The sequence below is a fragment of the Onychostoma macrolepis genome, chromosome 19, assembly GCF_012432095.1.
Source record: "Onychostoma macrolepis isolate SWU-2019 chromosome 19, ASM1243209v1, whole genome shotgun sequence".
NCBI classification, from domain to species: domain Eukaryota; kingdom Metazoa; phylum Chordata; class Actinopteri; order Cypriniformes; family Cyprinidae; genus Onychostoma; species Onychostoma macrolepis.
In genome coordinates this window covers 14606425-14744059 of record NC_081173.1, presented here as the reverse complement: position 1 = coordinate 14744059, position 137635 = coordinate 14606425, and the positions used below count along the sequence as shown (strand labels likewise).

Below are 137635 nucleotides of genomic sequence, written 5' to 3'. Positions count from 1 at the left end.
AGAGCGTGTCCTTCACCAGCTGTACTCGTGGTGTGAGATTGGCTGCTACCTTAAAACAAACTTTTATTACCATCTACTTTCTTCTGAGCGGGACACAGCGGGCACATTGTGTCCGTGGCTTAATCCACATTTGGAACAATCCGTCCGATTTGGAATGGCCAGAGAATAAACCTTGATAGCTGTGGTGGATGGCGTCGTGTCCTGACTGCCAACTCTTTCTCTATCTGTCATTCTTTTATTTCTCTGGAAGCCTGGATCCCACTCTGTTTTCCTCCTCCAGACGGGATATAAGTCACTCTGCAGACATCTCGGCAGAGCCAGGAATTAAATCGCACGACGTAAGACAGTCAAAAATAAACTGAAACAAAATGAGGCTTATTTATATCCCACACCCTGTGCTCATTATCCCGCCAGTCCCTTTCTCTCTTTCTCTTACCCAATTACCCCATTCCCTCCTCGCCCATAAGTAGCCAGTTGACGGCGAGTGACAGAAGCTTGTTGTACTCTGTATCAGCGCTGGTGTTGTGCGCTGAAGGGCGGTGAAGCTCACGGTGACGGTGTCATTCTTGGACACCTATTCACAGCATCTAATTTATCACGGTGCTGATGGTTTACATATGCCTGGGATAATTGCCCTCAACATAAACAACGCTTGCTGCCAGATGATTTATTAGTATGTCATCGCTTTAAGCTCACCGGTCATGGAGGTGAGAGGGGATTAGTGGGTGACCTGGATTTTAGGTCTTATCTTTATATGGAATTGTATCTCTTCGTATTTGTTCAACGGGTTATTATCTGTTTTATATACTTTTAACAGTCTGCATGGGTCATGTACAGCCCGCATAAGACCCTCAACACTGAACGCTTCAACAGCTGCAAAAGTCTGGTATAGAGTGTGAAGCAGACAAACAGTGTATTCCGGTGCTGGAGGGCTCTATGACTTAATACTGTGGCTGAGAGCCAGCGATCCAATAATGTTGATGGGGAAAAGAGAGAGAGACCTGGAAACAGAGAGAAATGTGAGTATGACAATGTATGACAGCTGACGAAGATGAGACATTAGTTATGAGAAAGAACGGGAAAAAATAAAGAAAAGGACCAAGAAAAAGGCAAAGCAATGCCAAGAGCTGTCATCTCAGATTATTTGTGCCCAATTGTGAATTATTTCACAATTGTTTTTGTGAATTTCAAGCATTCGGTGTCCTGATTTTTGTTTGTTTTGTTTTATGGTAATCTGACAATAACAGGAGTATTTCATTGTTAATACAGTCTTACCATATACCCTATATATACTGTTCAAAGAAAAAATATTTCACTTAAAAGTTATGTTACAAAAGATTTCTCATTAAAAGAATTTTAGAAGTCTTTAAAAAAAATTGCATGGTTTTCAACATTGATATTAATAAGAAATGCTTTAAATGCAGACTTGGTGAATATAAGATACATCTCTCAATAATAATAATAATAATAAACCCTTTCTGTCATATTTGTGCCTGTATTTTTATATTTTTGTTTCATAAACAAGTAAAGTATACATATACAGTACAAGTACATATGCAGTAGACTCCAAATTAATAGGAGGTCCTAAAAATGTTATATATATTAATTCAAGTACTTTTAGCATGAAAGGATCCTATTAAAGGATCGTTTGGTGGACAAGTGTTTTGTGTCTCTGCCTCCACACTCTGGAATTATATTCCCAAACACATTCAAGGGCAGTCATGGCCTAATGGATAGAGAGTTGGACTTGTAACCTGAAGGTCATAGGTTCAAGTCTCAGGTCTGGCAGGAATTGTCAGTGGAGGGAGTGAATAACCAGTGCTCTCTTTTAATTTGATTTTCACTTTCACATTCATGATCTTTCCTCATTACTAGATTTCAAAACATATCTTTTCATTTCTTGTTTCTCTGATCTGTGACTGTATGATCAGTTTCATACCATAGATTTCATGTTTATCTGTGTTTTGTTTTTCTGTCTGCTGTCATGTTTATCTGTTCTGATATCATAAAGCGACCTTGAGTTTGCAGAGAGGAGCTTTATAAAATGAACATTATTATTATTATTAAATATGAACTACCCATTTATTAAAGTATATTATAGTAACTTTATTGTGCTACAGTACAGTACTTTATGTAATGCTCCTTATATTCTGTCATATCTACTATTATTAGTCAGCATTCTCTTAAGGGAGTTTATCAAATAAAAATGTTTTTTACAATTGTTAAAAAAACTTATTCAGTAAGGAAACAGTTCAGGTAACTAGGCGCTATTGCTGCACTGCAGTATCAGCATTCAGATAACTCTATAATGCTGCACACTCTGACCATAGCCCGGTGACAGAGCCACGCTCAGACAATGAAGAACGCCCATCAGCAGACACCCTCCCTGGGGCTGTATTCTTTCCTGTCCATTCACCGCTAGCCATGCCTGCGGGACCCTGCTGTGCTTGTGCTAAAGTCAGCTCTACCTGCAGGAGCTCACCCACATCTGCTCTGCATGACACCCTGTCACAGAGCCACAGAATGACAAGACAGAACACTGACAGCTCTGGTCATCACTTTACCTCCAGAACAGGGCTAAATGTTTATCAGTGCACTTTTACAACATTATACTCACACTGAAAACCAACAATACAGCTTTCATGATACCTAACTATTAACCTATAAAAATGTTGCAGGAATAGTAAAATGTACTATGCTAAATTTCAGTCTCAATTTGCACATTAATAAGGAAATTTAGTGACACTTCCTACAGGTTACAATATTAAGGGTTCACATTCAACCAGAGGTGGAAAGAGTACGAAAATATTCTATTCAAGTAAAAGTACCATTACATTAATTCAATTTTACTTAAGTACAAGTAAAAGTACCAGTCTAAAAATCTACCCAAGTAAAAATAAAAAGTAGCTCATTTAAAATTTACTAAGAGTAAAAATTACTTAGTTACATTTTAACAGTGGGAGGGATGCAAAAATGGGATAGGCCAAGGGTGTCAAACTCCGTTCCTGTAGGGCCACAAGCCTACACAGTTTAGATATAACCCCAATTAAACACATCTGATCCAGCTAATCTAATCATTTAGGCTGATTTGAAAACTACATGGTATGTGTGTTGGAGCAGGGTTGGAACTAAACTCTGCAGGCTTGCGGCCCTCCAGGAACTGAGTTTGACACCCCTGGGATAGGCCTATACATCTCAAACTAGTTGTTTTTAATTAAAGGAACCAGTTATTTAGAATAATAATACATTTGGGCTGTTACCAGGCAAATTAAATCAGTATCAACAAAATTCATCTTTGCAATGCAGAGGAAACACAGAAGCTTCATCTGAAGTGGCATTTTGATGTATTTACACACTGTTTAATGCAGGACATGAATGCATTTAACCTGCCGTTACAAATGCAGAAATAATGTTTTGATATATAAGACATAAAATGTTGAATACTCGTTTGAAATTATAAAAAAAAGTTATAAAAAAAATCTAAAGATACTTTAAATGTGACATTAAAACCACCAGTAGGTGTCACCAAGTCACTGTTAATAAGTGAGTCATTGAGACTGAAGAGAATCATTTAAACAGTTGATTCAATCAGGAAGGAAACACCGTCATTGCTCAGAGATGCAAAACTGTGCTATGGTGGCTGTGTTTGGAATTATTTTTGTTGTCTAAATAGAGCAAACACAGTCTCTTAATTAACTTCTTGTTTTTTGAACTATTGTAAAAATTCTAGCCTACATGTAATCATGCCGATTTTTGGAGAACTCTTCGTGTGATATTGATTTACTATATGAAATGATATAAATATATACATTTTCTGCCCCTATATCTTCAATTTTGTGATCATTCTAAATTAATTTTAACAGACTGAATCACGCAGTGATAGAACGCAGTCTAAATGCACGCGCGCTAGTCTAATCTTCGCTTCACGGCACTCTGTAGGAGAGTTTTGTATGGTTTTTGGCAAAATACTGATAATGTCAAATCGCACATCGTTAAAACAACAATTACGATATTATCGCAGATGATATCGCACAACCTGCACCACAGTCTTTTTGGCTAATTTGTGCAAAACCTTTTGCTAAACTGTCAAAGCTTCATTTTAACCACCAATGCAACGATGCAAGTATTTACCTTACCTCTACATGCTTGCGAAGGGTTGATGTCGATATTTTATAAGCTGCTAGTTTGGTCTCCCTAGCCAAACACAGCTTACACTGCATAATAGAGCATAAATATGGCCAGGGGGTCGAGTTCAACTTCAGCAGAATACGACGGGGTTTGGGTTTCAGCTGGGTCTGCACCATTAAGGCCTGTCTTGTCCGTCTGCATCTTTCTTCTGAGTTTAGCGCCAGTTTGTTCTCCTGCCCATTATTTACTGCAGTAGTTTCCAGGGAGCGATTTTTTTTTTACTCAGTAATTAATGTGTTTTAAAATGTAGCGAAGCACAATACTTAAAACAAAATATACTTAAGTAAAAGTAAAATTACAGATTTTAAATATTACTTTTTAAAAAGTAGAAGTACACAAAAAAAGCTACTCAGTTACAGTAACGCCAGTAAATGTAATTCGTTACTTTCCACCTCTGCATTCAACCTCACAATAATTCTCTGAAATTTGCAGGCCAAAAAAAGGTCTGTCAATAGTGTAGCGATGCATGTAGCACCACTCACGCAGAAGTCACTTTTAGGATGTGTTTACAGTTAGCAGATTTGGATACAATTCAATTTGAATAAATTTAGGTTGTGACTGAGTGACCATATCCTTATGGTTTTTTTTTTTTTTTTTTTTGTATCCTTAAATTCTGTTAAAAATGACAGTGTGAAAACCAAGATTAGGGTACAATAAGGCTAAAGGTGCCCCAAGGTAAATGGCGCCTTTGATATTATTTTCATCTAAACCACTAGATGGCACAAAAACGTAGCATAGCACTTTCCAAAACATTTGCTTTTTAAGATGCACGTGTATATTTGTCTGATCCTTGACGCCATCGCGTGCAGCAGCGCAAAGATGATTCTGTGCTTACTTGGTCGAATATGTTATGTTTTTTTAAAATGTTGTACATTCAAGTAGGAAATTAGAATCGCTAAAATTAATGCATATATTTTGAGACAAAGGTCTTCTTAACAATTTTAAGTTTTGTTTAAGATAATTAAAGCAACAGTTTTTAAATAACGACAGAATGTGTAAAAATATGGTATTTGGGGTAAAAAGCATCTGCTGTTGGGGCTAAAAGGCACAGTAATTAACATGATAATTAACAGATGGATGACTTTTCCATTTGTTGACTTGACATGGTTCGATTTAGATGGTAAATATCATATATTATGTTGATGAAACCTTCATATTTAAAAACATGATATTAATTATATCATATAATAAAATATAATTTGCTGTTTCTACTGTAAATATATATTCAATTATTATTGGATCTCCTTCAATGCTTTCTGAATCTTTACTTATTAAAATGATTTTGTTTCTGTATTTTAAAATATATGTTTTTATGTTAACATATTTTAATGACTTGATTGAATGATTTATTGAACAACAATTAATTCTTTTATTTTTCAAAATAAGCAGAAAATAGTACAAACTTTGCTAAAGTGAATGCTTTGAACAAGTATTAATTTAGACATTATTTTAAAAAAACATTATTTTAGCTGAAATATTTGTATCAATACCGTGTGCCTTTTACCCCGTGTGTGGAGTAAAAGGCCCCTCTTGCCACCTCATACATTTATAAGATTTTTAAACAAAATAAACAACTTAAATGATTTATTTTCACACATTATTAATGTTTAATACAAACATATATATTTTTTCTGAAATTATACATTTTAGGTGCAGTGAATAGCATATTATTCCTTAAACTGTGCTTTAGCCCCGTTGTACCCTACTTCTTTTTACTTTTACTTTTCTAATCCAGTTTAAAAGAACCAAGTGTTAACAGACCATTTTTTGTTTGTGTGCATGACTAACTTGAACACAAACAAAATCTACTGTATGTGGAGAACTTTCACCTTGATTAAATTCCTATAGAAATGACTGAAATTTTGTAACCAGTAAATGTGGCCACAACTTAATGCCAGTAGCCTATAGGTGCCCACAAAACCTCTTGAGTGAATCATTGTATCATTCTTTTAACCGATTACTTCAAAAATGCTAATTTATTCAAAAACCCACTACTGCATGTTGCTGCATGAGACTTTTTTCTCTGATGCATTTTAATTTACCATTTTTGTTGGCCTTAAATCTGGTAATTGTCAATATTATGTCTAAAGTTACTCAATGTTAATCTAATGATTTTTTAACGGTTGTATAAAATTGTGCTGTTTGTCCAAATATATACATGTGATATTTTCTTAAATATTTGATTGCCGTGATGAAATATTCTAAAACGCTGTGTAAGGAGAATTAATAGGTGTTTAAAGTTGGCATAAACAAATGTTTTTATTTTTACAGCATTTGAATATTAAAAAGGGATTGAAAATTATGTGATATATTACTCTTATACAGGACATACCATTTTAAAACCTGTAGCCAATCCCTCACAGCGTAGATTTCATTAGTATAAAATTCAATATGTCTGCCTTGACTAAGATCTATATATGCTCTTTAGGGTGTTTGATGTTCAAATGAAACCTACGCCACTGCCTTGCAGAAGCATTTATGCTGAATTACAGTTTCAAGAGAGTTATTATAAAGGAGTGCATATCAAAACATCTTTCTATGCGTTTCGCTTAGGAGAAGCTTCAATTACTAAGAGGAGCCAGAGGTCTGAAGATCAGAGCCACTGCTTGGTGCGAGTGGGTGTAAGGAAGAATTTGATGGCAGAGGAAAACACATCAAGATTTATGATGGTTTCAGACACCAGGCTTCCTGTTAAATCACGTGCGTTCTCAACTGTTCCATCACAAATCTCAGCGTAGGATAATGAAAATCAGGTTATTTCAGTCCTCTTTTTCTTCCTGTTTCATTCCCTGTGCAAACCACACTTGTTTTTATTGAGAATGATCAAACCAACCTATTATATATATATACATATATGTATATATATATATATATATATATATATATATATATATATATATATTTGTGTGTGTGTGTGTCATTGAGTTTTAGCACCAGAGCCTGGTAACAGACTAAATAAGGTATTTTATTCCTTTTTTTTTTCTTTTTTTTAAAGAAATATGTCCTCCCCCTCCTTTCTGTATCATTCCTGTGACAGCAAGGTGAGTTAAAGAGATCTTGTTTGCTTACTTTGACTTTTTTTCTCTCTCTCTCCCTTATGTCTCATAACCTGCTACTGTTTTTAATCAATGGAGTTCAGTAAAGGCCTCAGGGGAGCAGGGCACTCTGGGTAAGGAGGTTAATGCGCTGGCAGTTTGAGATACACTTGTGACATTTCCATCCAGCATCTGTTTTCATCTGGCCTGATTTAGGGGTGGCTGGCTGCTTAGTGTGGCTGGCCAAAGAGAACTGCTCCAGTCCTTCATTGGGTAAACGCACGTGCTCCACCATGTAAACGTTGCCTCCAAGTGGTGTATGGGAGAACTGCGACCTGAGAAAACACTCATTACAGATCTGTCTTTGTTGGATGGTTAGCTATGGAACATCACAATAATGCAGTCTAAGCACATAAAGCACTATGTATGCCACTAAAAAGATGAAAGGAAAGAAAGATAGAAAAACAATTAGGTGATGAAAATCATGCACCAAAGTGGACCATCTGAAAACAGAAAGACACAGAGAATGGGGTATAGACAGGGGAAAACGACAAAAGCAGGAGGAAATGCGTAAAGGGTCAAAGATAAGGGCATACAGAGAACGAAAGCAAGCTTGACCGATAGAATAACTAACTAAATTAGGAGAGTTTCACTGAAGATGAACAGCATGGACAGTTCAGCTGTCACTTCAATTTAATCTGCTATGAATTCAATGAGCAATGGTGATCTTTTCAACCACAGTGTAATTACTGGAGGAACAACAGGCGTTATTTTGAATAGACTGCGGTCTAAATGGCCTTATTTCCTTCTTCCGCTGCTGATCTTGTCGGAGAATATCAATTATCATCTTAAACACTGGCTGATAAGGAAGAAGTGTAGAGGAAGGGAAAAAATGGCAACAGAAAGAAAGAGACAGCCAAAAAGCATATGCTATAAGGGAAAGTAGTCAGTCCGGTGAATGCTAATGCAACGGGTCACCTCCCGCAGTTTAGCATTATTCTACAAAAGACAAGTCTGCTAATGGTGGGACATTTTAACACCATTTGCAATAGATAAATTGTTATTCACTACAGAACTGAGAAGAGAGGCCATCCGAAGTCCAGACATACTACAGCAGCTCGGCCTTTTATGTTGGGATTTTAGTGAGACATGAACCAAGTTAAGGAGATTTCTTGTATTGTATCAGAATATGTAATGAAGCTTAAAGAGACCTTAGAGGATTGGACTGTTGTTAACTATAGAAGTTAAAGATGAAGTGTGTAATCATTATAACAGTGGCAGAACCAAACAGAATATAATGACTCCCCCTATTGGCCATTGGTCAGACAAACAGGTAGCCCCGCCCTAAACGCACATGTTTGGTTGAGATAGTGTCATTGTTTGTGACTGGTCAGGACTTTTCGGGTAAAACTTATTGCTGACTTAAAGGGCAGACTTGAATGGTTGTAACACTTTTTGTTTTACAGTCTGTAAATAAGTACATTGTACACTATTTAACTCCAACTTTAATTTAATTCCCCCACATTTATTTGCTACAAAATAAAATTGTTTTTAAATCTACAACTTCCATAATGTCTAAATTAACATCAAGCACAAAGAGCTGTTGTTAGCATGGCAAGTGGATGGCATTTTTTGCATGCGTTTATTTTATTCATTTTATTTTGTTTTGAACAAGCAACAATTAAACAATTAAAAATAATTGAACAATTTTTCAAAACATTGGCAATCAATTAAAAGTGTGTGCATGTTAGTTACTCAATTGTGTCAAATGTCTCCTTTACATTTTAGTGAAACTTCTGGGTCAAACAAGTATCTGCTTATTTTCTGATTTCAAATTGTATCTTAGAAGTGAAATATTGATTTTACTTCAAAATTGTTTTTGACTTGTAAATCCTTTAAAGGGATAGTTCACACAAAAATGAAAATTATGTTATTAATTACTCACCCTCATTTCGTTCCAAACTATTTTAATGATGTTGTGACTCGTTGCTACCTTTCTGGGCCTTAAATGTGTCAGTTGCATTGCTGTCTATGCAGGGTCAGAAAGCTCTCAGATTTCATCAAAAATATCTTAATTTGTGTCCTGAAGATAAACAAAAGTCTTACAGGTTTGGAACGACATGAGAGTGAGTAATTTATGGCATAATTAAACATTTTTGGTGAACTATCCCTTTAAATTGGTGCTAATGTATGATGTAATTTCATTCTAGTAGCTAATTTCTAAATGGTTAAACTGATATGTTACAACGAGCTCGGTCTCTCCCTATTCACTGGATGTCCTGCTGCGATAAGAGGGAAAGCATTTTAGCATGGAAAAAATTCACACTTCAGCTTTAAAGCTATGCATATTCTCTGTAAATTATGCAGAGCAATGAATAAAGCGGTATTCACTTTACAGAAGTGCACTAACAAGGCAGATGGTAACTTACAGTAGGTAACTGGCTAAGGTTAACTTAACAGCTGAATCAGCTGTATCTAAGTAGAGCTTTTAAAAATGATGTATTTCTTGGAGTTGTCCTCTTTTTCGATGCTTCCTCACCCATAAGAGAAAGACAAAAAATGAGGTGCTAAATATTTCTATCCTACGACAGGAAGCATCGCCTTGATCTTTCCCTGAAGAACACTGAGCTGTGTAAACATCATGAAAAATTGAAAGGAGGCATCTCAGTTGCCTCACTAATCCAGAGAGGCGGATCTAGGCTGCAAACAGCTGCACTGAGATTCAAGGCTGCAGTTTCAGAAGTCCCCATACCTCTGATCCTTCGTTGTGCGTGGCACATGTTACAGTGCTACAGTAGCCAAGACACTGTATGCAGAAGATGTGACTTCAACCTGCTTTGAATCTTCACGAAACTCAGATAATTGGCTAATTTTAAAAGCAGTGTTAGCTACATAGGTGAAGTTAGAATCATAAATTAATTGCATAGCGCACACAGAACAAACTGTGCACATCCCCAATGGCTCCTTGAGAATGAACAGTGAGAAAGGAGTTAGGATTAGCCAAATTTGGTCTTTATGCGACAGTTTAATAAACAACACATTTGAAACCTATTAAAAAGCTAAATGCTGTTAAAATTATCGTTATTAAGTGGCCACTTGGCCATCGGAGCCATTAAGCAATCCCAGGAACCCAGGAAAACTGACTAGGACTAAAGAATATATAATTTTAAAATTCCCTGCTGTCACATTAGCTTTTGGTCACATTAGCTATTTATGAGGGTTAACATGGTTCATCGGGTCTGACGATTCGATTACAAAGTTTTAGACTAGAAAGGCTGTTCTATAATTTTATTTAAGTGCAAGTGTTTTTGCTCACTTCTCTTGAGGGCTCATTAAGATGAAGCACAATTCTAAAAGCTTTTTTTTTTTTTTTTCATATTGAGTATAGTACCTAATGACAAAGACTCTTTATAAATGTATTCTGAAGTTTTGTGATTAAAGCTTTGGATTGGTAACTCTAAGGTTCCTGGTTTAAATGTTGAATATTGTTATCCAAGAAGTGGAGGGATGCATAAGACACACTAATTTCTGAAACGTGATAAACACAAAATAAAATTCAAGTTGTTTTTGCTTATATTAGATTTGATATAAAAATACGTTTCTTTTAAATCATGTAAATTATATATTTTTTAAAAATCAAACAATGAATGTAATTTAATTTCGCTATGTCATATAATTTCTTCCAATCAGTGTATTTATTTATATGTGTGTTAATTTCTGTATTTTTAACCATAGATTTTAACCAATGATTTGCATTTAATATCTGTAATTTGGTAGTTATAAAAAAATGCTAAAATCATAAACAGTCTGAAATCTTTTTGTTTGGGCAGCCTTAATGGTGTGTGAGTTTGAGACACGACTAGACATTAGTTGAGCAATATCAGATGTTTAAAGTTACAAACTTTTTTAAAACAGTCAAAGAAACACTTTCACGTTCACTCAGATTGTCTCCAGTGTCTATGGACAACAACACATCTGCATGCAACCTCATGGGAATCATCTTGTCGCCCTGTGGATCTCTCATTTCTAGCTAAGTCTCCCTGCGCATTTGGCTGAGGGTTAAAGCGTATGTTTGTTTACACACTCATGCTTGCCATATCCTCCCTCCCCTCGTCTAAACCCACACACTTGCTTTCTCTATGCTTCTTTAGCTTGTTTGGAATACACGCTGAGATCAGAGGACATAAAGTCTTCAGAGGCCCTCTGAGCGCTTGCAATCCTATTCCTGTACCCACACCCCCTCCGATACAAGAGAGAGAGGGAGAGGGAGAGAGGGATAAAGAAAGAGAGAGGATGTTAAGGCACGATCACAAAAATAGAGCAATGTGTTACAGAGATAATAAGGTCCCCCCGCTGAGCACATACAACAACACAAAGTCAAATGTGATCAAGCCTCCACAGATCAGAGCTGCAGAAACACCAATGACTACATGTGTCCGGTCAAGGATGGGATACATGCGTGTTTGTGTATGAAAATGCACTGGAAGTTGCCTTATATAATAAGTCCCTGTATTTTTGGTGAGTGGATGTTGTGAAGCTAAAGAAACTCCTTCTGTTTTCAGGGAAAACAGTTGTTTCTAAGCCTCCTACAATGTGCAAGTCTCAGTCGGTGCCCTTGACAGCAGACCACCCACTCTCCCCAATAAAGCTAGTACTCGCGTTCATCTCGAAAGCCACACAGGGGACGACTGCTTAACTATCCACTCAATAGGATCAATGGCTGGGAGACAATCAATAATACCTTGATCCTGTGCGCAGCCGGATTCTATCTAGAGATAAAGTGCATAAATCCGCTCGCGCTGGAACTGATGGTGCGCCGTAAAAATGAACAGAACAACACCCTCATAAATCAGGAGTTGGGTCTCACAGACGGACAGCGTGGTGTGAAGTAGCTCGGCGGCAGACAGTGTCTTGTGTTTAAATTCTTCTTGTGATAAGTATGATGAGCTGAGTCAAACTAACAGCATCTGGAACACATATGCTCTCTCTTCCTGTTTTTGATTCGTTTTCTTAATACGTGCTGTTCCAAGAAGGTCTGTAATATCTATTACCATTAGCATTATCATTCATGTCTCAGAACTAGTATAATATTATTAATATTAATATAGAAGTCTGTTTCTTCCTCAGAGTAAAAAAAAAAAAAAAAAAAAATTAACAAAAATCTATACGAATCTTCACAATTACAATTTTTGCAACTGCAACTGCAACTTTATATCTCACAATGCAAATTAATATCTCATAATAATTACGACTGTATATCAAAGTTGCTAATTCATATCTCATAATTGCAACTTTATATCTCACAATGTGACTTTATATCTCATAATTATGACTATTTATGTCAGTTGCAACTTTATATCTCATAATTGAAACTTTGTCATAACTGTGACTTTATATCTCACATTGTGACTTCTCATAATCATGACTATATCGCTATTGCAAATCTATGATAAAAAAAATCACAATTGTGAATATACCTTGTAATTATTTATTTATTTCACAAATGCAGCATTATTTATTAGAATTGCAAATTTGACTTAATGTCTCATAATTATGACTATATATCTCACATTTGCAATGTTATATCTCATGTCATAATATATCAAATAAAAACTATTTTCACAATAGTGATTATACCTCATGATTGTCACTTTATTGATGGCAAATGCCAGTGTTATGTCTCACAATGTAACAATATCTCATAATTATGACTTCATATCTCACAATTTCAACTTTGTCATAAAGTGACTTTATATCATAATTATGACAGCAACTTTGTATCTCATAACTATCTCACAGCTGACTGTCTCACAATTTGAATTTGAATTAATATCTAATCATTATGACTATATATCACAGTTGCAACTTTATATCTCACAATTGCAATTTTATGTCATAACTGTGACTTTATATCTCACATTGCGACTTAATATCTCATAATTATGACATTGCAACTGTCACAACGTGACTTTATATCATAATTATGACTTCAAACTGACCTCACAACAGCAACTTTATATCTCATAATCGTGACTATTTCTCACAGCTTATTGTCTCACAATGTGACTTAATATCTTATAATTATGACACAATTATGATATTTATGACGTCTCATAAATGACACTTTATATCTTACAGTTGACATTATATTGCACAATTGTGATATCTTGCAATTACAACTATTTATATCACAAATGTGGCTTTATTTCTCATAATTGCCAAAAAAAGGGGGCTGTTTGGCAGCAGAATGGTGTAGTTATGTATATTTACCAGCAGGGGCTAGCTGTTTTTTTTTCTTCAGGGTGGGACTCAACAGTCTATTCTTTGGAAATGCAACAATAGCGTATGCTTATGTCAGAGTGATTATATTGAGCTTTGATCTATAGCTGACAGGAGTGTGGGGTGTGTCTGCTTTGGAACTAGGGCATCATTGCATCTTATACAGGTCCCAGTGTCCCAGATCCACCTGCAATCAGACTTCCTTCAGATGTACTATTGTTTTTGCAATAAAAGAAAATGACTAGCATTAATCTAGTCTGCAACATCTCATTTAATGTTAAGTGTTACATTGTCCCTAACACTGCAGCAATCATTTAGGAGTTGACTAATGCACACAGTAAAACAAAAGAAAGGGAGTGGGTGTCAGCGGTGGGTGAGGGGTGATGCAAGTGCAATGGATTTTAAGAATTCAGAGAAAGACATGCTCAACTAAAACCTTTGAATGCGTTGCGCTTTATCAAAGTCCATTCATGTATTCCTGCTCATAATTTAGCATTAAATCAATCCGTGAGTTATAGCCTTCACCTTTTCATTTGCATAATTTCCCAGCACACTGATCTTTCCACATCTGCCGCTTGGCGCAGTCCCACTGCAGACACTAATGCGGAGAGGATGTGAGCATTCATGTTACCCCATCAGCCCTCATCGCCCAAGGCTCCTCTTTCTTTCTCTCATTGACTGTCTCCCGCTCTCGCTGTCTCTCTGTCGCTTTCCCTCCAGCTGCAAAGTTTTACTTCCTTTATACACAAGCATGATTTCTAGGCTCTAATGCTTTTTGTTTTTTGTCAAACCGTCCCTATTTGAGACATATAAAATCATTGTTTAGTCTATAAACTTCTAATATAATCATTGTGGTTATGAGCAGGTCCAAGTATTTGATTTTAAAATTCACCCAAAAAGGAAATTCTATTATTATTTTCAACCTTGTGTCATTCAGAAGTTTTTCTTTTCTTTGGTGGAATCCAAAAGAGAAAAGTCTAGTTTTGTATATTTACATTTATTCATTTAGCAGACACTTTTATCGAAATACAGCCTGTGATCCATCTTGGCAGCTATAGCACGAGAAGTGCTGGCAATAAAAAGTTTCAAACATTTTTCATAATATATGGATGCAAGAAAGAACAGGGAAGGATGTAAGAAATAGTGAAAGCATTGAAATATTGCTATTGTGGTGGCAATTTCATACAATGAATGGTGAATGGAGCTTTCAAGCTTCAAAAAAGACACAAAAAGCACTATAAAAGTGTCCAAAAAATGGTCAATATGACCCATGTACTGTATTTAAAGTCTTTTGGTGTCAATAGCTTTATGTGGGTGTGTGTGTGTGTGTGTGTGTCTGTGTGTGTGTGGGGGGTCCATTTACTGCTATGGATTATTGGGTTGAACTTTAAAGTCTGAATTGTGAGCGAATCATTCATTTTGTGAACTGGATCAATGATTCACTAAAAAAAAGCTACATTTTCTATGAATAACCATTTGAATTTCTGCCTGTTTCTCATACAAAGTTTGCAATTCTTCTTCTTCAAAAAAAAAAAAAACAGATAAGTCATATGGACCGCTTTTTTACGCCTATGGTATGTTTGAGTGCCTTTTGAAGCTTAATAAAAGCCTCAGTTATTTTCCTTTCCCATTCGTTATAATTGCTTGGGAAAAGTGACCATCTCATTCTTAACTTTCTGAAACGACATAAGGACATTTAATGACATAATTTAAATTTTAGGGTGAACTATTCCTTTGTCAAGCATGAGCTTGCCTGGGTCCATTCTTTGGCACATATACCATAAAAACAAGGAGCCTTGAGCGTTTCAGTGCTTTCACTTTACTTGATTTATTGGTGAACTGAGCTAAAGCACTTCAGGTCAACCACTGTTATTCCAGAGAGACCCCGAACCCAGAGCTAAAACAGAACACAAGAAGCTCTGCCTGACAAAATGATAAAAGCAAAGCGTACATTTCTGCCATCCGTTTAGATTTAAATATTTATCAAAAATAACATCCCTCAGGGCCCAAGGCTCACCGGTCTGGGAAAAGTCACCTTTCATCAGGTCTTCCATTCTGAGTGTTTATCAAAACCATCCTCTCACAAGGCTCACCACCGCCAGGCCCAGGCCACTGTAATGGGATAAGAGCAGAACGAACAGGGCAGAGGACATAGGGGAGGGATATTTATGCTGGACTCACTGAGGCATGCTCTTATTGATTTGGCTTGACACTAACTGCATGTTTTATAGACCAGTGGACAGGGATGGATGACTCTAGTGAGAAGAAAATGCTGTCTTTTTGATTTCATATATATGTATTTTTTGCATTGTTCAATTGTACTGTTTTTCTTTTGATCAAATTTGTTGTCAGCATGTCTCTGTGTGTATGCAGGTATTTGTTTATGAGCTACCTACATATTGCATAGCCCTTGGCGTGTTTGTACTGTATATATTGCATTCAGATGACTTCAGCCCTACAAACTCGATTACATGGGCAGCCAAAAGCATCAGTATGTATTTCAGGTGCATCAAAGCAATTCTTTCAAGTGCAGTTTTGCTTTTTAAGATGATTTAGTGCTCAAGCTGCCTCAAGCTAATTAAAGAGCCACATCAGTAGACCACTTCAGCCAAGTTTTAATGTTTAGCTTGGAAGCGTGGTTGGCGTGTGGTAAGAGACACCTCACATGCAGCTCAGATGGATGATATATAACACTGTCCAGCACAAAGGTTTTTTATTTTATTTTTTTATTTTTTTAACTCAGTGTGAACCAAAGCGAATGTATCATCTAATCAGATCTGACCTTAAGAAAAGGTGGGCGAGATTTTTAGAAGCGTGGAAGGCAGGTGCATTCTCTTTGTTGAGACTTAATATTTCAGTGCCAGATGTCTCCTAGCTAATAACATCAAATAAATTGACTCATTACCAGTCCAGACTAGAGCTACTAGTGCTGGAAGCAGAGATTTTTTTTGTGTTATTTGTTTATTTTCTATAAAGGTTTTATTTAACTAATAAATGGTTTCTGAATATGCTATGCCACTGTACAATGTTGTAAAGAAAGTCAAAAATGCAGTTAGTCATGCATGCCAGCATGCGGTAAAGGACCTTGATGCTTTAGCAGCAACTGAACTACCTATAAGTCCTGCATCAATTGAGTCTTCCACATATTCTTAGTTTACAGAAACAAATGAATAATGAACATAAGCACTGGACATCACAAGAATAAATCTGCACCTTATCGCTGTGCAAAGTTTGCAAATACAGGCTGTTCTCTGTAGTCCTTCAAGGATTTAAAGAATTCTGTAAATGACAACAACCTTTGGGCACTATTCATTTCATACCCACAATAATCATGTAACCTAATTATCAAATGTTTGTTTATTCATTTGTTTATTCATTCATTCAAGAATCCATTTGGCTTAAAAATGGAAGAGGGAGCATGATGACAGCAATGGAACTACCACGTTCAAGGTTCAGAAAAGTAGTAAGGACATCGTTAAAATAATCCATGTGACATCAGTGGTTCAACCTTAATTTTATGAAGCTATGAGAGTACTTTTTGTGTGCAAGGAAAAGACTGAAAAAAAATATTGAATGAAGTCATTATTTTGCTTTCTTTGTGCACAAAAAGTGTTCTCGTACAGTATCTTCATAAAATTAAGGTTGAACAATGGATGTCGCATGGACTATTTTATCGATGTCCTTACTAACTTTTTGGACCTTGAACGTTGCATAGTTCCGTTGCTGTCTATGCAGGGTCAGAAAGCTCTCGGATATCATCAAAAATATCTTAATTTGTGTTCCAAAGATGAATGAACGACGTGAGGGTGAGTAATGACATAATTTTCATTTTTGGGTGAACTATCCCTTTAAGGAATCCCATTCCACCTGCTTTCACACATGCTCCAATTTGCTCAATGTTTTCTGCAAACCTCTACACAATAACAGCATCATTTTGCAAAGGTTTAACCATGTTATCATTTAGAAAACACAAATACACAATATAACTACCTCAAGAATCAAAAAATGAACACAAATAGCACACATTTATCCGTGTTTGAACATTCAGCAAAACTGATGACACAGCAGTCAGAATCTCTGGATAATATGAACAAGAGTGCAGGTGATTGTGTTTTGGAAAATGAATCCTGGTAGTGGGAGACAAAGAGGAATAGGATGAGAAAAGAAAAATGAAGGGGATGAGGTCAAAGGTCATTTGTTTCTGATGAAATGTAAAGCACTATAGTTGAGCATGTTCTTGTGTATGGAATGAGCATAAGGAATGCTGCCTGCAGGCTCATCTACTTACACATTACAATTACAGTACATAGTAGCAGTACTTCAGATGAGAGAACTTCCACTGTTCTTTGTACTGTAAATACTGTAGCACACACCCTCAAGCTCGTAACTGTTGAATTGATTTGTAGCCAAGTATTTGTAACATGTAACATGTATTTGTGCAGAACTGAGAGTCGACTGTCTAGGGGAGGCAGAGAAAGTCTTTTCTCAGAAGACTAAGAAACTGTTATAGTATAACAAATAAGGATATTACCAATGCTGTAATGCAACTTGGCAGAGGATGCTGTATTTATTTATTTATTGCTGTACAGAAACTGACAGGATATTCCGATGTGTGTTTACTGTATATTCAGTTGTTTGGTTTTTGTACTTTTCTCTTCTAGTGCTTTTCATCTACTGTAAGATAACTTTACAGTAGTGTAATGAAAGTAAACTTTTCTTAAAGTTTATTGGTGAATTTTACTGTGTCTGCACAACTCTATTTATGCTGCATACTGTAACAGACACTGACTTGCAAGTTGTTTCCTGTTTCCCAAAAGGAGGTTTTTGTAACAGTGTTTGGAATCGATCTCACTAGTGTTCTCTAGTCAGGAAAATAGTCTGTGTATTTGACAGCTTTGTGTGTCATCTGAGGCCAAAGATTGGATTCTGACAAAAGAGAATATGTTTTTGACTAAAATGTTTGACTTTGACCTGGAAGTTTGAAGTTTGCACAAGTTGGTGTGTAGTTTTGAGATTGTGTTTATAGTTGTGAGAAAATGGTGAATTGTTTCATGAATTGTGTGTTAGCAATCGAGAAAAACTGTAATTAACTGAATAAACTTGTGTAATGTTGGACACTCTATGCACTCTGAATCAGAAAGGCTGTGATTACTTGTGCCAAAATCAGCCATATTGATATTCAGAACATGGCAATATTGTCTACTTAGGCTATATAAGAATTTAGGATACTGCTGAAAAAGTAGCACATTGAGACTCAATTCCTCTATGCTGTTTTCAATTCTAGTTTCTAACTCATTGTTTATCTCTGTGCTTTTGGCATTCAGAGTGGTTATATTGTCTCTAAATTCTGTCATTATCGTCTTTGTGTTCAGGAACAGAGATCCCACAATAATATTATTCTGAAAGTGTGAAAGATCGGCATATAGTGAGCTACAGTACAAAAAGCCTTTTTAAAAGTCATTGAAAGTTTGCATGAAGTTGTTTGTGGAACTAAATCATGTTAGTAAAATGGCTGCGGGGTTTAAGTCAAAATGAAAGTTGGAAGAGAAGTGAAAAACAGACTGTGAAGAATGAAGACTGTTTTACATCTTGACTGGAAAATGCATTTGGCATAAAGAGTCAGGATTCATGTTAGGATCAGCTTTGCGGTGCATGTTTGGAAGGATGTCTGGAAAAACTTGAAATTTTGAGTGTGCAAGGAATTCCCAAAGAGGCTGTCTATCCCATCCATCTACACCAGGTTTCTGCAGGGTCTGTTGTTTGATCTGCATTTAATAGAATAGAATAGAATCTGTATTGCCATGATAACTGACCCGTGGAAAGTATTTAAGTTTCCAGTATTAAATGTTCCAGTATTAACCCCAATCAGATTATACAATACATTCATATTCAAATCATTTAGTTCAAATTTTATCCACAGCTTAATACTTTAAAATGTCATATATCAATGGTTCAGTTGTGGACACTGTTTGAGTTTCCAGCCTTATGTAATAAAGACACATTTGTAAGTGCTCCAAACTCCATTGGCTGTTGTGGTCATGACTGTATTCTCCTGTCTCAGCAAGTTCCATAATCATCTCCCCCTCATTTTTTTCCATTTCTCACTGCCTAAATGGGACTGAAAATGGAAGTCTCTGAATATGTGTCAGTTGGCCATGTGGGCTCTTTTTTTCTTTTTTTCCTTTGGCATTGGACGTGGCAGAAGTGTCAGCCATATTGTCTAACACAGTGAAGAAACACTTTAACATGCACCACAAATCTGTGCACTATCTTGCGGATTTATTTCTCTTTAGCACCCCACTTATATATTAATTAGGATAGAGATTAAAGAAAGGAGTTTTGTTTTGTGTCAGTCTTTGTCAAATTAGGTTGCTGATCTGAAAGAAAACTTGATTATCCGCCCCTTGGCCTGTGGTTCCTGGTTCAGCAGATTTTAGGGGCTGGTGCAGAGCCCATTTTTCTGGGCCAGAACTTCCTTTTTTGTACTGGAAATGTGTGTAACAGTAGGGACTACACTGCCTTCATTATGAAAACCAGTTTTGGGCTTTTTTATAGGGCTGTGAAAAACGACTTGACAGTCGGTCCTTATGAATAAGATTCCACTGATGAATGTTTTATTACTCATTTGCTTTCACAGTCACACACAAAATGACCTGACACTCATATAGAAGACTTTAAAAAAAAATCAGAATCAGAATCAGAAAGAATGTTTATTGCCAAGTATGCTTGCGCATACAAGGAATTTGTTTTAGTGTCATAAGCTTCCAGTTTACAGAGACAACAATGGCACACAGACAATAAAAATGAGATGAGAATAAAAAATACAATATATGTAAATATAAATAAAGAAAACAATTGAAAAAGACAAATAATTTGAAACATAAATGACTGTATGTACAGTTGTGCTATAGATGATAGAATGGATAGAATAGAAGGAGATGCAGGGATGTACTAGGATGGAGGTGGTAGCAAATAAATATAAGGTTATTGCACATTGTTATTGCATAATGGGGGGCATTTAACTGTTCATAAGGTGGATTGCCTGGGGGAAGAAACTGTTCTTATGCCTGGCTGTCCTGGTAATTGGGGCTGTGTAGCGCCGGACAGATGGCAAAAGTTCAAAAAGGTGATGATTTGGGTGTGAGGGATCCAGAGTGATTTTCTGAGCCTTTTTAAACCGATAATCCGTTCAGCAGTCCAAACCGTTCTCTCTAGTCTTCTGATCCCTGATTTTGTAGCTGAGCCAAACCAGACAGTTATTGAAGTGCACAGGACAGACTCAATGACGGCTGAGTAGAACTGTTTCAGCAGCTCCTGTAGCAGGTTAAACTTCCTCAGCTGGCGAAGGAAGTACAACCTGTAGTTGGTGTGAGTGTCCCAATTCAGGTCCTGAGAGATGATGGATCCCAGGAACTTGAATGTCTCCACTGCAGTCACAGTGCTGTTCATAATGGTGAGTGGGGGGAGTGCGGGGGTTCCTGAAGTCCACGATCATCTCCACAGTTTTGAACGTGTTGAGCTCCAGGTTGTTTAGACTGCACCAGACAGCCAGCTCTTTAACCTCCTGTCTGTAGGCAGACTTGTCACCGTCCTGGATGAGGCCAATGAGTGTGGTGTCGTCTGCAAACTTCAGGAGCTTGACAGAGGGGTCTTTAGAGGTGCAGTCATTGGTGTACAGGGAGAAGAGCAGTGGGGAGAGAACACATCCCTGGCGCACATCTTCTTCACTGATCTGAAGTACAGGAGTGGGGGAGAGGGGGGTTGCTGGAGGTGTTAACGGTTGTGTAGAGAGATGGTCAGGATGGGTGTGGGGGGTTTCAAATCTACAGTAAAACTCATTCAGGTCTTCAGCAAGTTGTTGGTTCACCTCAGTGCTGGGGGATGGTGTCCTGTACTTGGTGATTGCTTTCAGTCCTTTCCACACTGAAGCGGAGTCATTGGAAGTGAACTGATCTTCCAGCTTTTTAGCGTAGGTCCTTTTAGCCACTCTAATCTCCTTATTCAGTGTGTTCCCGACCTGATTGAACAAGACTCTGTTCCCATTCCTGTAAGCATCTTCTCAGAAGGTGTCTGAGTTTTGCTGTAAACCATGGCCTATCATTGTTGAATGTTACATAAGTCCTGGTGGGAATGCATATATCCTCACAGTAACTGATATATGAAGTTACAGTCTCTGTGAGCTCATCCAGATTGGTGGCAGCAGCTTCAAAAACACTCCAATCAGTAAGGTCGAGAGAGGCTTGTAAAACCCTCTCTGTCTCGTTGGTCCATCTCTTTACAGTCTTTACTACAGGTTTAGCAGATTTAAGTTTTTGTCTGTAGGTTGGTATAAGATGAACCAGACAGTGATCAGAGTTGTTGTTGTTCTGTGACCAGATCAGCGAGTTTCTATAAAGCCAGGCTCAAGTGTGCTTGCGGAGGAATGTAAACACTCACGAGAATGAACGAGCAAAACTCCTGCGGCGAGTAGAAAGGTTTACAGTTAATGAAGAGCACTTCTAGATCTGAACAGCACATCTTCTTTAACACTGTTATATCTGTACACCACCTCTCATTGATGTAGAAGCATGTCCCGCCGCCACGCGATTTCCCCGTTGATTCTGCATCGCAGTCCGCTCTAAACAGCTGAAAGCTCGGCAGATGAAGCGCGCTGTCCGGAATGGCGTCATTCAACCAGTTTTCCGTGAAACACAGAGCAGCAAAGTTTGAAAAATCCTTATTTGTCCAGGAGAGCAGAAGGAGTTCGTCCGTTTTGTTGGGTAGAGAGCGGAGATTCGCCAGATGGATGCTAGGCAACGGCATTCTAAATCCGGCTCACTTCCCCCATCTGTGCGTCCTGAAGCGTCTGAACAGCGCCGCAGCTCCGCCGACTACTATGTTCAGCAAAACATCCGAATAATTGAAAACTGGTAGGAGATTTTGTGGTGTGTTCTGCCGAATGTTCAGCTGAATGTTCAGCAGTTCTTCTCTGGTAAAACTGATTGTGTTTGAGAAACAAAAAACAGGAAAAACTAACAAAAACACTAAGACAACTGGATAGCGAAGCACCATGGCTGCCGTGTGCGGCGCCATCTTGAGTGTATTAAATGTATGTTGAAGTCACCAATATTTTGTTTGCAACTTACTTTTTTTTTTTCAATTGCTAACAAGCGTTTACCAATAGGCTACTTAAAGTACTTTTTCTAAACTCTTAACACATCAACACACACCTACATCACAGAATTAGCTAATTAGTTAATTTTCTGGCCAAAACAAAATTTTGTTAAATAAATAAAAACACTACATTTCAAAATGCTGAATACCTTTTTCTACATATACTAACTATATCAAAACACAGCAAACACGATTCAAAATCAAGTCATTCGGTCAAAACATTGGCACTGGTTTTCTATCCAATAGGAACATACAGTCAATCATAGTGCATAGACTGTCAAAATGATAACAATCAATGGCATTACAAAAACTGCATTACTTGTCATGTCTCAGTTCTACCTGCATATAATAGACTATATACATTTTTTTTTTTTTTTTTGTAATTTAGCCTTCAGTTTACCTTAATCTGAAAACCATTTTACACTTTTAACATTGTGTTTTTACATTTTTACATAGTTCATTCTTGGCAACATACTATCTAAAACTGAATGAGTCATTACTTTATAGAATGTACAATAGAAAAAATAGGGTCCCCTATGCAGAAATTCAATTGGAACCTTGAACCTTCCAGTGGGTGAGTGTTGGAGTGTTGTGATGGTGCCCCCATGGTAGCTGATGCCAGTGATCAACAAAAATTCCAACATACATGGCCTTTGGTTACTATGCAAGCTTGTTTCCGTCACAGAATAAAAAAAGTAAAAACAGTAATTGTGACCTTTTTATCTCACAATTCAGACCTACATTGGTATTGTGAGTTTACGTCTTGCAATTCAAACTTTATCAGAACTGTGAGATACTGTAAATTCACAATTGCAAGAAAAAAGTCAGAATTCTGAGATAAAGTCAAAAATTACCTATTACCCTTTATATTCCATGTGTAAGGGGAAAAAACAAACAAACAAACAAACAAACATAAAAACTGCACAGTCTAACACACATTCTCACTCCTCTCCCCTACCCCTTCTCCCTTTTTCTGATACAACTACTCCTCTCCCTCCTACAACTATTCCTCTCCCAGGCATTATTTTTTTGTGTTGTTCTGCATCCACAAAACCAATTCAAAGAGGTCTTTTTTACTCTATGTTGTTGATGTAATGGGAAGAGCTTCAACACCTGACTATTCCTTCAACTGAGACTGGAATCAGCTATTTCTAAATATTTCAGTGATCTGTTACTTAAAAGTGCTTATCAGTTGTTACAATATTTTATAAAGAGAGATTTTTTCAATACTTTTGAACTGCTGTTGAGCTGCTGCAGCAGAAGTAGAAACTTTATACTATATTTAAGGTTTGGAACATGTCAATTCTGACATGCTGTGTTTAAGGATTTGTAAATATGACTAAAAAGATCCATGATTTTGGTTTTGGGTAAGCTTGTATGAAAAGAAAATGTAAGCATTTTAGAAACATGGTAATTGACTGCATATTGTGTGAAAACAACACAAATTGTGCTAATGTTATGGTCACAACAGACGGATGTTGTGCTAATTGTGTTTAGAGTTTTGAAAATGTGACTACAGATTAGACAAAAGGATGTTAGCAATTGAAAAAAACTGTAATAATCAGCTTCATTGATCCGTTAAGGCAAAATATATAATATATTTGTTGGTTTAAAGCATATATTTTTGTTTGAAAACTATTTGTCCTCATACTTCTGTATATTTAGCATATACTGTATTTTGCTCTATCATGATAAAATGGGAATGAAACTGATAATTGCAATCCTATTATACAGCAATGTTTTTGCAGTGTTTCTGTAAATACATCAAGGGAGGTTGCAGAAGTAAATAGTTGTAGCTACTCTCCACGAGGCTCTCATATGTGTCTAAGGGTCTGTGTTTAAGCTCATAGATTAGATGATTCATATCTGTCATTCTCTGCTGAACCTTGAAATCAAATCCAATTGTGTGGTTGGATAGGTGTTCCCAGTCCTTGAGCATTGACTTCTTTGTGTGATGCTATTTGAGAATCCACCAAGAGCATTTGGTTGAGATTTATTTTTTCTCTTATATATATATATATATATATATATATACTGTATTTCATGATGCCCTTGCCAATTTATGGTTCCCTCATCCCTCACACTCTTAAGCGTGCAAAACTGTATGGAAAGGAATTTAATGACCAAAAAGAAAGAAAGAAAGAAACATAGAGATTGCCAGGCCATATTCCTTTAAATTGACTTTGCTCAAGAGTGAAGAACACAAGCTTGAGATGGGGAAAGAAATTTGAGGCGTTGAGAAGAGACAGATGGGGCAGCAGGAGATAAAAAAAAAAAAAAAAACACTTTACTACTTCTCCATTACAGAAGAAATTGTAAGTCTAAGCTTTTAGCAGAAGTGTATGGCCAAGTGCACACTACAAGACTCAAGCTTGTCACCTTTGATGTTCAAGTCAATGACTAGTCAGCGTCAAGAAGTCCCCATCACAATGCTCTTTTAGTGTGCGCTTTTGAGATGTGCTCCGACTAGTGTGTGAATTTGAATTGACACCACGGCAATAGCAGTTTACTAAATTACCCTTATGCTGCACAGATCTACAAATGTGTTAAATGTAAATTAATATACTGTAGATTAAATGCAACTTTCTATAGGCAACATTTCAAACTGTTCTTTCCGTTTTGACAAAACAACAGGGGCTAAGAATACTGTACTGGTCTTCTCACATAATCAACTGTGCTCTTTGGATATTTAGAATTAAATATCAACTAGAAGGATGAATTACTCCAAGGCACTCTCTCTAGCTCTAGTCACTCCCATTGATTAACCAACAGTCTTTGATTGCTTACTAATTGTTTAAGAACACTTGTTTGAACAACTGATATCCTGAAGAAGGCTTTGAAGCCGAAACGTGTAGATCTACCTTTTTAACTATTTTAATGATTTAGCCCAGTCAATTAAAGGCTTTTTATTGTTACTACGAGTGCCTTGGAGTAATTCATCTTTCTAGTTGTTCTTTCTGTTTGCCTGACTGGCTGTAACGCCTATAAAACTTTCCAACTTCAAGATTTGATTTAGATAGGACGTTCATTCACACTTTGTCTTAAAGAACCTTCCTTTTCCAGGTAAACATTATTTTAGGTATATGACTTTAGTTCATTGTAATTCTGCTTCCTTAAGCTTTCTACCTCAATTCAAATTCAGGAATTCACAACCCACTATGAATGCTCAGTCTGACAGTGTGCCCTAGGCTTTATGGGCAAGTGGAAAAGGACATTCTTCATAGTCTGTCCTCTTCACTGAAGGTTGATTAGCCACACTTAGACCAAATTACTCTATTCTGTCACAAAAGTTTTCAGAAATTTTGAGAAATGTTAGAAATACTGTCATGCATATCAAGCTGGAATACTGGCATCAAACCCCTCATAGAATAATTTGTGCCTAAACTTTTTTTTCTTTCTTTATCCAATTACATTTCTCATGCCAATAAAACTTCATGGATCCATTTGAATGATCAACAAAATCTGACTAGATTTCTGATTAGATGTACAGACATAGGCAGAGTTTCACATTTGTGAAGAATGGGTAGTCTCATCGCAACTGAAGAGAATAAATAAAATATTAAAAATAATACACTACCATTCAAAAGCATTAAACACAATGCAAACATCCAGTGTTTTAAGACAGTTAACAGATATTAGTTTAGTCATAACTACACCATTCTATCCACAGATATATTCTACAAACATTTGAAGACAAGTCTGGATGTTTTTATAGCTTTCTCGTGCATAGAGTCCTCTGTGAGGGAAGCTATTCCCGTATCCTTCTCTCCTGCTTTACAGAACATGGCTGGAAGCCGATGCCAAAGCCAGACAGGGAATCATAAAAACTTTGATATGTAGAACCCAGACTGAATATGAATGCTATTCCTCTCTGTCATATTATTTAATAGCCTAACTGCAGATGAAACACGTATTGGCTGTGCTCCAGCACCACTGCTGCTTGTTTGCATCCCCCTGGGTGTGTTTTTTTACAACATTGTTTACATCATCTCATCTATATTTTACAAGATGACATCAAGATTGTCCATCATCGTTCCAAACAGCACTGCAAAATCACAGAGGGAAATGTTGGACTTCATATGGTGAGGATAACTCAAAAACACAATGCTGCAGCATTAGTATTTACAGTAATATATTACTGGCACTTTTCACTCACTGGGACTGAACTATTATACGTTATGGACATCTCCAGTCCAACGCTCTGTTACATCCTGATTTCTAGATTTTGGAAAGCATACCTTATGTTTGCTACGGTCTGGAAGACTTGAGGCATATGAAGATAGTCAAGCACCTTTTTTCCAGATGCTCCTGTCACTGCTTCAGCCATGCAATGAATCCTGTTTTCAAGATGCCTTGAACTTTGGGAGAACTAAGGGATTTTTAGGATACAGATGAGCGGGTTAAGTCAAAGGTTATGCCCTTCATGCAAAAAAAAAAATAAAAATAAAATACAACCTGGAGAAGATGACAAAAGCCTCATAAGAAAGTAATTTAGCAGTCCTCTGTTGTTCAATATTTTACTTGTTCAGTGAAATTTATTGGGTTGTCAAAACTGACATTATCAAGCCATGACTAATTAAGAGTTCCTTTGTTGGGCAAGTCAGGAGTATTACTAATGACATCCAGGTCTCAGCATTATATCGTGATGCAGCACAACCTGTGTAAAAAAATAAATAAAACCAGAGCTTCTTATTTCCCAAGAATTTTTAATTTGGCTAATAAAGTTGTCATCAAGGTCTAAGAAAGACAATTACACTTTTTTACAATCATTTTTGCACTAATAACAGAATCTTCATGTCATTTTTCAAAACTCTAGACACATAATTCACAACCAATGATCAAAATGCATATTTTTCAAAACACTTAACACTTTTTCCAAATGCTTGGATACAATATACATGAGCCAAATATCTTTTGTTCATTGAACTAAAATCACCAGTTCAAAATGACACAACTTAACATCAAAGTATTACTATTTCAAAATTCAGCTCACACATTACATCTGAATTGAGTGTCTATTCATTTTATTACAATGATCTAACTATCAATTGATACAACTGCTCAAAATGCTAAGTAACTGTTGCATTACTCTTAATGCACAGTTTTTATGGAAAATGCTGAAAAATAGTACACATTTAGATTATGAAAGTGAAGCAACCGAGGACTGAGTGTGATCAGGTATGATCAGTTTCAAGATGCCTGTTGTTGGGAGAAAAAAAAATCCCCAAAAGTCTATATCATTGTTATCAGTATTTGTTTTCCCTACAGTAAATGTCGTTTTAGAGGGTGATAGAGCTGGAAGCTGATGAAAACCATTTGTATTTTTGGATGAGGCAGGCTTTAACCTGGCCATGACATGGAGGAGAGGTTGAGAGCGGCCCAGAATGATGTTCTCTGGGGGGCCTGACCACCCCCCACTGAATGTGATTTTGAGGGGCCCCAGAGCAAAATCAGTGCAAAGGGCCCAGAGTTCCTAGTGACGGCACTGAGTGCAATCATGATTTTACGTCCATCCACAGTTTATCACCTTGTATTACTCCCCTTACCTTACTGTAACTCGACTGAAGAATTTTTCTCCACATGGAGGTGGAGGGTTCACAACAGACACCCTCACAAAGAAGTCGCTTCTCCTGGCCATAGATAATGCGTATTGTTCAATACTGAAACCACATTTTCAAAACTGTTCATACAGTCTGCATTACCAACATGAATCTTGGCCAAACAGTTGATCTCACCTCCAAAACTCACTCAGACCAACAAATCACTTCATATAGCTCTCAAAATAAGCTTGTTTTATCATAACACTGGGAACAATTTTAAAAGCATCCGATGGAAGCAAAGTGCGCATGCTATTCTCTGTCATCAGTAACGCATCATACGCATGGACACATATTGTAAGTTTATTTACACTTTGATTTGAACGGAAACAGCGTATATATGCGTTACTGATGACAGAGAATAGCGTACGCACTTTGCGTCCATCGGATGCTTTTCAAAAAGGTGCTACGCTGACACCGAGAGACAGAGAGGAGACAAATTGTTGAATAGCCTAAATGTCGTTATTTTATTTTCTTTGCGTACAAAAAGTGTTCTCGTCGCTTCATAAAATTCAGATTGAACCACTGATGGAAGATGGACTACTTTGACGATGTGTTTTTATGCTTTTCTGTGCCTTGACAGTGTAATTTACTTGGCAGTCAATGGGACAGTCACAAGCCTCCTGGTTTTCATCCAAAATATCTTAAATTGTGTTCCAAGGATGAACAAAGCTTTTACGGGTTTGGAACGACATGGGGGTAAGTGATTAATGACCAAATTTGCATTTTGGGGTGGAGTATCCCTTTAAAGATAAAAGTTATATCCATGGAGCCTTTCCATTACCCATTAAGTTTTACGATACAAATCCTTGCAAAGCAGCTTAACAGGAAATCAAGTTTCTACAATATATCATTTAGGCTATATATTGTAGAAACTTAATATATTTAACTTAAGGCAAAATTTGGTAATTATGTATGTTGTCTGAGGGTTGGCATCCTCTGAGGTGTTGACCTCATCTCCTCTCAGGTGTTTGGTCATCTCAGATCATTTAAGGGTTGGATCCAGACTGAAGCTTGTGTAATTCCTAGTGGCAGAAACAAAGCAATGTTCTTTATAGTGGAAAAAGATTCTTTAGATTATTAAACTTTTTTTAATCTGAAGACTCCACAGTTCCTATGGAATGATGGGAAAGCAAACTGTCCAGTGGTTGGATGCAGCATGTCTTCCAAGTAGCCTATTGTTCACCTACTGCTTCATCAATATTGTGTGTCAGCCATCTTGACATAACCCACTGCTTTTTTTTTTTACATACAATAAGTATGCATATTTGGACACTGAAATGTTCTTGGAGGAAGTTATGATTATCATAGTGAATATGTGTGAGGGTAAGCTCGATTAAATGATTAAAAACGTATAGTTACATGAAACCCGGATAATTCAATCCACATGGTTTACCGCCAAAGTTGAAACAACAGAACCAGACCGGTTTTGCCTTTGGTATTCAGTCACATATGATCCGTCTAACCCACAGCGTTGTCTGCATTAGCATGACCTCAGATAAGTTCCTCAGTCGTGGAATCATAGTTGAAAAGGAGGAATCAAACAAAGCAGGACTTGTGGGAGGCGGCAGCGGAAAGAAAAGCCTGCGGCGCGTTTCCACACTCCGCCGGAGCAGCTGATGATGTCATCAAGCGGATCCTGGAGATTCTCCCATCGAGGAACGACAGTGAAGGGAAAGTTTATTAAAACAACTCTGAGGCGAGGGGAGGGGAGAAAGGAGTTGGAGAAGGAGAACAACCAGGCAAAACTTTATGCACGCTAGAGAGGACTCTTGGACGCTCTTTCAGCAAACTGGATTACACTAAGAAGAGTTTTCTGTGGATTAATGTGGCCATAATTCATTGGATTAACGATCACAGAAGGTAAAATTATGTGTTTTTGATTCTGACATATTGGCAATCTTTACGGCGAGGATACTTGCAAACTCCCCGGAGATGTAGATTAGGTTTTCATTAATTATTATTTAGGCTACTGAAACGGGACATTTGTAGCCTATTCTATACAAATAATGTCTTAGTCAATATAGCCTGCTGTATGCACATAAGCACCCGTTTAATGCTTTGTGGGGATGCAAATAAGAGGAATGTTTCTTTCTATATTAGATATAGGCAGCCGATTTAATTTATTTCCTTCATTCATATGTGCTGTTCACATCGTTTTTCGGTGCAGTTTTCAATTACAGTCTTAATGTGCCACGTGCTGTCAGACTGCACATGCAATTAGTGCAAATGTTTTTCTTTTATCACTTTTTACCACTTTGGTCTGTGGTAAAAACTTTTTGACTTGTTGCCAAAATCTTGGCCCCCCCCAGCGGTAGAGCGTTATAACGCGCGCGCTCCGGGTATTCAGATCGCTGCGCTTTTTAATTTACGCTTTTTTTTTTTTTTTTTTTGTAGTATGATTGCATTAACAAAAACAAACAAGAGAAGAGAAATGTTCAATTTTGTAATAAACAACATTTTTTTTTTTTTTATTTAAACAGAGTAACTGGTTAAATGTTGAAAAACGGAATGAAAAACGGAACAGTAGGCTATAACAGCATAAATGAGGGAAAAAGCCAATGGTATTTCACTTAGTTATAAATATTTAAAAATACTATTGCGTACATTGCATTTGCTTTTAGCTGTATGCAAATCTCTGCAGTATTGTTTGAAGTAATAGCCTATATAAAATAAAAATGATCTGAGACAGACAGAATGTGCGCTGCTCTTTCCACGCGCACATCTGGACAGCTGCGTGTCACAGTGACGTGACGTGAGGAGGAGGGGACGCATCTGCACTGTGCAGCTGTGCAATCTAACACTTCTCTCTGATATTTCTATTTTTTTTTCTTTTGTTTGTTTGTTTGTTTTTATTTAGACATTGCAAATTTTGCTTGTCAGTTATGATGCAACTTTCAAAGTGTAATCTAAAGGACACTTCTTTAATGCAACCCCCTGGCAAGGTGCTTTTAAATTTGACAGACCATAGTTCATTCATAATCTCTTTCTAAACCTTTTCAACATGCTGTCTGCCAAGCGTATACAGCGATTATTTTTTTAAATCAGCCTGTGGGAGTGAAAAAAATGCATGCTCTATCTGATGATAAAACCATCTGCTGCTAATGCAGGGGAAGACAAGGTGGAGAGACGTTTGCAGCATAACTTTTATACACAGACTATTCCCATTTGCCGGATTTGCCCCACATTCCCATCAATAATTAGGTCTAGTTTGATAAACCAAGCTTCAATCAAACCAGTCTCTGCCTTGAGTGAGAAGAAAGACGCTGTACCAAAAAATAAAAAATAAATAAAAAAAGATAAATGCTCTTTTGGAGAAGAATGATTGCAAAACAGCTGTAATTGAAGGTTAAACAGTGCCGCAGACATGATTACAAATGCCACAGACCCCATTATAAATCTCTCTGGATTGCTCTCTGCTTGTGTTTGATGTGTCTCTCTAGCTCGCAGGTTCTCTTTCGAAAAAATTGGGTATATGCACCAGGTTTAGTCTAACTTTTTTAGACTTTTTTTTGTTTATGATGTCACATCATTAGGCCTTCACACCAGTGACATTTTTAGCACCCTGCCTTCCCAAAATAGTGATTTTAAGAGGTGTTTATAACCCAGCGATTAACTGACAGCACTGTATATGTAAAATAGGCATAAAAATACAGCTTGTCGCTTATTTGCACTGCTCTGAAGAGAGAGAGAGAAAGAGAGAGAGAGTTTAGCGCTCCCTCCTTCCCTGAGCTCTCAGACTCTGACATGAAAACAACACACTACGCGGCTTCTTGACAGCCTCCTTCCTGTCAGCGGTCTGCAAAACAAAATGACTGTAGACATTTTAACAATAGCTAATTAAAGCGCTTGTTTATTAAAAATGCACATTGTCGCGTTTAGCCATTCTCTTAGATGGTCCCGAATTATTGTTTTCGCATGCATAGATTGATTGTAACTATCAATCTTTTATTGAAACACTGTGAATTGTCACCCCGGTGCGTTTGTAGCCCACATACTTGATTCCCTAACTAGTGCTTTTGTCATTTCGACTATAGACATTCACTTCAGATTGCTGGGCACTGAGCCAAGACAGAACGCAAGAGAGACTCTTTCCTTTATCTGCGTGGTCCAGCTGTTCTCGCTGCACGGCAAACAAAGTGAAAAGGGAACAAAACAAGCACAAGCTTTAATTTCCATTTCTTTTTCTGTGCGTGGAAGCGAATGGTAATGAGAAATTGCCCAGAGGCATTGACTACAGGTAATGGAGTATCTCTGCCTCACTCACCTGAAATGGATGTTGTCTTGTTTACAAGAACACTGTTGATTTTGCAGCGAGAAGTGAGCTGGAGCTTTGTAAATAACTGAATCGGAATGATACAAACAGACATGTGGACGGCCGGTGAGAGAAGGCAGAGCGTTTCGCATCTTCAGGTGATAGCGTATACTCTGGGGTGGTGTTATTTCGCATGAAACCTTCACTTTTTGGTGTCTCAACTGGTACAGAGCCTACAGGTTATATGACCTCAGTTGGAGGATGCAGATTAGGTGTTGCCTGCACACACATCACCGATGGGCTGAAATTTACAAGAAAGCCATAAAAGGATGAGGAGTAGACCTTCCCCCCTTGGGCTTTCTGACTAATGCATCACTCTGACAGGTTCATGTCCAGACATGCCAGTGAGGGTCACTTTGAGTGAGCAGCATGTCTGTAAACAGGGGAGTGAGGTGGTGTTGGTTCTGTGAACACGTAAATATATTTGAGGCATGCTTGATAGTCCGTTTGGTTTAATTTCTTTGTTACAAGCAAATAAAGGTGCTGAATCCCTCCATATGCACGGACATAATACACACATTAAAGGGGATATCAGATGCCCATTTTCCACAAGTTGATATGATTCTTTAAGGTCTTAATGAAAAGTCTATACTTTGGTTAAAATTTCTCAATGGTAGTATAAACCAACACCCTTTTTACCTTGTCAAAAACAGCTCTGTTCACAGCAACCAGTTTCGGTGCATGTCCCTTTAAATGCTAATGAGCTACTGCTCCGCCCCTCTCTTCTGTGACAAGCAGTTCTCTGAGGCTGTTAACTTTAGCCTTGTTTAGCCACGGAAATTGCTAACTAGCACATTATTAGGATAAAAAACCCTTATACTCACTTCTTCTGTAGGTGAAGCTTTTATTTTATGGCAAGGAAATGCAGGTTTCTTTTTCTTTTTTTCTTTTTTTTGCTTGTTTGTGTTTTTAACATCCTGTATCCTGTGTCAGCTATTTTATTATTTTGTATGATATTACTACCTTATTACTCTTATTGCGCTACCCTTCAAAAGTTTGGGGTCAGTAAGTTAGTAAGTAGGAGCACAACTGTTTTCAACATTGATAATAACAATAAATGCTTCTTGAGCTTCAGATCAGCATATTAGAATGATTTCTGAAGGGTCACGTGCTGAAAATTCAGCTTTGTATCACAGGAATATATTATATTTTTAAATATATTAAAAGAGTAAAAAGAGTTGTTTTAAATTGTAACAATATTACGCAATATTACTGTTTTACTGTATTTCTAATCAAATAAATGCATCCTTGGGCAAAAACATTTTACCAACCCCCAAGCTTATGTAGTGTAATCTGCATAGCATGCAGATTTTCTTGTGCATAAAATACTTGGATGACTTAGTGTATGTCGTATCCCACAATGCATTATGTTCTACTTTTAATATCAGCTGCATGTTTTAGCGTGTCTCCCAATTTAAGGACCCCACAAAGTCAAACTTTCCTTATTTTACTATCTTTGTGCGGTCTTTTGGACCTCACAAAGTAGTAAAAACAAAAACAAGTACACACACAGAGATAGATAGATAGATAGATATCAGGCAATATACAGCATATATTTAGCATTCATTGTGGTGCACCATTGCGTTGCTGTGTATGTGAGAAATGACAGTGTTACTGGGAGGGACAGATGGACACAGTAATGATAATCGTCAAACGTCATGGGTTACAAAGCTTTATTGGAAATTCTTTGGATCATTAGCACAATTTATACTCTAAAAAAGCACCCATCCAACCTAATAGGCACCATTATTAATCTGGCCTTTAACCGCTGTATTGATTATGAATGCTCCCACATGCTTTCTTTCACTTTCCAGCAATTATTTAGAAACTATCTTTATTGCAAATGTATGGTATTAATTGTAAAATAAAAATGGCAATGTGTCAAAAGGCATACCAATGAGCTTATAACAGTATTTCTTAACACACCTGTTTCTTGATTATTTACATTTGTCTCTGTCTGCTTAAGTAGTTTCCTTCTCATCTGTCATCTGTCTCATAACTTCTCATTATTCTTTTTTATCATGGTTAGGAGCTGAAGGAGGGAGTCATGAGGGTCATCTGCTCCTCTCTGGTGCTTCTCACCATCTGCATGGTTCACGGGGGTCATCTGGCATTAGCTGAAGGTAAGGGCCTGGTCTCCAAATCAAAGGATGACTTTGTCAAAGGCTAGTTCAAACAGCTAATATTCTGTATGTTTAATTCATACTATTGCCAACATAACATTATGAATATTTAAAGGAATCGTTAAAGGGGTAGTTCAACCAAAAATGAAAATCCTGTCATCATTTACTCATCCTCATGTCATTCTAAACCCATTTCTTTCTGAAGAAATGTTCTGGGCCTTATTCTTAGTCCCCATGGAGACTGACAAATTCAAGCTTCAGAAAGCATAATGCTTCACAAGCACCATAAAAGTGTTTAATAAAGCTTGTGAACTATATCCCAAGTCCTTACAAATGAAACCATAGTTTTGTTTTAGAAGCATCCAGGCATTAAAGTGGTTATCCACTGAACTTGAGAACCACTGTGAATGGATCAATGAATCTATTGAACTAAAGAACCAGTTTGATTCATGTACAAAGCATACAGATCGGTTTGTCAACCAGATAAAGAAATTCACTGACAAATCAGAAATCATGTGTTGCTGATTCTCTCAACAACTCGCCTATAACAAGCAGATATTAATCATTTTTTGCTATTATGGCTTCATAAGATTTGGAATTTAAGTTTTAGGGCCACTTTTATGATACTTTGTTGTATTTTTGCATATTGAAGCTTGAAAGTCAGCACCATAATTGCAAGAGTGACTAGCACGATTCTTTAAAATATGTCTTTTTATGTTTCATGAAAGAAATAAAGTCATGTGTTTTGAACAACATGAAGATGAGTAAATGATGACAGAAGCTATATATATATTGTGTGTGTGTGTGTGTGACATATTCAATCTGAATACCCGACTACATATCATTGGTTAGCTGAATGCACTCTTTAGTGAAGCCTTCTGTGAATACATCTGCTGTGCGCTGAACGTCTGTGCTTCTCATAGCACAGATCAGAGAAGACTAGCCAAATTTGAGTAAACTCAAAGTAATCATTGCTTCTTTTCTTACAATTTCCTTTCAAATGTTGTACTTTTATAAGGTCTGTTTATACTTAAAATAAAAAGGAGGGATAGAAAATCCTAAAAGAACAAGGAACTGTGGAAAATAGCTCAGTGTTTAAAGAGTGACGCCATGGCTTGTTCTCTAGACTGCCAGGGCTGTGTCCCAACAATATGGCTATGGAAATTTGGGACCTTTCCCCCTTACTTTCTCATACAGCAAAAATGAGTAAAGTGGGGGTCCCACAGTATTGCATTGAGACTTTACTTTTTTCTTTTTTTTTCTTCAAATGACACTTTGTATTCTCATTGTAATTAGGTTAATTTTAAAGACGTTTCAGGAGTTTTGAAGACCATTGTACTGTAACTACTATTGGCTTCATACATGACTGACTCTAATAATTTTGGGAAACTTGAAGCTCTGCTTGTTTAGAGGCAGAATCTCCAGTTTAAACTTTTTAAGGACTTGCCCACTATCATTCATCACGTTATACTCTTAGAACATGTTGTTGCGCCTTTGCTTGTTAGACTCTTCTCAAGCTGGGTGTCTGAGGGGTTTGAGGCAGGAGTGAGAAATGTCAACACCTCTAGTCTTTTATTATATTACATAATAATCCTGTTTTATCTTATTATTATAATAATGCAAGTCTGACTGCATGTAGCCACTCTTCTACTGAAATGTGTGCATATAAACCCTGTTCCCATTAGTGCTTCTTATGATAAAAATATTGCAAAGTATGGTTATACTGCTATCCTATGTTTAAGAAACCTATTTTTTCAGACATTCCACAGTCAGTTAAGAATGAGATTTAATTGATGACTTCAATCAAACCACATTTGGTCATTGTTAAAGTCAATATGAGATCAAAATTAATGCAATTTACTTACTTTGTGCATGTTCGGAAATATTATATTCGGAAATATCATATCCAGACATTTTTATGTGACTTTTATATGATTTCTTTCTTGTGCATTTCTGTTCTGATTGCATCATTTGCCATTTCATCACCATGTAAAATTGTGTTCAGAAGTGATGCATGATTGAACAAGCTAACAAACTAACCCCCAAAAACCTTTTTTCCACATTCAACCACCTCCAATTATCCTGGGTTTGTTTCACAAGGTGGATGGTAGGTCTCTAGGACGACTTTTCTCACCCCAGCTGTGCAAATCCCCAATTGACTTTCTCCTTAATGAGTTTCTCCAGGCCAACTCTGAGACCTAAAAATATACAATAAACAATATGCAATCAGGGACAAATAGAGTAGAGGCTGCGGGAGTGATTCTGAACAAGAGTAGGATGCAGTATATCACTTTTATGAGCATTCGAGATAATGTTAATGAGGAGACATTTTGACTGAATCCAGGCAAGGTGAAGAACTTTTTTCTTCTACTCTTTTTAAAATGGATGTTTCATTCTTCTGGCAAGTTAAGGACTTTTTATTTCTAAGAACCTCACAAGTGTCTCTGGTGAAGCAGCCCGTACATGTACGTATCTCTAAATTAAAAGAATGCTGAATCTTAACCTGTGAAATCCTAAACCCCAGAAATCTTCTCTCCACTTCAAACTCTAGCAATGTCTGCCTTGCTTGATGACGTGTCTGTTCTCCTTGCGTTTGAAATGCACCTCTCCTCCCCTTGCATTCAAATTTCCATCATTGCCTCGGGAGCGAAAGCCGCCTCCAGCTTTCCTATCTCCTCCCTGACATCTCCGCATCTTAATCCCGCCTTTTTGCCGTGTGAAAGCAGAGGGGCTTTGTAGAACCGAGAAGAAAAGGGATTTAGCCGAGTCTGTCTGATTTCAAAAAGTGAAAATGCGAGAACAATTCAAAATGAATTCTTTATCTGTCAGATAAGTTTTTGTTGAAGACATTTCCTCCCTATCTGTATGTGCTGAGTTAGCTGTGGAGAGATTCAGGTGTTGTAGATTTAAAAAGAGCTCTTTGTAACTTGACAGGGGAAGAATACGAGTTAGAAAACCCATCACCAGCTCTCCTCTGCCACTAGAAGCTCAATGAGACGGCTCTGAGCTGCTTCTCTCTGTTATTGCTTGACTTTCTCATACTCATCTGATCTCTGAAACATCTAAGTGACGGTTTCGCTACAGAGCAGTAACTTGCTAATGCACGTTGATTGATGTACGTGTCTTTGAGCCAATCAAACCGTGCTGATTAAAAACTCTTCTCGTCTCAGGTGCCTTTGACATGCTTCTTCACAAAGAAAAAGTCTTCTTTTTTAAATGCCTTGTCCTAAACTGAACTTTTCAGTGTTTGTGGATCATGAAAAAAGATGTGGAAATATATATACCGAATCATAATGAATCAAAATGATATTTTGAGTGGATTTTAAATGCAACATGTCCCTCGAAAAGTTGTTTACATCAAGTCGTACAATAATTATGGGCAAAAAGTTATGATGGTTATCAGTGACAATGGATGGTGATCATTTGCTGTCAAGATCAGATTTCCTTTGTTATTTATTTTGAATATATTCCACAGTATGTACCATACCGTATCTTAGAAATAAAGGTACAAAAGCTGTCACTGGGGCAGTACCTTTTCAAAAGGTACACTTTTGTACCTATAGGTTACAAGTACTAATATATACCTTTAAGGTATCAAAATGGACCCTTTAGGTACAAACATGTACCTTTTGAAAAGGTACTGCCCCAGTGACAGCTTTTGTACCTTTATTTCTGAGAGAATAGGATGTACTTTGGCTGAACCTTTTTAAAGTTCGGTCTTTTTCATATGTCGTCCATCAGTCGAGAGTGCGTCAGACCACCTGTCATTGTCTTTGCCACCAGGCAGTGGGATTGGGAGAGTGATTCTTCCAGACAAGAGCGTGTTATTTTTAGCCCCATTTATATCTTAAATGATGTCTGTCTCCCCTCAGACAATCTTTGATCACCTCAACTTGTTCACCTCATGTTCAGGACCAAGTTTTGACAGGACTCCTCATGATCGGGTGTACAATTTGTTTTATGCAAAACCTTTCACCGGTGGCAGGACAAAGATCTGCTGCAACTTGACTGCATCTCTGTTTCTACAGGTGTCAGCTGCCCGTCCATACAGGTAGAAGAATGGAAGTTTCCTCAAACTGCCAGACACAACATTACAGGTAAATACTGCTGCTAATGGACCTCCCTTAAAGAAACATGAAAAAATAATTATCTGCCATTATTTACTCACCTCAGGTTGTTCAATACCACATGATGTTCTTGATCTTCTGAGGAACACAAAAAGAGATATTTAGTTGAATGTTCAACCTGCTCTTTTCCATAAACAAAATGTTTAGTGGAAGGTTGTCAAGCTCCAAAAAAGACAATAGTAGTCCATATTACATATACACTACATTCCAAGTGTTTTAATATTATAGCTTTGTTTGAGCAACAGACCAGCATTTAAGTTATTGTTTACTGAAATATGGGGTTTAAGCTACTGTAAAGTAGACAAAAACTTTAATTTTCTATTAACTATCCATATTGTCATGATTTTAGCTATCACTATTTAGGGGCCATTCACACAGGACTTGTTCTTGCATTCTGTGATGCTTTTTTAAATTTAATTTAATGATTTTTATAGATAATACATTAAAGAGTGATTGACAATTGCATTCAAACTTTGTTAAAAATACAGTAAAACAAGAATAATGTAAAATAATATAAAATTTTTAACATTTTTAACTGATTTTAATTTTTAAATATTTTAAAAGTTTTATTTTTTTTAGGCATTATGGCAAAAAATAAGATTTTTCCATTTCGTTCCGAGGTTTTTCTCCCCACCTCATATTAGTTCCATCACAAAAGTTTTACGAGCATACACAAGGGAGCACACACACTTGAGGGAGCACACAAGCGTTCATTTTTTTTGCATCATCATGTCCCCTTAGGGGCTCCATAATTCGTGATGTCAAAGCTGAATTTTCAGCAGCCGTTTACTCCAGTCTTTAGTGTCACACAGTCCTTAAGAAATCATTCTAATATTCTAATTTGGTGCTAAAGAAACATTTCTTATCATAATCAATGCTGGCTTCTATTTTCTTCATCTTTGTACGCAAAAACACTTCAAATTGGCCCATTATTTTACATAGTATATCCAAAAAATGGGAAAGAAGTTAACTCTACTTAATTATTTGAATGTACTGCCATCTGTAATAATTCAAGCCTTTTAATACACTTAATAAAAGCCCAACTGCCCATAAAGGCAGTCTAAGGAACAGACTCTGTTCATGAGCTGAAAGATATAAATGCTTCCAGTGTTAAGGTCCCTCCTTTGGCCTTACATGAATTGAAAACTGCCACAGCAGAGTTGATGCATAGCATAGGACATGTCAACTAGCAGCTCACTGATTTATTAGCCTAAAGGGGTGGTAAATGGATTGATTGCCCGATCTGCAGGTTTCAATCTGGCACGCAGTTTCTCCCTGTTGAAGAACAGCGAGGTCAAGAAGATCCGAAACCCGAGAGGGCCTGTCATCCTTCGCCTTGGGAAAGTACAACTCATCCAACCTACAGAGTAAATTTTTTATCTTTCCTCTTTTGTTTGTCTTAGTATCTATTTTTCCTCAGAGAATGTAAGAGCGGGAAAGTTATTTTCCATCGATTTCTGTGACCCTTCATGGTCAATTATAGAAAAAAAACCCTACTTTTTCACTCTCTCTCAGATGATGGAGCCTGTTCATCCTGTATCTAAAAGCAATAAAACATACAGTACAATAAGACAGAATTGCAGAACTTCTAAAAGTATTCTAGCAGGTCACTACAAGCCTCAAATTCCTGGCCGTTGAGTGTTATTTGGTCTAACCTTTACGCTAGTATCATGAAGGAATCGCAATAATGTCACTATATTTTGACTTCCACCTTAAATTACGTCCATCTCGCTGCAAATAAACATTTCAGCGGATTATACGCTGCTTTGTGCTTTTACACAGAAACGCTGTTAAATTTTTTATTAACAATAACTTTAAGTGCTTTTGGTGAGACCTCAAGCCACAGTAACAATCCGTTTTATGACAATGCTTTTACTGAGCCGTGCGTAGATGAAAAATGACGATGATATAAGCTAACACGTTCTGTTTCCTCTCAGCACTCTGGTACTGTATGTTGGGATGAGAAAGTCAGTTTGCATTGCTTTACACATCAGCTTCCTTATTAGAATTTCCTGTTTTCGCTCATGTAGACTTAACAGAAATGAGGGCTTGAGTGTTTGAGCCAAATAGGTCAGAGGAGTAATATTGAAGCTCTCGCTCTTGTGCTGGGCTGTATAACCTTTTTATACTCTTTTTGTACTTGCTCTGTCCTCGATCTGCAGCGTATACAGTATGTCATGAATTCACACACACAAATGGTGTCCCTCAAAAGCCCTATTCGGACAGGACTACTTTTCTCTGAGAAGGTTACGTGACTTTGTGTTGTACAGGCTAACTTGTGAATCTCATAAGAGCTTTTCACATCTGAAATAGTTAATCATTCTAAACCCCAGATAGAGAGAATCCTGGGTTTCACACTGCTCATACTTTACCTGGGGTTAACAATTTATCCTGGGTATTCATAAGCTGATGTTTCACATTGTACATTCCTAAACCCAGGGCTAATATTCTTATTAACATATTTGCAGTGTAAGTGTCATTGATTGGATGAACATGGCATGCAACATTTACTTAATGGCTCTAGCATCCTCTTATTATATATATTGGTGACAGAATTATCAAGTTTTACATTCTCTTTCTGTGAGATCAAGTTTAATGTAAAGTATATAGTGCCAACAGTATTATTAAGTTTTACAGAATGGACCTTTCTTACTATAAAGGTAGGAATGAAAATGTCTCTCCTTTTCAGTCAAGCGCTATGTGAAAAGCCATATACAAATCAAATAAGTATTTGTCCTCTAACTACCTCTGTAAACATTTTGGATGAAGTTTTTTGTAGGAAGTGGGACTGTATTTTGATCCAAATTGCTATATTTGTTTTATTATATTCTAGGGAATTTCAATAGTTAACAACTGAAGAGTTTATTTTCAAAAACAGTTTTGCAATAACTGCTGTTTTTTTAAGAATTATCAAATTTTTTTTCACTTGATCAATAACCCAACTACAGTTTGATTGAGATTAATTGGAATGCACAATTAAAAAACATGATTTTTGAAAAACGGCGTTATCTGTTTTGTGAATGAATGAACTCTTCAGTTGCAATTTAAACATCACCTAGAAAACAAATTATTTCCTAAAGGGCTAAAGACTGAGAGTTTGAAACCTGTAGAGGTTTTGAGTGACATGAACTCCATTATTATGCTATAATGGACATGGAGATAATTTCTTGTCTTTATCTCCCTCCCTCCTGGATAGTTACCCATTTGTTTTCAGATATTTGGACATGTGATCTGTTGTCACTAATAGTGTTTGAGCAGCTGTTTATCTCCCCGTCATGAAATGATGGCTGTTCCTGGCTGACATTCCCTTTAGAAAGAGCTGCTTGGCAGTTGCAAATAAACACGAGGATCTGATACAGCTTATCTTGTTGCTGATGGTGCATTGCAAGAAATGTTACTTAAAGGTTAGGGATTTGGATCCAGATGTTAGGTTGGAGGCCTCTTGGGAACTTTTATGTGAGATTCAGAATGGATCACAACAATGTTACAAAATTTGTTCATACTTGTTTATACACAAAAGTCATATTTCAGTTTTTCTGCTGCTTTCTTATTCTATCCTATACCTCCTTTAGCTGCAATAATAGTGGTGTTTTGGTTGGAAGTTGTACAGTTTGACCTTCTGAAACTTTAAAAGGAAAGGCAAAGATACACATACACACAGACATACTCAAATCCCCCCATCATCAGGGAGTTCCTCTCTAAGAATGGATTTTCCAGAGCCCCAGGTGCTTTCCCCATTTGAAACCTGAGCTCTTTTTCTCCTGCTCTAAATCTCATCTCAGTCAAAGAGAGTGAGAGCCTGCACTGAAACTCACTCGATATGGCCGGCTTACTGCAGAAGGGGAAACCAGGATTCTTCATCCATAAATGGTCTCCTACATTCTCTTTCTATGAGATAAAGTTTAATGTAAAGTCTTGTCAGCCGGTCTCTGATATTTGATAGATGGTGTTTAAATTGTTCGGCCACCTCTGTGTTAGTCATTCTCTTAGTTTAGACTTGGCTTGTAATAGAACTGTCCAACGCTTACTTTCTTTTATCTTGAATTTCACCTCACCTGGAAGAGAGATGGAGGGTGTAGGTTTGAGTGTTTACTCAGGTCTTTGTATTTGTGTCCAAGAAGAAGTGCAAAAAATTTGGGGGCTGATAAGAATAACTGATAATGAGCAGGTTGTTGTGGCTGATACTGATAATGAAGCTTTGTGGTTTTTCTAAGTAATTAGCTAATTCATTTAAAACTGCTCACTTGACACCAAATTTAAAAAAAAAAGCTTTGAGCTTTACAATTAATATGGGCGATGGTATTTTCGAACCGTGACCCCAAAACTGATGTACTGAACTGTGACTTCTGTGTACCGTTACACACACTGTTAGACATTTCAAAGGGTTTTTACAGTAACTTACTGGCAACACTGTAAGATTTACAGTAGCAAACTGTATTTGATTTACAGTTGCAAACTGTACTGTTTTACAGTAAATTACTGTAAAAATAATCCAATTCATCAGTATACTACTGTAATACATTCGTTTTAATATAGATTTTGTTAGATTTTATCATTTTTATATAGAATTCATTTTATTTGTACTCTACATAGGTACTACTGGCATTCAATTAAAACAGACACAATAATTACAAAATATCAAATTCTTTATTTAAAACCAATGCTGGAATCTTCATCTTCACCATTTCTCCTGTCTTAGGACGTTTTGCAGTGCATTATGTTGTATCCTCTGGATTTATCCTCACAAAAATACATAGCCATCTGCAAAACCCAGGTGCTGCAAAAAAATGCCTTTGCTCACCATCCACTTTGTTAGTGACAGAAATGTCTTCTCTGAAAAACAAGAAGTAGAAATGACACACTTTTAAAAGGCAAACCCAATATACACAAACCACTCAAAACCATAGTTGTTCTCTTACCATGAATTGTCAGTCTCAGGGTGGCTGGCATGCTCATGTCTTTATTGATGCTTCATTGCAGTTGCCTTTAAAACACAAATACAAAAAAATGCAGTAAATCTTAAATTCCATTAAAAAATATAACAAACTAATTCTAAAACTAGAAAAGACAGCTAGCCATAAAACTTGTTTAACTTAGCTAACATACAATTTTATTTCCTAATGGGCTACTGGCCAACATTAACTACTAACACTTGAACAAAATTTCACATTAGTTAACTTAATGTTAACATAAGATAAGTGTTGCTCGTTATAAATCATTTTAATTAGGTAACTTAATTCAACAAGCTGACAAAACCCGTTTGAAACGACAGTGCAGTTTACCATAGTAAAGTTTGTTACCGCCATGTTGACTGGTAAATACTAGGTTAAACTGGTGTACAAAAATCTGACACAGACAAACGTACATATATTTTTACCTTGCTTGCTGGTCTCATTCTCTCGTAAGGTGAAATCGACACACAGCACAGATGTTCTCTGGAGCTCTTCCACTCTCGCGGGTTCATCCCTGGGCAAATCCCCTGGCGCTTACCCGCTGCTTCCGTGTCTTCCTCGGACACGAGTGGCACGGCGGCATGGCGCGACTCAAAAAGACAATATAGAACCTATTATATATACTATCTACAGTGGATGTGGACAGTAAACTGATGCCCCGGTATACTTCTGATGTACAGATGTACTCCATGCGCTCGCACTGTTTCTGACTTGAAGGACAAACGGATTTTCCAATCATTACAAACGATGTAACACATCCAGTGTAGTCAGTCCCAAGCTGTTGCGGCGTTGTAGAAAGGTGTTGGGCAAATCGTGTCAATCCAAATTTAAGAAATGAGGAAAATAAAACAACCTCAATAGAATGGCGCCAAAGAGTCATTACGGCAAATACAGTTGTATACAGCAATTTTAAAAAATACAGTAAGTCTCTGTATGTGGGGTCTGACATCACAGAAAATTCCCATGATGCAAAGGGTATTACAGTTACAGTGCATGTTTACTATGGTGTAGCATCTCCTCTTCTTTTCAAAACAGTTTGAAGATGTCTGGGCATCGGGATTATGAGTTTCTGGAGTTTTGGTGTTGGAATTTGGTCCCATTCTTGCCTGATATAGGTTTCCAGCTGCTGAAGAGTTTGTGGTCGTCTTTAATGTATTTTTCATTTAACGATGATTCGTTCTACTACGAAGCCATGCTGTTGTAATAGCTGCAGTATGTTGTTTTGCATTGTCCTGCTGAAATACATGTCGTCTGGAGGGGAGCATATGTTGCTCTAAAACCTTTATATACCTTTCAGCGTTCATAGTGCCTTCCAAAATATACAAGCTGCCCATACCGTATGCACTTATGCACCCCCATACCATCAGAGATGCTAGCTTTTGAACTGAGCACTAATAACAAGCTGGAAGTTCACCCTCCTCTTTAGCCCGGAGGACACGGCGTCCGTGATTTTGAACAAGAATGTCAAATTTTGACTCGTCTGACCATAGAACACTTTTCCACTTTGAAACAGTCCATTTAGTAATGTCAATGACAGAATCATGCCGATGAGTGATGCAGTGTCATCTGAGGGCCCGAGGACCACAGGCATCCAACAAAGGTCTTCGACCTTGTCCTTTACGCTCAGAGATTTCTCCAGCTTCTCTGAATCTTTTGATGATGTTATGCACTGTAGATGATGAGATTTGCAAAGCCTTTGCATTTTGATGTTGAGGAACATTGTTTTTAAAGTATTCCACAGTCTTTTAACGCACTCTTTCACAGATTGGAGAGCCTCTGCCCATCTTCTGAGAGACTCTGCCTCTCTAAGACATCCCTTTTATAGCTAATCACGTTACAGACCGTATGTCAATTAGCTTAATTAATTGCTAGATGTTCTCCCAGCTGAATATATAAAACTTCTTGCTTTTTCAGCCCTTTGTTGCCCCCATGCCAACTTTTTTGAGACCTGTAGCAGGCATCAAATTTGAAATGAGCTTATGAATGAATTTAGTGGATAACATTTTAAAATTTCTCTGTTTAAACATTTGTTATGTTCTCTATGTTCTATTGTGAATAAAATATTGGCTCATGTGATTTGAAAGTCTTTTAGTTTTCAATTTATTTAAATTTTAAAAATGTCCCAACATTTCCGGAATTCGGGTTGTATATTAAAAACTAGTGGAATACAACAAGCATATTAGTTTTATTCACATACAATACCATTCAAGTAAGTTTGGGGTTGGAAAGTAGTCTCTTAAGCTCACCAAGGCTGAATTTATGCATTGAATTTTCATCAGCTCTTACATTAATCATCAGTGTGTCCCATTATCATTCAGAAATAATTCTAATATGTTCAAATAAACATTTTATCATTGTTGAAAACAAAGGAGCTCATGGAACTCATGATGCATAACATTTCTTTAAAAAAACAGCTTGTGAATGGTAGTGAATCATGCTCAAACACACATGAAGGGCTGTTTGTCCATTAAAACCCGCTTGCCAGAGAGTAGTGCAGTATTAGCTCCTATACATTGTTGCTAATATAAACACAAGGATGCCTGTATGAAAATAATGCTTATTTCTTTCATTTTTATTGGTCCGTTGATTTAAAAGTGGTATTGATTTAAACACACTACATTTCAAAAGTGTTAAATCTATTTTAACAGTGCAGAAATATTAACAGAATATAAAAATGTGATTTTTGTTACTTTTAGCAGATGATTCCAATTAAAACATGCCCAAACATATCAAAACAAAGTGTGTAATTCTTGAGATAATCATCACAGAGCAACATGAAACACTAACTTGGCTAAAAACACTGCAGTTTTATAGTACACACCATGCACATGAGGCTGTTTAGGTCACACATATTATGAAACAAATCGAATAATTGAATATTGGCTAAACAAATTGGCTGTAATTCCACTAATGGAATTGACAATAATGACTGAACTTTAGTTACTTTCCAACAATATATAATACACTTCTATTCTCAATATTTAGATCTGATAGATATTTAGACTCTAATAATGAAATAAAAAAATCATTAATCTTTGATTTATGATGGCCTTTTCAGTGGAGTAGTTTTGTTCAGCAATATGAACAAGACATCTTTGAAAGGGATATGTACCTCATTCCCTGTCATAACAAGTTTCATCCTGTACAAACTCTCTCTCTCTCTCTCTCTCTCTCTCTCTCTAGTGTTTAGTCCTGATTTAATTTTTTCCTCGAGGAGGCCGGCCTCACTGTTATTACTTTGGAGACCAGGTCTCTGTTATAAATCATTGTCATCTCATTTTAGAGACAAACAGGCTACCTACTCATTGTTGTGTGTGTTGTGTATGCATGTTTATGTGCTTATGACCAGCTTCCCGTTGTTCCATGACTTGCGTGTGAATAAACTCCAGTACCGAGTCTATGTGTGTGTGTGTGTGTATTTGGGATGGTAAACACATTCCTGGAGTTTGCCTGCCCTTGACCCACCAAGAGGCAGGCAAACTGTTTATCCAGCGAGAGATAGAAGTTGAGAGTGAAGATGAGGTTTGCTGAGCTGCATTTCTTTTCAAAATTAGTGTCAGGGGTTATCCCTATATCTGTATCCACAACACCATTAATACAGAGATACTCCCCCTTCTGCTAGCATTCAGACTGTTTCTTTACACTTACAACCCAGCTGCTCCACGTTTATTTGTTTGTACGTGTATTGAAGTCTAACCGCACGCTTGTCTCCTCAGTCAAGTGTTTCCTCATGGACTTTCAGAGGAGTTCACCCTGGTCTTCACCTTGCTGCTGAAGAAGAAATCTTTGAATGATAACATTTACCTGTTCCAGATATCAGATGAACACGGCTATCCTCAGGTGTGTGTTCACTTTCCGCTCAAGTCCATAGATATGTCCCTGTAGGAACTGCTAATTACAGAGCTGCTTTCCAAATCATAAAATACTAATTGCTGATTGTTTTTAAAATCGGAATAGTGTGACAGACTGAGTAGTGCTGATAGCAGCACACTTACCCATGACATGTATATGAGCTGATAAAATTGCAAAAATGAATGTAAAACTGTAATATTCTAAAAAGGTGAAGATTTTTGGTTACTCTTAGAAAATTACATTGTTACACTAGTAGGTGAAGAGAGGTGACTGTTTATACTGTAAGTGAATCATTAATTTAATCAACTCAATAAAAACATGATTAATTCAGAACTGATCAAGTTTGAATGAGTCATTGAATAATTAACTTAATCAGTTTGTCAAAACACTGATTCATTCAGGTACAAAAACACTGATCATTGAATCACATTTAAATTGATTCATTCAAATTCATTGGTAACACTTTACAGTAAGGTCAGTAAGGTTTTGCATTTCTGACTTAAATATACTATAGGTTTATGCAATAGAGCTCTTGAACTTAGTTAAACATATTTCAATTTAAAGCTAGTTCTTGATTATGCTAACACTATGCAAGAATTATGTGATAAATATGGCTTTGGCACATAAATAAAACAAGTTAAAGAAATAGTTAAATAAATAAAAAATAGAAATGTGAAAATTAAAAAAAGATATGCCTTAAGACAAGCATCTTAATCTTAAAAGATTATTTGCACTTTCGCCGGGATAAACAGCTAAATAATTTATTATTGTGAAATAATACAAAGACATAGCTGATAAAAATAATAATAATTATATATATATATATATATATATATATATATATATATATATATATATGGCCAACAGGTACGGCAACATGCTAATTTTGGACCCTGTACTGCAGCCTCAACATAATTACATTTTCTAAATAAAACTCTCTTTTTCCCTATTTATCACACTCCTTTAGTTCTCACTGGACTGGAATGGTCCAGATGGCAACCTGGCCCTGCGGGCGAGAGGGGCTGACCCTGAAGGGTCCATGGTGGGGTGCGTGTTTGAAGGTGACGGTGTGGAATCCCTGAAGGACATGCGCTGGCATAAGGTGGCTCTGAGTCTGCAGAGAGATGCGGCCTCCCTGCACGTGGACTGCAGCTCCATTGAGAACAAGCCCCTGGAGCTCCGTGGACAGTTACCCATCAATGGACACACGCTGCTGGGTATGAGGGCTACTGATGCGGCCCCTGTGGAGGTGAGGACCTCTTCTGATCCTACAAAAGATCGAGGCCATATTGTGAACCTTTTACAGAGGAAGAGGCTTGCCGTATAAGAATGTCAATTAGATGAACGGCTGCCAAAGCTTCCGGCTTCTCTGATAATTGAGCACTACACTGCTAATAGAGTAGTCGGAAGTAGATGTTTCCTATAAGCTGGCTTCCCGCAGGTTTTGCCCTAGGCATGCTGTCTGCCTGGGAAATGTGGCAGGGGTGTGTCTTTGGATGTATGAGAGACAGGAAGACTACAGGCACATCTCTTTGGGGCTAACGCTACTGAGCTCTCTCAACTCGAAAAAAAGATGAAAAGAACAGCCCTAACCGAGCTTCAACCATTACTAATTAATTAGTTCATTAATCCAACCACTTAGCGAAATGATCATGTAAGTGGTCATATGTAAGGCAGTGGGGGTCCAGCATTTAAAAAGCTAATTTTCTTTGTTCTTGTTCTGCTTTTAATACGCTTTCTCTCTTTATTTTTCTTTAGATTGACGTCCAGCAGGTGATGGTGTATTGTGACCCCTCTATGGCTATCCAGGAGGCCTGCTGTGAGATACCTGGAGCTCGGGTAATAAAGTCTGAACTGTTAAAAACACCGTAAAATGCTTTTGAACATTGTGTTATGTGAAATTTCAAACATGTTTCGTCTAGTGAATTCATTTCTATTAGCATTCGCCCACTATGGGCTGTTAAATGGCTTTTTTATGGCATTATATAGAGAGCAGGGTCTCAAGTTCAACTATTGAACTACGTTAAGTTGTTTAAAGTGAGTTAAGTTTTTTAATCAGACAAAGAAATAGTTGACATTAAAACAAGTTTACTCACAAACTATTTTAAATAAGTTTTGGTAATTGAAATAAAATAAAATAAAATAAAATAAATATATACATGAAATAATGTAATGTAAATGAAAATGAGAAATGTTGCCTTGGCAACTAACTAAAATATGTTTAAGTTGAAATTCAAATATTGAAGTGTTTCTGATTAAATAAATGTAGTCTTGGTGAGCGTAAGAGATTTATTTCTAAAAGAAATTACCGACCCCTGACTTTTGAACAGTATTATATACAAGAACATAAAATCAATTGTAACAGTTAAAAAACAGACAAAAGTGGAAAAATAGAGAGCGAGACAGAGAGAGAAAATATAATTAAATTTTTGGGGTGAACTATATTTAAAAGTGAAGTAGTTTGCATCAAAGTAGCTGTGAAAGTTAACAATTAGTTAACAGTGAGTGAGTTAATAGTGTTATGGTCCCATGCATGTAAATTACCTGGATAGCTATATAGTTTTACCTTAAAGGTTTGAACCTACCACAGTCCAAATAGGTACTGTAGAATAATTTTTTAAAAGGTGAGTGTTTTCCCCAGTATTTTCAAGTAATATTTCACCCTAGCTGATGAAACATTCGCGCATGTTTTCAATGATCACAGTGGAGGCAAAGCTCATGTTTTGCTGAGGGAATGGATGCGTTCTTTCTGTCAAAAAATCATTGTTGTAGTTGTACTTGATGGATCAAGCTCCAGCAGCGACTCAGCTTCCATCGGGACGGCTGTGGTGGAGGAACAGCGCTTGAGTCATCGATGTGGGAGTGTTGCTTTATTTGAGGATTTGGAATTTTGTGCGTTTCTCCTCTCTGAATTGATCAGAGCTTTGGCAAGGCTTGCTGAATCGAAAAGGCTCACAGGAATGCGTCACTTGCAGATAACTTCAGCATGTATGAAAAGCATACAGCCACCCACAGCCTGGAATAGTAAAGAAGGTAGAGATCAGGAAATGTCACCCTCGAAACTTATTTGACAAAGGAAGCGCACATGGGAATAGGTACAGCCTGAGCTGGCATTTCGAAATTTGATGCAATTTTGGATCAGAGGATATTTCAGAGCCAGCAACTATTAGACATCATTAGTTACGTGCCAGATGGACCATTTTTAGTCTGAAAAGATGATTATCCCCTTTACATGTTAGTTGCCTGTTTGTGAGGTATGGTGTGAATAATATTAAAACCGTCTGACTAAATCATCAACATGGTTGCCATTGTATGTGTGTGTGTGTGTGTTTGAATGTAAGCCAACAAAGTTCTTTGTGTTCTGTTGTTTTGGGGCGAATGCTCAAAGCTCCCTGCAAGCAGTGTTTAAAATGGAAACAAGGGCAACTATTTCCCCCTTGAATGCATTTGCTCTAATGTGGCTTTTTAAAAGCAGAGGCGTCAGCGATTGCATCCTGAGACGCAGAAGAAAAGATGTCTTGTGGATGTCTTGAAAGACCACACCAGAAAATGTGCATGAGAAGGATTTTTTATTATTATTATTTAAATCAAATCCAGTGTTCTTTTATTATGTGTATATATATATATATATATATATATTGTATTTTTTATTCATAATAGCTTTTATTTTTATATTTTCAGTAATTTTATTTTATTTTATTTTATTTTCCAGCGAATTGAATTTTCTCCTTTCTAAAGTTCTTTTAAGTTGAAAATTTTCATCTAATATTTATATTATACCTAAATCAGTTTGACCTTAGCTCTTTGTGCTTCTGTAGTGCCCACCGGATGCTCCCAAGAGTCGACGAGCCGCAGAGAACCAGGTGGAGTTTGTGCCCAATCCCTTCGCTCAGGTAAATTTATTTTGACTGTTAAAAATTCTATTCTTTTGCAGTTCATTTGTAGAAATGTTGTTGTTAAAATACAATCCATGAACTCATTCATTTGCAAAAACAACCCTTGATACTGCACTTGAAAATGAACCACTGAAAGTGTCTCTGAAAGGGCCTCTAATGAAAAGATCTTACAGAAATTAAGAGAGGGATTGTTAGTTATTGAATGTGGGATCCTGATCTTGAGATGGTTTGAAGTGTTTGAAGACACACGTACTTGCTCTCAGTGGGAGCTATTAAGGGGGCGTAGACAGAGGATGCATCCTTGCGTTCAAAAGCAGCAAGAATGCAATGGAATGGGACATATTGAAGAGGCCTCAAGATGCGTTTTTTAACGAGCTGTATTTGTTTTATTTAACACGCTATTTTAAAATGCAACATAAATATACAATAACCAAAGACATCCATCAAATGCATTTGTGCACATTAACCAGCAATTAAAAAATGGTGCAAACTGAACAATTCCTGTGTGCAAGCCTCCAAAAGCCCAAAGAAGTAATCTTCCTAAAATAGGTTTGCCAGTCTCTTTAGGTGAATATACTAATGATATATTAATTTGCAGCACCCTTTTGAGTTTTTCATACTTTTCCCCTGTTAAAAGACTTGAACGGTGCTCCAGCAGTATTGCAGCACATAAATAGATGACAAAATGAGCTGAAGATGTGATGTAGGCTGATAAATATTTCGCATCCTGATATATTCGACATAAAATGACACAGTTAGTGGCCATTAAGCGTCCCACTAGCAGGAAGTTGAATGAGCTCTTTTGCAGAAACTGGAAATGAATGTAAATTCATGTGAACAATGCCCAGTGGGCCGTAGAAATGCTGAAATCAAACGTTCTCTGCTTCTGCAGCTCTTTTATTTTTCATACTTGCTCTTTCGCTTCTTGTCTACGCACATTTGCTCCTGCATCTACATGTTGTCTTCCTCACTCTCTCTCTCTTTTTCTCTCCGGTTATTAGTGGTAATTTTAATGTCTTTTGAATAATTGGCCATATATATATATATATATACAATCAGACATATATATACAGTATGTATACATATTATACCCAAACATTCTTCATACAGTGGACTACCAGTAAAAATAAAATAAAAATGTGGGACCAAAAATGATTCAGACACTTTGACCTGACCATGTTTTTCTTAAGTGTTTTTCTTTAATTGCTAATACAACCTTTTTACACCAGAGACTGCACAAAATTAAGCATTGCTTGGTAAATGGTTGACCTAAATTGGTATTATCTAATTGTGTACTTAAATTTAACAGCTGACATCTGACAGCTATTAAACCTAATTCATTACATACCTTTCTATCAAAGTTATCTAACATTATCAAGATGAATTTGTTCTGACACAGTTAAACTCTGAGTTCTTGTCATATTTTATTACCATTTTCTAAACTATGGAATAAACTGTGTCATAATGTGAGAAATGTTGAAGGTGTCTGAATAAATTTTGGTTTGACTGTATTTAGGTAACACTTTATTTTAAGGTGTCCTTATTACCCGTTACATGTACTTGCCATCATAAAAGCAATAAATTATGCATAATAACATGCAAATAACCCTAAGCCAAACCTTAATCTTAACCCTAACCATAGTAAGTACATGTAGTTACTTAATATTACTCAGCACTTAAATGTATAATTACACTGTAACAAGGACACCTTATTGTTTATATTATATGATGTCTTAATATTTTAAAATATGTAAATATTTGTATTATTATATTATATTCAAAATTTAATTCACAAAGATAGATTTAAACAAACAAAACAAAAACTTTTTTTTTTTTAAACTTGACAGCAGGCTGCTATTAACAACCTTAATTTTATGGGAAAAGAGAAAATCAGCCATTTGGCTAAATACCTCCTGTATGTTTCATGGAGGGTAAAATTTTTCAGTAAACAATCCCTTTAAGACAATCATAATGCTAGCCAACCATACACTATAAACAAAACTTTATCAAAGTTGCATGGAGTAGAGCTGAAGTTTACATCAGGAACACAGTTTGACTGCTGAAAAATCACATAGTTTTTGCAATGACTTCCACTTAAACCAGATATTTGGATGCTATTTTCTCCTGAAAACACAATTCATCAGCAGTTCCTCACTGCTAACACAAGCTGTGTAAATGGGGGGAGTAACTTGTCCTCTGTGGAAAAGAGGATTTGTGATGTTGGTGTGGGCTGCTCTTGTTGTTTCTCCTGGCAGCAGTGAGTCATGATCATTAGCAGGGCTAATAAAAAGCTGGTTGGTGAAGGTACTTCAGCTGGTCTCCAACTAGTCACATATCTTCTCCGCTTGCCACGTGTATTGTTTCATATACACTCACACATGCGACATAATTACATCCAGAGGGCCCTGTATTGGAGCCAAACGCACTCAAAGCAGTTTGTTACGTCTACACATAATCACACGTACACCAACATTCAACTTCCACTTTGTGTGGATAAACGTCTCAACACGAATCACTCTCCATTCTCTCACGAGAACAGTAGGAGATTTGAGGTGGAAATGATTTAAAATGGTTTCGTGGTGGAAATGCTCTCTTAATCTTTGCTGCCATAGTGACAGAGGAATTAGCTCCACTGGTACACATTAGATGTATCACTTTGTGTGCTTAATGCCACTTCCTGTCTCAGTATTTGCTCATTTAATCCCTCTAATAAAATGTTTGTAGAACTAACAAATTCATGTTTGATCTTGCCAGCCAAATCGAGCAATTGTCTGAATTTAGACAGCAATGCACAATTTATACACTGTAAGAATCATTTTTTAAATTAGTATTTTTATCTTACTTTCAAGCAAACATCTTTACAATGAGATTTGCTTGGGAAATACATTAGATAATATATAATGAAATAAGTTTATTTTTCTTACCCCATTAACACACAGATTTACTTGTAATAATTAAAACTGAAACGGGGTAAGAAAATGAATTTTATATATTCTAATGTCTTACTGTCTAATGCTTCTTTTTCTTCTCAAATAAATGCTTCTTTTTCGTCTCAAATACATGTATTTAAGTAGTTTATTTAATTTATTATATTAATAAAATGCATTTACTGAAAAAAAAAAAAAACCAAGACAAAAATTTGACTTCAATTTTCCAGTGTATGCTTATATTTCTGTTCCTTTTTGGTCATTTTAGACCGAAAAAAAAGAAGAAGAAAGTTTTATTTTTAAAAATTGCTACTTTATTGGAATGGTACGAAACTCAAAAACCTTTATGACAGTCACTATGTGACCACAAAAAAAAAATAAATAAAAATAACTAAATCGTGGACTTGATTCGAAAAAGCTAAATGGTCATAAAAAAATATTGTGTTGTTCATGGTCAAAAATGACCGCCATTGGAAATGAATTGAAAATATGAAAAAATATGAAAATACAGAGAATTTTTTGTGTGCACAATCTACAAATCATTTACGATGCAGGAAAAAGTGCACAACAATGAAGGGGTGACACTCTAAAATATCAAGAGTGCAAAATAGACACACTGCACATTTCAAACCGACATTTCAAACATGAAATACTGCCTTAATTGAAAAGTAATATAAAAATATTAGAAAAATAAATACATTTTCAGTTGAAAAAAATCATCATAATTATTGCATATTTTTTCAGTGTTACATATTAATTAGTACCATGAAATTTTCTCATAATACAAAATAAAAAATAGAATTAAACAAAAATATATACATTGATTTTACTGAAAAAGTGTGACCCCGAAATGAACAAAACCAGAGGGTTAAACACATTTATATTTATTATAAATGAAAAAACAACCAAAAAAAAAAAAAAAAACAACTGTAGCATATGTCTTCAATATACTCGCAGTTGCGGCATTACTTTTAAAGAAACTGCCATGTTTTGCCGACGTGTACATGAGATCATGCACAAATTATGGTAATTTTGTGCGTGTGTTTGTTAATTTGTGGAGTTCTTCCATATACAATCCTTACCAGACAGCTCCACAGCTGTGAGCTCAAGCTCAGCACAGACATACTTCCAGTCCTTTTCTTTATTTATCTTTTGGAGGTATGCATGCACAGACAGAATAAAAATCTCATAAGCTCCCATGTTTTCCCCTGACCCAGGTTACTGTCTTGTACCACAGCAGTCTGTGTTTTACGACAGACTGTAATGACTTCCAGACTGTGCTGGACGCTGCTAGCATTAGCCTACTTCTGGTTTAACCCCTTCCTCCGACGCAGATCCTCAATCCACCCCGCATTAAAGTCCCTTAAAAGCACAGCATTCTTCTGTCATCACATCCGTTTTCTGTCGAGCTCACCGGCAGGGAGAAATTCATGAGCTGAGAGCTGCACGGTTGCAGCTAAACAAAGTTTCCTGCATTATTCATGCACTCATTCCACCAGGGTTTTTGGAACAGGTCATCACCTTTCTCTTCCATATTGTGCAAGCCTGTAGCTGTACGGACAACATGTCCATTTCATGTTTGTGTGTGTGTGTGTATGCGTGCGTGCATGCGCTTTCAGCAATTTCTAACCTGGATCTCAGGGTATGACCGGAGATTAGGTACTGAGCACTTTTCTGCCATACTCTTGTTTTTATGATTTCTCCTTCCTTTTTCATGCCTACCCAGTCAGATTAGCCTTCCCGATTCTGTGTTTGCTCTCTTTGCTTGGACATGACTCGAGGATTTACTTACACATCTGCTCCACAAACACATCTTTTGTTTTTCTGCCTGTCCCTGATGTTCTCTTTCAAATCATGTCCCTCCTCGCTGCACTTCCCCCTTTCCGTTCCTGCCAGTTCTCCTCCCCATTTGCTCTCTTTCAAAAGAGTTTCATATTCACTGTTGATCATACTGATGAAACTCAGTAACAGTAAAATGACAATACAAACAAATCTAGATAAAGCAAACACTTCAATATGCCAACATCAAGTCAGCAGAACATTGTTAGGTAAGCATGAAAAGTTAGAGATGGCATAATATGTACATAGGCATTGCACAACCCTATTTAGGAGGCTTCAGCTCCTCTTTCTTCTCATTCCCCCCTGTTTTAATGTGATCTCTCTTCATGTGTGCTGAAAACATGGTTATTAGATCTGTAGCTACTTTGGATTCATTGTGTCTTTAACATTGTGTCATAGAATTTCTAACATTGTCGATTTCTTTATTTTTATGTTCTACAGGCAATTCTTGGATCCAAGGAATTGGCAGAAAAAGTAAGTTATTTGAATTAAGTAACCAGAAAATCAAATATTTCTATTTGCCATGAACAGCAACAGGCAGTCTCAATTATAAGGCTTCGAACCTGACAAAAAGAATTGTGGCCCCAGCAGATTTCACCCAATAGCTATAGAAATTCAGTGTAATTGAATTGCTGCGTGCTGAGTTGCAGTGGGAAGAACATTGACACTGACCCTGACAAATTCATGAGATAATTTACTACTGATAGCAGAGCATATTGTGTAATATTACACCTCCTGGAATTATAGGGACTTACATTTGCTTGGTAAATGTGCTTCTCTGGCACAATATGTGAATAACACCCGTGTTTCACACATAAAACTCTTGTCTGTTTGTTACCTTTTCCCCTCTCTGCTCCCACTCAACACTCAACTTATTTTTTATGACTCATACAAAAAAGGTATTACCTTTTTTCAAATGAAATGCAAGGTCTGAAAATGCCAATATTTGAGTGGGATGCGAGTTGGACTTTTTTTTGGTTTTGATTTAATTCACAGAACTAAACAATGGGTCAACGGCCTTGTCTCAGATTGTTGCGAACCAGTGTTGTTGTTAACTAAAACTAAATTACTAAAAATCATTTTCAGTAATGTAACTACAGCTGAAATAAAATATAAACATTAGATGAAACACACACACACACACACACACACACACACGCACACACAATGTTAACATGAAAATTAATAAAGATGAAATTAAATGTACTAAAATTACTTTTAGATTAAAATAAAAAAGCTATGTAGATATATATAAAACAAATAAAAATGTCAAGAACATAAGAAAATTTGTAAACCTTTAATTAAAATGAAAGTTGAGAATATAAAAAAGATATTCATAATATTGATAAATACTTTATATTATGAGTAACGCTGTTTTGGATTAGCGGCCTTATGCAGCTGTGAAATCCGCAAGACCCCAGGTGTCCTTTTTGTCATGGGATCAATCTCGCTTTGCTAAATCATTGTTGATCTTCCTCCATTTTCTTGAAATAAAAGCACACATCAAGATTACATTGAGGTATTAACAGTGGAAGTAAACAGGGACACTTATGAAGGATTTAAGCACAAATCTAAAGCTTATAATGTTAGAAAAGCTTTTACATTAATTGTTCTGTTAAAACTAAAGTTGTTTTCATCTTTTTACAACCGTTTTAGTGTTTTAGGTGTTACAGTAGGTAAATAAGTTGTAAAATTCGATAAGACTGCAGAAAAGGTTAGTATTTTTTTCTAACACAAGATTAACGTTAACATGCATATTCTTCATGTCTTCTGACTATACTATGGAAACAGTAAGTATTTTAATATGTTTATGGATCAGCCCCATTCACTATGTAGAAAGTGCCTCGTAACCTAGATTTTTGCTTTGAAATGAAATTTGCTGATAATATATGTGGCAATATAATGCCACAAATGCTGCTGTTTATGCTTAAATTGTATTAAACCCAGTATATTCCTCTACAGCACTGAGCGCACAATTGGTCACAGACAAAGACTCTCTTAAAATGATATCGTCTCTAACAGTAGAATATAGGTTTGCACATAAATGCATTCATTCATGCAAACAGAGCGAGTGCGTTAAAATCTCAAAGAGTTGATTTTCATCATGTAGCGTTCTTCTGTGTGCACCTCTGGAAAGAATGAATCAGCCCAGCGCGTCAGCCAACCGTTCTCAGAGCTGTGGCACAGAGACGAGCCCCTTCCTCTCCGTCTCTCTTACCTCACCACATCAATGCATGTTAACCGCCTGTTGGCTGAGCAGGACTCGATGGGTGGTGGATTTTGTTTTAATTGTGCTCCTCCGTTAAAAACTAACAGCTATTTATAAGTATTTGACTTTGCGTGTCCCCCCTCCCTTATAGCTTTGCAGCTGGCATTGGTGAACATTGCCACGAGGAGTCTTCTGTTCTTATTGATCTTTGTCTCTCGTGAGAGGGCCGCGGCAAGCTGAAATGACATACAGTCGTGGTCCTCGTGCGCGCGCCCCCGATTCTGCACTCCCATGCCAATTAACGTTATGTTGCACTGCCACCAGCAGGTCAACATATGTAACAACATCAAAAGCAAAGCTGGTTTAAAGTAGAGTGAAGTGAAATACTATTTCAAAAATCACACACAGACATTGTCATGGATAGGAGCAACCTGGTTTTCTCTTTTTTCCAGTGTGCAGGCTGTGTACTGCTCAATGAGGAATCGAGTGTGGGTATTCACATTCAGTTTGTCATGTGTGCAGCATGTTTAATGGCTGTGTAGGTAGGCAGCAGGATTTGCATGCATGAGTGTGCATGAGTGCTGTGTTATCACGCCCTTGGAAAGATATGCATTTATGTCTTTGAAAAATCTGGCAAGGATTCATGATACTTGTTGGGTATGAATGTTTAAAGGTTGACCAGACTTGCGGCTGCTTTGGAGGAACTTTTATAAGAACATTGTGAGAAGCAGCTACCAATGCACTTGCAAAACCACATGCACTATGTAGTGTTTATGCATAAAATGCATTTAGAAATATGAGTTTTTTTTTTTTGTCCAGTGCCAGATATTTTTGCACAGTTGATCAGTGCTTTTATCACGTCACATGCTCTGTTCCATATTTGCATGTACAAGATTGAAATCTTGGCACAGTAAACACATGTTTTTTGCTTACTGGCTCAATCCAAGCTGGTCTTTTCAACATAGAGTTCATATGACATTGTGTTATAAATATGGAGTACATTGAATACCTCATTTTATTGCAGGTTATTCAGGAGGGCTATGCCGGTCAGTCGGGCCTTAAAGGAGAGAAGGGAGACCGGGTAAGAAATGTCAAACACGGAATCATACCAAATGAGTATGTTTGTGTGCTAAATCCCGCTCTCTGTCCAGGCTTGCTGGGAATAAATGACTGCAGTGCTGTTTATTTTGGCATCTTATACAAATGCCTCATTAGGAGCTAGCTTCTGTGCCAGTGATCCAGCTTGGCCGACTACTCAAAAGTTTCATTATTACTGGCATAATCTCTTAATGCATTAATAACATAAATGAAAAACCCTGCATCAAGATGATATTAAGATTCTTCAGGATGGGGGAAGGGGGCCTGATACATAGCATTTAAGAGCAAAACTGTTTGGATGTTGTTACATGTGTATGGGGTATTGTTCTTTAAAATGTTTTTTTTTTTAAACCACACAGGGTTTGGACTGTACTGGTGCTGGAGTTCCTGGACGAGTGAGTCAATATGGTTTTTGCCTGGAAAATTACATTTCTTGCACAGACTGATCATTTGAAGTTATGAATTAACTGTCCTCTTTAAAATAAACATTTAAAAAATGCTATTTTCTTTTCATTAAAATTGATTAGTTAAATTTTTATACTATCACTTTAATAATAATAATACTATATAACTATATTAAAATACAAACACAAATATTTTATTATATATAAAATATTTATATATTTATATATAATATTTAATCTCGCATAGTGTAATAATAATAATAAATGTACACACAATATTTTCAGATTAGGGGCCAGATTTACTAAACAGGGTAAATTTGCATTAGAGCGCAATTCCATTAAAGCGCCGATTGTAGGGAAAATTTCTGTGGCTGATTTACTAACAATGTGCACATTAAAGAACACAGACGCAGCCAGATCATTTCCACAATGACCAGCGCAATCTACCAAGAGCAGCACAAATTACCGCCCGCTTTAAGACATGCTTTTTTGGGGAGTTAAATAATGGCGCAAATACCAGTAATTAACGAGCGCAAACATTAGTAAATGGTGTTGCGTGATTCATTTTAATACTCTCCTGCCATAAATTTTGCGTCTGAAAGGGAATCTCCTACAAATGCATATTCAATGAGGTCAGGCATTAATTCTTCACTGTGCGTCTTTAGTAAATCCTGACAGTACTATTTTAATGCCAAAAGATGGTTTGCGCTGGTGCAAGCTGTTAGTAAATCTGGCCCTAGATTCGCATAATAGTTTGAGTTAAAGTTGCATGAGTTGCATGTCTTAGTGTTATTTTAGTATTATTTCCAGGTTTAAATCAGGTGATCAATTCCAGGTTTTCTCAGTGGTCTCACATTTTTGGCCTTCATTGATTGTGAGTTAGTATCTTGGGTGTCATGCCGTATCTTTGTGTTTTAGTGCTCAAAAGGATCTAAAGGGGAGAAAGGAGAGAAGGGAGAGTCGGTAAGTGTGTGCGCCACCCTTGTCTTAGAGAGGCAGGCTGGCAATCGAATTTTTGTTCAACAGGCTTCACTGAAGCAGAGGGGATATCTTGATACTATTTCTGGCTATTGATTCACCCATTTCTCATTCTCTTACGTTTCAGAGTCTGGCTGCCAACTGGGGAGAAGCTATAGGAGTGAAGGTAAAGGAAAACGGTACAACTGTTAATGAGTGCATTAGAGCTTGCTGCTTACTTATCTTCATTTCTGTCTATCTGTCACTCTCATACACATTCTCAGGGTGACAAAGGACAGAAAGGAGAAGTCGGAGCCACAGGTTTGCCCGGAAGTCCAGGCAAAGATGTAAGTGACTAGCATTTGATGTGAAAGTCAAAGATGCTCATACTTTATTTTATATACCACCGCTTGAGTCTCCTTCAGACGTTTTGATATATTTCATTGTCTCGCTGCAGGAGTGTACTCAAAAAGCAATTGTATAGCATGCATAATATGTCTCTGTGCACATATTTTAATTTTAAAAGGATGCAAGAGTCTCTTTCCTTTTATATTGTTTAAAGTGGCTCCATATATTCACAGCACTCTACTGCGAAAAGCATTATGCATTAGACTCTTACCCATACACTCAGTGCTGCCTTTTCTTCTCATTAGATATCTGTTTGGGTGTTAAATCTTCTTAATGCTGCATAGATTACATAAGCCAACAAAGAGCCACAAATCAATGCAGCCTCATTGATTCTTTTAAATGGATAGTCAGGTCGCATTACGCTTAATCTTTTCTATTCCGTATACAAAGCATGCTAAGGGGATGGCGAATATGGCCGAGCCGACTAATGCATATTTGGAATTTGCTTTTAAACTGTTTATCTATCTAAGCCTCCAGTCATCGGTGAACTGACTTGTTTGATTCCTGTTGGAGGGTTGTTATATAAGCAGTGTGATACTGCTAATGCAGCGTTTGAGATGAACTCGAGCTAATGATCTTTTATTGGTCTTGGCTGTCACAGGGTCGAGCTAATCCTATTTGTGTGGTGGGCCCTAAAGGACAAAAGGTAAAACGGACTGATCCTCTCAGGATTATTTAACGGTTTCTGGGATACTATAAATGAACTAGTTTTGTGGTGTCATTATCTTTAGTGCTTTTTATGCACCGCAAGTGTTTCTCAGCGCTGATTAATTCACAGGGTGTTCCTGGTGTAGTTGGTCCAGAGGGGCTTGCAGGAGAACCAGGCCGCCCAGGACCTCCTGGACCACCTGGAGTTGGAAAACCAGGACCACCAGTAGGAAGATTCATCATTTAAATGCATTCTTTCTAGACAATTTTTTTAGATTCCAAATTGAGGTTTTAATATATTTTAAAGTTATTAAGTTTTTGATGTATTCTCCAGTGTATTGTCTTTGACTTTACTGGATAGAAAATAGAGTCGACCTCCCAAAACAGTGTTGCAAAAATAGGTGCTGCAACTGCCAAGTTTTTGAGTTTCAGTTTCATTTTTTTTTCTGTCAATCAGTGCATTTGGACCAACTTTTCAGCTTTGTTCTATCAGTTTTAATAAGTATTATTTAAAAAATCTAAAATAATTATATATAGTTATAATATAATAAGGCTATATTAACTATAGTATACTACTCTGCATACTACAGTAGCATTTATGCAGTATGTATGTATGCCACTATTCCTGTAGCATGTATGCATAGACCTACCACAATTCCTGGTATATTTGGCATATTTGGTATTCAACAGAAAAATGATGCAACACACTGACCAGACCTTCCAGTGATCAAATTTCATTGAAAATTACATTTTGTCACTTCTAACAATTTAAAAAAATTCTAACAATATTTTACAACATTACTGTTTATTGATCAACTAATTGCAGCTTTGGTAAGCATAAGAGACATTAAAAAAATCTTACCGACCCCAACCTTTTGAACAGTTTTGTGTGTATATAATATAATTTAATAATTAACATACATTTTGATGTCATTTGATGAAGTGCACAGTGTATACTGGGCATTATACAGTTATAAGTATGCTGTTCTATTTAGTCTATTTTTTACTTCTAAGCAGTTGTTTTTATACCACAGGGGCCCCCTGGTGGAACTCCAGGATCCAAAGGAGAGAAAGTATGTTTACTAATATATGTGTTTTTAAAGAAAATGTACCATTAGCTTTGTTTTGTGTAATTGTGTATCTAATAATAGAAAAACATTCTCTCTATTTCTAGGGAGATTCTGGGACACCTGGTGAAGATGGAAAGCCTGGAGAACCTGTAAGTTAATTTTTTTCTCATTTTGACCTATAGAGGGATGTCAATGTGAAACCATGATGACGTGTGCTGAATTGCTAAGACAGAAGATGCTGATTATCCTGATTTTCTATCACTCTTCTGATTGTTCTGTCACTGTAAGGAACAAAATGTGTTTACTATCATCAGCACCATAATTAGTTTTATTACCACTGGAGCTATCAGCACATAATTTGCATTTGCAACTCAATGAGCTTCTGCGCTTCTAATCTTCATGCATACCCAATGACGTGGTTTGTTTTGCTGACAGGGTCCGAGAGGTCCTTGGGGACCTAAAGGCGAGAAGGTAAGTGTAAGCAGTCTGAATTTCAGATTCTGCATGAAAATGTCTGTTGCTTGTTATGAGTCTACTCAGAATTCACTGAAAGTCACAGAGCATATTCTTGACTGTTTTCGCTTTATTTTATTTTTAAAGGAACAGTTTCATTATTTACTTAATCGCATGTTGTTCCAAACCCATATGACATACTTTCTTGCATGGGACACAAATGTCCAATGTCATTTTTTTCAAAATAATATGAAAGTCATTTTAGCATTATTTATGTACTATAGTGTTGGGTCCAAGTCCACCTTTTTGAGTCCCAGTCGAGTCGTAGTTTTTACCAACAATTTTAGGAGAAAAATCCATTTAATATGCTTTTTTCTGTCTTCAGGGAGACCCGTGTGTACCATGTCCAGCAGTCTCTTTCAACTCCACTGGCAACACTGTGGCATTTCAGAGCAAGCAGGGACCTAAAGGAGAACCAGGGGCCCCAGGCAAAGGAAAACTGGGTCCACCTGTGAGTTCACTCTTGAAACCAACCTAAAAACTTGAAAACCTAAAAACTGTCCAGCATGTGTGACTAAATTTTTCTGCGTAGCATCCTGAAACTGCTTTTAGCTTCCAATACTTAAATCTGTGCCTGGTAAACACTTTATCATTGCAAAATATCCAGCTGACAATGCTGTTCACCTCAGTTGGCCTGCCATATTTGTGTTTGCCAAGCTGAATGAAATAAGCCAACAATCAACGAGGGTTTTTTTCGCCTGCTGTTGTTGTGCTGAATGAGAAATGCTGTCGCCATTCCACTACCCTCTCCCAGGGAGGACAGATCTTCTATCGTGCTTCATTATAGCTTCAGGAACATTCAGGTCTCTCCTATCATCCATGAAATCCATCAGCTTCCCGCCCCTCTCAAAGTTTAGACCACTTTCTGTGTCAGATTTCATTTTACTCAATGACTACGGTAAAGGCCTTTCCATTTTTTAGCTTATTAAAATATCTCCTCTCTCTTCTTCAGAGTAAGTGGCAAAAATTCAGACAAAAAAAGGATTCTATGCAGCATACCATAAAGCACTTGTTCGCATTTCTCTGTAATGATTTCCAATACCATCACAATCTATTCCTCATACCTAGTTGTAGGACAGAGTGTGAGAGCATGGGATGCAGAAAGTGACAGGGTGCAAATTCGGGACATTTACAGTGGAGCAGTTGCGGTCAGCTAGGATGATATTAGTGTCATGATTAGGGAGACTGATGCTGATAGTTGTATGCTTCTATTTACATAGGGCCCTGCTGGACTGGATGGCAAAGCAGGACAGAAGGTGAGTTTTACTTACTGTTTCTTACTGCATAGAAACACACACACGTATATGTTTAAATATTAGCATCTACAATACAATATTGTAGCACAAGGTGGGATATTATAAAAATACAATTAATGAAATGGCTGATAAACTGGGCATTTACCAGTCAATATATCTGCTGGATGAAAAAATAAACTACTTTAACATCATGAAGGCGACTTTTCCATAAATTTCACTGACATTTTCTTCAATTTTTTAAGTCAGATTTTAAAATGTGTGTGTAGTTCTTTTTATCATCTTATTTTGTTCCCCTGAGGTCCACTTATAATGTTAATCAGGATTTCTTGCACTAAAAGTATTTAGTAATTTAGCTTACATTACCATTTTACACCCTTTCTCTGACCCTTAGAATTAATAGATTTTTGCTACTGTACATTTCAGAAGTGTAGATACCCTCTTTGCATGAGAAATTAGAAACAACACTACAGAATATTAATATGTATCCAACTTCCTCCTCATTATATTACTGGCCAGGACACTGAATATCTGTCATTGATGTGTAATGTGTTCATCCGTTCATCTTTGTTACATCACAAACTACTGTAATGACCCATTTTTGCCACTTAGTTTTCAGTTTGTTTTGTTTTTGGAAAGAGAAGAGAGTTTTGAGTTTACAATATGTTTGCATTTTATTTATTTATTTTTTAAATCAAGCAATACTTAATATGATAAAAAGCAAAATGTAAAAATAAATACAAATCATGGACCGTTTTTAACTTATTTTGGACAAGGCACTGGAAAGTAACTATTAAGTTTTACCAATCCAAAATACACAATATAACCACACATACACACACAGAGACAAAGAAATAGGCTTTCATTTTTATGTTAATAGCTGCTTCATGTTGCAGAGCTTTTTCTTAAAAGTCAGCAGCTGTGTTGTGACAACTAGCACATTGCGCTGTATTCCAGACTAAACTACTGCCTTCATTTTTTTTTTTTCTCTTCAAATTCAAGAGTGCTGAGTCATTGAAAATGTCATCCAGAGTTTGAGCCATTTTTACAAACTGTCTTGCGCATTGTGATTCTTTCACAGGGAGAGCCAGGAGGAGACGGAACCAAAGGTGAAAAGGTGAGTCTGCCAAGAGTTGGCAAGAAAGATGAATTGCTTGACACTGGGAGAAGTTTTAAAGTGAAATTAAGTTGCAAAGTCTTGCCATCTTTGTTCTCTTAGGGTGAACCGTGTTCTGGCTGCCCTACCATTGGAGATATTCCAGCGGGCATTTTGAATCGGGCTCAAAAGGGAGAGAAGGGAGATCCAGGTGTTGGGCAGAAAGGAGAGCAGGTGAATGTGATGGATTGATTGTTCATTGACATCCAGCACACAGCATTTAAAAACTTCTGCATCGCTTCCTCCCATAAGTCCTGAAGTGCAGTAAATTACAATGCAAACAGTTTTTGATATCCACTTCAGTGGTTGTGTATGAGTGTGCAGGGATGCATATATTGGCTCATGCATTAACCGCAGACATCCCTGATCTGTATAACTCCATGCATTCGGCTCAGATATAAGCCTCAGGCACAAATGCTTTTAAAAAATGATTCTAATGACAGATTGGGGAATTAAGCAGCCAAGGCTTTCATTTCATGTCTGTTAAACAAGAGAATATGCACTGATATTCTCTGCTTTTCTTTTCCTGTTCTTTCTTTTTACTTGATTTTCATGTATAGGGAGAACCAGGTCCAAGTGGCTTTGCTGGACTAAAAGGGGAAAAGGTAAACCTAATGGAAATGTATTCCCTGGGATGATGGATTTCTACATTTTCGAATTGTTTTAAGGTTATACACTATTATAAACAGGTACATATGCATGTACAGTGACCCTGAAAAGTGTTTGGACACTTAAATGTATGTATACCATTATTTTAGGTAATTGAAACAAAGCATTTCACAAAAATAAGTTGGTTGTCAGATTTAGTGGAACACCTCTGTACTTAATGTGATGAACTACACCTGTAGTTGCTCTCTAGGGCACCTGTGTGGAGAGAAACTGACTTCATACATCCATTAAAAATGACCTTGGGACCAGATGGTTAAAAGTAATTGCTAAAAGTTAGTTCTGAGAAAAGTTAGAGTACATATTTTTCAATGCCATTGTTTTCCCAGTGCATTGATATTCGTATGCTTAAATGTGGCTTATGTGTCCAAATACTTTTTAGGGATGCACGATATTATCGGACTGATATCGGAATCAGCCGATAATAGCTTTAAATTTAAATATCGGCATCAGCCCGATATGAAAAATTATGCCAATATGTCTTACCGATAAGAGGAATATGTTAACTCACATGTGCTCAGGGTGTTCTAGCGATTAGATCACGTCAGCAGTGTGGCTCATTCTTGAAGCAAAGTTTTGTCTGAATGACGATTAGATTGACTGTTTTGGATCACTGCATTTAATCTGTGAAAGCATGTACAGAATGAAGCGTTCGGTGTGTGAAAGAGTAAACAGTAAAAGCACGTGCAGCGAGTTTTAATCTGTAGGGGGCGCTGTTGGCCTGCTTCTAATTAACTATACTATAAAAGTAAAATAGCCTACACAAATAACATTTAGACTGTGTTTATGATTAAATAAAGCAGTAATTGATGTCATAAAATAATGAGTATGTTTTGATTTAATGGTCAGAAGCTATAGTTTGCATGAAAAAAAATCACATGACACTTGTAAATTAAATAATTTTATATATACTGATTTATTCATTAATGTGTAATATGTTTTATTTTTTAAACAAATCATAAGCTCTAAAAGATTTTCAGAATTTTTACAACTCTTTTGCTTTAGACCATCTACAAATGTTAAATCTTAAAATAAAATGTTAGGGTTAAAACTGCATCTTTCTGGGGGAAAAAAATGCAGCGATTTTTATATAGTTTATTTATAGTTATTTTCTTCAATAAGCTTCAATGCACTGTCAAAAAAACATCATTATTTTTTATGTAATTCTAACAAATAAGTTCTTGTTAAAAACGAACCAAAATTAAAAATATTTTGCTTATAATTTCTGCACAGGAGAGACTTGGTGTTGTTTCCAAACAAAAGGAAATATATCGATATCGGTATCGGTATCGGGCGAAATGAGTTGAAAGATATCGTCAAAAATCCAATATCGTGCATCCCTATGTTACCACTGTGCATGTCTATAGTGTGTGTGTGTGTGTGTGTGTGTGTGTGTGTGTGTGTGTGGTAATTATCAAATTGAAATAATCTTTATCACATTATAAAATATTATTGTCATTTTGGGAAAATATGTGTAACAGTATTTTGTTATACATGTACTGTACATTCATGTGTCCAATTTTCTGGTTATAGGGTAATGCAGGCAGCAAAGGAAATGAGGGGAAAACTGTAAGTGATCATTTTTTATTATTCTTATATATTCTTTGTTTTTAACTTGCATCTGTGATTTATGACTGACCTCAGCATTAGATTAATGTGCAGATGCTGATGTTTTTTAGGGCAAACCCGGTCCAAAAGGGTCAAGTGGAAATAACGGAGAGAAGGTGATTAAGCTCAACTCAGACTTTGTTTTTCTGCACTGATTATAAAATGTTTTGATTTGCAACCTCACAGCACCAGGAGACACACAAATACCACAGCTGGAAAGGCAAATATAATAATAATAATAATAATAACAGTAATAATAAGACCGTCGAGCTGAATTTAGTATAAACTGACAGGAAACTGTTAGGTTTCTGAAGGATTATGTGACACTAAAGACTGGAGTAATAGCTGCTGAAAATGCAGATTTGTCATCTCAGGAATAAATTGCATTTAAAGCATTCAAATAGGAAAAAGATTAGGAAAAAATTTTCAAATCATTTTTCAAAATTTCAAATTCTAATAATATTTCACAACATCACTGTTTTTACTGTATTTGTCACCACCTTGATTAGCATAAGTGCATAAGAGACTTCAAAATCTTTACAAAACTTACAGGCCCCAAATTTTAAAACTTTTTTATGTGAATTTTTATAAACTCATGCAGCTTGAATGCTGCTGTCATTAAAGCACGAGTGTGACAAACCATATAAAAAATATAAGACATTCTGAAATTCATGTTTATTTTTCAGTTCAGCTTATCACTTAAATTGTTACATTGGTAAAAAAAAAAAAAGATGGATAGATAGATGGACGGACGGACAGACGGACAGATAGGTAGATAGATAGGTTTTGTAGTGTTTTTTGTAAGAAATGCATTAAATTGAGTGCATTTTCACTCAGTGGTGTCATTTTTATTTAATTTTTTTACAGGGTGATCCTGGCCAGCCCGGTATAGGGACAACTGGTCCAAAAGGTGAAAAGGTAAGTGAATGTTTTCACACAGTGCTTTTCTATCCTTCATTAAAAGTGTATGGATGTGCTTAATGTGCCTTGTATTTAAGGGAGACTCATGTGGCGTGTGCCAAGACACAACCTCTGAGGTGGGAAGTGGCCCATCTACGATAAAGGTCACAGGGGAACGTGGCCCTCCAGGACCTCCAGGCCCACCAGGAGAAGGAGTAGAGGGCAAACAGGTAAGCCTGATTATTTTATGATCACTTTATATAAGAGGAGGCAAGGGCGGTGTGTTGCTTCTAGTGTATCAGTGTATACATTTTTAATTTGAGAAGCCCAAAACACACTGACCTTGTTTTCAAAATGGATGTCTCAACAGGGGCCACCAGGTCTTCAAGGTTTCATAGGAGAGAAAGTAAGTTATTTTTTTAAACTCTGCAATAGGGAGTTTTCTTGGCATTAAATATGATTTTTATTTTTGTAGGGTGATCAGGGTTTACAAGGAGACCCAGGTGTGGATGGGGCACCTGGACTCCAAGGACTTCAAGGAGAACCAGGCAGGAATGGCTTTAATGGACTAAAAGGAGAAAAGGTCACTGTCACGTAAAATTGATCATGCAGTCACATATTAATTACATTGCAGTAAATTATGTGCCATCACGGGATATTTTAATAATCATTCATCATATTGATATAATAGATTACACCTTTTATATGACTATTTAAATTTGCAGGCAAAAAAATACCAGATAAGCATGGTTGACCATCTAGATTCCTGCTCGCTTGCAATTTGAAAGCTTTCTGTCTTTTCTTATTGCTTCTGTGTCTACATCGCCAGGGAGATGCGTGTGACAGCTGTCCATCACTCCCTGAAGGAAATGGAAATGTTGGTGGCTTACCAGGACCCAAGGGAGAGAGAGGAGAGCCAGGTTTGCCAGGCGAGGGCCGAGAAGGCAAACAGGTACGAGTTTTTCTGTAAAAATGCTTTCTCTCTTTCTCCATTAGTGGTATTTTCTATGACTATTGCACAAATGTCCTAACTCCAAATATTAAACTTAGGAGTACACAATTTGTGTTACATATATGACTGATACTTCAAATCATGCAGCTTGTTGAGGAAAGGTTCACTTTTCTAAGCATTTGAACTTGTGATTTTGGTTTAGCAGATGATAAAATGAAGGAAAAAAAATAGGGCTGTTAACTTCTGTGATTAATATTGATAGTACTTGGTTAAGATGCCATTAAGCAAAAAGGTGTGATTAATAGGGTTATATGGATATATTGATATGGATCAATGCATTGATCAAATGACTTACAATATGAAATATCAATTAAATATTCATGTTATGTTTTGGTTGCATTTGTGAGTTAATAAAATGTAACTGGTTGTATAAAATAGGCACATAATACCATAATAACAATATATCAATCACCCCTAAATCTAATCAAATCATAATTGTATTGCGGCAGGTTTTGAGGTATCAGCAAGTATTGTAAGAGAATAAATGTCAGATTGTATTGTGATACACCCCAAAAATGCTTATCTTTACTCTTTCTTTTCTATCTTTATTCTATAGGGTCGCCCAGGCCCACCTGGTATCCAGGGACCTCCAGGGCTCAAAGGCAGTCAGGTAAAGTTACAAAAGCTGACCAATGTGCATGCAACTGTGTGCGAGAGTGATAAGATTGACTGTGGAGTGATGCTTATGTTTATTTATTATTAGGGTGATGCTGGGCCTTCAGGTATTGGCCTTCCAGGACTGCAGGTGAATGAACAGCTATTGCAATCCCTCAGAAAATCTGTTTTCATTTATACTATTTTTATAGAAATGTGCAGGTCTCAGCTGCGTTTAAATAATTCCTTAAATGTACCAGCTCTTTGTAATGCTTTGATGTTCTCACTCAGGGTGAGCAGGGACCTAGAGGTTTTCCCGGAGCTGCTGTAAGTGCACAAAAAGTATTGTGTTCTTGGGTGTCCACACATGGATTTGGCCCTCTGAGTGTGCAAATTTGCAGATGTTGTTATCTTTGAATTGTCTGTATTTGTACTTGTCTACTTTTATCTGATACATACACTACTGTTCACAAGTTGAGGTCGGTACAATTAAAAAGTCTCTTATGCTTACCAAGGCCGCATGTATTTGAGAAAAAAAAATACAGTAAAAACAGTTATGTTGTGTAATATTATTAGAATTTAAAATAACTGTTTTCTATTTGAATATATTTTAAAATGTAATTTAACCCTATGATGGCAAAGCTGAATTTTCAGCATCATTACTCCAGTCTTCAGTGTTACATGATCCTTCAGAAATCATTCTAATATGCTGGTTTGCTGCTTAAGAAGCATTACTTATTATTATTAATGTTGCCTAATGTTTTTTTTGTGGAAACTATGATACATTTTTCAGGATTCATTGGTGAATAGAAAGTTCAAAAGAACAGCATTTATCTGTTATAGAAATCTTATGACATTATAAATGTATTTGCTGTCTCTTTTGATCAATTTATAGCATTCTTGCTGAATTAAAGTATTATTTTCTTAAAAAAGAGTGAAAAAATCTTACTAACCCTTTTGAACAGTATGTATATGAAAATCAAAATAATAAATAAAACAGCCCCCTCGATATAGAAACTAAGTGTGAAAACAGTCATGTGTATCCTACAGGGTCCAGAAGGACGTCAAGGACCTGCAGGGCCAATTGGACCGGCAGGACAAAGGGTAGATCACCAACACAATAACACAGTACTCTTCAGGCCAAAAGACACAATGGATCTGACCTAACTGTTGTTCCAATGTATTGCTTGATATCTATAGGGCCAAAAGGGAGAAGTGGGACCACCAGGGCCACAGGGGCCAATGGGAATGGGACCAGTTGGACCCCCAGTAAGAACCTGAGATGAAACATGGACAAAAATGTTGTCCCCAGCCATAGGGACAGCCATTTTTTTATGTTCTTGCTCTCTTCATTACATTTAATATCTGAATGCCATGATGGATGTATCATGGCATTGTCTTTTGCATAAAAAATAATGCAAGATAAGCACATATTTCACATTACAGTTTTTTTCCAACTGCTTACACGTGTTTTCAAAAATTTGCCTCTTTTTTTTCAAAACTTTACACACAAATCCAAGAATTGCACACACAAAATGCAAAATGCCTCACATCTCTTGCAAAATGAAGCACTGCATTCAAAATATCACAAAACCTATTAGATTTTTTTGTGTGTTACAAAAAGTGTTGCAAAAAGAGTCAAGAATCAGTGTATGGTTTTGCAGATTTGGTGTGTGGTTCTGGTGTTTGAGTGTCAGGTTTCAGAAATCGTGTGACAAGTAAAGATTTTGTGTGTATGCAGTTGAAAAAACTGTAAGTATGCTGTTATTCTTAGTCATGTTCACAATATACTATTTCACATCATAGAAAATAGGGAGTGTAATGAGACACAGCCCAGTGCTTTTTTTTTTTGGGTCTTACTCTTGTAAATGATTTATTTATTCTGTGTTACAGGGTAGGGATGGTACACAAGGATTGCCTGGGATACCAGGGCAAGATGGGAGTCATGTAAGTTTGTTTATTTATTTAGCCCTCTCCAGCAATGCTTTGCTCAACTCATCTTGCTTATTCCCATATTGTGACATGCATTCTGTCATTAACAAATTCACCCAAGCATATTGTCCGTTGTTCATTGCTCTGCCATCTAGAGACAGCATCAAACGAACTTCCATAAACTGCAGATGCAAAGGCAGCGAGAGTTTGTTGTCTTGCCAGAGCTCGTCTCATTAAAAAAGCAAAGTTAGCGCTGTCTGTTCTCGCATCAGATGTTAATTACCTGAGGCTTTGTCGCAGAGAGCTTGAGGAGCGAAGCCAGAAACAGACTCGGGTCATATCCGACTCTGCCTGGATCCCTAACAGCAACACGTTGTCTGCTTGCATCACGTCACCTGTCGCTGCTCCTCCCTGATCCACACTCATCTCGCTGGCCCTGGAGAGTTACACACAATAACACTGTCTAACTGAGCCTTTGTGTGTGTGTGTGTGTGTGTGTGTGTGTGTGTGTGTGCGTGTGTGTGTTTCTCCTTGTCTTTCAGGGAACCATTGGGCCTAAGGGCGACAAGGTAAGTGTCTGGATCAGTGAGCTGGGGAGGCGATTTCTAGGTTCCCCGAAGCAGTGAGAATGTGTGTGTGGAGGGAACAACGGATAGGAGGAGTAATGTTTAGAGCGACCGTCTGTATGCACAGTGATGTGTCCACCCTGGAGACACAAACAGACGCATAAGTCTGACAGAAGAGTTTGACAGTGCTGAAAAAGTTAAAAATGCCCTCGAGCTAAAACAGGGCTATTAATTGGTGAATATAACAGCTGTCATCTGTAATCTGACAACATCACCGAGTATCAAAGAGAAAGGAAGTGTGCATGTGGGAGATGAGAAAGAGAGACCTCGATAGAAAAGCCCTGGAAATGCTTCATTCTTTAATGTCCTCTGTTGTCTCCCAGACTAATTTGTCTAAACACAGAGGAAAGTGGCAGCCTATATCAAATGATGCATATTCTTCCTAAGTGTGATGAAGTGCTCTGTCATTCCTGTTGAGTGCCAGGATAGAATTCTACAGCAGATCCTTAATTTCGACGTCATGTCATGTTGCAACACAATGTAACATGCTTGTGTGTGTGTGTGTATGTGTGTGTGTGCGCGTGTGCATGTGTTGGGACCATGGGTATTATAGTTAACTAAAAATAAAACTGAAACTAAAATTAAAACATAAAATCTATAAAAAATAATTTTAGCTAGTTGCCAAGGCAACAAATCCTATTTTAATTTAGTTTAACATGATGTACTAAAATAACTATAGACATACAGTATATGGGGAAAAAAACTACTAAAATGACATAAAATCACAAAAATTCTAACTAAAATGAAAATGGAAAATAAAATAAAAAATTAAAACTGATTCAAAATATTAGTAAAAACTGTAATATTATCTTAATGATACTGCTTGGTACCTATTTTGTAACTATATTTATACTTCTCAACTGTCAAATGTCATTACATTAAAGCATTGTTATAGTAGTACCAGTAATAGTATATTTTAAATGGTCACAAGTTAATTTTATTATTTGTTATTGTTATTATTAATAATAAATCAGTATGCATTCCTTTATTTATAATAATATAATTCTTATATTTTTTGTTGTAGTCTAAATGGCTATTTAGTTATTGTCAAAAAACAAAAATAAAACAACAATAAAAATGGATATTGGTTATTAGAAACAAATGTATTCTGTATCATATTCATAAATGTTCTATATCTTAGCTTTGCTGAGTTGTGATGCTCTCTTTTAGTGTAGGTTGAATATATTTAATTTAAATAAATCATTTGTTCCAATAAGCAAACTCCTAGCAACATAAAAACCACTGCAGAATACATTAGCAACCACATAGCATCACCCTGGAAACAGTCTAAACTAGTTGTGGCAGTTTACTCAGAAAATATCCAACTCACTATAACCAAATTGTTTTTTTTCTGCATCGTAGGGTGAACCAGGAGAGTGCAACTGTTTGAATAATATGTTACCTGGAACTGGCGGACCTGTGAGCTTATGTTTTATTTCATTGTTGTTAATCAGGAGGATATTAGCGCACTCTCACACATAAACACTCAAAGAATTTGGGCTTTTAAATCATGAGACCTGATGTGCTGAATTTGATTACTCTTTTCTTGCAGGGGGTCCCAGGTGGTGAGAGCAGGTGGCAGCCTGGTCCTCAGGTCTGACATCCTTTTTCACTCTTTATCTCCCTTCTGCTGCTTAAATCGCTGCATTTTGAGAAGTTTGTTAAAAAACTAGAAATTACAATAGGGTTTCAGTGCTACACTCTACTAATAGAGACATAAAAAGAAATCTGAGAGTGATTGTGACTCTTTTAATGAGTAATGAATGACCGTCTTCTTACTCATGTGCTTAATGTGCCTCAGGGGCCTCCTGGACCACCGGGCCCTCCAGGTCCCCCAGGGACCCAAGGCTTTACAGGAATCCCCGGCCCACAGGTGAGTATGAAACAGATGGCATCAGGGCATACCTCTGCTTTTTCTCTCTGTTCCTCCATCCTGCTCTCTTTGTGGGGCTTCTGTATCGGGAAGGCCTGCATGGGTAACTCTGGGCTTGAACTAAAGCATATTTAAATGCACCGATAATGTTTACATTTAAAACATATGTTAATTTAGCAAATAATGTTTAATACCTAAAGCTGCCATCAATTAAATGTAATGTAAATGTAATGTCATGCAATTGTAATGTAGTTTGTAAAAGAGCGCTATATTAAAACATTGCTGTTAAATCTGCACGCTTTAAAGGGGCTTCTGGGATTTTTGGATAGTGCCGTGGGATGTGCTTTGTTAATGGCTGTGCTTTTAAAAGTTAATGTAAAGTAAATCTAAATATTAATGTAGATTGTAAATCTAAAGCATTAATGTATAGTTAAAATGCTGCGCAAAAATATGAATTAAATGTAATCTTAATACATTCATTAAATTAGTAGTTGGGGATCGTGCTGCTTTTTTCTTTTTAAAAACCATCCAGAAGCTCACTGTGAGGTTGCTGTTTTTAATTCAAGTCCATTTGATATCTTTTTAAGTTATGTTTTAGATATACAATGGGAATTGTGATGGTATTTAAGCCCATCATGATTTAATTCACCCTGATAAACTGGCAATTTGCCTTCTGCATAATCTCACCGTGAGCACTGAGTGGTCTTTAACCTGGTATTGTGTTGATTTCCCAAGCCTCAGAAGAGCTGAGATTAAAAAATAGACAGAGAAAGGCAAGAAAAAATGTAAATGTCTACTCCGAGCTGGAACACAAACCAGGAGAGGGTCCAGGGCTTTGACTACTTTCCCTCTGCCCCGCTGGAGAAGGAGGTGTCCAGATTGTGGCCACAGGCTAAACCAATTCAACCTCAGTTCCTTCTTACAGGGTATCCCTGGCAACGATGGCATACCAGGGAAACCGGGTCCACCCGGCCAAGCAGTGAGTAACCAGACAGGGGGAGGAGCTTTATTACAATATATAAACACAGAGCAAGGAGCCTGGTTGGTTGACTTCTGCGTTAGAAGGGGAGCGGGTCGGGCCTCCTTTAAAGCGGTGCGGGGAGATGGAGGTGATTCACGAGGACATCAGCAACTTTTTTATAATACTAAAAAGAACCAGTAAGCATGCAAGGATTTTAACTCGGCACTCCGTGAGGCATCTCTGTTGTCCTTTATGGCCGCCGAAGGTCCCATTACCCTTTCAGAGTTAACTCACAGTCTCCGAGGCTTTGTGTAATGGTAAACACTGCCATTGTGTTGAGTTACGGTTAGGGCAGCCATTACTGTGAGTGATGTTCCGTACAGAAAGAGCCATTGGATCTTTGGTTGAAAGCAGGATTTCGGCATTAATGGCCCCGTCTCTCCGCACGCATATTTTCTCAGTTGGCTAAAGGCCCATCCTGAAATCAGAGCTCCGGGCTTCCAGCCTGCAGCGGAAATTTGGCCAGACTTCAGTCCCAGGCCGCTTTGCTCCGCTTCTATCGGCAGACTCCGACCACCGAGTTCTTCCAGAGCACAATCAGATCTAAACCATGTTATTCTTTTAATTCTCGTTCGCCAACTTTCGAGAAACAGACCCCGCAAACAGCTTAATCCCAAAGCTAGTTTATTAATACACAAATGAATTCTGTGCTATAGCGCCAAAAACACTAAATAGTTCAAGTAAATAAGAGTAACGAATAACATTAGGAATTCAAAGGATTCTTTTAAAAAACGAAAAGTGCAAACGGTGACCAATTTCCATATTAAAACTGTAATTACAGTAGATTAATTGGATGGGGTAAGGTGGAATGAAGCCACTTTACTGAGATGTGGAGAGCCCAAACCAGCCAGTAGTGAGAGGAGATGACGTACTTGAAGCACATCAGTATCTACCTTTAAGAGCATCTGAGAGCCGCTCTCATATTCGGTCAAGTTCTCTGGTTTAACTGTAGTTAGATTAATACTTCAGTCCTCTGTACAAAAAGGGCCTAGTGCATATAAAATATATTGGTTCAAGTTGAAGTGAAATTTGAGTTGAATTTTTAAAAATGCTTTAAAATACTCATATTATATAGGCTTCCATGTCACATTGTGAGTGTTGAACAATGAAGTTTTGTTTTTTGTCCTTCTGAAAGTCTTTTGTGCTCTGAAACTAATGCTTTTTAAGGTAGGATGTGAAAGTAACTTCTTATCCATGCTGTAAATGGCCAGCTAGCACAATATGTTTAACCATAATTAATTATATTTTAATTTACATGTTTATGGATGCAATTAGTCAGTAAACTGTTTTGAAATGACAGCATAATAAATAATTGTAGCATAATGTGAAATAATTTATCATGTTAAATTCAGTTTTTTTTTTTCTGAATAATTTCATGCAAAATAGTTCCATTATTAAAATGAGATTTTTATTATTAATGACATAATGAGATCATAACTTTACTTTCAAAGCAGTGCTTTTTAAAATAAGTTTTGTGTACTGCATTGCCTTTGTCTCACCATAGATACTTTCTTCTGAACTTTTGATGATAATTGCACATTCAATTGTTGTGAAATGCAAAACTGTCTCCATGTCTGACTGTCTCCTCTATCTTGCAGCCTCCCGTTTTTCTGCCTCAGGATTCAGCTTCCGCAGTCAAGGTAAGCAACGTATTACGTAACTGCACGTGTTCAACTTATCTCTCTCTCTCTCTATGACATTATTAGTATGCATGTGCAAGGAAACACTGGTATTATCTCATCTGGTAATATAATGTGTACAGAAACATACACATTAGCATTATTGGTGTGGTGTGACTAAATGTTAATTTTTCTATTCTGCCGCCAATATTGTGCACATACCACAGCAAGACATCTATGCAATGCGTGCATTTTCTTTTGGAAGATGGAATTTTTAATGCAGGGGTCTTCAACCTTTTTGAGGCCATGAACCCCATGGTGGATAGTAGGGGTGACCCCGAATAGTCGATGATTCGATGCTTCGATAGGAGGAGCCTGATTCGACTCCCAATCTCACAGTCGAATATTCACGGAGTGTTATGATCTTACCATTTTTGGCTATATGGGGGTGCTGAAATGTCTGATTTCACATAGAACTACCGGTTTTCTCCCAATAAGTTAATATACAGGCTATTAAGATAATGCTGTAAATTTGAAAAGAATGAAGCTTTAAATAAATATTTTAACCTGCGTGAATAAATCCAACCACCCCTATAGATTTAAATTTCACTTTCCATAATCCGTGACCGACAGAGGAGCATTTTGGTGGAAGGGATTTAAATCTTTAACAAGACTCAAACTGACACAGGCAGAGCAAAAGACTGTATTTTTTTGATCAGGTAGGGTACAAGTGATTTCAAAATATTTCAGCTGGTTTATATATATATATATATATATATATATATATATATATATCATGTATATATTATTAATATTAGTATAAAATGCATTTGGTTGAGTTGTGCTGCAGTAAAGTGCTTCATTGTAGTAGGCTACTACAGTGATTATCTCTTCAGGGTGCAGTGCGAGCAGGACAAACAACAATGCAGAATATTAATAACTATGACTGGGACTGTCATATGCATAACATTATAATGAGAACACTATTATAATAAAACACTTTTAAAGTTTAGTTGCCTTGTTTCTGCACGCTGTTGCGTGAAGAAAGCGTCCACAAAAGGAGTTCATTCAGAGCCTCGCAGACACGTTCATGCATGCACATTTTGTGCAGATAGCCTATAAGTCATAATATATCGTTATGTTGTATAAATAATGAAGCATATTCTATATGAGATATGGTGAGTTAAATCCCATTGATTAAAAACCTGCTATCAAATGCTTCATTCTACTGGTCATCTTCAGTGCGCACAGTTCAAAACAGAAATGCAGAACATTAATAACTTCTGTTATATACATAAGGTTATAATGAGAGCCCTATTGTAAAAAATGTTGTGAATTCTTAGGGTTTTGCTGACATTTAATGTTATCTTTTAATCAAAACATAAAACATTATTTTTGTATCTGCGAGGCGTCCCTAACACATTTTTCCTGTGTTAACATCAGTAATTATGACTGTCGAATGTCTGACTTGACTCTTGGTAATTTGCCCCCCGCCCCCAAACATATGATTCGACTATCAGTCGACTATCGGCAAGATTCAAAAATTCCGATTTGACTATGAAAATCCTTAGTCGGGGACACCCCTATAGTGGATAGAGAGATGAAGCAGGAAACCCCTGTTGCATATTGCATAAAATTGAGTACCTGACATATTTCATATGTATTCAACCATATTAATGTATATACATAATTTATGATTCTTACATGGCGAAGCTATTAAAAATGCATTTATTTATTCAAACTGCCATCCGAAAGTTTGGGATTGATAATAATTTTTAGTCTCCCATGCTGATCAAGCTTGCATTTATTTGATCAAAAATACTGTAAAACTGCATGTTTTGAAATAATATTACATTTAAAAATATTACATTCTTTTTTTTCTTTTTTTAGATACATAATTTATTCCAAAGCTGAGTTTTTGGCAGCCATTACTCCAGTTTTAAGTGTCACATGATGTATTCAACCATATTAATGTATATACATAATTTATGATTCTTACATGGCGAAGCTATTAAAAATGCATTTATTTATTCAAACTGCCATCCGAAGGTTTGGGATTGATAATAATTTTTAGTCTCCCATGCTGATCAAGGTTCCATTTATTTGATCAAAAATACTGTAAAACTGCATGTTTTGAAATTACATTTAAAAATATTACATTCTTTTTTTCTTTTTTTTTAGATACATAATTTATTCCAAAGCTGAGTTTTTGGCAGCCATTACTCCAGTTTTAAGTGTCACATGATGCTTCAGAAATCATTCTAATATATTAATTTGGTGAAGCATTTATTATTATCAGTGATACCAGTTGTGCTGCTTGATATTTTTGTGGAAACCATAATGCATCCTTGCTAAATAAAAAATATGTTTGCTAAATTTATGCTAAATAAAAATATATATTTTTTTTAATTCTTACTGATGCCAAATGTTTGAACAAAAGTGTATTTATGTAAAGCAACAAAATGAAGCTTCTTAACTCTATTTATCTCAATGCTAATTTAATATTGCATCATTTGCAGCATAATTACATTACATTTGTGCCATAAATTAGTTTGAGCTTACCAATTATTTTAGAGCATTATTAGTTTTAGAACATTTTCTCATGTTTGATGTTGAAAAATACATTTAAAAGACATTCGGCAGGTGCACTTAAGATGTTTAAAACTTTGTTTAAATGTTTATCAGATATATGTATAAATATTAGACACTTAAAGCATTATTTTTTTTTCTTCACCAATGTTTTAATGATAAATGTGTGCTGTTTTAGAAGAAGAATATATCTGATCAGAGTTGGTTCGAAAATCACTTATTTTGCAAACCCTAGTGTTTTGGCTTTGAAACCTTTTACATTCTTTGAGCTGAGGTTATTTACAAGAAGCATTCCTGCTCTATCAAGCTGAAATGTGAGAGCATAGTTTTTACTGTTAACAAAATATCCTGTGTTTAAATTTCACACACCTTCCTCAGTCTGTCTGTGCCTGCTTACTCTTCAATGCAGCAATACTATTCACTTGTAATTGCATGCAGATGTTGTGTTTTTATTGTTCATTTGCTTTTTGCAGTGAGTACACATGTGTTTGTGTCATGTGTATGCTTCACTGTAGGAGGGTTGTGGAGATTGCTCCTCGGGCCTACCAGGTGTGCCCGGCATGGTTGGCGCTAAGGGCGAGAAGGGAGATCAGGGCAAGCCTGGGGTTGAACCCTCAGAAGGATGCGAACGGGTGAGCGGGATGAATGATGGATGATGTGATTGGTATAAGACAGGGTGTGGGTTTGTGCATTGATTTGTTCACTTGTTTTATGCTTTCTGTTTGGCATGCTGTTTGATTTCTACAGTAGTTTTACGCATGCTAGAACATACTAAACCTACTAAATCTCTATGATCAACTTTACAGTGCCAAGAGAAGCTGCAGAGGGAAGAAACACCAAGTGTGCCTGTACGTTTGTGGACCGATTGGTTAATGCTCCTTTTACCCTCACATTAAACAGTGATAGGGAAGCTTCCCAAGCTACAAGCTACTCATAATGTTAAATAGTTAAACTACAGTAATAGCTATTTAAATTCAAGCTATTTAAGTGAGTAAATATATCACTTGATAGTATTTTTTTCTTTTTTTAATTCTGCATTTATCTGTATTTATCTGGTACAAAAATGATGAGGATCTCAATCATGATAACAGAATTAAAAACACAAACATGTTTAATAAAAAAAAATTATATTAGTACTTTAAAGTTAATATTTAAAAGTAAAATATTTAGTTAAATGTTGCTAAATATTTTACTTAAAATGATTCAGGCTGTTATAAAAAATGTTTATATGTATGTATGTATCAGTCCCTCCAGTTTTTCGCGATTATGCGATCGCTGAATACAATGCAAAATAAGCAAAATGTCGCATTTTTTTGTGATCCTGCATAATTCGTCATTTAACCGCAAAATAATCGCAAAAATAAATAAATAAAAGACCTCACATAACATAAAATTATAATCATCTAACTTAATTATTTTACGTTACGTGGATTCAGATGTTGTTCACGTGTAAAACTTCGTAACGCCATTGGATCATCAAGCTCTCAGTGAAACCTCGTAACTTCACCCGCCTCCATTCAGATTGACGCGCCGCGCACAGCCTGGAGGAGACACATCTCGGCTTTTTCGCAATGAAAGGGTAAATAAATAACTGATGTTTGAATAGTACAGCGTTTTCTTTACTCAAACACTACGTCTGTAAAGGCTATGTTTTTGTGTGCTTGAAGAGCGGAGAAGAAGTAGGTTATTTGCAGTCTAGCCAATATACAATGTACGTTTTAAATATCCTGTGCATAAACGCTTAATTTGAGATTTTGACCAAGTGTATTAAACAACAAGAAAAACTAAGCGCCCATATAGCTACAATAAACGTCATATAACCTGTAAAAGTTGATGAAAGCATATATTGCGATGCACTTACTGCCTCAGATAACAGTTAATAATGTCTAATGACACTCCATCTCCGTCATTCGCTGGTCAAAAACTTTGTTAACTCCATTTGAACTTGAATTTCATATAATGTTAAGTGCATTAAGTGCACACTGATCAGTAAAGTCTGATACAATACCAACGCTGACGACGCAGTGTTGTTTAATTATTTAATTTTGTCCCTTTCTATTTTTTATATATCAATATATCAGAATTTATTAAGAGACCATACCAAATGTATGAATTGGATTTACAAGCAGTATGTACAGCTACAATACTTATTTGTTAATGTTTACATAGGTAAGGTGGAAAAAGGGTCCTAAGGTTGTTTTAAAAGTTAAAATGTTTCAGAATTGTTTTGTTTGTTATTTGTGAATATTGCAGTAGCCCCTCACTGCAGAATAAAGATCCAGGGGGCGGGGTTGGATCCACATCCAGGGGGTGGAGATGGGTAGGTTTAGGGATCAGGGGGTGGAGACAGGTAGGTTTAGGTAAATGTAAGGTGGGAGGAGTTGGATCTAGATCCAACCACACCCCCTGGATCTTTTGTTCTGCAGTGAGGACCATCTTGAATATTGTGCATCTAACACAATACATAATCTGCACGTTTAATAAACTCCAGCTGGTTCAAAATCGCATGTGATTAATCGTGCATCCCTATGGGGACACTTAATTTCCAGCGATATCGTCTACATGATTGCACAAATACTATTAGAACTGTACTGAGCTGGATGATGACATCACTGAATTCAGTAATGAAATACCTTTAACTGAAAATTGAGTGTTTACTATTGTCCTTCTGCACTACCGACACACTATTTTCCTATTTGATACTGTAAAGCTGCTTTGACACAATCTGTATTGTTAAAAGCACTATATAAATAAAGGTGACTTCACTTGAGTTAATCTGGTAAATGTGATATCATAATTTAAAAGAATAAAAAAAAATCGCAAATTTGTCACAAATTTATGGAAATTACCACCACAAAATCAGTAATTTTGATCGCAAAAATCACACAAAAAAATCGTGAAATCCTGGAGGGACTGATGTATGTGTGTGTGTATATATATATATATATATATTTCTATTTATTTAAAATACATTTATTTCATACTAAGTATACTTCAAATACATTAACATATTTATTGACTTATCACTTAAGACTTACTAATATAAAAATATAATTAAACTTTATTTGGAGTATTTATTTATTGCACACTGCACATTTCTTGATATTATGCCTAAAATGTGTTTTAATATCACTATTAATAAGGATCGTACGAGCTCTGTATAATATCAGTCTTCACTCTTTAGATGCAAGATATTTAAAGTGTACCTGAAGTATACTTGCAGTATTTCCAGTTTAGCACAATCAAATATACTTCAGTATATCTTTAGTTGGACTTCAGCACTACTTCTGCATAAAATTATAGCAGACTTTATGTATACCAGTTTAGTATACTAAAAGTACAATTGCAGGGTATTTTTATTAAACAATGTAAATGTATTTGTATTATGCAAAGCACAAAATAAATGCATCTCAAATACATTTTAGTACACATTTTTTCACTAGGGGAGCTACTGTCATGGTATTAAAAGTGTTATTATTTGTGAATTTCCTGATTGCAACCCTTCATGTCTGCTCAATGTTTTTAGACGAGTAACAGTGGTCAGTGCGTTGGTGCACCAGGGATGCCTGGATTCCCAGGGACCCCAGGGGTCAAAGGAGAGCCGGTGAGAGACCTTGCTGAGTTTCATTACTACCAGTGCCTATTAGAGAGGATACAAGAGCTCTGTTGCTGCTTAACTGTTGCAAAGCTAACAGCACAATACTTAAATATTATAAGCCAATATACTGTATATATAGCACACTCAAATTATATTATTCTACCCTCAATTCTATCCCATATTTGTGTTATCAGAGGCTTAGGAATAATCTGAAAAGGTGGTGAACACATTTATAAAACCTTATCATCTTGGCTCATGACTATTAATTATGTGATGTAATGTTTGTCCAGTTGTCCTAACTGATTTGCTGGAAGACAAGTAGGTGGGCGCTAGGCATAATAGGATTACTTCACACCGCCTTCACGTTCATTCAGTCCACTGCTGATGCAACCGGTTGCCAGAGACTTCTGCCTGGTCTTAGTCATCGTCGTCAGCTACTATTTATTTCAAAACAGAATCAAAACAAACATTTTGATTCAGCATAGAACTTGCTCCACATATAGATAAATGTGGCCATAACATTGTTTTCCACATCTGAAGTGGTATTTAGGTATATTTACACAGACTCTTTAGAGGTGGTGTGAATGCATTTACACTGCAGTTAGAATTGCATAAATAATGCTATGAGATTAATGGGTTTTAAATGGGTTTAGAAATTAATATTGAAGTAGCTGATTTGTTCAGAAATGAAGCAAGTTACTGCCCTTATGAATGGGTCACTGAATCATTGGTTCACTTGATTCGTTCAAAAACATGGATTTATTCAGCAATGAAACAGCTGGGTTTATCACCCAGAAATCACAACTGTTCTTTTGGGGCTTTGTTTGAATCTATTTAGGTTGGCAAAATTGAGCAAAAACAAACAATATTATAACATAATATTAACTGTTCATTGAACTGCTATAAATTTAACACATTTTATATGTGTGTGTGTATATATATATATATGTATGTATATATATATATATATATATATATATATAATATATTATTATATAGCCCCAGTTATAATGCTATATGCTATATAGCCCCAGTTATAATGCTATATGCTATATAACTTGTCTCTGTTGTAGGGTCCTAGAGGTGAGCGAGGACCTTCTGGTCTTCCAGGAACCCCGGTAGGTGTCTATGTTGCTTTGCATGTTATGCTCCAGATTGTCTCCTAAAAGGTCATTTCTGGCAGGATTGCCTTTTTAGACTTCTTTTCTTAGAAACTGAGACAGAGTGACCCCAGATGGCTTTCAGAGTACAGTCTATATCATATAGAGACAAACCAAAGCTGAGCCCTTCTTTCAGAAGTGAACTGTTCTGCATGACTTCATTTAGTCACTAGCATTTAATCCCACAGTGCATTGTTTGTTTGCACAATCTATTTTCTTTTAGGTTCAGTGTTTTCAGTTAGAATGGACCAAAAAGGAAAGAACAGTGTATTTATTAATCTTTGCTGTGAGGTTAGAGAGGCCCCTACTGTTTTGGCTCAGAATTGCATAATGCTTTCCAAAATAGTCCCAAATCTGCATCTAACCTGATTTCAACATGGAAAGAGAGTTGAGACTTTGTGCCCATTTAAAATTGTGTGCACTGGCTGAGGAGGATTCTTTTTTTTTTTTTTTTTTTGGAAAGAGATTAATTCTTTTTGTTTTCTATTTGTTTTCACTTTTTGATTTCAAGAATATCAAGTACAAAGGATTCCAGGTCGCTAACCTCAACTCTCAATAGAGTATTTGTATCAATTACTACTCTGAAAACCAAAAGCAACAAACTCACTGGATCCCATTGAATGCTGATCGTGATCCACTTAGTGTTGTGCAGTGGACCACATAAATAGTTTTCCGGTGTTCAGTTCTGTTGATTAGTACAGTTTCGTCACACTTTGCTAGTACCAAGTATTCAGAACCAAGTAAAACAGGTTGCATGACTATGAGAAACGAAGAGGAATTTTGGGATGCATGTGTGACAGGATTGCTTTTGTTTGTTTGTTTCTTGTTTTTGTCCATTATGAAGGAATATATTTCTAACTGTTGCTCTCTTATTATCATTCTTTTATAGGGCAATATTGGTTTCCCTGGTCCTCAGGGGCCTCCTGGACTGTCTGTAAGTCAAAGCATGCCAACTCACGATCAGCTCAGACAAACACCGTAGATGTTTAATTACCTCAGAAAACCAGCACATCCTCTCTCATGCACCACAATGAAAGCCATGACAGAGAAATAAAACTGTACTGTTGTAGTGCTTGTTCAATTATCTCTCCATAGCCATTGTGTATGTGCTGCTGACAGGTTATTTTGCAGCGCCTTGAACGGCATGTTTTAGCAGAGGTTTGAGCTTACTGATGAATTGAGTCTGAGCCAGAATGGATTTTATTTTAATGTTGTCCAGGTTTATGCTTTGTGAGCTTTATCTGACTTTCTTTAATTTGCTTCAATCGAATCTGTTTGAAACAACAAACTCAGCGGCGAAGATTTTGTGCAGTTTTTTTTTTCTTTTCCTATTAGCATGGAAAAACAGAAAATAAAGATTTACAGTAGGCCAATGTTTTCCGACTTGAAATTTTCTGTGGAATTGATCCGCTAATAGAATGATATATAACTGAACCGCTGAGGAGACTGTGCAGTCAGCAAGATTCAGGAAAATAACAGAAGGACATTGACAAAAAAGACAGCAAGTGGAGGGGTACTTTTTTCTTTTTTTCTTATTATTTAAAGATGAAGCCAAATACTCCCTCTTCTATTTCCATTTAATGTGCAGAGACAACTGGAAGTGAGCTGTTATTAAGTTCCTGAAGAGTCTAAACACTGGCTCTGTGACAATTTCACAAGCTTGTTTGTTGGAGTGGTCCGACATGTCGAAGTCTGGCTCGACCAGAGAAGGGTGTTTAGAACGGACTGCTTTCATTAATGATTCTTAAATTAAATTAAAGTTAAACCAGTGAGATCAAATCCACCTGATAGACATGGAAATTCATTTGAATGATATAACACGCAAGAAGCAGATCTGAGGCTTTTAAACCTGCTGCCGGCAACTCTTCAATTCATTATTATTTATGCAGTTTTATTTTTCTGAAGGGAAGGTCTTTATGATGTTGAAATCCATTTGTCCTTGACCTTGCTGAAAAATCCTCACAAAAAAAAGTTTTCTTCCCACAGGGTGCAAATTTACTTAGTTTTTCTCAATCGATTTTAACGATGGACAATGCATTTAGAAAAAGTAAAATATTATTAGTATGAGAACAGTCTGTCTGGGAATATTATTTCGTTACTGTTTCGATCTCTGTGTTAACTGCTTGAAGAGCATTGACCTTCATTTAGGGAAATGTATCAAATCGATTAAGTAAAATCTGTAAACCGTTAAGTGATGTATCTATGCAGGATGCATTTACTGACGGATTATCCTATATGAGATTCAACTCAGGTCCTTGCCTTTTTCATTATGCATGCAGTAGCTAATAGGCATGTTTTGTCCCATGACTATAAAGGTAAAAACAATAAAAAAAAATAACTCTGCATCATTTGTCTGTTCCTGGAATACAGATGGCAGGAAAGAAAGATTCATTAATTCATTCCCTTACGTTCAGCCTTCACTTAGAAAATACATTCCAGGCTTTGGAAGGTGTATTAACTGTTTTGTTTTGCTGTTAAGATCACAATGATGTGAATGCAAGGCTGTAAAAACAAGTATTCTTTATCAAGAAATTTTATAATTTAATATAGTATTTCTTTTGCATATGGCAAATAGATATAAAATGCTTTTATTTGCATTTTTGATGGCTGTGTCGCTAATGCCTTTTTTAATCATAGGGTCAACAAGGTCAAAGAGGGACAGATGGACTTCCAGGACAGAAAGGTGAACAGGTGAGTAACTCAAGAATATATACTAAAAAGAAGCCCATGACAGTTTGCTATATTATTGAGGTACTTTTATTATTTCCACAAAGGGTCCACCAGGAAATTCTGGCTATCCTGGATCCATGGGACCTCCTGGACTTCCTGTAAGTGGTAGTAACATTTTGCCCAATTGACCAGATGCAGAAAAGAAAATCAGAAATTAATGTTTTGTGCTAAATGTTTGATTGGTGGGTTAAAATCATTATGCTTTTTTTTTTTTTTCCAGGGCCTTAAAGGAGAGCGTGGCAGTCCAGGAACCGCAGGGCAGAAAGGAGATTCGGTAAGAATGCACTCTTTAAATAATGTTAAACTTCTAGTATCCAGATCATCCATTTTTAATGGGATCTGACTATTTTATGTCATTTATTTGATCAAAATACAGTAAAACAGTTATTTTGTGAAATAATACAACACATAAAATATATTAAAATAGAAAACCGTTATTAAAAAAAATAATAAATTCCTGTAATGGCAAAGCTGAATTTTCAAAAGAACAGCATTTATTTAAAATAAAGGTCTTTTTAACAAAATAAAAGTGTAATTTTGATCAATTTGCTGAATAAAAGTAGTAAAAGTGTCGTTGCTGAATAAAAGTATTCTTTACTGACTCCAAACTTTTGAATGGGGATGTACTTATTACACAAAAAATCACATACTTTCCAAACCACCTCAACCTTTTATTTTGACTCTCCTTTGGGGGTCCAAGCCACACAGCAGCATTCACACAGGAAATCTTATAATGTTTTTGAAACTTTGCACTGTTTTTATATAGGGTCCACCGGGATCTCCAGGTTATCATGGACCAGTCGGCCCTGCAGTGAGTAAACATCCAGTTTTAATGCCTTTATTTTTTTCTGCTTCACGTATATAGACTCTTACCCGAGGTCATGACCCTCAACTGCACTTCACTACTTTTATCATTGGCTTTTTCAAAACAAATCCTTATGCTTATCTTGGATGGCTGATAATCATGCACGGTATATATGTTAGAAGCCAGATTCCCTTTTGTATTCTCTTTGTGAGTAATAGCTCTCAGATCAAACAAACAAGCTTCAAACGTTTTGTAGATTCATTGTGAAATTGTTTTTGTTCTTTCCTTTGATTGTATTTCTAACTAAGATTCAACATTGTTCTCAAAAACTGTGAGAGTTTGTGTTGTTAAAAAACATATGCTTGCTTGACTGGCAGGGTCCTAAAGGGGAATCTGGAACAGCGGGACCCGTGGGACCAAAAGGAGATCAGGTTACGGATATATTGACAGCAATTGTTCTCTTATGTTTCTATATATGTCATATCTCTTGATATCACATTCTCATGATACCTTATTCTTTGATATTACACTATGTAGAGCAAGATGTTCTGTTTGCGTCTTCAAATTTACAAGCCCAAGATCTAAGAAGTGTGCTAAACATATACCTGTTTTTTTCCCTGGAAAATAAATATTTATAACATTGTGTATTTGCTCAATAAATTCCCAGGTGGAACATCTTCATTTTGTTGTTATGATTACAATTTGCAGTGCGCATAATAACAGTTCTTGCGTCTTTTGTTTACAGGGCTTCCAAGGATCCCAAGGATTCCCAGGACAACCGGTGGGACTTCAGTCGTCTTTCAGTCATAATTTCCCTACTGTTTCAAGCTAAAAAATATCACATTATTGAATTGAAATGGATTCCAAAATGCAATTAATTTTGACTTTAATTCTGAAATAAGCCTCATTTCTCCGAATATGCTAATGGAACAAACCAGATGTCTTAATGTTGCCTTCATGTCTCCAGGGTCCTCCAGGTTTCCCAGGAAAAGCAGGTTCTCCGGGCCCTCCGGGACCACAAGCTGAAAAGGCAAGTGACAGTCCTATAATGCCTGAACATGCATTGATAAATGAAATTATACAACATAGTGACATTCCTCATTCATGCTGGAAATAAATCCTTACATGAGCATTGACATTTGATAAACGGCTCATCATTTGCATTCATATGCATCATCGCTTATGGTCACTTTCACAAACAAGCGCTCTGACATACCATCCTTTAGTCATGAAATGGCTTGACTTGTGGAGTTTAGATGCTTCTCTATCATGCACTCACCCTTACTTTATCTACTCCCTTAGGGTGGTTCTGGAGTTCAGGGCCCACAGGGGCCCACAGGTCCCCCAGGATCTCCCGGGTCCCCAGGCATGCCTGTGAGTCTCAGAATCCTCTGGATAGACACCTTTTATAGCAGACATTCAGCCTATCTAGTGTCTGTACACAATTAAAACTTTCACAAAGTAATCATATTGTTTTGCATTTTGTCTTTGTTTAAAGGGACCAGCTGGAATGGAAGGACTTGATGGCAAAGATGGAAAATCAGGTTTAAGGGTCAGAAAAGATAAATATACTATAACTATAACCACACATATTTTATTATTTTATATATATATATATATATATATATATATATATATATATAATTTGTGTATATATGTGCATCTCCATTTCTATCTTATTTTCAGTTTTTACTATTTCTAACTGTGTTTTATTCTCACAATTAAACAGGGTGAACCAGGAGTGCCTGGCCCTGCTGGACCCAGGGGAATGCCGGTATTAACCGTGACATATTTTCTTTCTTCGTTTTCACTTTCCAAGTTCTTTGTAGATTTTATCAGTGACACATGAATACCAAAATCAACAGTTGGAACAAAGACTGAAACAAAGAACAAAGTCAACTTTAATTAGGCATCTCCAAGGAGGAGCTTGACTTGACTTTTCTCTGATTGGAAAAGGCTTACTTGAATAACTGTTTCTCATTCCAGGGTTTCAAGGGCATCAAAGGACACACAGGTCTCCCAGGAATGAAAGTACGAGGCTGAGTTTCATAGCCTTGTCATTATTTCTATTTGAAATATGTAGTGCATAGATGAATAAAAAATGACTATTTCCATTGATCCTGTCTTTAAAGCCTGTAATGTTTTTGATGTTCAAATACTTTCTCTTAATGAGCAAAGACAACTACAAAAGTAATATTGCATTTTCATATTGTTCTGTGTGTCTGAATTGCTCTACATGCAAACTTTGAGCTCAGTCTGTGGTGTACGTTTGGAACAAGACAGTTTGCTTTCTCAAACAATGGGAAAACTTTTTGGACACAATCATTATTTTTCCAAATCCATTTGGCACTTCCAATGATGCAGAAATTATACACAACAGTCTGCATTTTTACATATCTCTGTCTTTTAATCTACATCACCCACTCTTCATTGGTATCTGTAGGGAGATAGAGGACCTCAGGGACCTGCTGGAGCAGCGGGAAGGCCTGGTCTTGAGGTAAGATGTCTTCTGTTAGATATATTACCACTGAACCTTTACATGTGCTATAGATTTCAGACAATGAAAGAATGCTTTGAAAATAGGTTTCTGCAACCTTAGACCAGTAACATACTTCATTTAAGTAAGCAAACACAGATGCAAATACTTGGCTAACGTACTGCAAGAGTGTGATCCCATTGTACACACCTAATGTGTGTCGTCAATTTACTGTGGCAGTAACAAACCTCAATACTCAAGGGTGAGATAGAGTTAGCTTTTTTCTCTGTTCTATACACAGAGTAGAGATAAAGAGACATACTTATGTTTATAATATCTAATATGTTCAGAAATATTCTCTTTAAACAGTTGCTCTTCTAGTAGGAAGACAGTTAACACTTAGTCTATAATATAATATTACATGGTTTTCCTTGCGACAATGCTGAGAACTCATATTTGCATTGTGCTTTATATTGCGATCTGGTCTTGATAAGTAAAAAATTGTACGAACATTTCAGGGTGATTCTGGTCCTCCTGGACCACAAGGACCACCTGGAGCTCCAGGACATATGGTAAGTATTTAAAAAAAAATCTTGTAATCTCCACCTTTCTTTAGTTTGTACATATACATTACCATTAAACAGTTTGGGGTTGGTAAGATTTTTTTAGTCTCTTATGCACACCAAGTCTGCATTAATTTGATCAAGAGAACAGTAATATTGTGAAATGGTATTACAATTTAAAATAGCTGTTTTCTATTTGAATATATTTTAAAAAGTAATTTATTTCTGTGATGGCAAAGCCAAATTTTCAGCAGTCATTATTCCAGTCTCCAGTGTCACATGACCCTTCAGAAATCATAGGGGGACAGTTGTTATTTCAGGATTTTTGATGAATAGAAAGAGTAAAAATAAATAAAATGATTTATTTGAAATAGAAATATTCTGAAACATTGTAAATGTCTTTATTTCATTTTTGATCAATTTAATGCATCCTTGCTGAATAAAACTATTAATTTCTTTAAAATGAGGAATTTTACTGACCTCAAATTTTTGAATGGTAGATAACCCCATTGAGAATATGATAAATTAACACTTCCACTGGAAATTCTTAGGGTGCTGCTGGATCTTCAGGCTCACCGGGACCAATTGGGCCACCTGGAGTGGTGAGCAAAAGTCTTCTAAAACACATAATATCTCAGAGATGTTTTTAATGGTTTGAATGCTTTACTGTATCTTCTTGTTCGTTATCAGGGCATTAAGGGAGACAAAGGTGAGGCAGGAGAGAGAGGACAGTCTGGATTACCTGGCCCACCAGGGCTCCCAGGACATCCAGGGCTGATGGTCAGTACCTAAAGTTGGTTAACCATAATATTTATATAAGTAAATATTTATAGTATCTAATTACATTATTCTTTTAAACCTTTTCTGTCCGTTTTTTTGTTTTTTTTTTTCTGTAGGGTGAACCAGGAAATGATGGAGCAGCAGGTAAAGATGTAAGTATCTCCTTTGACTGGCTCCTGTATACAACTTTTATGCACAATATGCAACTGCAAAAATCTGTCTGATTAAGCCTTAATTCCAAAGAACCTGTCTCCACTTTGGTCTGAAAAAGTGTTTATTTGATCGTTGGATATTTTAACACTCCTAAATTACTTTTATTTGGACATGCACAGATGAAAATTTATAATCAGTTACAGTTCATTTTATTTTTAAATTAGGTGTTTACACAGCACAAACTTCTGAATAACAAAGTTAACTTCTAGCTGTCATATTTGGAATTCTTAAAACTGGAATTTTGGCTTTATTGGATTATTAAAATCCGGTTAAAGCAATTATATTGAAACATTCATAATCAAAATAAGACCAAATTCTGGTTGATATAGCAATGTGTTTGCACATAGACCCAAAGATAATTACCGCAAAACTTCTACTATTTGTCCCAGTTTCACTCATGTAATTATTTGTAACTGCAGGGAGCCCCAGGCCTGCCAGGAGAATCTGGTCTACAGGGACAGAAGGTAAGATGCATTGTTTTTACATCTCTGTTATAATGTCTTTGCACCATTGAACGCTGACATCTTTTCACATGCATTTGAATACATCTTATTCAGGCATAAGACTTTTCCCCTCCCATCGATGCATGCTCAATACATCCTGTTAGTTATTGTGCTTACATTTGTTCAATGAAGTTGTCAGGTGGCTCCCATCTGCAATCACAAGAGCATGTTGTCTAACCTCACTTTGCCTTCACTCTTTTGTTTTTTCCACCCTCATCTGCCACAGTAACCTGTTTGAACACCACTCTCAGCTTACATAGTGACACCATTATGCTCCATAATGAAGCCATTGAGGAGCCTCTATCTGTCACTGTGACAGGACAGCATTGTCAGGCTTTTGAAGTTTAGGCGAGAATGAGATGAGAGCAGTGCTTTTCCCTCGACCCATTAGCAGAAGCCCTTAAATGTGTAAACAAGTGACTTGCTCTATATAGACTGCTACATGTACAACATTAGTGTTGGGAATGCTACTAGAAACTGTACAGTATTAAAACTATCCTACCTTACAATCCGTTAACAAAAAGTAGCTAGCTATATTGAAGATATTTTGGGGGGCAGTGTTTTTTTTTTTTTTTTTTAAATATGCAACTAATAGCATTAGTTAATTTGCATTTTAAATTAGACAACACTGTAATTTATATAAGTAAACTGAAAGCATAACAATAAACTGCATTAACTAAATATATATCCACAAAAAAAGTAGATATGAAATGCAGAGTGAAAGAAACCAATATTTGTTTGTTTTAGGCCATTTTCTAAATTAGCCATGAATTTTAGTGGGGGAAAAATAAATAAATAAATACGTGCTCAGCTGCAGTGTAGAACTGTGAACTGAAACTTTTAAGTATCTTGCTTAACTTAAATTAAAACATAAAACAAATATTGATATTAGATGGAACAAATGAATGTAAGAAATGTTGCCTTTGCAACTAAATAAAATATGTTTATAGGTACGTACTAAAGGTATGAAAACTGGAATAAAAAAAAATATTTTAAAAAGTTATAGAAATATTTCATTTAAAAAAGATACAATTAAGTAATTAAAAAAAAAAAACAGAACTACAAAAACCTAAATAAAACCTTAAATTGAAAAATAAAAAAACGAATTCAAAATATTAGTAACTACGATAATAGCATATTAATAATGCTAAAATAGTGCTCAGCTACTTCAATACAGTGTGACACTTCAATACTTCAGTACAATACTTCAATACAGTGTAAATTAATACAAAATAAAATAAAATGAATAAAAACATGTTGAATATCCAGAGGTGTTTCTGCAGAATTTATGCGTTATTCTTTACAGGCCACTTCATAAATCCAGACAAAATTCCCATTAAACTGGGGCTAACAACAGTAACATAAGTTTACTATAGTACAGTATGCATACTGTAAGTTGAAATGAGTTTACATGGGTAATATGGACCTTTTTAAGGAAACAATGGCATTTTTCATTAAATGTGAATAAAAATGAAGCTGCAAGGGAACAGAACATTGTTCTTTGTAATTGTAAGATACAGAACCATGGCATACAAAACAATACATTGTACATTCATTCATTCATTCATTCATTGTACGAACAGAATCATGGCATATACAATACATTGTATTGTCACATCCACATTTTCTCCACAAAATGTTGATTTTTTTCCCCCAATGTTTTCAAAGCAAAGACAGGCTACAATACAAGTCATTAAAGCTATCCCTCACCCGTCTGCAGTCTACCCTGACTAAGCAGCATTGATTAATCAATACCTAATTTACAAAAATAGTTATAAAAACATACATAACCAGCAGAGGGCTTTTCGGTAGAAAATCACAATTGAATGCAAACCAGAATTAAATTATAAGCAACAACTTTAGCATTCACTGCATTCATACATGTCACCCTTATCATTGAAGAAGTAGATGGGATGGACCTTGAAGGTTTTATTTTGTGGACTGTATAGTGCTGAGCATGAGTTTCTATATAAAGCCTATTATGCGGTGCTATTACAGGGATCATTGAGTAGCCTGTGGTCATTGTCCTAGAATCACCTGTGTAGTAAATCACAGCTGCTCCTTTGATCCTATCCAGGGCGAAGCAGGAGTTGCAGGGCAAAGGGGACCCCCGGGAGAGCGCGGACGTCCCGGCCCACCAGGAGGAGGCTTTGGTTTTGGCTCCAAAGGACCAGAAGGGATCATAGGACCAGTCGGACCCCGTGGCGAGAGGGGAGGCAATGGTTCACCTGGACCAGCTGGTGCCCCCGGACCACCAGGAATCCCAGGGAATGATGTGAGGCTTTTTCACTGGTGGTACACAGCCTGGCTGAAAGAGTTTATTAACTGACAGAAACAGTTAATGCCGCCTACAGTATCTGCTTTAAGAATCAATGTTTGTTTTTTATTTTCCTTATCCACCATATTTTTGAACATGAGAGTGGACATTTATAAATAAATTAGGCTTATGTTGTCATGCGCGTCCAGTTATTTTTAATGGATGATGGATAAGATATCTTGTTTTGCAGAATAGTAGATATATATTAGTTTTTAAACTTCACATTGTATCTATTTTTTCCAGGCTGTTGTAAACTATGATGACTTAAGGTCCTTCATCAGGCAGCAGGTCATAAAGATCTTTGACGGTGAGTGAACTTTTGTAACCAGACATATCTGGAAGCATTAAATCTTTATTTCTGAATGTTCCAATTTTACAGAGAAGGAGTCTTAAGATGATTTAATTAATTTCCCAGCCCCCACAAAACTTCACATCAGTCTTTAAGGCCCTTTAGTATCTTTTAAAGCAATAATCTGAGTTAAATACAAGTTAAAATACATGTTAAAATCAGTTTGTAAAATAAAAAAAAAATGTTGACAATTTTGCACTTATAATGGAATTCTATGGGGCAAGTGTACAATTTTAATAATTATTATTTATTTAGGTTGGTTTTAAGTTCATTTGTTCCTGCAGAGCGTATGGGCTACTACATGTCCCGAATGCAGATGCCTGTAGAGATGGTTTCATCCCCTGGTCGACCAGGACCCCCAGGGAAAGATGGAAATCCAGGCATGCCAGGTCCCCCAGGGATACCGGGCCGCTCCGGGCAGATTGGCCGCGAAGGAAGACAAGGGCCCATGGGTCCACCCGGTAAGAGGAACTAATGTGCTAATGTTTCCTACAGCAGTCTGATGTTCCATTTGCCCAGTCTTCCACATGAATGCTTTCATATGTGTCCCCAGGTGCCCCTGGTGTAAAGGGAGAGAAAGGAGATAAGGGTGTAGGAGAGATGGGAGACAGCGGCCCTCCGGGTGCTCCAGGTCTGACTCCAAGTTTTCAAACCCAGTTTTAAAGTGGAAGTAATTTTTCCAACTTTGTGGTATTTATTCTATTGTAATTTCCTTCCGTTCCTCTCAGGTGTTCCTGGTCCTCCTGGTTATGGTAAATTGGGACCACCAGGTCCTTCTGGTCAGCAGGGCATCCCCGGTATTCCTGGACCTCCGGGACCATCTGGAACAAAGGGCAAGGATGGTCGTTGTCACCCGTCGGACTGTATGAGTATGCCTGTGGAGTACAATCCCAAGGGCCCACTTCCCAAAGGTCCCATGTACTAGAAAGTGGTTTAAGAGAAGAAAAAGTTGGAGGATGGTACCCATTGATTGACATTCTCACAGTTACCTACCTGTACCTGCTAAGGCTTCTGAGAAGATCCATGGAGAACCAAAGAACTGATGTCATTTCCTTTTCACATGTTGCCAAAACACTGGTTCACCACCAATGGGGACATTTATAAGTTATCGTCTGCTGATGAACCAGTGAAGAAAGGCTAAGCATTAACTTACACCACTACAATTTGGTGCAACATCCCAAACTTGAGTGCCTTCACCCCTAAATACTTGCCCATAATGCCACTTGCATCATTTCTGAGTTTGTGTTTTACAATTATAGACTTCTAGATCCCTGGACATGTAAGGTGTTGACAGTCATTACTGGTGCCCAGATTTATTCAGCATTCAACATTTTTCATTTCTTTACCAGCCCCCATAAAAGGTATGGTTTCCATCTGACACTTCACACCAGTCTGCAAGGTTCTTTATTAAATATTAAAGCAATATTCAAGTTAAATACAAGTTAAAATTATCCATGGCATGCTGTTGATTCATGCAGGAATAATTTTGACTCATACCTCAGTTTGTGAAAAAAATGTTACAACATTATTTTTTAATTGTTGATTTTTTTTTTTTCAAAATGATGTATGAACCAAAACGATTTTCTGCCGAAAATGCCACAGATGCTGTTGCTAGGGCTTGTATTGAATCTGGAATGTTTCTTTAATAATATCTTTGTGAGGGGGTTGTTTTGGCAGCTGCTAATTTTGCTATTTAACTGCTTTAGCAAAGACAATGTGGCATAAATATCCATCTGTTTCCAGTGAATAATTCCTTCCACAGTGTGAGCCGTTTAATATGAAATAGTTAGAGGTTATCATTAGGCATAGATACAGTTACCTAATTAATTATTTTAATTATTCAAAATGAACATCCCCAAGGGCTTGTGTTGTACATATTCATATTTGTATGTAATGGCTTTTTGTACTTTTTTTGAAAAAAAAAAAATTGACATCAGCATGGCAGCCCTTTTTATGGTCGTCTCAGATATTTTGGAATAATTTTATAAGCTCTAAACAAATGGATGTTTTGTAAAGGTAGGTTTTATATGCAATTTTGGGTTAGAAAGCAATTTTGTGATGTATCACGGGACGGAAAGAGATTTTATTTTTATAAGAATATTTCAGTGACACCTAACTCTCGATGAGCTCTGTGATGACATCTCCTCCTCCACCACTCTGGACTCTTAAACTTGAATTTCCTTTGATATACTGTACCACTTGCAGCTGGACCATCACGTGCTTCTAGAACACTCTAATCTCAAATATGCTTTGCTAGTCATCCTAAACATCCGAACCCAACCTTCACAGTTCAGTCATCTCTAAAGCAAACAGCATTTCACTGATTCTCTGCTGCGTCAGCCAGTCTGATGCTTTTACGCTCTGCACTTTATCCTCTCGCTGTCGCTCCCTCGGTCTGTATGTGTATGTGTGTGTGTGTGTGAGTGTGTGTGAAGATAGCGAGGAAGACTCTATCTATATTGGGAGGATAGCTGAAAAGTTTTTTTAGCAGAGCCATTCACAGTTCTCAAATTATGCAGTTTTCATGAAGTGAACGTTACAAGCATGTCAATTTCAGATCGGCCTTTCAACCTCTTTTTAGCCAAGCTTTAAGAAAATCTCCCCTATCATCATGCATCTCATCATAGCGCTATTTGTAAGTAAAGTCATTTGTGTGCAAATTTTTTTCTTTGAAGAAACTTAAGAGAAGCAATAAAAGTTTTGAAAGCAGAGTTCTCTATGGACTCGTTCACTTGTCAGTCCCTAAACAACATATCTATATATCTATCTTCGGTTTGTAACAATAGCAACAGTTTTGTATTCACAAAGGATGACTGAAATGTCTTGAAATTGAACTCAAGGGTACAGAGTTTCTGGTTAAATTTTCAACACTTTGTAAATAACAGCATATATGATGGTGAGGGTGGTGGTTTGGAAATAGAAATAAGATTGCTTATACTGAAAAGGGGCAACAATGTTGTAACCTATAGTGATCAGAATATGAATCAGCAGTGTAATGTGAGAAACATGAGTTGTGTCCCAAATGGTGTACTATGCATTATGTCTTCTACCATCTGGTGCAGGAGTTTTCAAACATGGGTCCTAATAATATTTTATACTTTCTTAGCTTTTAAATTTTAGGATGGGGTCCCTCACACAAGGATGATCCTGTCCTAAGATTGAAAACCCGCTGGTCCAGTGTGTTAATTTTATACTTACTTTAAGGTTATTTTGGCATCCAGCATCACAGTCCAATAGACCTTCCCATTCCTCATCTCAGTTCATCAGTTAAATAATAACTACATTATTCAAGCATTTGAACTTATAATAATTATATATATATATATATATATATATATATATATATATAATAATGGTGAAAAATGGTGGACATATGCAGCAGTAGTTACCCAGATGATTGACTGACAGTATTGCCATGATGATGGAGATTATAAGGAAATTTCTGCCTGCTGAATGCTGCGACTGAGAATTCCAGTCAGAATTGAGAATTCCACAGACCTGTGAAATAACAAAATGTATCTATTGTATCCCTAAACAAAGGTTGGAGACAGTCGTTTCTTTTGCGTAGAAAAAAGTAACGCCAATCAAGGCTTTATGATTAGATGGTATTCATGTACATTTAATGCTTGCTACTTTATCACGGACAAGACATCGAAATGAATACATTTTATTAAAACCAAAAAGTTTGAGAAGTTTGAGGTCCAGAGGAGAGAAAATAAGTTCTTCAAAAGTTAAAATCGCTGTTCCTCTCAGATGTTCACGATACAGAAGAACATTGAGTTTTACAAAACGGTCCTCTTTATTGATTGGGGTAAATCTGAACAATCAGGCAAGAAAACTTGAGTGTTTACAGACGAACCAAAAAAGAACAATAAATAGTCTGTTAATGAAGATAATCAGTTCTTCTCTAAGTACATAACACACAGTATGTTCAAAGTGGCATACAGGTTTGTAATTGACCAGAAAGTCTGAGCATTGTTTGGAGTTTGATCCTGAATGCTGATTAAATTCATTAACTCTGGATCTGTTTTATATTCTAAACCCACCCTGTCCATACAAAATTAATACACATTTACAAAGATTTACAGCATGGAATCGAGGATAAAGTTAATGGGAGCACGTTGCCATCTCACCTAGAAGAGCAGATCAAAGGCATTGCTTCATGGTGGAGACAGGCACAATACAAACAGGGACATAATGTACACATGAGGTATCAGCTCGAGCCGGGGAAGATGTTCACTGAAGCACAAGGTAAATGAATCTATTAATAAAGTAGCTTTGAATACTTTTTATTGGTTCAATTATAGGGGAATTTCCTGGCATGTAAAAATCTCACCATCATCCTTTATCTTTTAGGAGTGTGGATCAGATGCAGAAAACAAATGATAGTTTAAAAAACAAAAACAGCACCTTTGTTTTGAATGTCATTCTCACAGTTCTTCTAGTCCTGGGCGCATGATGATGATGTCATCAGTGATGTCACTGGCAATGTTCTCACATCTCTCTGTACTGTGTGTGAGGTTGGACAGAGCAGCAGCGGCTGACATTGTCAACTTAACACTTCCTTTCCGTAGATGTCAAATCATATATATAAACAATCCTAATACATACAAAAGTTCACAATATCAAGCAGCAGCTGTTCCCTCCCCCCTCACAATGTGTGCATTGAAGAGAAGACCTGTGTGCTCCTCTTTCCATGCTTCTCCCCCTTTCTTTTCTTTCTGACTCTTTCTTTCTCTCCCAGATGTTCTTATGCCCCAGTAGAGGGCTTGATTTAAGTGGATGGGCCCTTTACTGTTCCTGCCTCTTGTAATCTGGGAGAAGTGTAGGCAGATGCTGCCAAACATGCAGCTGCTTCACAAAATCCAGGAAGACCGGGAAGGCCAGCTTTTCCAGGACGGCCTGGCTCACCCGCTGCACCCTGGGGTCCTCGCTCGCCTGGCCTACCGTCACGTGCAACACCATCAAGACCTGGTGGACCTGTGAGAAAACAGGATGGGCTGCTGAGTAAACCAATTTGCCTTTGGACAACTCGGACTATACAGGTGGACTTTGAACTTACCTGGCAGTCCAGGTGGTCCCGGTTGGCCAGGATGTGGTCGTCCAGGATCTCCTCTCTCTCCCTTTGCACCCCTCTTCCCTGCAAAATAAAAACGTGGGGATGATGTTTACAGTAATGAGGCTGACTTACAGTATTTTCTCAAGAGCAAGATGTATATTTAGAATGTTTTTTAACCTTTAAGGCCAGTGTTTCCTATCTGGCCTGGGCCCCCGATCATGCCAGGAATGCCACGGCCGCCTGGCAGTCCATGAGGACCCTGAGGTCCTGGAGGTCCAGGTGGTCCTGGAGGACCTGGAGGTCCCATCACACCTGCTCCACCCAGCACAGCTCTCTTAGCGCTCACCGCTACTGCTGCTAACTTCTCTGTCAGAAGAATGCAAGTTCAGTATAAAATGATTAAATTCAGATAAAGTAAACGGTCATTCATTCAGAACATGCTTTGTGTCTAGTGGTGGAATTAAAAAAAATAAAAAAAAGCCTAGAGCTGCAGTTTTTAAGGATGAACTTCTTTAAAATGAATGCTGTGTTTTTAGAACATCATGTCATGTGCAAAATGCTGCAAAGGTATTTTTTTAAATGTATGCTTTTTACTTAAGCGTTGCATTTTTAGAATGCCATATCTTGTGCGATACTGAAAAAGATGTGAGCGCAGCAGCCAAACATGTCCATTTATCACAAACTTAAATAGAATAACTATGGAAAAGCAGCTCAGTGAAATGTAAAAACTTGAGATGCAGGGCAGTGGAATTAAAAAATGCAAGAGACTGCAGAGGACTGGGGGGGAAACGCAAGGACTTGAGATACTTTACTTAAAAGTTTTGCTTATTTTAACTTGAGTGGCATGTTTTTATAATGAGATGTCATACGCGAGACATAAGAGCAACGGTCAAGCATTCATCTGGCACGTGTTTACATATAAAAACAACAGAAAAGCAGTACAATGGAATGGGAAAACATTTTCTGTGTGAAGCTCCTCATGCGCTAGAAGCTGCAAAGGAGCGAGGCTAAAGCACAGCGGTCAAACATATCCATCTATTGCATGTTTAAATAGAAAAACAATGAAATGTAAAAATGTGAGTTCTTTTAACTTGAGCGCTATGTTTTTAGAATGCTGTGTTGAGGGCTATTCACACATAACACGCATTTGCTTTGAAAAATGTAAGAAGAGGGCAGTGAAATGGGAGAAAGCGCAGGTCCTCGAAACATGTTTTTTAAAAGTTGAAAATGCTGCAAAAGACACGAGCCCAACAGCCAAATAATATGTCTGTCTAGCCTGTTTACGTAGAAAAACAATTGGAAAGTAGAAGAGTGGAATGAAAAACGTATTCTGTGTGAACAGCCCCTTATGCACAATACTGCAAAAGAGGCTAAACATGATCGCAGAGATCAAACACATCCATCTAGCTCATGTTTACATAGAACAGCAGTGAATGAGCAGCATAGTGGAATAAAAAAAAAATGTGTGATGGAGGTGGTCAACCCTGAAAAGAATGCCTGCAAATAATATTGAACCTTAGCTTAGCACACAGTCACATCTCACCAGGTGTCCTGCAACATTGGGTAAATATCATTAAGATAACAATCCAGAGGTGGATATTCATCTGTTGACCAGTTCTCAAGGTGTCACAGTGACCAAATCTCCACATCTAATCTATTTTCCAATGGGGAACGAGAGAGGTATGCTTCCCCTCGGTTCAGGTGACTGTGTGGGTATGTATAAGTGAAGGTATGTTCGCAATCTCATGCTGAAAGGCTGAGGGATTACATTGTGAAATGGTGGGAGCCAACAGAGGTTATCATGGGCTGGTTCAGGTCATCTCTCTCTTGCAAAATAGAAGGCCAGAGAGCAGAGACCGACAATCCGAGAGAAAACAGAACTCTGTGCAAGTCAATTTTGAACGGCAGATAAATAGCTGCAGACTACACAGTCCGCAGTGTTTGGCAGGAAAGCTGTCCCTGAGGAGTGATGATGCACGTTAATACATTTCAGTGGATGAAAAGTACTGTGTAGATTTAGCTCAATAGATTACAGCTGCCCTCTTCCCGACACACTGATTGCAGCCAATTTGGATCGCAGCCATTTACAGAAAGAACAATGATTGTTACTCACCTTGAAGCATCTTCAGGACCACGTCAATGATGTGTTGATCTGTAGCATCACGACCCTGAAAACAAAATCATAAGAATGAGGAAAACACACTTCGCCAATTCGCACCCAAAAAATTAACATTTTGTCATAATTTATTCTCATTCCAAACCTGTTTGGCTTTCTTTCTTGTGTAGGACACAAAATAAGTTATTTAGAAAAATGTCCAAGCTCCTATTTTCCTTATGTGCCCACGGACCGCAAAATCAGTCATAAGGGTCTTTTTTTTTTTTTTGAGCTTTCATTGATGTATGTATGGTTTGTTAGGATATGGACAATATTTGGCCGAGATACAACTATTTGAAAATCTGGAATCTGAGAGTGCATAAATTCTAAATATTGAGAAAAATGGCAATGAAGTCCTTAGCAATGCATATTACTAATCAAAAATTTAGTTTTGATATATTTACGGTAGGAAATTTACAAAATGTCTTCATGGAACATGATCTTTACTTAATATCCTAATGATTTTTGGCATAAAAGAATTTTGACCCATACAATGTCATGTTGGCTATTGCTACAAATATACCTGAGCAACTTATGACTGGTTTTGTGGTCCAAGGTCACATATAATGAAAGTGAATAGTGAACACAGCTGTTCATTATTTAAAAAAAGAGCAGGTCAGGAAGCTAAACATCTCCATTTGGATTTGGAACAACATGATGGAGAGTAAATGATTTCATTTTCTGGTGAACTATCCCTTTAAAAGGGTGAAAGAGAAAGTGTCTGAGACAATCTTCCTCAACACTAAGAGTTCTTATTATTTTCTGCAAGTGTTTCTCTATTGTGCATGCTACTGTTTGTTGGGGGATGTAGGTTGGGAATTCTGTGATGGAAATGATTATTGGGGATTGTTGATGCTATTTAACACTCACAGGTGTTCCTTGTATTCCTGGCATCCCTGGAACTCCTCTTTCTCCATGCAGGCCACGTGGACCAGGTAAGCCTGCAGGACCCTGGTCTCCTGGTTTACCAGGATCTCCGGTAGGGCCGTTGTGCCCTTGATCGCCGGTCACACCTTGCTGTTGACAGAGGCAGTAATTAAGGAAATAAAGAAACTGGGATGTTCACTATTGGTTGTTTTATAGGATGATAATGAAGATGAAACAAGAATTATCTTAAAGGTGAAATATGTCATTTCTTTACCACTAGTGGTACAAAATGGAGTAGCAAAAATAATGTAAATATGAGTGATACTTGACATTTTTTATCAGTTTTTCAAAAAATATATACTGTATATTTACTACATAAAATAAAAAGGTCACCATTTATTTAAAGGTCAGATTCTCGCTATTAACAAACCATTAACTACTTTTGCCTTAGTAATTTATTTTATAATTGAAAGGTTGTTGTTTCCGTAAGTTTAGGTATTGGGTAAGAATAATGATATAGAATATGGTCATGCAGAATATGTGCTTTATAAGTACTAATAAACAGCCAATATGTTAATAATAAACATGCTAATAAGCAACTATTTAATAGTGAGTCCTTATTTTAATAGTCCCTATACTAAAGTGTTACCATTAACAATTATTAATAATTAACATAATTAATTTTCCACATTTTATAGTCTACCAAGAGAAAATCATTAGTCTGGTAGCACAAACCTTGTTGCATGTCAAATGTTTGGCCAGAGGAATAAGTTTGAGCAAACTCATATTGATGATTGTTTCCAAACAGGTTTCCTGAACATGCCCCATAAACCAGCATTATTTTAGCATTATTTGTATGCCGTTTTTATACTTAATAAAGTTTCATTTAATATATATTTAATTAATAATTATATAGACTATATTTATTAATATTTTAAATAAGCTTTTTTTCAGCTTTTTTTTTCTTTTTTGCTTACAGTACATATTAGTCATTTTTATGTGATTTTGTCATTTTTATTAGTTTAATATTTCTAGAATTTAGATTTCATATATATTTATTTAAGTTTCAGTTTATTTTATTTTATTTCAGTTAGCCAATTTATTTTATTTTATTTTATTTTATTTTATTTCAGTTCGTTTCATATTTTCATTTTTGTAAGTTTAAGTTTTCATGTAATATTTATATTTTATATGATTTCAGCTTTATTTCAGTTAACAAACATGATTTTTAATCATTTAAATTTAATTTTAGTTAACAATAACAACAGTGCTGTAACCATGCCATGTTCATCGTCATTTGTAGAAAAAAGTAGCCCTGCCCTTATCTCAAGTTAACATGTCAGAGGGCTTGTGCTCATAAAACGGGGACGGCATAAAGTATTTTAAAATAAAAAGCTGACAGTTCACCTTTGTCATGTCCTTCACCATTGTAAAACAAAAAAAAAAGCTGGATCTAACTAAATTATGTATTTCACCTAGCATTATCTGTGTTCTTCATGCTGTCCTTACCTGTCCCTTAGGTCCAGGCTCCCCTGATTGTCCCTGTTAGATGGAGAGACGCAATTTTAAGATGAACAGAAGTCCTCTGGAACCAATCTATTAAATAAATGTATCCGGCTACAGTCTTATTTACCTTCTCTCCTTTCTCCCCAGCCAATCCCTCTACACCAGGATTACCCTGTGAAAGAAGCAGATGAGATCCATCAATGTCACCTTCAGTCGTTATCTTTTATGATGTGGACTGTGATGTATGGTTTCTATTTCACTCCATAAATACGTGTTTGTATTTATCTGAGGGTATACTCACAATGTCTCCCTTTGATCCCACTTTGCCTTGGAATCCCTGTAAGGAGATGCAATTGTACATCAGATATCTCAATGTCAGCCCTAATGGGTGAGGCACAGGGGATTTATTGTTGGTAATATCTTATTTTACCGTAAACTCTCCGAGCACAATAAATCAACTGGCTTTTACTGCCAATATTCAATGTATTAAATGGCAAGGATACTGTAGATTAAAGGATAACAAACATTAAAGTGTCCATAAGAGGATATTTCATACTGAATTGAGGGGTAGGCTTATTATTTGGAAACATGGACATGAATTATCTAAGTGAATAGATGTCCTCTAGTGAAAAGAGTCAAATCACGAGTGAAGACTGCCCCCATGTGGTCAAACCTCATCACTCTATCAGTTTAAACAGGAAGACTGTGTTTTAATTACTGTGTTTATATGGTAACAAACCTTGTCACCCTTAGTTCCAGTTAGACCCTGAGCACCTGGGACGCCCATGGGCCCCCTCTCTCCCTTACTGCCCTGCAGGTATATCAGAGAAGACAAGTAAAGATTTGAAATGAAATTTGTTTGTAGTTTTTGTTGAAATTAATTTGAGCAATTACCCAATATTTCCTGGGGTTTTTGACCCTGGGAACACTGACTATAGCAGAAAAATAAATATCTGAAAATAATAAAGAAACTTACAGGCATGCCAACAATACCAAGAGGCCCAACTGGTCCTCTTTCGCCCCTGTCACCCTATTGGACATGAAGTGAACATTTAAGAAAAGTGTTTCCTTCAATGTTAATGAAATGATTTGTCAATGAGGATGGCCTCTGACCTTTGGTCCTGGGACTCCCTCCATGCCAGCTTCACCTGGAGGACCAGGCTCTCCCTGAAAGAATAGGAAACATAATGAGAAGCCAGAAAAAGTTTTGGGATTATGCATAAAACTGACCTTGAATGATGTTACATACTTGAGGTCCTGGAGGACCTTGCATTCCCATCAAGCCTCGGGGTCCTGTCTCACCCTAAAAGAACAAATAAATTGTTGAAAGGGCAGAATGAAGCACTAATGGATAGTATAGTATCAACAGACATCCAAAAACTATGGTTCCACAAAAACCATGTAGGCATTAATAAAATAACTGCATGATCTCACCTTAACTCCAATTTCACCCTTGGCTCCAGGCATACCAGGCAAACCCTAAAAAATACAAAGAATTGCATGAAGAATGAATGTAGTGACCCCTGCAGACCTCCTTCATGTCTGTCCTCTGAGCTGATATCAGAACGAGGCTGCAATAACTCATCCTGTTAGCGAGGGTGCCTGTATTATGGCTTGCGCAGGTACGTTGTGATGTTTTGTATCATAACCAGCATGCTCCATTACCCCGAGTCACCAGGAGAGTCATGTTTGATGATGATGAATAGTTAATAGCAGGAGCAATTTCAAGGTGGTTTAGGCTCCAAAATAGTCAGGGCAAGAATGTCACACTGGGACTACAGGCAGAAAATACACAAAACTTTAACTTTTTTATGTTTAATCACCCTCGTTTAATAAAGCGAACACAATGGACGGATGCGAGGAAGATGGGAAAGGGTTGCTCCCTGCACATCTAATGCTGACAATTACTGTGTATATGATATGGAAAGGATAATGAAATGTAAAATTCTACTTACAGCGTCTCCCTGAAGACCAGGGCCTCCAGGTCTTCCATTTTGTCCTGTAGCTCCCTAAAAAGTACAAGACATTGCAGTATTCATAAATTCAATATATATATATATATATATATATATATATATATATATATATATATATATTTTTTTTTTTTTTTTTTATTAGTAATTGGTAATTGTGTAATAAGCAGGATCATGAACAGTTAACCAGTCAATGACATTGATAAAATAAAGCCCTTCAGGATGAACGAGGACTTGTTCACTCTGTCTGAATGTGCATTATACTTTATATGTCATGTGTCTTCTTGAATAATGATGGCTGCTGTGGGAATTGATTTAAGAGCTGAAAAAGAGCCATCCATACCTTTACTCCTGGGATGCCAGGAGTACCATCTTTTCCATCAATTCCTGGAAGACCCTGACAATGAAAATTAATCACAAGATTAAGAGCATAAATCTAGGAGACGTATTTTAAATGCAATTTAAATTAGCTAGCTTTTTACTTACGTTCTCTCCCTTCTTTCCGACCACTCCCTGAGGCCCTCGTACTCCACTCTCTCCCTACAAGAACATCAGCAAAAGTTGGATAAATTAACATGTAGAAGGACAAATTAATGGTGGGATGAATAGATGTGAATAATATTACTAATACTTACCATGTCGCCTTTGTCACCAGGCTCTCCAGGTGGTCCTCGGGGTCCCTCTTCACCCTGCAATGCACAGTAAGATTATAATTTTTACATATTTTTTTGTCTGTTATGAAAATTAAATGTATTCAAACAAGTCTTGCAGACTTACAGGGCGTCCAGGGATGCCGATTGGTCCTGAAATTCCTTTATAACCACGTGGTCCCTGTCACAGAGGTTATGAATCACTTTTAAGTTTTTCCAGATTGTAAAACAAAGTTATAAAAATTCAGTCAGTGGAGATTTGCTGTCCTACAAATTGCAATGTTTGTTTACGTTCCTTTTTCAGAATATAATAAAACACATGCAAATCAACTCGTACGCATAATTCTGTGGGGAAGCTAAAATAAGCCATATGCACTTATATTTAAAACCGCCTGGCAAAATTATTGTCTCATCTCACACACAAAGACTGTGTAATAAAATTAGCCACCGATTTAATGGGCCAAAACCGCCTAGCCTCAGTTATAGATATGCTAAATGTGTATTATTTATAGTCATATTCATAGGTCAACTATTCCTCTGTGTTACCTAATTATTATTATTTATTTATTTATTAACATTTTGAATTAGCTTTTTATATTTTCAGTCTTCATTTTAATTTAAAGTTTTAATAATTTTGTAGTTTTTAATATTTCTGTTCAGCTTCTTTTTTTTTAATTAATTTACTACTTCAGCTTAAACTTATTTTATTTCAGTTATATTTCTAATTAAGTTTTTTTTTTTTACCATAAGTTTTCCATCTAACATTTATATTTTATTTTATTACAGCTTATTAAAAAACAAATAACAACAAACATAGTTTTAGTTTCAGTTAACAGTAGTAAAACTGAAGCTGTCACCTGCTCTTTAACCCTTTATATATCTCCTCAGACCAGTCAAAATCATATTTAGTGTATCCATAAAAAGATAACGAGTAATATTTTGGGAACTATGACTCACCGTCTCGCCTTTGGGCCCCACCATTCCTGGATACCCTCTCAGACCCTGTGGACCCTATAGTTATTGTGGTAGAGAGAAGCAGATGTTTTATTCTATGGGTGAACTTCTATAGGACCTTCATAAAAGGTACTGCTACAATTACTTGCCATGACGTAACTGCAACAGAGGCTGAAACTATAAAATGTCTAAAGTCAAATCAAAACAGAAATAAATACATTACTGGAGGGCCTGGTATTCCTTGTTCACCGGAGATGCCCACTTCACCCTTTACACCCTAAGGATGAGAATACAAGCATGAATCAGACACTCAGAAAAAAATTGTTTGCTTTTATTTTGGGATAGTATGTGGTTTGTCACTTTGGCGTTCTTGCTAACATTATTTTTTTTAATATATATGACAAGTTTGGTTATGCACTTCAGATATGTGAGTTCTGAATTTGATAGTAAATCTTAAAGTCAGCACTTCCCAAAGACTTGAGTTTGGACAGCCGTGCTCTGCATTATGGGTAAATCCGCTCTGTCCCTGTAGTCCATTCTAATGTCCTTGTGGGGCTCATTAAGTCTGATTAATTCACAGCGCAGTAGCTTCTCAGTACCTGCCGGACACCTTTTTCCTTTCATCTGGGTCAATGTGTTCTGTCTGTGACTCAGACTCAGATTAGAGGCAGTTATATGCCTTGAGGGGCTTCATTAACACATAATCCTGCTCTTCTGATGTTAGGGGGAGAGATGCTGGGGCACCTAAAGCATGATGAGCTTAACAATAAACATTGTTTATTTAACCTTACCAACCAATCAGTATTTTGTTGTTCTCTGCATGTCACAAACTATGATATGAGATTAATGAAGTTTAAAGCTGTAAGGGGACGCGTTTCATGTCATTTTATCATTCAAAAAGCTGCTCACATGCGCCCCTCTGTGGTTACACAGTGTACACACCATTTAGTTCTCCATGCGTGGCTTTTACATGATTAGAACAACCGCAATGTTTAGTATGAAGCCAAGCCAACAAAATAACAAATGGATGTTCAAATTAACATTTTTAATTTACAAATTATTACTACTACTACTACTAATAATAATAATAATAATAATAATAATAATAATAATGTTGTGGTAACAATTTACAATAAGGGTACATTACTTAACAGCAGTTAATGTATTGAATAATAATAACCAACAATGAGCAATTTATTTGCTACAGTATTTATTAACCTTTGTTAATGTTATTTAATTAAACTATAAATTTTCATTAGAATTAAACTATACATTTTCATTAGAAACATATTGTTAGTTCATGTTAACCAGTGTAGTTAAGCAATATAATGAAATGGAATATTATTGTAAAGTGTTGTTGTTGTTGTTGTTATTATTATTATTATTATTATTACTACATGTAAAATAATTTATGAGTGTGTGTGTGTGTGTGTGTGTGTGTGTGTAAATACATTATTATTATTATTATTATTATTATTATTATTATTATTATTATTATTATTATTATTATTATTATTATTATTATTATTATTACAAGCATCATCATAAAGAAAAACATACCACTTCTCCAATGCTTCCTGGATCTCCCAGTACCCCAGCGCGACCTTTATGTCCCTTTGAAGAAAATTATTTCATGATTAGTCATTAAATTCTGTAATTTGGTAAAAATGTTTTAGAAACGCTGATTTGTCAATACATAATTTCATTTCATGTACAGGTGTAGTAACAACTATGATCCAAAACACTTGTGCAGTCATAATTGAAGGACAAACCTAAGTAACATTTTAATCTTAGTTTGTTCTTTTGGTTGTTGTTGTTGTTTTTGGCCTATTTTATGAATGCAGTCAACAAGTGTTTGCAGGCCTTTGAAATGCCCTTCAACCATAGGCTTGAGTCGTATTAATTCACTACAAAGAAATTTGAGAAAAATGTAAAATGTTAACTTACTGACCTTCACTCCCTGTAGGCCCTGAGGACCTTTCGGCCCGGGTGGACAGTTGGTTGGACACTGGAACACACATCAGCAACATCGGATTAAAAAAGTGCAACATTCCAGATCACACAGGCTAAACAATCAGTGTCAGATCTGTTTAGCTGAGTGAAAAAGTCCATGGAATTTTTTTTTTTTTTTTTTACTATATCTCAGACCACCAGCCCTCTAATTACAGTAAATGGATGATATGGATTGATCCAGACAGAACAGGGCTCCAGCTGGGCGCTGCAGGCCGGAGGAGAAGCAGTCAAGCAGTCTGCCACGTGATCCCCCAGTGCTGAGCAGACTCCTGGCAGGCTGGCTGCAGATCACAGCCCTGGGACCCACTCTGCTTCTTGATCCAGAGAGGTGCTAATGGGCAGAAGCCTTTGATGGCACCCATTTAATGAAGCTAATTAGGAAAATCTATGAACACTGAGATCAATAAGGGGTGTGTAAGGTCTAACAGGACAAACTCTGAGAGAAACCAAATACAGTGAAGGGCTGGTTCTGAGAGGACAAATTAAAAATTAAAAAAGCCAAGAAGAAGGATTTAAGGAATAAATATGAGCAGTTTGAAAGATAAGTAATGAACAGCGTAGGACTGATTTAAAAAAACAAACAAAAAAACTTTACAACCACATTCTCAACAGAAGTTTATTTATATACAGTATATAATATTTTCAAACTTAATCCAAACTTATTATACTGTATATTGTGTTTTATACTCTATGCTTAAAAAATATATTTATTTATTTTATTTTATTTTATTTTATTTTATTTTATTTTATTTTTTTTTTTTTTTATTTTATTTTTCTTTTCTTTTATTTTATTTTATTTTATTTTATTTTATTTTATTTTATTTTCTGGAAATCGACTTTGGAATTCAGCTGTGGCACATCATGGTTTGGGAGTGAAACTATCACCTTACCTGGAAGTCAGCACTGCCTTCCTCTAGACCCAAAAACTTTCCTGGTGGACCCTGAAAATGACAAAAGAAAAATGAGATAAGGAAAACTGAGAAAGATAATATAAATGCAGGTGGCTGGGAAGAAAAAGCTATGTTTGGAGAGTTTATTATGAAGTAATATGGTTCTGAAGCAGATCCCAAATGGATGCATTCAAATGAAATGAAATAAAGCAGAAAATGAAATAAAACGTATGCCCAGAATTGCAGTAGTTCTGGGATGAGATGCCATTTTACACTGTTCTGACGCTGATTTATTATCAGCCCTACAGCTTTATGCAGATAATTTAATTTTGCAGTTTGACTTGAGAAGACTACATTTCAAAGTGAAGTAAATGAATCATTCTGTGACTTACTGGCTTTCCTGGAAGTCCGGGGAATCCTGGAGCTCCAGGACTTCCCATGTCCCCCTATGGGATGAGAGATTTGAGTGCAAGTGGGCTCAGTGGTTCAGGTTCAGTGATCCTTTTAATTACATTGGTTTGCAAAGTGAATTTTTTTTTTTTTTTTTTACAATTAAAAATATTCAAAACTACAGTCTTAGCTAGTAACAAAGGTTAAGTATGAACAGCATTCCTAACCATGAAAGATGTCATGTTATTATGAAGATATATTTGAGTGAGACCCACCTTTGGCCCAGTAGGCCCAATTTGTCCAGGAAGCCCAATGGGGCCTGCTGCTCCCTGTAATGAGATACAGTGAAAATGAGATACTTGTTTATTATCTAAGAACAGACAAAACCTCAGTGGGCTAAGATCCCATAAGGATTCAGAAGGTTTTGTAAGGCTTGCTCTGCAAAAGCCTTTAGTACATCGAAATGTTTTTAAGCAAACAGATAAAGTGCACCAATCATTCTCACTGAAACGGCATGGGAGAAAAACAAACCAAATTGTTTTTATATAACCAACCATCAGTGCATGGGCCCTAAATAAAAGAAGTAAAATAAAAGGAAAGCAAATTAAGGAAGTAAAATAGATTATGAACTGGGTTACTTACAGGAAGTCCAGGCAGTCCAGGTCCCTGAAGGTAAAAAGAAAATAATTATTAGCAACAGATCTTGAATGTAGTCCATTAATGCTGGAATATAGTGTATTGCATCTGTAGAAATACTCAAACACCACAAATCTGGAATTTTACTATTTTTGTACTACAACATCACCTGTTGAACAGCAGGAGTAACTGCAAGTGTTGGTCTTAGACCATTATTATTATTATTATTATTATTTTTTGTTCAACAAATTCATAAAAAAAAAAAATATATATATATATATATATATATATACTTACAGGTCGCCCTGATGGTCCACCAGGCCCTGGCTGACCCTGTGAAAATCAATAAAACATAATGCAAAATTAGATGCGTTCCATACTTTAAACACTTCTAGAATCACAAAGACTGAAAGGATTATATGTTATTCATGATATTCTCGATATGCAGACATGATATTCATGTTATTCATAATATTGTTTTCAGTTGTTGTCTTCTATTATCATTTGTTAAACATTAACTGATATGTTATGTATGTTTGTTGGCCAAATGTTGATCCACATGCATATACATTGTGTGCACTCTGCATCCATAAAGAAAAGAAAATATTATTTCCTGACCTTTGGTCCAGGATTACCACGAGGGCCCCTCTCACCCTTAGCCCCAATCAAACCCTGGAGACAGAGAAAAACAAGCTTAATACAGAGAATAATACTCAGGCAGTAATTATTTATATGGAATCATTCACTGGGTCATGTTAACACCTCTAAGGTGATGCAAAGTGTTAAGCAGGTCATTTATAAGCAGAACATTTACAGTAATATGTGAAGATCCATGTGCATATTCTCATGCAGTACTAAAATATTTAAAAAATACATAGACAGTTCCTCAGACTCACAATCTAGTGGGGAAAAAAAAGAAAAAAAAAAACAGGGATTGGCATTCCAGAGCAGATTAACCAGAAAATCCAATTAGGAATGTTTGCTTCCTAGCATGTGACTGAGAAAGTCTAGGACTAACATCTCCCTTCTCAGTCTCATGCCAGTACTTTAGAGTGGAGGTGTGAATAACCTTCACCAGAACATGATTCCAAATGCCATTGTTCATTATAAAACAAATTCAAAACGAGATTTAGCTCCAGTTTTGCTTTGTTTTTATTATATGAGAACTTGAGACAGGATGCTGAAATGTACATTATTATTCACCTCCAAAAAATTTAGGAAGAAATAGTTTTTTCGCCCCAACTAAATTATGACTGATCTATAACCTTATGAAAGTCCATAATAGTAATTCCTTAATTGTAGGTGTCACTTACATCAATGCCATCCTCCCCTGGAGATCCATCAGGACCAGGCTCACCTGGCTCTCCCTTTTGACCCTGTAAAGTGGTTCACACATGACAAACACTCTCAGTTATTTGAGTATGACTTTTGAATGGCAGTGTAAATATCAGCTGTGGTTACTACTTACTGCTGGTCCAAGAGGTCCAGGAGGACCCTTTTCACCCTGTAAATCGGAGAAAAAACATGAGCAAAGAGAACTGGGAGAGAGCAGACAGTGCCAATATAAAGTATGGAGACAAATCACTAACAGCAAAATAAAATAAAATAAAATAAAATAAAATAAAATAAAATAAAATAAAATAAAATAAAATAAAATAAAATAAAATAAAATAAAATAAAATAAAATAAAATAAAATAAAATAAAATAAAATAAAATAAAATAATCCAGTGACTTGATTGATTGACAAAATACACTAATAAAAACACATTAAAAGTACAGTACAGTATATCATGAACTTGCTAAACATAACCTCAAATTCTTGTGGGCTCTGCTAAATGTAGCATGTTAGCATAGGTCTATATGCTATTATACTATCAAAGAAATCTGTAAAAATAAAATGTAAAAAAAAGATACGTATAACTCCACCAGCAAACAAGCTTCTTCTCCACCCTGACCTCTTTATAAGGTCAGAATTACAGTATTTTGAGTTTGTGTCAGAATTCTATACACGATAACCACTATAAGAATGTGTTGATGAATATATGTATGGATTTATCACTATGTATGACTATCAAATCTAAATATCCTGAAATAATAGAGCTTATGAAGGAACTTGGGGGATCCTGTTTCTTTTTTTTTTTTGATATGCAATGGATCAGTCAGGCCTGTTTATCCTGCTGAGTGTCTTTATACTGAATCCAGCCTAGGCCACAACTGTATCAAATAACCAACATCTAGCACTCTCTCAGTATGGGAAAGAGGCAACCTCTAACAGAACCTTTTTGTCTGATTATTTTTATTTCTTGCGCCCTCTGTTGGCAAGATTGTGGTAGTGCAGATGAATACAGTGCTCATGAAACAAGGTGCACAATGCCTGTCTTTGTACCAGCTCGACCTGTGGTGCAGCCAGGCGGCTCCAATACTCACATCAATGCCGTCAGCACCAGGAGTTCCAGCGGGGCCAGAGGGACCAGGAAGGCCCTGCTGTCCGGGTGGACCGGTCTAAAATAAAACACATAAATACAGTTTCAGTTTAATCCTTACTAAAGGCTGTTTACTGATATGCACTGACAGATGCTTCTAAACAACATTCTATATTTAACTTCCACATAACCAGCCAAATGCATGCAATTTATTCTAAAATGTTATGTTAAGAATGAATTCATGTTGTCATCTTATTAATTCATATTCATATGGTAATTAGCTGCATTTCTGGTAATTTACAAAATTAGGTGAATTCCTTTAGCATGCAAGTCTTAACTGTGGATAATAAACAAACAAATACAGCCTATATTGTTGATAATGCTTGTTGTGACCTCAGACTAGTATTATTTTACTATTATTTATAATACTACAATAGTATTTATTAATATTTTGATATATTAGCTTTTTCATTTAAGTTTTTAGTAATTTTTTACATGTTTTTGTTTACGTGATTTTTTAGTTAGTCTTAGTTTTTCGTTTTAGTTAGTCTTAGTTGCTTAGGCCACATTTTTTTTATTTTTGTTTAAGTTTTTTAAGTGAAGGTTTTATTTAATTTCAGCTTTATTTCAATTACTCAAAAATACTTTTATTAGTTTTAGTTAACGATAACAACACTGCTTCAGACATGTGTACGTGCTCAAATTTCATAGACAGAACAAGGTTTATGATGAAAACTAAATTAAAAGCAGAGGCTGTGCAATCAGGGTATCCGGGGTGGGAAAAGAGAGGCTGGGAATGTTTACACAGACCCTCCCCCATTCAGCATCAAAGATGCATCTGTTTTTCAATGCATTACTTGATAAGGTGGTCGACTCAAAATGAATGCACATTAGTTTAATCCATTGCATTTTATGCATATGAGCTGCATGCAAGCATTGGGCTGAGGTGGTCCTTCTAAATCTGACAAGTATGTGTTATTCTGCTGAGAACAGTTTCAGGTTCTGTCTGTTTGAATAGCAGCTTCTGGCAGCTGTGTATTTTCAATGGCCTCTTTGTATTCTCTCCTTTTCTACCTTCTCCTCTCTCTGTTTATCTGTCTCAGCTTCATATTGTATTCAGCAGCTTTCCATTTATTAATTTCATTTACTGATCTGAATTGTTTAAGTTTTCAGAATCAAAAGATAACCCTGACTGAAGATAGTCTATTGCTAAATAGCAGGCCTCTTGTATCTGCATGTTGTAGAAATCAATATTATCCATTTGGGTAAACTTTCAGAAGATCAAAAAACTCAAAAGTCTTGCAACTTTGAGGATCAAAAGTCTCCAATATACAGATACTCTACCAAACTAATCAACTAATTACATGAATTTCATCTAAATTAACTTTATCTATTGGCATTTTGACTGACAATCCAGTCCAATCCACAGTGAATCACATCTCAATCCATAAAATGTTCTCCAAGATGCATGGTCTCATTCTCAAGATCATCCAGCACCAAGAAAAAGTAGATAACCGCAGTCAAACTCACCACTTGCGATAAGGCCAAGCAGAGCACCTGCAACAGGACCAGGCTTCTGAAGATGATCGAGAATCTATCCATGGTGAAGAATCGCTATTCAAAAACCAATCGTCCCAGCGGTTCCTCAAAACCTTGCCACCCTCTCTCCTGGCTTCTCAGCCCAGGATGGTGGATCCAGGGAAAAGAAAGGTGTGTGGATGTGAGTGTGTGCGCTGCCCAGGACAGGGAAGAAAAACACAGTGGCAGGGACCTGAGGGGAGGAATGAGAGAGGTGTAACCCAGCCCTACAGCCAGCCCCTGAGAACTCAGGGAGCTCAAAGAACCCAACGCACTGAGGACCGGACAGACCTGAGAAGCCATCACACACGCGGGAGGCGGAGACTTCTGATGATTGTCCATGCATCCAGCAGAGCTCTAGAAAGCTAACTGGACACAGCTGCATTTGCGTGTTTCTCACGCCCCCCATTACTGAATACCTCAATTGATTGTTGAATATGTACGCTGGACATCCAGTCGTTGACTTAGTGTACGCTCTGTGGAGCTTCTGGACACTGGAATGTTTGTTTTTGAGGCTATATAAACAGATACTCAGATCTGCATTAGGAAATTTAAACATGCAGCCACGAAATGTACAACACAAGCAACTAAAGGCATTTTTGCAAATGATATTTAAGCAGCTGAACTCAAGGTGATTTTGAATGGATGTGTGAAGTCAGGTCCACAAAGTCTAATGACAAGAAAATGTACAAAATCAACGTAATTTTGTCATTTATAGGCAAGATCTTGTCACACTTTTTTTTACTAGTGAATATTTCTTAGGGTGGATTTATAAAAAAATAAAATAAATAAATAAAAATAAATATACAGTATATTTATATTACAGGTCAAACACATGACATTTTGTGTGTCATTTCAGTATTACTAATATACTAACATAGCATTTATTAATATTTTAAATTAGTGTTAGTTTTTATTATTAATTTTAATTGTGTTTTTATTCATTTATTTTAATGTTAGTTTAAATATTAGTAATTTTGTTGAATGTTTTTGTCATTTTTTTTTAGATTTTGTTTGTTTTAAACATTTATATGTAATGTTCATGAATTTTTATTTCAGTTTTAGTTTTTTTTTAGTAACTTCAAATTAGACTTATTTAATTTAGTCGCCATAGCTGCATTTCTAATCTTATCTAATTTTATATTTATATTGTATTTTATTTCAATTAACGATAACAACACTAATATATAATTAGCTGTGACAGTGGGATCTGCCCTTATAATAATCTATAATGGGCTTTTAAACTAAATGTAAAGACTAAAAAAATCATTGAACACAATCATTGTCACAATCTTTGTTATTAATACATTTTAACACATGAAACAAAATAACTATAATAATAAAAAAAACACTGAGAACACATTTTCAACCTTTTTGTTTAAATCTATATAGGACAAAGTAAAAAAAAAATGCTAAATGTTTGAAAGCAATATTTGTATCAAACAAATATTTGAGTAATTTCACTTTTGACTCAAAACCTCTAGTTGGCTACTAAGAAATGATCCAACACGAACATGAATGAATGTTACACGGATGTCCGCAGCGCCGTTTCTCGCCGCAGGGTGGCGCAGTTTCCCATATTCTAGAGATTACACAAAGAGGTTGTAATTCACATCATTGAACAGCGAACATCACGACCGCAGTTGTCAGATTATCAGATGCTGGATTTAGTTGTGCGATTTTTTTTAGACACTGAATGTTTTAAACAGCACATGTCTGCCGACCAGAAGCAGGCACAACACCGGCAGTGCGGTGACTAAGCGAGAGTAATAGCGTTACTCAAGTGTGCTCGATATGTGTCTCTGATACTGCGGGTGGAAAGTTGGGTGTCAAGGACCAGCGAATGTACAGCGAGAAATATGGTGTTGTTTTTATATGAGCAGTGGTTCAATGCCTTTTCCTCTTCCTGGTAAGATTAGCGGAAGCCAGCGGTACAGTAGTGTGTTTTGTCTCTTCATCTGCAGCAGCAGCAGCCGGTTGTGACAGTCAGCGATCCGCTTCCCGGTGTGTTTCATTTACGGACAAACATCTCAACATCTTCTCAGCGGCGTTGGAGTATTTATTACGGAGCAGGTATAGCAGTGAGATACTGATTTCTGAAGATGACGGGTAAATCAGTCAAAGACATTGACCGCTATCAGGCTGTTCTCACATCTCTTCTCGCGTTAGAGGAAAACAAGTTTTGCGCTGATTGTCACGCCAAAGGTAAGATTCATATTTCACAGTATCTTTGAACTGGACAAATAAAAAATAAATTGTTAGAAATTGAGTTTATGTTCAGTGTTTGTGTGTGAGAGTTAGGCCCTGAGTGTTTTACATCAGTTTGGTTGGTGTGATGTTCGATTCGTGAACGAATCGGATCTTTTGGATGAATCGGTTGAACCGGTCTGGGTTGCACGTTTCCCAAAAGGCTTGTAGTTAAGCCAGTTTATTGTAGAGACAGTTAGTGCCAGTCGTTTCTACAATCTGCTTAGGCTTCATGAAGCACAGCCCCGAATCACGTGGAAACAACTCGCTCACTGTACTAAGAATTGTCTCTTGAGATCCAACAGTAGGTTATTGAGAGAGATATGCTACAAAATTGACAGTAAACACGAGTATGACTTGATTGTTTTTTTTTTTCAACTTTAAAACGAGTTGGTTTAAAAATAGCATTTTACAAAACTCTTGCCATCTTCGAGGTGTTAATATTGTTTAACGTAAATCCCAATTTTGTTTACGTTCTAAAAAGACTTTTTTTTTTTTTTTAATAAGCTGGTTGGCTACACGGAATTGGGACGCATATGAAATAATAAACACCTTTATTATCAAAACTTTTAATTAAAAATCATAACAGGAATATGTCTCGATGGCCTCATTAAAATGTTTCGTAGCATAAAAAGGCCAACGTGATGACATGCTAAAGTCCAAACATTAAAACAATTACCTGAATCGTTTTCATACTAGTTCTTTGAAAAGAACTGTTTGAAAGAACCGATTCACGTTAATGAATCGCCGTTAGTCTGGAGTGATTTATCTGCGCACACATATTATTTGTGCAGGTGTGTTGCAGGTGCAGGTGTCACTAGACAAAAATACAGTTATTATGCTTTATTAAATCACGTGTCTACTAAGAGACAACAGGAAACATTTTTCGCATGCATAAAAAAACAACAAAGCAGATTTATCATTCATCCTCCCACTTTGTAAACTACAAGGTATAAGCAATAGAAAACACTAGTGGAAGTAGTAGGCCTTGTGCAATTCAGCTGTTTTTGCAACTAATTCTTGCATCAGCACTTTTTTTTTTTTTGGTCAGTTCTTAATGCTTATAGATATGATTTATTTATTTATTTGCTTTCTTATGTTTATTTTATTTTATTTTTTGTTTATTTATTTTCATTTTTTATTTTTCTAAATAACCACTGTATTGATTTGGCCATGGGATAAAGAGTTGAAACAACATTTGTTTTCAGTTTGAGATTGCATTTGAAGATATTGCTGTTGTGGTTAAATTTCACATTAACTTGTGTTGCACAACACTGCACAAATCACAGTACACACATACACAGATCCGCTGGCCAACCTATGCTGCTTCTGTGATTCTGCTTGTCAAACACTTTATGTTGGCAGACTTCCCTGTTTGACCTCCAGCCCTTAAGGGACACAGTTCTGCCCTTCTCCTTATTCTGAGAGGCCAGCTGCTATTGGTCAGATGTAATCTGTTCCCAGCCCTCCCTGTCTTGTATACTGCCCTGTACTGAGCTTGAGGACACCCAAAACTTCTCATGTCCTCTCTCAACGGTATTCCAGTTGCACTCTGTCCTATTTGAATGCTCCACTACTTGCTTTGAATGTGCCACTTGGTTGTGTAACACATTTGTTCCTTTTGTAGTAGCCTACATGTGTAGTACAGCCACACCATTTCCTTTCTTTGAAAGAAAGGAAACGATCCTACAAGCAGTGAAATTCAGTTACAGCTCCATGTCAGAGTCTTGTAAACAGTAGCTTGCAGTGGACAAGCAAGGCTAACAGTTTAGACTATTCATGCTACGAGTCATTTTCACATGTACAAATGCGGACTTTGCTCACATAGAAAAAACAAACAAACTGTATTTTATGTTTAAACTGTGGCAGAAATTGTGTTTAATGGTTAACTGGCATTTGACTTTGACATTTTGTGCATTTTGAACTCATTACTGCTTCTCTGTATAGCACTTTGCTGTAGTGGTACTATGCCTTCGCACATCTGAATAGGGCAGGTGGTTCAAAGATCTAATTAGCAACTTGTGCTGAACAGTTTTAGGTGTGGAAATAATGCTGTGTTTCTCTTTACAGGCTACACAGTTTCCATAGCATACAAGAGTTGTGCATAATAGGGAAGATTGTTCTTATTGTTGAAGAGTGTCATGTGATAGACAGAGTATTGTGTTGTGCCATGTGTTTTGACTGCAGGGCACACAATTAACTTTTATGCCACACCTGAGCATGAATGTTTCTCACCGGTCATGAAAATTGCATGAACATTTATTAAAAATGCATTTTTTGTTCATGGTAAACTATTGTAAGCACACTCAGAAATAAGCCCAGATGTTGTGTTGTTGTGGCAGGAAGCTACAGTAACTGAGTTTTACAGTATAGCTAGGAACTAGGTACCTGTTTCTTCCTGTTTTGGCTGAAGCTCACTTTCAGTAGTCTGTAATTTAAAGTTGAGCTGCAATCATGGAGGTAATACAAGTAGGTATAATATTCTCTGGAGTTCAACTGATGCCGTCTTTTTAACGATCGATTCATTGTGCTGCTGGAACAGCAGGAACTGTGCGTATCTCCCATTAAAGGGCTATTTCTTACCTTCACTTCTGTCATTGTTTACACTTATCTGTTTCTCATTGTGTGTGGTCCTTTCAGTTCCTTTATTTCATTGTTTAGTGGCAGTTTAATTGTATGTGGGGGACAGTCTGTGTTTAAACAGCTGAATGAAATGGAAATTAGAGAACGGAAGTGGTTTTACGTGTGACCTTTTCTCCCAGAACACCTTGGTGTTCTCATTTGCATTCTCTTGTTCTGCGGTTGTCATGGAGATATTGCCGTGGAGGCTGGAGTGGATTGAGGATGTGATGCTGGAGGACACGATGGCTGTCCCTTATAGACCCTCTCACTCTCTCACTGAGAAGCCAGTGTGCTTCTTTTCCTACCCAGGCTCATTGGAAAAATGTGCCTATTGCAATATTTCTACAAAATGTTTTGTTACTGCTAGTGTCACTATAGATGTCAAATGTCACTAGAATGTTATTTTGCATTTAAAAGTAACACAAAATACGTAGCACCTATTAAACCCTTCCCTACCAACGTAATCAAGTGTTAATGAAAGCAAACTTGAAATAAAAACATTTTCAGCTTGCTTCTGTAAGTGCTTGGCCTCTTTTATTGTGGCTTGTGTTTTGAGTGTTCAGGACCGCAAGTGCAGTGCTGTACTAGGTGAACTACCGAGCAATTTTACTTCATCAGAAAAGCCAATCAAATGGAGTGATGTAATGCAATCATGTTTACAAATCATGCACTGTTAAAAGTGTTTTATTGGGCAAGAAACCACACAAAATAATTGGTCCCGTAATTACAATTTGTGTGAAAAGTAATAAAAGTTGTTAGTGTTTTACTGGCACTATAGTGGTCATTTTAGCTGGAAACTGCAGTGAATTGTATGTATAGGTACGTTTTCAAAAACTTCTGTTCTCTACTGTGATGCACTCCTCAGCAACTCATATCTCTAAATTCATGAACTAAACAAACTAGATGTTGTCTGTGAATGAGAAAATGGATGTAATGGTGTCTAATAAACAGGAGCATACCAGTTGAATGTATTTACAAAGACCCTCCTTTTGGTTTCTGATCATTTTTAATAGGTTGTATCTGATGTTGATTCTGTGTGAGCTGCATCATGTGCTGGAAACATCACTATCCCTTTGTAATATTGTTTGTGTTACACAGTAGTTATTTCTAGTAGCTGATGCACAACTAAAGAATGAATGAAAGGCTTTTATTCTTTATTATTTGGTTGCCACATGATGCTCTTCACTTTACTGTGTAAGTATTCAATACTCTCTACAGATCAGGAACATTGATAAAGAGGCAAAATAAACTATAAAATATGAACAATTGATCTAAAGCATGATCTTAAGATGTTAAGACAGTAAATACTCAATGAACTTTTAGTGTTAAGGAGATACCCAAAAATGAAAATACTGTCATAATTTACTGTACTCCGAAAAACTGTTTGGTTCTTCAAAATGTTTTTTTTTTTTTTTGTGTGTGTGTGTTTTCAACATAAGACATAAACCTATACAGGTTTGGAACAACATGAGGGTGAGTAAATGATGACAAAATGTTCATTTTTGGGTGAACTATTCCTTTTAATATGATTTATAACATTTTTTACACTCAAGTAGTTTTAATTTAATACATTATCTTGCATAGAAAGAAACAAAGCAAAAATAATAATAAAAAGAAAAATAAATAATAAAGATATCTGTTTTAATGATCATTTTTTACATCGTTTTTTTTTTTTTTAATTCCCATCCGAATCTGAAATGTCAGTGTTTGTCCCTCCACACTAAGACTGACAAATACAGGGTTGTCCGGTAAATTCATTCAGCTGACAGAGAAATTGGTCCTGAAGTCATTTTGACAACCTTTTTTGAGACTTTATTTTGTTATTTAGCACCGATAGGACTAATATCACAAAATTAGGATGAATAAAGGGAATTAGAATGAATATATAAATTATAGGCTAAGTATAAATATAGGTGGTGGGGGGTTCTTTTGAATCTGCATCAGGCTGTTATTTCGGGCCACAATAATTTTTGCAGTTCACATTCACCTTGAATTTGACAAGATAACACATTGCCTTTGGCAGCCCACATTTAAATAGAATGTCTGGAAATTTGAACTTTATTGCCTGTAGTCTGCACATTCCCAGGGTCTGACCTGAGTGGGTACTGCTTTGGCACACTTACAAAATGGCTCTGTGAATTAATACTTGGTTTAAAGGTTGGTGTTAGTATTGTTGTATCTTTACTGCTAGGCGTTGCAGACATCCTCCATTAATAAGAGACAACATAACAGAGCTTCAACCGGCCCTGTTCTCCAGGTGTTGTGTCGGCTTTGGAGATTAGCACGAGAGTCAGACTGCAGTCCTAATACTGCCGCTCACAGACAGAGAGTTCATGTCTACGTAGTTAAGAACAAGGCCTGTCTTTATGAATTTTCATCCTGAATAGAAGTCCATCTGCTCTGAGTGCCAGAGTCGGTTCATGTCCTCTGGTTATTTTGCGATAGGAGAAGCCCTGCAGTTCCCAGAAAAACTGGCAGCCTGATAGGCCAAGAATCCCTCAACCCATTTGGAGAAACTGGGTCTTTAGTTCACAGCCCGGTCTGTGATTTCCCCCATAATGCCTTTCTTAGTACAGAATCCATTTAGAGCTTCTCAGATTCTTGTTTTGTGACGTGTTGATCCATGTGGCTTAATGCATCTTGAACAGGTTTGTCTAGTTTCTATGTATTAAAGAGAGTGTGTCCACCATCTGTGTGTGTGTGTGTGTGTGTGTGTGTGGTTCCATGTTTGTTTGGTACACATCCTCTCACAGCAGGACCAACCAAAGTCCATGTTTTTCTTCTGAGGGGTCCTGTTGGTCTTTTTTCTTGTTGTTTGGTTCAGGAGCTCTCTCATGCGTCTTTTCTTGCACCCCTCTTTTGGCAGACTAGCGTGCTGTCTGTCAGAGGAACACATTGTAGATCACAGCATGTTAATGTAACTTTAACAGCAACATTACGACAGCTTCGCGGCCCTGTAAATCTCCACACAGACACTGTAAAAAGACTCCTGTCAAGCTGGAGGGGAAGGTGTTCACTCTTTCTTGTGGATCAACAGTTGCCTGGAGTGTGTCAAGGAAATGCAGGGCTCCATATTTAAAACTGTCTCTGCCAGTAGCTCAGATTTTTATCTGCCTACATACGATTTTAGCAACATTTTACACTATACAGTACCATTCAAAAGTTTGGGGACAAAAAAAAAAAGACATTTACATTGTTAGGAAATTTATATTTCAAATAAATGCTGTTCTTTTGAACTTTGTATTTGTCAAAGAATACTTTATGCAATTGTAATACATTGTTTTTAATCTGCACGACTTTTCAACATTAATAATAATAATAAAAACAATAACATTTTTTGAGCAGCAAATCATCCTATTAGAATGATTTCTGAAGGATAATGTGACTCTGAAGACTGGAGTAACGCCTAGTGAAAATTCAGTTTTGACATCACAAGAATAAATTACTTGTAAATGTAAATGTAAGTATAATAAAATAGAAAACAATTATTTCTAATTTTGTAAATATTTTACATGATTACTGTTCTTACTGTGTTTTGATCAAATAAACACAGATCAAATAAACACATGGAGTTGGCGAACCCAAACTTTTGAAAAGTAATGTGTAAATATGATTATTTGTAATAAATGTATAAAATTAATAGGAATGTACATAAAAGCTGAATATTTTTATTTTTATCCCATAAATATTAATATTATATTTAATAAATATATTAAGTAAACATTTATTTAAAGTACATAATATATTTTTCATATTTTAATGTATTTATAAATCAAGAACAAAATAATGTGTGTGTGTGTGTGTGTGTGTATATGTGTATATATATATATATATATATATATATATATAATAATAATAATAATAATAATAATAATAATAATAATTATTATTTTTTTTATTTATAAACTTATACTGTATTTATCACCAGAAAGTTCAAGTAAAAAAAAATCTTGTCTGTGTTAGCCAGCTACTGGATAACAATGTTTAATAAAACACAAAATCCAACGTTCTGGTGGTCTCATTCCTCATACTCATTCCTCTCTGCTATTGTGCCCACCACAAAAAACACACCTAAAAGCACATGTATGTGTACACAACTCTCTTACACTCGTCCTGGACTATCAGGCCATCCTTAATGTCCCTAAAATAATTTCCCTTTCTTATTTTGGTACACAGTTGCTGCTAGGTTGATCTGAGTAAGACTCAAGCTCTCCTCTAGTGTAAGTCTAGTGGGATGTTTTGCTCATCTACCGGGTCAAAAATCATAATCCTAATCAAATAGAAAGAAAACAACACGCATCTCATCTATAAAATGCCTTTTCAAGGTATCATATCCATAACAATTAACACTGCAGAATGATTTTCCCACCGGTTCAAATCCTAAACTGTAAGTACAAGCATTGTGATGTTTGGTTTAGCAAGTACCACTAATAAACAGGTGGCTTGGCATGTGTCCTTCCTCGGGCTCTTACTGGTGCTTCTCTCTAACAGGCTGATAAGTGTGATCTGCATGTGCGAATCTCTCTGTTCTGTTCCGTTATGCATCTCTTTTGTGCTTCACGCTGAAACCTGCCTGACTCCACATGACTGTTTATTACAGCCGCACATGTTCTTCAGTCCTTCCTCTATCCCACATGAAAACACTCTCTCTCTCACTGTGCTTGAGCTGACGTCCTCCAGTAATACCGCTCAAGCTGATTACCCCTTAGCCATGCAGGGTTCAGCGGGAGAGAGAGAGAGAGAGAGAGAGAGGAGGGATATTTGTAGGTGGAGGATGAATAGGTAATCTAAAGAGGCCCACAGCACACAAGAGCTCATGAAAATTGTGTTTCATACAGCTGCAGCGAACCAGCATGCGTCCCGTTGGGAATATCCCTTTCCTCTGGCACAGGGCCATCTCACATTAGAGTGAGTGTGACCGTGAGCATACTGCAGACGTAAACCCAAGCCCTGGTGCTCCATCAACACATTTATAGCAGAATAAATATCAGAGCTCAGATTTCATGATTGGATTTTGGTTTTCCCAGCTTTTTTGGCACAAAGAAACTGATAAAACAAACAAGGTTAGCTGGTCTCGCCATTGATTTCCAGAATACAGGACTGGTCCACTTCCGCCCACTTAGACAGGAAGAGACCGTCTGACCGACATTTACAACACCCAACCACAGTTTATTTTTTTTATGTGCTGTTTAGGGGTGAGTGAATCTGAAATAGCATCAGATAAAAGCACAATAATAGAATAGTGCAATAAATAAATGAATGTATGTTATTTGGCTCAACCAGATGTCCAGTTGTGCTTTTCTTAGTTCATTTATTTGTACTTATTTCACATGTATAACTTAGAAAATTTAATTGAAAATTTAAATTAGAAATTGTTTTTTTCAGTAATATTTTACAAATATTCATGAATAATATATGCTATCATATTGTTTACTGTTCAAAAATATTAGATTTTTAGGTAACACTTTATTTTATATTTTAAGGTGTCCTTGTTACACTTTACATGTACTTACTATTATAATAACACTTAATTGTGCATAATTACATGCAAGTAACCCTAAACCAAAACATAACCATATAGTAAGAACATGTAGTTAATTAATATTACTCAGTACATAAATGTATAATTACACTGTAACAAGGACACCTTGAAATAAAGTTTAACCAGTTTTTATAATAACATATTGTATTTTTAATATAATTTAAAATAGCCATTTTCTATTTTACTATTTTTAAAAAAATGTAATTTCTGTGAAGGCGAAATTAAATTTTCAGAAGCTACTACATCGTCAGTGTCACATAATCTTTCAGAAATCATTAATATGCTAATTTGGTGCAAATTAACATTATCATTGACAACAGCTGTGCTGCTTAACATTTTTGTGGAAACTATGGTACATTTTAAAATATTCTTTTAATAAATAGGAAGTTCTTAAGAACAGAATTTGAAAAATAAATATTAAAATGTTTTTACTGTTAAAGTTTTTACTCTCACTTTTGATCAATTGAATTAATTCTTACTGAATAAAAGTGTTGTTGTTTTTTAAACTACTAAAAGAATAATTCCATAGAATTGCTGAACAAATGGAATCGTTAAAATGATTCTGTTTCCTTTCCTACTCAAACAAAACTGATCATTTTTCAGAGATTTAATGCAAAGCAGACTTTGTCAAATCCAGTTACTTCTTCCGCACAATCCTCGCAATCTGAATGGAGCTTGTTATTTTTAAAAGTGCTTTTGAGTTTTGTATGCAATACGCATGAGACTGTCAGCGGACGGCCCATGGGCGTGCCATATTGATGCTTACTCAAGGTTAGAGGCAAACTGTCTATTTTGTGTCAAATTAGATCCACTCAGATGAATATAAGCACAGCAGGTGCACTGTGTAAACAGCAGGTATGACCGTCCCAGGATGCGGTGTGCTTGTTCCAGAGAGCTCTAAGCAATTAAGCAGAAATGTTGCCACAACAATCCTCTGTGACATGACATCAGGAGACCAGCCAGAACAATAACTTAATGTGGTGCTGCCACCTATTGGCTAAAACTAATATTGCGTCAGCAGGAAAGCTGGATACTTGTGCTCAGAGACCGTCTTAGGCATTGTCTTTGAAGCTAGCTCATGTCTCAGGAGAGTACAGTTACATAATGTGTTTGAAGTAGATGGTGATAACAGCACATATATATGCACCTTGAGGCCTGGTTCTGATTTATATGACTTTGTTGAAGGTAGTGTGGGCTTTATCATGCCTGTGTCTTCATACACGTGTGATTTAAGAGCAGTGGGAAGGACTACAGATGCTGCAGGGGCTGGTGGGTGTGTGTTATCAGCGTTGTGCCAGCGTGTCCACATGACTGCTCAAACTGGATTAGTCATTGCAGTGCGTGAAGCTTCTTATTTTCTCTTCTAATGCCAAGCAGGAGAATGTAAATATCACTCCTCGGCAGGCTCCCTCTATCTCTCGCTCCCTTCTGTCTGTGTTTTTCTGTCCATTCTCTCCTTCACTGACTCATTAAATTGCTTCAGCCAGGCTGAATTCTGATTTTGAGAACTGGCTCGCTTTCAATTCACAGAATGGCATTTGAATTGAATTGACCACACCCCACAGGAAGAGGAATTTGTTGAATTTTAAAACATAATGATATGTGACACCATCTGCAATTGTGTAACTTCATAAAATTGAATGTTAGTCAAATTTTGTGACATTATCACAATTTAAAAATAACTTTTGAATAATTCCGGGAAATTAATTACTCTTCCATGAAGATTGATCAAATTAAAGTTTTTTTTAAAGATGTAATGAAGTGACATTTCAGTATTAATTAGGCTATTTCTATCATTTTTTTTTTAAGCAGATTAAACTGTAGTTTTCTTTGCCCATTAGGTCCCAGGTGGGCATCCTGGAATCTTGGAATCTTCATTTGTATCCGCTGTGCGGGAATCCATCGTAATCTTGGCGTGCACATATCACGAGTTAAATCTGTAAACCTGGACCAGTGGACTCATGAGCAGATACAGGTAAGCTTTATGGATCAAGGTTTCCAGTAGAAAGGGCCACATTTATGTATGATCTATGTACATGGCTGATTGATTTGCATGTGTTTGTGTTGTGCTCAGTCTGTTCAGGAGATGGGGAATGCCAAAGCTCGGCGACTATACGAGGCCTTTTTACCGGAGTGCTTCCAGCGCCCAGAGACAGACCAGTATCCTTTAGCACTTATATACAGCATGTGTGTGCATGCATGTTTAAGCTTATTCTCCCCTCATGTTAAAGGTTTCCTTAAGCTACACCTGACAGAGCTGCTGAGATTTTTATCCGTGACAAATATGATAAGAAGAAATATATGGATAAATGCATTGACATCCAGTCCTTCAGGGTAAGTCCTGAGATGCTGAAATTAAAAATTGTCATTGTAATTTTCTCTTTTACTTTGATTTTGTAAAAAATAAAATGTAATTTTCTTTACGTTGTCAGAAAGAAAAGAGTGCGACTGTGACGAAAGAGGCTCCTGTTGTTTTTGAAAAGATGAAGCTGGTGGGTCTCTGCATTTGTGAAATTATTTTATTTTGTAATTTGTATTATTTATTATTTTTATTATAATAAATAATATTGTAATAAAGAAATACATGTAATTTTACATCTTGATTTAATGTGCTTTTTTAATCTTTCTAATTTAGATTAGAATTGAATTATTTTAATATTAATAATAATAATAATAATAATATATTAATTGAAATACTTCGTAGTCATATTGAGGGCCTGGCCCCCTGTTTTAGAACCACTACTTTATAGACATAAAACCTAGAAGATAATTTTTTTAAGCCATGCGTTCCTTCTGGAATTCCTAGAATAGCAGTTTTTGATTTCCGAGTAAAACTGTGGTTAATAATATTTAAAGAGACTTTCATGTTTTGTTCTAACCATATACTGCACACCCATATACATAAACTGAACAAAACATTTTCATTTTAAAATCACATTAGAAATTTCTAAAGACGCCTTCCAAGTTGAGCTTCAAATTGACGTCTTGTCTGAACGACTCTCATTTAAATAACAAAATGTTGTTTCCATCATTAACGCATGTTTGTTTGTCATATAGAAAAAAGACGAGTCACAACAATTCAGAAACAGTCCAAAGCAGTCACAGTCAGTTAATGACTTACTAGGACTAGGTAAGAAGCTAACAAACACACCATACACATCAGTACAATCACTATATAGATGCTTGATGTTGAAACTTTCTTTCTCAGATGCCCCTTCGCCTCAAGCTACCATGTCCAATGGCAAACCAAGCACTGAACTCAGTCCCGCCCTCGACCTCTTTAGCTCTCTGCCTGCTGCTGTCAGCAGCTCAAACTCCTCCAGGAGCACGGTAGAGATTTTCACTTCATTCTCACTGTCCTTTGACAATCTTGGATCCATCTATTGAGTGATTAATGCATGCAATGCAACCAAGTAGTTTAAGTGTTTGTTTTTTTGGGGGGTTTTTTCCCCACTGTAGCCTAGCTCAGGGTCCATGCCCACTGGACGGGTAGCAGCATCAGTGCCGGAAAACCTCAGCCTGTTCCTGGATCCCCCCTCCAAAAGTGAGGACGGCGGAAAAAAGATGTCTAAGGACTCAATCTTGTCCCTGTATGGCAGTACGGCACCACCAACAAACATGGCTGCTCATGGTGAGATTAGCTTCAGGATGAAAGCATATTTGAAATGTTTTCTGTCGCTTTGTACTGTTTATGCATGTTTATCGGTTTCTGTTTTAGCTGGCATGTACATGGGAGCAGCCCAGATGGGCTATGTCCCTGCTGCAGGATACGGCCAATACCAGGCCCTGGGTGCCCAGCAGGGCATGATGGGGCCTATGATGGCTCCACAGATGAACATACTGGGACAGGCAGGTGTCATGCCGCACACCGGAGTGGCAGCTGCGCCTCCGTACATGGCAGGGGTGCAGGGGGGCGTAATGGGAATGCAGAATGGGATGATGGGAAGCATGGCAGCAGTTCCTCAGCAGGCATATGGTGCACAGCAGGCCCAACAGCTGCAGTGGAACATCAGCCAGGTAACAAGCACCGAAATCACAATCACCATGCTGATTTGAAACAACAAACATTTTATGCTTTGTTCAGTGATCAAATCCATTTTTGAGTTTGTTACTGCATGAACACACGTTATAAAGATTTTACAATTAAAATTCTGTCGTCATTAAGTTACAGAGTTAAGTTAAATCACCCTCATGTTGTTCCAATCGTGTACGACAGACTTTTTTCTGTGGAACACAAAAGAAGGTATTTTGAAGAATGTACAGTTTTTTTCCCATGTATTTATCATGAATGGAGACTGTAGTTTTCAAGCTTCAAAAAACCCGCAAAAGCATAATAAAAGTATCCATAAGACTCATAAGCTATATTGTATTTTAAATGTAAATTATATAGTTTGGTTTCTTATTCACTGATATGCAGTTTGTGAGGTCCTAACTGCCACTCACTTATCAGTGAGTTGAAATTTTGAAAAAAATAAAGACATTTATAATGTTACAAATTTTTTCCATTTTCAAATAAATGCTGTTCTTTTGAATTTTCTATTTATATTCCTGACAAAAATGTCAGTTTACACACAAATATTAAGCTGAACTGTTTTAACATTGATAATAGGTAATGTTTCTTGAAAATATTAATACTATTTTTGCTGTATTTATGATTATGAAAATTGCTGCTTTAGTGAGCATAAGAGACTTCTATCAAAAATGATATCAAAACAAAACTTTCCAAACTTTTGAGTAGTATTGTTCTTACTCGTATGGGTGTTAACATAATATTTCAGTTAATAGAGATTTCAATTTCATCTGTTCCTCATGCAACATGAGGGAAAACAAAATGAAATCAACAAATAGCAGTGTGATCATTGTTTTCTGTTAATTGCCTGTAATAACCGTTTCTGTTGTCTATCTCACAGATGACTCAACACATGGCAGGAATGAATTTCTATGGTGCCAATAACATGATGGGATATGGGCAACCCATGGGCGGTGAGGCTGCTCCCGGTTCAAATCCAGTGCTTGGATCACACGTGTGGAAGTGATGATGTCATAGAGAGAGAGTGGGACAGCGTGTCTGAATTGGTTGGGCTCGGTTGGCGCCACGACTGACTGACAGCAGAAGGGGAACAGATTGTAGGAGCAAACACTTTGGGGAGTCGATTAGACGATCGCAACCGAAGCAAAGTCTCTACCTCCCTCATTCTCAGAGCCAGATTCTCATGCTTGCCTTCAAACAGTCACATACTCAGAGAGAGAATAGAAGTGTCATTCGCAAGGTAGAGTGTGTATGCACTTCTCAGCCGAATGTCAGCTTTGATGTCCCCAAATGATGTGTTTTTGCTACATCCGCTTGAAGATTTGGTTTTCTGTTCTCTCTTTGATCAGTGTTAAGATGCGATCACATTTACCGTTTTTGGGCGAATTTTCACGGGCAAAATCCGGTTAAGAATCCACACAATCTGGAATTTATTTGCTTGAGGGCGATTGATTTCCCCTTGCAGATTTTGCTTGTGAATTTGCCACGTTGACCAACAGAGACCTGCTTGGTGTGACTTTTCTGTGCTTCATACTTCACGATATACAATTACCCTCTTTGGCCCACAACGTTTCGCCAAAATTGCGCTAATGCGACAGCATCTTTAGTTTCAGTTAACAAAGCTTGTTTCATTTCAGAAACACTTTATCATATAGATATATATATATATATATATATGTAACATAGTCTATGTCTCATCATAAGCATGTTTGCAGTCATAAATGAACAGCTAGAAGCAATTTTAGTTAGTAAGGATCTTAAACTTTGATACTGCTGAGGAAAATGTCCATTTTGTGTCTGTGCTATCAGGTTCTGCAATGATACTCTCCTATTTTCGTCTTTCTAATGCACAGGGTACAACTAAGCCACTTTGACTTTACTTTCTGTCACATTCGCTCTCAACTCAGGAGTAATAAAGACTTGGGAGGATGAGGGTTCTCACATCCATCTCATAGCAGGATATTCACATTCAGCCAAAGATTTATTAATGCTCAGCAGTCGGCACAGATCTTTGGAACGATATGTTCTAGATGGATCCATGCTGCTGTTTGTCATTTCAGAGCATTGCAGTTTGACCTCAAGAGTGTAATGGCACCATTGATTGTATTGTGCACTGCTTTTCTCCTCATTACTGAGTGCAGGGTCACCGCTGGCGGAGAGAATGAAATTTTGGGACACTGAGGCTGCAGTTTGGACCGAGACCAAATGAATGTTTCACTCTGACTGCTGCCCGGAGAGCAGAATTTGCCATGGCCACTGTGTGAAGTTCATTCAAAGCAGTCAGCTTGGGGTTTTATTGACTTTGCGCGCTGTTTGTTTGAGCCTAACGTCTGCTTGTTATGAGGTTATGAGGTTCACTCTTGATCTTATTTTAAACTAGAGCATGTGAAAAGAAGCTAGGACTAAACTGCTAAATAAGCTAAACTGCTTATAAACAGCCTAAGCTGGTTTGCTGGTCTGGTTTACTGATTTCAAACAGGTTTTAGGCACTCACAACTAGCCTAGCTGGGATACCAACAAGACCAGTTTAAACAAAGCCTGAAAAAGACCAGAAATCTGTCTTAGACTGGTTTGTGTAATTATTATTTTTTTTTGTTCAGGGTTAAGCATTAAACATGTCTGTGCTTTTGTGTTTATTTTCAGGTCATAGCCATAGAGACTCAAAATGTTCTACCCAGGAAGCGTTTTTTTCTTTCTTTTTCTTTTCTTCCTCAATATGTGAGTGTATAAGACAGTGATTTGTAAAGGAGTTCATTGCGCTAGGCATCTCGACATTTTACAATATTTGGTTGCTGTGTTTTTCACTGTAGACCTGAATGTGAAGAATTGTTTGCTAATATTATTACTTATGCTTTTTATACCTTGGTGAATATGTGGTCTGAAATGACACTGTCATTGTGGTATTGCACATCACTGCCCTCTACTGGCCAATAAGTGATCATCAGTAATGTACAGTGGTGTTTGTATATCACATCATTTGTTGCTGAAGGTCTGTTTATTTTTTATTTATTTTTTTTTGTATTGTGCAAAAAGATTTAATTTTAATCTGCTCTGCATTTTTTAGGGTTTGTATGTTTGGTTTGTTTATTCTGATTAAATGGGACCATTCCTTTCTCATAATTAGGCACATGTGATCCTGTAAATACCATGTTTGTGATATAATGAGACATAACCCTCTATATATGGTCCAAGGTTTTATCTTTAATTTAAAACTATTGTTATAATGGCACTTTACAATAGCAGCCTGTATGCATGAATCGTTCATTGAGAAAGTTTGATTAGACAACATTCAATTTGTGTGCATGCTAGACATTCCAAAACAGCAATCGCTGGACGTTCAGACTGACGTCATACTGTATCAGTGGACTGAAAAGTATTCCTGCTGATGGGATTCATCTCGCCAGGTGGATCTGCTTTCAACCTTCCACTTTGAATGTATCTGTCCGTTTTGAGTGATTTGGATCAGGTCATTTAAAGAATGTTGTAGTGCTTTATGTAAAGCAATACGGGGTCCTGTTTAAAAGTTGATTTACAATATTACATTGGCACATAGTTAATCTGTAGAGAAGCAATCATTCTAGATGTCTTCTACAAAATGCAACTGCTACGTATACAGTGCACATTTCATTCAACACATAAAATAAATGCTTTTGTTTGAAGCTAGTGGTAAATGTTAAAATCTCTATTGCTGGTTTCTCAGTATGCACCAAACGGTTCCTTTCTGGAATATGGAGGGCTTGTTTCCACACTCAAGGAAGAGACTCCGACAGCTGTGTAATGGTTTTCATCGCTCCTTTTGGTGAAACGGTGCTAAAACATCATCTGCCCACATTACGTTGTGGAGGTCCTGAACATTCTTCCTCTGTGAACTTTCATGTGAGAGGATAACGTCATGTAAGTGTCTGTTATGCTGAAGTGATCCCATCATTGTGGCTCACAGTGAATGTGTAGGTACAGTATGCAGGTTACTTGCAAAGTTTGTATTTAAGTTCCTTTTCAGAAATGCATTACAAAGGCTTGAATAAGATGAGAAATAAACATCTTGACTGCAATTAAGCATTGTGAAGTGAAAAAAAAAAAAAAAAAATATATATATATATATTGTGCATTTTCTTTAGTGATACAAATGCAATAAATAACATAACAATCATCATCCACACACTAGAATAAAAATTATTCACAAATGAGGGTTGTGCAGATTTATATGCATTGAAATGTTTTTTTTTTTTCAATTTGCATATTCTCATTCAACTTTTATGATATAATGTTAATTAGTGAATAAAGTGTGTTATTAAGAGAAGTGATTCAACAATGGTTGTTGTAGCTGCCTGTATGGCAGATATGTACCTGATTAGTCTATAAAGGTAGCCTACACTATATGGACAAAAGTATTGGGACACCCCCTTGTAATGAACAGGTTTGACTACTTTAGTAATTTCCATGAGTACAAATCTTAATGTTAAAGCATATAATGCCATTATAGAGGAATTGTGTGCTTCTAATTTTATAGCAACAGTTTGGACAGGACCTTTTTTTTTTTATTCTAACATGACAATGCCTCTGCAAGGCAAGGTTCAAAAGAAATGATTGAGGAAGAACTTGACTAGTCTGCAAGAAAGCCAAGTCCTAATCCCAGCTGAACACCTAAATGCAGACCTTGGGCCTCATTTATAAAATGTTGCGCAGAAACCGTCCTAAATTTGATCTTACGATCGTTTCTCAGAAATGCGTACGTGCGATTCATAGAATGAACATACGAACAGAAAACGAGCGTACGCGCGTATTTCAGATGTGAAATCTATGAATTGCAAATTATCTTGAATTTGCGCGCAATTGAATGGTTTCAGCTCTCTGCCTTGTAAACGACTCCTAATTAATATCATTAACATATAAAATATCACCAATCATCATAATTTAGAACAGCGACCTGCAAGAACAGCTTACATTTGAAAAATTCTGCATTACTCCGACAATAAAAAGTGCGTACGTCTGCTCGGACCCTGACGTGAAGCTAAGCACTTTTCCACGTCAAAGACCGTTTTTATAAATATGAGCGTTGGCGTGGATTTAAGCGTACGCACACTATAAGATCAAATCTGTGCGTACGCACGCTTTATAAATGAGGCCCCTTGTTTTTTTTGTTTTTTTTTCTGTTCTAAAGAAGGGGGTGTCCCAATACTTTTGTCCATATAGTTTTTGTTGTAGCAGTGAGGTTCAAGAGTTGCTGCCAATTGCAAGAACCACTAGGGGCAGGGCACACAATATGCAGGTTGGAAATTAGTAGAAGGTAGGAGTTTGTCCTCTATTTATCGGCTTTTTAATCACCTTTTCCTGATAAGTATTTAGGATGTACTGTACTTTGGGGTAGAAGTCTTTTAAAATACTGCCATTTAGCTTCAGCTGTCTGTTATCTCTGTCCGTCTCTTTTCCATTTCTCCTCTTTGGTATAACGATATTGTGTGCTTCACAACACAATGAACTTCTCATTTAGCTGTAGGCCTACTGTAAAATAAACACATTTGCTTTCCAAGTGTTGCCATTCTTCTGGAAAATGGAGAACGAAGGTGTTCCTCTATAATTTCCGGGCAAATTTAGGTAGCCTAACTATTTGTCTATGCACTGTACTTCCGTTTGGTGGTCAGTGGTCAAGGCTACCCAAATAATAATAATAATCTTTCGTCACACATAATAAATGTGACATCAACTGTAAAACAAGAAGGAAACGTGAGGCTTATTTGGTGACACTCTGAACCAAAAAAGACAAGACTACCACAGCATTTTGACCCAAAATATATCTCCAGGCTATTTCTGAACTACCTAGAACTATATTTTAATTTCAAAGTACGCAGAGTTTTCAGACCTTAATGTGTAAAGAGCTAGGTAAGTTTAGCATTACCTAGAATTTGAGTAAAGTGTCCCTGTAAAACCACCAGATGGCAGTCAAGATCAACAGAATTAAATTTCTACATTGTTTGAGAGAATTTATAAAAAGGTAACCTTTAATTACCTAACCGAGGCTGAACGTTTGGCACCAAATTCCCTTTTATAATTTAAGTTTTGTAAATGCAAATGGGAATCTACCATCCATAGTGTAGGCCTAAATCTTTTAATGATTTTCCTTTAAAGGTGTTGAATGTAGTGAGGGTTTATGAAAACCTGCTCAACT

General features: G+C 36.6%; 3 protein-coding genes across 7 annotated transcripts; 2 read left to right on the top strand and 1 right to left on the bottom strand.

The window, feature by feature from the left end:
• The first annotated feature begins 29934 nt into the window (after nt 1–29934).
• Nucleotides 29935–98644, top strand: col16a1 (collagen, type XVI, alpha 1). Of its 3 annotated transcripts, XM_058753588.1 has the most exons (71): nt 29937–30115; nt 34597–34690; nt 38719–38787; nt 40067–40184; nt 47486–47609; nt 48589–48870; nt 49380–49460; nt 51440–51514; nt 56725–56757; nt 58945–58980; nt 59517–59573; nt 59950–59985; nt 60913–60957; nt 61100–61138; nt 61236–61298; nt 61961–62005; nt 62138–62233; nt 63042–63080; nt 63182–63226; nt 63513–63548; nt 63916–64041; nt 64811–64846; nt 65925–65960; nt 66063–66173; nt 66560–66604; nt 68199–68234; nt 68345–68389; nt 69141–69191; nt 69272–69403; nt 69544–69579; nt 69649–69756; nt 70003–70125; nt 70742–70795; nt 70889–70930; nt 71071–71106; nt 71830–71883; nt 71980–72048; nt 72673–72726; nt 73254–73280; nt 74700–74756; nt 74890–74931; nt 75139–75210; nt 76136–76189; nt 77830–77871; nt 80955–81071; nt 81246–81287; nt 83966–84043; nt 85111–85155; nt 86087–86131; nt 87835–87888; nt 87972–88025; nt 88148–88201; nt 88694–88738; nt 89110–89163; nt 89478–89513; nt 89700–89762; nt 90035–90106; nt 90231–90284; nt 90462–90506; nt 90719–90763; nt 91176–91229; nt 91727–91780; nt 92323–92373; nt 92462–92551; nt 92668–92703; nt 93184–93228; nt 95345–95542; nt 95828–95891; nt 96218–96394; nt 96487–96564; nt 96662–98644. In XM_058753588.1, the coding sequence occupies exons 2-71, from the start codon at nt 34615–34617 to the stop codon at nt 96856–96858; spliced, it is 4830 nt and encodes a 1609-aa protein (XP_058609571.1). In that variant the 5' UTR covers nt 29937–30115; nt 34597–34614; the 3' UTR covers nt 96859–98644. The 3 variants fall into 3 exon arrangements, with proteins under 3 accessions (XP_058609574.1, XP_058609571.1, XP_058609573.1); XM_058753591.1 differs by lacking the exon at nt 76136–76189 and having other exon boundaries at nt 29935–30115; XM_058753590.1 differs by lacking the exon at nt 58945–58980.
• Nucleotides 98645–99580: 936 nt separating this feature from the next.
• On the bottom strand, nt 99581–117680 carry col9a2 (procollagen, type IX, alpha 2). Of its 2 annotated transcripts, XM_058753806.1 has the most exons (33): nt 117320–117680; nt 116981–117221; nt 115455–115529; nt 114495–114530; nt 114340–114402; nt 113645–113698; nt 113324–113359; nt 113033–113056; nt 112666–112719; nt 112393–112446; nt 112001–112051; nt 111049–111105; nt 110658–110711; nt 109321–109374; nt 109101–109154; nt 108271–108324; nt 108129–108182; nt 107980–108033; nt 107837–107890; nt 107476–107529; nt 106955–106999; nt 106770–106823; nt 106634–106687; nt 106497–106550; nt 106260–106331; nt 105822–105857; nt 105648–105692; nt 105524–105556; nt 104018–104164; nt 103106–103160; nt 101170–101358; nt 100996–101073; nt 99581–100913 (listed from the first exon to the last, which is right to left on the bottom strand). In XM_058753806.1, exons 2-33 carry the CDS (start codon nt 117050–117052, stop codon nt 100708–100710), a joined length of 2076 nt encoding a protein of 691 aa, XP_058609789.1. In that variant the 5' UTR covers nt 117053–117221; nt 117320–117680; the 3' UTR covers nt 99581–100707. The 2 variants fall into 2 exon arrangements, with proteins under 2 accessions (XP_058609789.1, XP_058609790.1); XM_058753807.1 differs by lacking the exon at nt 117320–117680 and having other exon boundaries at nt 116981–117247.
• Nucleotides 117681–118607: 927 nt separating this feature from the next.
• On the top strand, nt 118608–135515 carry smap2 (small ArfGAP2). Of its 2 annotated transcripts, XM_058754391.1 has the most exons (11): nt 118608–118890; nt 118993–119233; nt 129281–129414; nt 129514–129599; nt 129695–129773; nt 129872–129931; nt 130497–130569; nt 130648–130769; nt 130899–131070; nt 131158–131456; nt 132350–135515. In XM_058754391.1, the coding sequence occupies exons 2-11, from the start codon at nt 119131–119133 to the stop codon at nt 132473–132475; spliced, it is 1254 nt and encodes a 417-aa protein (XP_058610374.1). In that variant the 5' UTR covers nt 118608–118890; nt 118993–119130; the 3' UTR covers nt 132476–135515. The 2 variants fall into 2 exon arrangements, with proteins under 2 accessions (XP_058610374.1, XP_058610373.1); XM_058754390.1 differs by having other exon boundaries at nt 118609–119233.
• The last annotated feature ends 2120 nt before the right edge of the window (nt 135516–137635 follow it).

Excerpts from the sequence above, each read along its gene's own strand:
- col9a2 (XM_058753806.1), bottom strand. The coding sequence starts at position 117,052 with ATGGATAGATTCTCGATCATCTTCAGAAGCCTGGTCCTGTTGCAGGTG. Across the intron at positions 115,530-116,980 it reads GCTTGGCCTTATCGCAAGTG|ACCGGTCCACCCGGACAGCA; the intron begins GTGAGTTTGACT and ends GTTTTATTTTAG. Across the intron at positions 108,034-108,128 it reads CTGGTGACAAAGGCGACATG|GGAGAGAGTGGAGTACGAGG; the intron begins GTAAGTATTAGT and ends ATGTTCTTGTAG.
- col16a1 (XM_058753588.1), top strand. The coding sequence starts at position 34,615 with ATGAGGGTCATCTGCTCCTCTCTGGTGCTTCTCACCATCTGCATGGTT. Across the intron at positions 69,192-69,271 it reads CTGGTCCAAAAGGTGAAAAG|GGAGACTCATGTGGCGTGTG; the intron begins GTAAGTGAATGT and ends CTTGTATTTAAG. Across the intron at positions 92,552-92,667 it reads CAGGACATCCAGGGCTGATG|GGTGAACCAGGAAATGATGG; the intron begins GTCAGTACCTAA and ends TTTTTTCTGTAG.
- smap2 (XM_058754391.1), top strand. The coding sequence starts at position 119,131 with ATGACGGGTAAATCAGTCAAAGACATTGACCGCTATCAGGCTGTTCTC. Across the intron at positions 129,415-129,513 it reads GGACTCATGAGCAGATACAG|TCTGTTCAGGAGATGGGGAA; the intron begins GTAAGCTTTATG and ends TGTTGTGCTCAG. Across the intron at positions 129,932-130,496 it reads TTTTTGAAAAGATGAAGCTG|AAAAAAGACGAGTCACAACA; the intron begins GTGGGTCTCTGC and ends TTTGTCATATAG.